Source organism: Arvicola amphibius, chromosome X (assembly GCF_903992535.2).
Source record: "Arvicola amphibius chromosome X, mArvAmp1.2, whole genome shotgun sequence".
In the NCBI taxonomy this organism is placed as follows: Eukaryota; Metazoa; Chordata; class Mammalia; order Rodentia; family Cricetidae; genus Arvicola; species Arvicola amphibius.
The window spans coordinates 120,418,852-120,563,030 of NC_052065.1; the positions used below are offsets into that span (position 1 = coordinate 120,418,852).

General features: G+C 42.9%; 3 protein-coding genes across 5 annotated transcripts; 2 read left to right on the forward strand and 1 right to left on the reverse strand.

The window, feature by feature from the left end:
- Positions 1–19,780: 19,780 nt before the first annotated feature.
- On the forward strand, positions 19,781–71,940 carry Sage1 (sarcoma antigen 1). 2 transcript variants are annotated; one of them, XM_038317139.1, is made up of 18 exons: positions 19,781–20,244; positions 20,377–20,454; positions 43,768–43,917; positions 44,970–45,059; positions 45,298–45,481; positions 45,741–45,869; positions 48,893–49,056; positions 51,972–52,124; positions 56,007–56,139; positions 59,808–59,902; positions 60,863–60,973; positions 63,246–63,464; positions 64,526–64,649; positions 66,013–66,155; positions 66,511–66,745; positions 68,724–69,098; positions 70,472–70,565; positions 70,971–71,940. In XM_038317139.1, exons 1-18 carry the CDS (start codon positions 20,134–20,136, stop codon positions 71,077–71,079), a joined length of 2,697 nt encoding a protein of 898 aa, XP_038173067.1. In that variant the 5' UTR covers positions 19,781–20,133; the 3' UTR covers positions 71,080–71,940. The 2 variants fall into 2 exon arrangements, with proteins under 2 accessions (XP_038173067.1, XP_038173068.1); XM_038317140.1 differs by lacking the exon at positions 60,863–60,973.
- A 4,307-nt stretch (positions 71,941–76,247) lies between these two features.
- Positions 76,248–86,429, forward strand: LOC119805531 (integrator complex subunit 6-like). 2 transcript variants are annotated; one of them, XM_038317481.1, is made up of 5 exons: positions 76,248–76,348; positions 82,747–82,921; positions 84,549–84,854; positions 85,809–85,902; positions 86,275–86,429. In XM_038317481.1, exons 2-5 carry the CDS (start codon positions 82,747–82,749, stop codon positions 86,351–86,353), a joined length of 654 nt encoding a protein of 217 aa, XP_038173409.1. In that variant the 5' UTR covers positions 76,248–76,348; the 3' UTR covers positions 86,354–86,429. The 2 variants fall into 2 exon arrangements, with proteins under 2 accessions (XP_038173409.1, XP_038173410.1); XM_038317482.1 differs by lacking the exon at positions 76,248–76,348 and having other exon boundaries at positions 82,664–82,921.
- A 31,916-nt stretch (positions 86,430–118,345) lies between these two features.
- Positions 118,346–121,175, reverse strand: LOC119804127 (integrator complex subunit 6-like). The gene is made up of 4 exons (XM_038315637.1): positions 120,958–121,175; positions 119,436–119,795; positions 118,978–119,071; positions 118,346–118,595 (listed from the first exon to the last, which is right to left on the reverse strand). The coding sequence occupies exons 1-4, from the start codon at positions 121,112–121,114 to the stop codon at positions 118,496–118,498; spliced, it is 711 nt and encodes a 236-aa protein (XP_038171565.1). The 5' UTR covers positions 121,115–121,175; the 3' UTR covers positions 118,346–118,495.
- Positions 121,176–144,179: the final 23,004 nt, after the last annotated feature.

Below are 144,179 nucleotides of genomic sequence, written 5' to 3' on the forward strand. Positions count from 1 at the left end.
AATATTAAACCGAGTGCAGTCACCCAGGCTCTAAGAGGCAAAGACCACATATTCTCTCTTATATAAGGATTCTGACTTCAAATCTTTTGTGCATTTAGCACGGTACATATGCTCTAGGAAACTAGAATCGGGCCCTTAATGTTAGGGTTGGGGGTGCATTTAAGGAGGAAAGATTAGAATCAATGTAAAATTAAAATAGAGGGGACAGTACTGGGGCAGAAGAGTTCAAATAGGTAGTGGGATTTGGTGATAGGGAAATAAGGGGCCGGGAAGCTAAAAAACAATGAAGAAGCCACATGGGAACCTATGATCTATTTTTCTGGGCTGGGTTTCAAGACAGGATTTCTCTGTGTAGTTTGGCTGTCCTGGAACTCACTCTGGAAAACCAGTCTGGCCTCCAACACAGAGATCTGCCTGCCTCTGCCTTTTGAGTGCTGGGATTAAAAGTGTGTATCACCACTGCCTGGCTGGAACCTATGATCTTGCAATCCAAGTAAATAATACAATAAGAGGGGACTGTCTCTGTGGTACAGTCCTGATTGTGCCGAATTACAATATTCTGGCCAGAACGTTGTAAGAAGGTGCAAAAAAAGAGAACTGAGTCATAATTAGGATTGAACAAGGCCAGAGAGAACCCTTTACTGACTTCTTACAAAAATTAACTAAGGCTGTTTGTACTATTAGGAGTGACAGACCCTGAAGCTAGACATGTAGTAATTGAATCCATGGACTTTGAAAATGCCAACTTAGAATGTAAGAAGATCCTTGGGCCTTTAAAGGTTAGATCAACACCCATAGATGAATGGATCTTGCATACAATAAATGTTGAAACATTTGACTGAAGCTTAGGTAGGAGAAGTGATTTCCAGTGGTATGAGGAGACACCACAATGCCAAATGTTTTAATTGTAGTAGAACAGGAAATCTAAGAATGGACTTTAGACAAGGAATTCCTAGGAATAATGTCTCCTCTAGGTATGACAAGAAGAGGAGGACTTAGCCTTCTGGTATATGTTGGAGGTGTGGCAAAGGCCAACATTGGAATAATGAATGTAGATCAACAAGAGACAAACAAGGTAATCCAATAACAGGGGAAACTCCTTGGGGGACCTCTTGCAGTCCCCTATGTCAAATAAGGCCCATTCAGCCGGGCGGCAGTGGCGCACGCCTTTAATCCCAGCACTCGGGAGGCAGAGGCAGGCGGATCTCTGTGAGTTCGAGGCCAGCCTGGTCTACAAGAGCTAGTTCCAGGACAGGCTCCAAAGCTACAGAGAAACCCTGTCTCGAAAAAACCAAAAAAAAAAAAAAATAAGGCCCATTCATTGCCAGTCACTGTGGAGAACATGTCTCACCAGGAAAATTAAACAAATTAGTGCCTACTGTAAAAAACCATACTGTTCTGGATGATGGAATAGACCTGGAGGATGAGTCAAAAACTCCAGTAGGAAATAGGAAATGTATATTTTGGCAGACTTCTCTAAATGATCAAAGACCAAAGCTAAGAGTGCATATAAATGACATTGTAATTGAGGGATTAATAGACACAGATACAGACATGACTATCATTACTCTAGAATCTTGGCATACAGATTGGCCTCTTCAAAAGGCAGACAGATCTCTATGAGTTTAAGGTATGGTGGCACCCACCTTTAATCCCAACACTTGGAGGCAGAGACAGACAGATCTCCATGAGTTCAAGGTGTGGTGGCACACACCTTTAATCCCAACACTTGGTAAGCAGAGGCAGGCGGATTTCTGTGAGTTCAAGGACAACCTGTACAGAGTGAGTTCCAGGAGGACAACCAAAGATACATAGAGAAACCCTGTCTCAAAAAGTCAAAAATTAAAAATAAAAATAAAAGAAATAGAGGTTAAAATAAAGCCACGTAAAGATGAAAAATGCACAGAGAGTCTGGCTACTGTATGTTATTGTGTTGTTTGTGAATTGTTTGAATGCTGAGGAAGGAGCAACAGCTGCTAAATGACATTTGATTATAAATGCTGCTGGATTAATCCAACATATATTTTGAAAATGCCTTGACATCAAAATTTAAGTCAAAAGATATGTTACTTTGGAGAAGAGGTTTTGCTTTTGTTTTGACAGGAAATGAGGGACTGTGGATTCATTTTGCATTAAGAAAACTCAGGTTTGATCAAAGAAGACACCCTGAGAAATCTCCAATAGGAGGAATGGCCCAGATGTCTGAGTTCTACATCCAGAACAGTTTAAAGACTGCTGCCTGAGATGACCAAGCCTCACAGGACACTCCAGTCAGGACTTCATCATAATTCTAAATTTTCTTTAGATCCACATAAGATTATCAGAGCCTCCAATTAGCATGAAATAGCCCAGAAAACTATGCCCACATTCCCCAAAAATGGATTATGTATGTTTGCCTTTGTTTAGAATGTTTGTTACAAGTTGTTATGGATAATGGTCAGCAGAAAAGCTAAACAAAGGAGATTTAATTCAGAGTTCCTGTTTAAAAAAGAGGAGGGAAGTGCTGTGGGACATTGATCTGTACCCTGTCACTTGTATTTTAAATAAAAGCTGATTGGCCAGTAGCCAGGCAAGGAGTATAGGTGGGGCAACCAGGCAGGAAATAGAAGTGGGGCAACAAGAATTATGGGAAGAGGGACGTTTCAGTCTGCAGTCATGACCCAGACACGGAGGATGCAAGATGTGACTGCCCCATGGAGAAAGGTGCCAAGCTATGTGGCTAACACAGACAAAAATTATGGTATAATGTAAGTTATAAGAGTTAGTAAGAAACCTGAGAAACTAGGCCAGTCAGTTTATAATTAATGTAGACCTCTATATGATTTCTTTGGGACTTAATGACTGCAAGAACCAGGCAGGACGAAACCTCAGTCAACAGTGCTGGAACTAGCTCTGTACACCAGGCTAGCTTCGAACTCACAGAGATAGGCCTACCTCTGCCTCCCAAGTGCTGGGATTAAAGGCATGTGCCACCACTGCCTGGCAAGAACTGGTTCCCTTTGACCCCCACATATGTGGCTGTATTCTAATCTCCACACATGCAAGCTTGCGCGCACACACATACACACACACATGTAAACAATAGTATTTAGATATACATTAGATCTCAAACTTAAGTTGGCTGGAGGACTAACATAAATTTCTGGGTTCATTCTTAAGATGTTGTGATTGGGTAGGAATGGGGAGAGTTTGGAAAATCTGAATTTCTAACCATGTCTTAGCCAATGTTGCTGGTTCACTATTACAGTTTTAAGCCTTGAAATAGCTACCCAATTATTCTGAACTGACTGCCTGCTCTTTAGAATTACCTGCTGAGACAGGCTGTGGTGGTACTGCCTTTAATCCCAGCACTTGAGAGGCAAAGACAGATGGATCTCTAAATTCAAGGCCAGCCTGGTCTACGGAGTGAGTTCTAGGACAGCCAGGGTTGTTACATAGAGAAACCCTGTCTTGAAAAACAAAACAAACAAGCAAACAACAGTTGGTAAAGAATGAAACCAGTCACAAGAAGCTACATAGTATGCAACTCTAATCAGAACTAGTGCTTAGGGCTGATGAAGTTTGGGGGAAATGGGGAGGTATAATAGCTAAAGAATTCCTTTGGGAGGAATGAAATGTTCTGAAATTAGAGACTATGATGGTTGGATAATATGTTATAAACATACTCTATACAACAGGATTGTAGCCTTTAAAATGGATGAATTTCTGGGCTGGGGATTAACTCAGTCGTGCTATTTGCCTTGTGTGCCTAAGGCCCTGGATTCAATTCCTAGAACAGCAAAGCAATTTTAAAAAATTAAAAGGATGGATTTTTATGGTCTGTGCATTCTGTCAATAAAAACCCTCACCAGGTAATAGCCAACCCAATCTAGTAACTGGCACTATAATTGTGTCTGCTGCGTGTTGTTGTAGCATTACCTGAAGTGACTATGATAGTCAAGAAATTTAGAAAACAGCCTTGGGTGATAAGGAAAAACTAAAGGTTTCCTCTGGTGTATTAAAAAATATGCTCCCCCCACTATGGAAGTTCCTCAACACATTAAAAATAGTACTGTCGTATGACTCAGCCGTCACTCCTGTGCAAATAGTCAAAGGGCTCTATTCTGCCACAGAAATGCTTGAGTACCCATGTTTATAACCATCTGCGTTATTCGCAATGGCAAGGGAATAGGAATGGCCAAGTAACCCATCAACAGAAGAGAGGCTAATGAAAATGTGGCATATGTACACAATGAGATTTTATTCAGTCGTAAAGAAAAAAATAAGCTTATGAAATTTGCCGGGAAATGGATGGATCTGGAAAGGGAGATGACCTAGACTCACAAAGACAAATTCCATATTCTCTCTCATAGGCAGATCTTAATTTTGTTTTATTTCTTGACTATTACACACTTCTGAACAGTGCAATTTGATTATATTCACCCCATTACCCTCTGTTATGCCCCTTCCTTTCCCTATGAAACCCTTCTCACCTACCCCGACTCTTTGTGGCTACATTAGAAAATGGCATCCTATCCTCCAGTAACCATTAACGGTTACTGTTAAGTTCCGTCCTGGAACTTGCAACACAGACCAGGGTGACCTGGAACTTTGTGGTGAGTAACCTGCTCTGTCTCCTCAGTGCTGGAATTAAAGATCTGCAATATCCATACTCAGCTAAGAGTCGTAAACTGCATTTGATGTTAGGTCTAGTTATGTATCCTTAGTCCTTGTGGCTAGCAGATGGGAATTTGTGTGCAATGCACATGTCTAAATGCTGTCTCATTGTTTGCCCCATTCTATTCCTTTTCCCTTAATACACGTGGAGCACATTCCTGACATTTAAATCATTTTCTAGGCCTTATCCAATATCAACATCTGTTGACACTATGGAATATGCATTTTCACACATTTTATGATACAGATGCACAAAAATTGAACACCAAATGTCTCTTCTATCTCTTTCCACATAAAATGGTGAATACTTTTTATCTCAGTCTTACCTTATCTAGCTAACAACTAAATGATATTTCCTTTTCATGTATAAAATATAATTTATAGCATGCCTTCCTTTGAAAAACTTAAGTTGTAATCCACTTTTCTCCCATTTTTTGCCTTTGGAATACAGATATAAACATTAAAGAAAAACTATGAATGTACTAAGAGAAAATACTTAATGCATTTATGACACCAGATTAGGGTGAACTTTTAACCTCTGACAAGAAATTCAGAAGCCATAATGAATATGAGAACCAAACTTAATGGGAGTAAAATTAAAAATTGTTGCTGGCATTATAAACAAAGTTAAAACATGTATTAATAAATTGGATTAAGTAGTTACAACATACAGGAACAATAGTGTTACTGTATAACAAGCTCATGGAAAATATTTTTAAAATTCAAACTTCAATGGGAAAATGAATAAAGGATATGGGTTACTTTACAGGAAATGAAATACAAGTAGCCCATAAACTTATGCAAGCTGTTCGGCTACACCAATTAAATAAATACAAATTAAAATAACAATGTAGCAACTTGGACTTTGCATATTAGCTTTGAAAAAAATTAAAAATAATTAATGGTACCTTCTTTGGGCTTAATTGTGGGAAAAGAGTTCAGACGCTGTCACTCCAATGAATTTGATACTTCAAAAGGAGAATTTTGGAGCCAGGTGTGAATCTTGTAAGTTTCTGAAACTTCCTGAGATTTATTACCTTATTTTCTGATCCTTCGTGGGCCTCCTTCCAAACGGGAATGTTTCTATTTCTAGGAAATAGCTATATAACGTTTCCAAGACTTTAGCCTAAATGAGTAAGTAGTCAAGATATTGGAGACTCCATTATTCAAGGTTGGGGAAATTTTGTATTAACTTCTCTCAGAAAAAATGTAAAGCAATAGCTACCTATTCACCTCGGATAGAGAAGAAACTAATTGCCCCATGTGGATCTATCTAGGTGAAGCACTGTGTTTACTGAATTTACTTAGAGAGTGTGGATGAGTCTTGCCCTACTATAGGTGACATTTCCCCAATGGCCATGTAGATGGCGCTTTCCCTTCAGTTAATCTTGTATATTGTACACCCTAGCACCCCCTGAGACCATAAGATCATGAGCAGCTTGGGCAGAATTATATTCAACTGGGATGGAGGGGTAAGAACACACGATTGGAATCTCCAATGGGGGTCTAATGACTCTCCTGTTCCTCTCTAAGGTCTGACTTAGCAGAATGTCCATAGGCCTGATCTCGAGGGTGGCTTGTGAGTAGAGCAGCTACTCTGATTAAGATGGCAGTGGCCCTCACAGTCCCTGGGATAATGTCCCAGAACAGGAGGCTACATCAGCAATAGTGAGGGGGTGTGGTTTCATGCACTAGCCTTTTAAAGACTCAGTTTGTTTTTTTAATAGGAAACTTTAAAAGGCTCAAATGGTTTAAGACCAGGCTGGCCTCGAACTCACAGAGATTTGCCTGCCTCTGCCTCCCAAGTGCTGGGACTAACGGCATGTGCCACCATTGCCCCACTAGGTTTATCTTTTTGTATGGGGGCTAGAGTGAGTTGATACAGGGTCTCTCAGCTGACCTCACACTCACTATGTAGCTTAGACTAATCCTTCTGTATCTCCTGAATGCTGGGGTTCCAGGCACATATAATACATAGTATATATAATATGGAATCACACACAGCTTAGTGCATAGTAGGCATGATCAGCTGAGCCAGGGTGTGTTTGCTTGTATGTTTCCTTAACTGAAAGTAGATTCTTCTCTCAGACAAACACCCCAACCACAGTTTTCTCTTCCTTTTGCTCCTCTCAGCTTTCCCGTATCTTTCCTTTCCCCCAGACCTACTTCCCGTTTCCCTTCAGAAAAGAGCAGGCCTCCAAGAGAGAATAAGAAAACAAGATATAATGAGACAAGGCAAAAGCCCTCTTATTAAAGCTTGACAAAGCAACCCAATAGGAGGAAAACAGGCCAGAGAGAGTCAGAGACACACCTGTTCCCACTGTTAGGAGTCCCACAAGAACACCAAGCTAACAGCCATAACATACAGAGAACCTGGTTCAGACCCATGCAGGCCCCGTGCCTGCTGCTTCAGTCTCTGTGAGCCCATGTGAGCCTTCTTATTTGATTCAGTGGGCCATGTTCTCCTGGTGTTCTCCATCTTCTCTGGCCCCTACAATCCTTCCTCCCTTTCTTCCATGGGGTTCCCATATCTCTGAGGGGAGGGACCCAATGGAGACCTCCAGTTTAGACTCTTTCTCCACATATGTCTGTCTGCGAGTCTCTGTACCTGCTCCCATCCACTGCCGGGGGAAGCCTCTCTGATGACAACTGGACAAGGCACTGATCTAGGAGTACAGCAGAATAGCATTAGGAATCATTTCATTGACTATTTTCCCAGTCATATTTGGTTTTACCCTAGCTCTAGGTCTCTGGGCCATCCAGTCTCCCATACCCGGCCATCCAGGCTGTGTGCAGTATGGGGTCCCTCTCAAGGCATGGGCCTCAAGTTAAACCAAACGTTGGCTGACCACTCCCACAAGTTCTGTGCCACCATCTCCCAGGTCGAGGGTTTTGTGGCTGGGATGCTATCCAGGTTTCTCTTCCCATAGCCTGCAGAGTATCTTCTTACACCAAAGAGACCAGAACATGGGGGTGAAGGCTCCATGCGGGTACCAGTTTGACCTCTGTATGTTCAATGAGCTGTGAGGATGTTGTCCTTGGCAATTGGGCCCCACTGTTAGTTTTCAGAGAGCTACTTTCTGTCCTAGCCTCAGCCTGGGTTTAGTGATCTCTGTGGGACCCCCTCAGCCAATAAATCAACCAAATGCAACCCAGTCTCTCCACTGGAAGCCGTGCATGGCTACAAAATAGTGCTAGTTCAGACTCTGTATCCTCTGTTCCTAGGAGTCCTCATTAGGGTCACTTTCATAGATTCCAGAAAGTTCCCAGTGCACTAGGTTTCCACACTGCCCCCCATGCCCCCCAATTTCAGCTGTCTCTCCCTGTACTCTCTCCTCCAACTCCCTCATCTGACCTCTTTTACTCCCATCCCCACCTGCCCACAGTCCAATGACAAAATCTATACTATTTCCCCTTACCAGGGAGGTCCATGCATCTCCCCTAGAGCCCTCTTACCTAACTTCCCCAAGTCTGTGGATTGTAGCTTGATTATTATTTGCTTAACCACTAATATCCACTTATGAGTGAGTACATACCAGGTTTGTCTTTCTGGGTCTAGGTTACCTCACTCGGGATGATTTTTTTTTTTCCTAGCTCCATCCATTTTCCTGCAAATTTCACGATGTCATTGTTTTTAACATCTGATTAGTACTCCTTTGTGTAAATGTACCATATTTTCTTTAACCATTCTTTGGTTGAGGGACATCCAGGGCCAGGGTTCTATACTCTGGCTTTTGCCTGATCCTTGGATTTACTCTCCCATCTAGTCTTTGACTCACCTCGATTTCAAGGTATGTTAAGTGTTATGGTTTTGGTCCCTGGTCCCTTTAAGAGACAAGCCACGCCCATTCCCTTCCCCATCCACTGAGGCAGGCTGATCTTCAGCTTCTGGCCTGAGCTCGCTCTCTTTTCCATCTTCCTCTCGGAGAGGCAGCTTCGCTTCTGCCTCTCTCCCCACTTGTCTGCTTCCACCCCCTTGTCTCCTCTCTCTCTCCTCTCTCCTCTCCTCTTCTCTTCTCTCTCTCCTCTCTCTCTCTCCTCTCTCTCCCTCTCTCTCTCTCTCTCTCTCTCTTTCTCTCTCCTCCCTTCCCCCTTCATAACCCCCTGAATAAATATTCAACCTCACTCTGCAAGTCGTGTCTATCCATGTCTCTGTCTTCTGCCAGTCCACCTGGGACTGGCACTGGGACCAGCCACTGCTTGGGGACCGGCAGCCATCTCTGCCTGGGACTGGCTGCTCCCAGAGCCCGCTGCCTGCCACCACATGGCCCGCCACCACCGCTTGGGCCACAGGGCCTGCTGTCTCCTGCCACATGGCCCGCTACTACCATTTGGGACCTACAGCATTTCTGCTGCCTACTGCCGCCTGGGACCCATTTTTTAAAGAACAACATTAAGTGCACAGAAGTTTAGTAAACACACTAGCTTCTCTACCAGCAAAGCTCAAGTTAGGGATTTGGCTTTTTAGAATTTACTATGGAAGAGCCTTCAGGAAGAATGGGATAATGGGAGCAGAATAGGGCAGGGGAGAGAGCTGAGCAAGAATGTAAATTTCAGCTGAATGTCAAAAGCAGATTAACACCACAAAAGCAAAGGGGCCATGCTAGGCTGTCATTGCCTTCAGGTTGGGTGGGAGGATGTGGCAGGCTGCTGATGTCATAACACTTAATGATCTCCATGCAAGACAGTTACCAGTCCTCGGAGCAATTTTCCAGAGAAGGGGATTCAGGCCACCTTCCCAGCAGCTGTGGGTGGGCGGGTGCCCTGGTTAGGAAAGGAAGGGACAATTTCACAGCCTAAGACCTTGACTCCTCCTACTATTTCTTTCTTCCTGGGAGATGTTTATCTCTTTGGTCTGTTCCTAATTCTTCTTTGTCTTAGGACAAGTTTGGGTACCACTTCTTTCAGAGGCTTTGCACCAAAATGGTCAACTAAGTCCTACCTTCATGTGCCCTGTTTGGTTGAAAGTGTCACCTCAGCCCCTAACATCCTTATCAAAAAAAGTCTGGGATGTTTGGTCGCAAGTGTCACTCCAGCTCCTGACATCCATTTTGGAATGTTGGGTGGAAAGTTCCATTTCATGCCCCCTCCCTTGGGATTTGCCACAGTCCAGACTCCACCTCCAAGAAAGCCCGCCAAATGGCGACCCCTCCCCAGAGAGGGTCAAGACCACTCCCACAGGCTATTTAAACTGTCCCCCCCCCCCCGAGACCAAACACGTGGTCTCCCTCTGGTTCTCCTTCCCCCCTCTTTGTGGTTTCCTGGTCTTCCTGGGGGGGGGGGCAGAGGGGGCTGAAGGTTTGATTTGGTTTGATTTGGTCTGATTTGGATTATTGTGTGGGCGGAGAGGTTTGCTGGGCCCAAAAAACTTATACCCCCCTCAGTATGTATTTCTGTGCCCCTCCCAACATTTACCATTTGATCTGGAAAATGATCTGCCCAGCCTTCTCCCATGGAGTAGGAGCTTCCCAAGACAGGAATCATGTCCTGTTTGCCTTCTTTACCCCGAGCATGTAGCACATGCCAAGGAAAGCAGTTCTAAAGAAATATCTGATGAACTAACACAAAGTAAGTAACTTCCTGGGTGGCCATGGAAAGACAAGCAACTCTATTGCCAAGTGCACTTCTGTCTCCAAGTGACAAGTGAGAAAACGGAAAGACTACAGTTGAGACAAAGTAAGTGACTTGTGACAAACTGGCTTCTAAAAGTACAGCCAAGTCACAATTCTGTTCTCGTCCCATTTAAAGCACATACCATGCACTTTAACATAACAAGGGGTCTGAGCTGTTGATCTTTAGAGGAGCCACAAGGAAGAGAAAAGAATGATAAAAGAAGCAAAGTAAGCTGGGTGGTGGTGGCGCACACCTTTAATCCCAGCATTTGGGAGGCAGAGGCAGGCGGATCTCTGTGAGTTCGAGGCCAGCCTGATCTACAAGAGCTAGTTAGTTCCAGGACAGAGAAACCCTGTCTCAAAAAGCCAAAAAAAGAAAAAGAAAAAGAAAGAAAGGAAGAAGAAGAAGAAGAAGAAGAAGAAGAAGAAGAAGAAGAAGAAGAAGAAGAAGAAGAAGAAGAAGAAGAAGAAGCAGCAGCAAAGTGAGCCAGGTGGTGGTGCACACCTTTAATCCCAGCACTTGGGAGGCAGAGACAGGCCTGTGAGTTCGAGGCCAGCCTGGTCTACAGAGCGAGTTCCAGGACAGGCTCCAAAGCTACAGAGGAAACCCTGTCTCAAAAAACCACAGTGATTAGTGGAAATAGTTTGGTGCAAGAGTTGGTTAAGAACTTTTCACACCAGTGATTTTTTCCCCCCAGAAGTTAAAGAGAAAAGCAATGCAGTATCAGCACCAGGAGCTCGAAAACAGCGATCAGAGGCGGGGCCTTTGGAAGGCGGTCACATCATGAATGAATAAATTCATCTATGAATTCATAGCTTACTTAGCCTTAGGGGAAGGACTTGGTTATAACGCCCCCCCCCAACACTTGTGCTTCCTGTCCACCACGTGACGAGGCTTTTCCTTGCTACTTCCTCCACTATCATGTATTGCCTCCACAGGCTTAAACCCGAGTAGACCAAAGAGCCACAGATGGACCGGGTGGGACAGAAACCTCAGTCAGCGCACAAACTGACACCTCTGTAACCACTAACCAAATGAATGTTTCCTCCTTGTGAGTGCATTTCTTCCACATATTTTGTCACAACAATGCAAATCTGTCCCAGCAGCTTTGTCTCTTTTATGAGGCGATGTGAACAAATGTGTATTTACCTCTGACACGGTACCAAAGGAAGAACTCCATCCAGATCTGGCATAGTGAACCAGTGAAATTTTTAGGGCTCCTTAGAGCAGTGTGGGCACACACAAAGGCAGCTGCATCACCAGAGAAGCCCACTCCAGGATGAGGGACATTCTTAGAGCTCTCGGCATGACTTGCATGTAGATCAACTGGTCAGAGATCAGCTGTTCAGAAACCAGAGGACAGAAGATGTTCCTCTGCCAGCAAGCATTGTTACTTGTAAAACTTTGGGGCGGGGTGCTTTGTGAATCTCCAGAATCTGTGGTTCCCAAGCCTCATCAGCATCTTTTCCGTCTCCCAGCTCTCCCTAGGAGGGAATGTTTCATGCTGAGTATATTGCTGCCCAGCACTCAGCACTCCAAGGATGCAGCTTTCTCAGGTGGTTACCCATGCTGGGGTGGCTTTTTGGTGTCTCGTGATCCTTTAAGTAACTCCTCACTCTGACTTCTGTAAGGAACCTGATAAACTCGCTGGGTCACTAAGACTTGGGTGGGCTCATTTCTTTGGCCTGTTGCCAGAACCTTATCTGGGGTGAGTGGACTTTTGGTTCCTATCTCTCCAGGAAATATCATCAGCAGAGGCTGACTAAAGCGGGGGGGGGGGGGGGGCAGGGGAGCAGAGCGAGCGACAGAAAGGAGATGAAATTGAAAAATATCTAAAAAGCAAACATCTGGCAGGATTTGATAGCCTTGTGCACCAGGGGCAAGAAAGAACCGAAAGGAAGTTCTAGGTTTCTGGAAACAGGAGAGCCCAAGGCTGTCTAGGCCAGGCCTCCCCGCCAGGACTTAGACTGCCAGGTGTACCCTGGTGCCACCACCCACAAAGTAGGATTCTTTTGCCTTCTGTGCTCCTGCCTCTACAGACCACAGGGGCCATGCTGCCCCTACCTCCGGGTATGAGCTAGAAAGAGAACGTAACAGTAGGTAGGAAGAGGCAAAATGGAGATTTCAAGGGTTTTGCCCAGAGGCTCCTACACCATACTTGTGACAGGAAGTTACCCAAGTGGCAGAACCCGCTGGGAAGCTTGTGTTGGGACTGCACTGGGCCAAGTTTCATCACCAGCTATTTTTATTTTTAGCCTATGCCACATCTTAGAGCAATCAGGTCTATAAATGTCCATACAGCTTGCCATGCCTGGGCCCCAGGCAGAAGGGAGTAGCTAAAAAGGGATTATGTTAGGCCTTGTCATGGGCTCTTAAATGCCCTTGATCAGCAAATGCCTGGATCTTGCTTCAGACTTCCCATCACCATCCCCAGCCGGTTTCCCATCGGGTTTCAGAAAAGAGGGTCCTAGGGGAAGGAGTAGCTGGACAGGTGTCTACAGGCAAATGAAACCAAAGCCAGGTCCCAGTGGCCTACAGCTCCAGGTGGCCTGTTACTCTGACTTTCCTGGACTACTCATCTTTGGAGCATTTTTGGCTGCATCTTGACTCTTCTCGGCTATTTGTCCTATTGCTATTATTAAAGAGAAGGGACACTTGGGTTCTGAGAGAGGCAGCTAGCTAATCAGCTTAGGGGCCTCAAGTCTCCTCACCTTTACCTAAGAGGAAGGACAGGCCTTATCTGACAGGACTATGGCACTGAGCTAAAATACACAGAGGGCAAGTGCCTTGACTTGCATATGCTTAGGGGATGGAGAGCTTTCCACCAGTTTGATCCCGCTGGGTGCTTTATTCATTGTCTGAATCTTACCTTTACACTTTACTAGTCTAACGCGTTTCCTGGTTATTTCTACTTAATTGGCATTCAGAGGACTCAAACACACCTTGCCCACCTTACGCAGACTAGCCCTCTCTACCTTACTCAGCCTTTCCTAGAGTTTTTATCTCCAACTAATAAACAAGAGATCTCCTTGTTTTATACTGTCTGGCCCCAAAGGCTTTGACCTGTTTTATCTGTAGATGAATGTCTATCTAAGTTGTAAAGCAATCCGGGGAGGGGGCCCTGGAGAGATTGCTCAGTGGTTATGAACATTTGTTGCTTTTTCATTGGACCTGGTTCCAATTTTCGGCACCCACACGGTGGCTCACAACTGTCTGTAACTCCAGTTCCTGGGGGATCCAGTGCTGTCTTCTGGCTTCCTTGGGCACCAGGCACTCACTTGGTGCAAACATACATGCAGGCAAAACAACTGTTTACATTAAATAAATAAACAAACAAATAAATACCCCAATGCTGGGCATGTAGATGCTGCTAAATAAATGTTTGCTGAATAAATCCATTTATTGCCTTATTCCCCACTTTAGTCCATTTGTTCCTATTGCCCAAGCCAAAATACTGTTTGTCCTTCATTCCAAGTTTTTTTCCACGCCCATGTTCAATCCAGAGTTAAGACTTTATCATATTCTCCTGCTCCAGTGCACCTGGTACCCACTCATTCCTCTCTAATCCTTAGTCATAAATCTATTGCACCTACATTACAGAAGTAATGCTTATGTCTTCTGGATCCTGCTTCTGTTCCCACACAGCTCAGTCACCACACTACAAATATAATGACATTACCAAACCATAATCCGCGGATCACTCTTCAGTAAGCCCTTCATGCCTCTAGGACAGCCGTCAACTCCTAACTGGGCCAGTTAAGCCCTACCTCACCTAGGTCCTGCTTATTTTTCCAGGTTCATTTCTATTTCCTTTCTCCCTGCTCCCTCAATCCAGGCTCCCCTACTCTGTCGCCACACAGAACTCTCGTGTTTTCGAGAAGTCCATGTGAGTCTCTCATTCCATCTTACCTGGAATTCCATCCTTCCCTTCTCTGCCTCCAGTGGCCTTCCTTCATGGTCTATGTTCATGTCACTGACAAAGTCAGATTCTTCAGGAAACCTCTGCTCCCCACTGCCACTTCTAGAGTATAGGCTCCTCCTCAGTGCTTCTAGAACATTCTGTACTTCTTCTCATACAGCACTTGCTATAAAAGTGCATCTGTGCTTTTGCTTATTCCTCCACTAGAATGTAAGCTTTATAAAGACACAGGCTATATCTATTCTTGCTTTTATTGAATCTGTACATAGTATAAACTTTTTATTATTTTTCCAGTACTGGCAACTGAACCCAGTGCCTACTGCATGGTAGTTCTCGATTACTGAACTATATTCCCAGCCCATTTTGTGTTTACATAATTTTGAAAAAAAGCTCTCATTAAGTTACACAGGCAAGCTTAAAACTCTTTCTGTAGACCTACAAGGCCTTGTACTTGTGGTCATCTGCCTCAGACTCCCAAGTAGCTGGAATTACAGACCTGAGCCATTAGATCCAGCTATAAAACCTTTTATAAATATTAATTCATAAGTCTCATATGAGGTGCTATTATGATTAGCATTATATAGATGATGGATCTGGAACAGAGCAAGGTCAGATAACACACTCAAAGCCACATATTCCAAAACGTTGGAAGAATAACTGAAAAACCCAAGCTCTTATAGCTACAGTTCCTCCATTGCCTTTCATATAGAAGGCCCATTCAAGAAATTTTAAATAAAACAAAGAAATAATGACTAAGTGAATGAAGATAGTAGGAATAACACAGTTCTGTGTGGGGGCAGGGAGAAGAAAAGATGTAGGACAGAATAAGTGAGACAGATTATGCTTACATGTCAGCCATGGCACAAAAACAAACAAACAACTTAGTCCATAGCATAGGATGATGCTAGAAGAAATGGAAGGTGATGGATCAGGAAATATCTCAATGGTATAGTACTGCCCTCGCGTTTACTACTGTGTCTACTCACTAGTACAACCCCAAAGTATGTTCATGAGCCAGGTGGGGAGGGGAGGGGAGCTCAGAAAGGCAACTGGAAAATAGTAATGCCACCATCATAGGACAGACCTCTAAACTCGTTCAGAAACGGGCCACTGAGGGACAGCTAAGCAGTTTCCCATGGAGTTCTAGAGAAAGAAAGCAGACACTATGGGTTTAAGGAATGTGAGGATATAGAGAAACCGGGGGGGGGGGGTAGAATTCCTCTCTGAGCCATGAAAAGCAGACTTCAGAGAGGTGAAGTCAGATCTTCCCAAGATGTAATGACTAGGGCATGCTTAATGGCGTGGAAAGTGAGAGGTGAAACAGGCTTATACTGGACGAAAGCCATCGCTTCTAGGGGGCAGTACACATACTGTGCCCAAGCACATAAAATGTAAGTGTGCCACAAGGTCGGCTAGCGTTTCCGTAAAGGGAACAAGCAGTATTAAGTCAGGAATTCCTTCCTACGACGTATCTGGTGGTACCAGACATGAGCCAGGAAGATCTGGAACGCTGGAACGAGGACGTATGATAGGGAGGGAGGAAAATAATTTAGAGCCTATTAGAAACTAAAAAGCAGACAATGAATGGAGATGTGAGGAAACAGGAAATGATTTTCAAGAGCGCACAAGTTCAAAGAACGCGAGAAGACCGAGAAGATTGGACGGGCAATACAGTTCACAGAGGCACAATGGAAAAGATCCGTTTACTTTCCGGAAGGCTGGCAATTAAAACAAACCTGAAATTGGTAAAATAGTAAATATTTGACAGAGGGAGATAACCAGTGTGCTTTAGACTCCTCAAAACGACTTTGTAAGGGACATAAGGCCAGCTGCCAAGGTGATAATTGAAGGGTTTGGTCTGTAGAGGCCTTACTGGGGCCCAAATCCACAAAGTCCTAGATCACAAGGACACCTCCCTCAGGTGGTGGGGAGAGGACAGCGACACGGGGCTGGATGGCCCTAGGAAAGGATATGGAGATAGTGCCCAAGCACTTGAGAAGACAAAGACAGAATGAAAACCACGAGGAATTTGATAATTATTTTTTTAAAAAACAAGCATTTATTGAGCAAGTACTTTGTACCAGGTGGCAGTCATAGGCTTTGAGTGTTCTCAAAATGTTTATGCTCTGACAGGAGGGACAAGTCCAACCAAGGCACTTAAAGCGCAGCACAGGAGTGGATGGCCTGTAGCAAGGGAAGATGCGAAAAGGACCTCAAGGGGCTTAGTACTGATGTGCCGCACAGAGGTCTGCACAGCGATAAGGTTCATACTGAGAAAGCCATTTGGGGTTTGGGCTTATCAAATCTGAGTAAGTACATCAACTCACGAAGTTGCTACTGTTTGTGCGTTGCCACTTCTGCATTTTATAATGAGATGTGCATGGTTTTCAGATTTTTAGGTTTGCATCACCACAGTTAAAGTCAGGTTTATGCCAAAAAAAAGAATACATAACATGCTCTGCTTGAAGGAAAGCAAACGCATCATAAGGAGTTTGCCTGCCAGGGAAGATTCTCTACCCTGCGGGACCTGCATGTCCTCAACTGCTGGGAAACTGTGTGACTGAGCTGTTTGCGCTTTGCTAATGTTGTTGGCAAGTCACTTTTGAAAGATCCCGCAGCATTCACATCCAAGGCCCTTTTTGTAAGCCTAAATGTGTGATATTTTAAAGAGAGATCCTTTGTTGATTAGAAAAGTAAGGCATAAGCAAAGCAGGGAGAAACGCAAAAGAGACCTTTTAAGACTTATTTTTATTTTGAATTTCATGTATGTGTGTGTTTCTGCATGTGCATGTATGCATGTGCATACAGCTGTCAGATTCCCAGTAGCTGGAGTTACAAGTGCTTATAGGCCTGGACTGAGTGCTAGAAACTGAACCCAGCTATTCTGCAAGAGCAATAGAAGCTCTTACCACTGAGTCATCTCTCCAGCCCTAAGGAATTTTTTTTTTTTTAGGTTTTCGAGACAGGGTTTCTCTGTAGCTTTGGAGCCTTTCCTGGAACTAGCTCTTGTAGACCAGGCTGGCCTCAAACTCACAGAGACCCTCCTGCCTCTGCCTCTCAAGTGCTGGGATTAAAGGCATGCGCCACCCCCACCCGGCTTCTAAGGAGATTTTTTTAAAGTCATCTTTAAATGCAATATGTGAACTAGTGCACATTATGCCCTCTTATATTCAAATGAATAAATAATGTCACAATAAAATGTAAACTCCTCATGAGTAGTACTGTAATTTATTCAAACAAAAGATAATAAATCAACCCAATACATTTGACTAGATGAGTATGATGTATTTATTATTATTATTAATTATTATCATTATTTATAAACGACTTTAATGAAAATACTAAATTAGACAAAACTGGTTTCTAGGTAATGTTCCCTCTTTCCCCAAAGTTGTGCAGAATTCTCAGCTGGGCCCTAGGATCTGCACCCGTTCAGTATAATCTCTTTCCCTCGGACCCGCGACTTGCTTTTAGTCAACAGTAATGGTAATGAATGTCACTGTGATGATTATGTTACATTATATAAGGTTCTGTGTCAGCAGATTGGAGAGAGAGCTTTCTCTGCTGGCCCTGAAGAAGCAGCTGCGTTGTGAACAGGTGATGGAGAGGGCTGTGTGGCAGGGGACATTAGCAGCAGGCAGATCTGTGGGTGGCCTTCAGCCTATATGCATACAGTCATAACGAGATGAATTCTGCCAACAGCCTCCCTGAGCTTTACCAAGCTGATTCTTTCCGAGCTGAGCTCCCAGATGAAATGTGGCCTGGCCAATACCCTGGCCACAGCTCTGTGAGATGGAGCAGGAAATCCAGCTAAATCAGACTATGAGATAACACTTTAAGTATGTGTTAAGCTGCTGAATTTGTGAAAATTTACTACACAGCAATACAAAAACTAGCACACAGGCATCCACTGGTCATAAACTTTTATGTGCACCCTAGCCCATGTAGATACTGTCTTTCTTCAGCAATACTTAATGATTTGTTTTTATTTTCAATTACACGCACACATGCGCACGCCTGTGTGTGTGTGTATGCATGTATGTGTGTGTGTGCACATGTGCGTGCTCCCCATGAAGGCCAGAAAAAGATGTGGGATTCCCCAGACCTTGACTAGGTAGTTGTGAGTCACTCCACGTGTGTGCTGGGAACCAAACTGGGTCCTCTGTGAGAGCAGTAAGCATTCCTCTCCAATGAACAATGTCCCCAGCCCCCTTTCCAATATTACTTAAAACAATGAAAATGGGGGCTCGTTGTCTTTCCACCCTTATTTCCCCAGTAATTCTCTGTATTTCAACACACTGGCCTGAAATGTGTCACGTTTGGTATGGCCTCTGGTTGACTTTTGTCCACCCCATTCTGTCTGTCTAACCCAGATTCCCTCCTTTACACCTTGTTCTTTGCCCATGAACCCTGAACTCCTAGACCATGGATAATTGTTTGCACAGTGTTTTTCCTCCCATTACTTTGCCAGTGGATTATAAACTATCATGAAATCACTTCTGAAATCCTCTTTCTCAGAAAACATGATATATATATATGTATATATATGTAGAGAGAGAGAATATATACATAGGATGTCTACAAGTAATATAGGAAACATTTGCAGATATGTGTGCGACCTTCTCATTAAAATTGTACACTCAGCGGGGCGGTGGTGGCCCATGCCTTTAATCCCAGCACTAGGGAGGCAGAGGCAGGAGGATCTCTGTGAGTTCCAGGCCAGCCTGGTCTATAGGAGCTAGTTCCAGGACAGGCTCTAAAACTACAGCGAAACCCTGTCTCGAAAACCAAAAAAACAAAAGTACACTCATTGAATCCCAAGATTCCAACGTTCACAGCACATTGCTCGACATCCTTTGCATCATCATCACCACCATCATCATCATCAGTGCTGGGGAATCAAACCCGGGGCCTCACATGTTCTACTGTGATTCAACCCTACCCAGAAATAGTCATAGTAAAAATAATGTCACAGAAGTGGTTGAGGTATCACAGGCTGGCCAGTGTTTCAAAGCCTGAGAAAGCCCATCTTTACAAAAAGACAGCTTAGCGGAACTGTTGCAGCGATAGTATCCTTTTTAAGTAGCTACATGTCGACTACAGCTGAGAAACGACACATAAACACTGATCAGGAAGAGGGACTAAGCTAAAGGAATTCGAGCAAGTCTGGCCAGGAATGAAGTTTGCTGCTACCGAAATGTTTTGGTCTTAGCCACTGGCAGGATTGATTGATTGTAGTTAGCACAACGTTTCTGTGCAGCCTGCCTAAACATCTGTTTCTGTACAACTGTTGCTCAATTCTCTCTTCTTTTCGAATCACCATCTTTGAAGCACAAAAGAAAATCCATCCAAACGACCAAACAAATTACCCTTAACGGCTTCCCAATCCTTTAAAGGAGAATCTGTGCTTAAAGAGGGTCATTTATTCTCCCGCCCCTTACCTCCAGCAAGGGTTCAAACTTCAACTCAGAGGCTTGACCCAAGTCCCTCCCCTTACCCTGTCATCTAATGAATATGCAAATTAAACATAATTGGCAGCCAATGGCGTGGGTCCTGGTCACATGGTACTGATGGTAGGTGAGCAGACAGAAGTTGTGTCAGTGAACAGAGAGGGCTCTCAGTCTGGGGCGAGCGCTCTAGTGAGCGTGGACGGATGCTTCGGCAGTAGTCCTGGCAGCGATAGCGGCAGGCAGTGGTGGTGGCAGAAGAGGGGAAGAGGGACGGCCCCGAGACCTACACACACTCACACTTTCAAGTTCCCTTGGAGGGAGAGGAGTTGGGGCTGCAGAAAGAGGAGGCCAGGAGCGGTCCCATCTATCCCATTCCATCTCCCCCTTCCTCTTGCTCCCTGGCTCTGCGAGAGTTCAGGATTTGGGTAGCCATACGTGGCAGCGAGGGCAAAGGGAACGGGAGAGTGGGGAGCAGAACCAAAGGTGTAGTGGAAGATGCCCATCCTGCTGTTCCTCATAGATACGTCCGCCTCCATGAACCAGCGCACTGACCTGGGCACCTCCTATTTGGACATTGCCAAAGGCGCTGTGGAGTTATTCTTGAAGGTAAAAGGAGGGGAGAGGAGAGATGGGGGTCGCTCCTGCGGGATGGGGGGGTTGGACTGAGGTGCTTCTGTAACGTTTGTATTGCTTCCCCTCGTTTCCTACGCGATCCCTCCGTCATCCCTCGCCCCGCAGCTGCGAGCCCGGGACCCGGCCAGCCGCGGAGACAGGTACATGCTGGTCACCTATGATGAGCCTCCATACTGCATCAAGGTAAACAGGCCAGCGGGGGAGCGGCGGGCGGGAAGAGCGAGCGCGTCCGCCAGCCTGAGCTGCTGATCCCCTTTTGCCTCCGCCCGTGGCGATCCTGCGTCGCCCTGCGGGACGGGCTTGGGTGCCGGGCGCCGAAGGCCAGGGGGCGCAGGGGCGGTCAGCGGTGGCCGGGGGGTCGCAGAGAGGGGCCCGAGAATGGGCAGCCCGTGCAGAGAAGGCACAGGAGGGCCGAGCTCATAGCGCCACGGCCGCGATTGCCTCGGAAGATGGCGGACATTTTGCTTTTGTATGAGGCAGCCGGAGGCAGGGTGAGGGCGCTGCTGAGATGGAAAGGAGGGAGGGGAGGAGGCCAAGGAAGGAGGGCTCAAGGCCCTTGGTGAGGCTGCGGCCCCTTCGCCTGGGACTCCGCCCCAACGTGCTCCTAGCCCAGCGCGGGCTTTCCTGCCGCCCGGGCTCCTCCTCTGGACCCTCCTTCCATCCCTCGGCCCGCCCTGCCTGGGCTTCCTCTCCCTCCTCCCGCTCCCTCAGCTTCTCCTCCACCCAATCTTCCCCTCCTCTTCCTGCCCAGCGCAGGGTGGCACTGGAGCGGGCCTCTGGGAGCTGCTCCTTTGCATTCGAGCCTGCGGACCCCGCCCCCGCCCCTCCCACCCCTCCCGCGCCCCGGCCCCTCCCGCTCCTCCTGCGCCCCCACCCGTTCGGAAATGGTTAGCCTTTGCTGCTCCCAGCTCCCAGACCGTGCATGCTCCTTTCTGTTCTCAGCTCAGTCAGGTTTAGTCCGGCTCTCAGTTACCTTAGCGACTGTTGCTGTTTCATTGGAAATTCCTGCAAAGAAACCACCAAGTGTGTGTGTGTGTGTGTGTGTGTGTGTGTGTGTGTGTGTGTGTGTGTGTGTGTGGGGGGGGGGTGCCTGCGCTGAACCTTCTTAGGGAACTGGTTTAACAGGGGCCATAGGTTCAGGAAGCTGGCCTACCTATTTGCATCCGAAATTAGGTTTGCTCTTAGCTGCATAGGGTTTTGCCAAGGGCACGATTGGACCCAGAGCAGATGCACTAGTCAAATTCGATGATTTGATTCGCAGGGGCTGACCCTTAGCCTCCGTGAGGTAGTTTTTTGTGTTGCCATGATGAAGAGATAAAGAACTGGTTTGCCTGTAGTGGCTTGATAAGAGGAACTCAAACTGTTAAATCATCCTGCATGAGGATCGAGCTTGCATGTTGAAATTTTAGAAGGTTGTTAACATTATCCCTGATGTCGTTTGCTAGTGCGTGTGTCTTCTCTTTCTATCCTAAATCATCTCAGTAAATCAAGAGGAGGTTCAGTCTGGATGTGTTGTAAGCCTTGGTCTAGTGAGTTATTCTAATGAAAGATACCTCTCAAGGTGAGTAAGTTAGCCAAAGAGTATTCTTTCAGACATAAATGAAAGCCAAGAGACTTATTTGGTAAGTCTCAGCTTTGATTAGAAGTTTAATTTGTAGGTTCCTCCTAACCCTCGTCTGGCTTTATTGCTTTGTTTTCAATTTTTATTTATCTACCTCCCCCCCAATCGAGCTACTAGACATCTTGCAAAATGCCATATGTTTTTAGAAAATGGCAGTTTTCCAGGCCAGTCTGGGCTAACATAATTGCGAGCATAGGGTTGGAGACCTTACTTTTAGTGATGGAGGGAGCACTTACAAATAGGAAGCCTTGCAAACATTCTGTCGTCACCGGAGAAAGTTAAAATAAGACCAGAGTCCTAATGTTTACATCTTTTGACAACAGGAAGTAAGAGCCTATGCCATTTGTACTGTGCCTATCTGAAGATATAGTCAGTAATTTGAAGCAGTGGAGGGGCTAAGCTACAAAAACAGTGGACCTATCTTTTCCTTTTTGTTTTGTTTGTTGAGATAGGTTTTCTCTAGCTTTGGAGCCTGTCCTGGAACTAGCTCTTGTAGACCAGGCTGGCCTCGAACTCCCTATCTTTTCCTTTAAAGGTACAACTTACTGAGCTTTTTGTGAGGACTGATAACAGTTCCTAAAACAGTTTTGGAGTTATAGGAATTACGTGACTGCCTGTCATGGTCATGGTATTGCATGCCTTTAATCCCAGCACTCAGAAGGCAAAGAAAGACAGATCTTTATGAGTTTGAGTCCAGTGTAGTCTACACAGCAAGTTCTAGGTCAGCCATGGTTATATAGTGAGACACTTCTTCAGAGGGGGGGGGGAGTAAAAGAATTACATCACAGTTTACAGTCTTTCCCTTGGAAGGAATAGACTGGTTTTGCTCCACTTTGACAGCCATTCTTGCATCTTTTTAAGTCTAGCAGTGGAATCCCTGGGTCCTACTAGTTTCTTCAGTGTGAGGGATACAACTCAGGTCCTTCCGAGTGCTAGGCAAGTGTTCTGCCCTGAGCTACATTCCCAGCCAGTGTGCATAGTTATACTCTGCTTTCCCTACTTCTTTTATGCAGTGAATTATACTGAGATGCCACGTATTTTGTTTGTTTTTGGTTTTTTGAGACAGGGTTTCTCTGTAGTTTTGGAGCCTGTCCTGGAACTAGCTCTTGTAGACCAGGCTGGCCTCCAACTCACAGAGATCCGCCTGCCTCTGCCTCCCGAACGCCGGGATTAAAAATGTGCGCCACCACCGCCCGGCTCTCCTTTGATATCTTTTCCCTGTAGGTCAAATGTGAGAAGATACTTAGTATACTATGTTTAATTATTAATCACTTCGTCTTAGTCTTTATGCCTTCCCGAGCCTTTTCAGGGTCTTCATTTTATCCGGGTGAAAGGAAAGGTTAAGAATCTAATAATGTTCTTGTCCTTTACCAACATTACTATTGATAGATCATATCTGGGTAAGAGTTTTCTGAATTTCCCTCTTGGACACTACCTCCTGCCTAGCCCACCTCTCTCCTCTGCCTGTAAGAACTTAGCTCTTTTGCTTTTTAGTGTCGTAGCTTGCTTAGAAATTCGGAAACCTCAGAGCTTCTGATGATTTTTTTCTTTGCAAAGTTCAGTATAGATTTTCACTTGCTAGTGGCTGAGAACACTGTAGGTTTGTTTTCTCTCACACCTGCTAACAAACAGGTCCTTCTCTGATTGTCAGCAGGCATTTTAGTTCCTCCTTGAAACTTCACTGTTTGCTAGGGGCCGGAGGCCCGTGCAGCAAAGTGATGGTTTGCTAGTGTTTTATTGGTAGCAAATTGTTCTGCGGAATAGATGGAGTGAGTGTTATTTTCACGTTCTCTGAGGCTGCAGAAACAGTGTAACAGTTTACTTCTCAGATCTGGATTATATCCAGCTCCAAATGCCTCCAAATGACTTTTATTCTGCTAGTAGGCCCTCTTCTGTTGCAGCTGTAATAGGCATGAATTGTGCATTTGCTTGGGAGATTTCTTTTTAACAGGCATGCAACTCTTCCCAGTATATCCACTTACAAGCTTTGAGACCAAATCTGTGGGAGAAATTATTGCAACAGGAATTTTTCACTAACGTGTGCTGTTGGGTATGTTATATATAGCATTTCACTAAAGACGTAGTAACTTTGCACGGCATACCTCTTGGCACATAGCTGTGTGCTCTTTTAATATTGCTCATACCTGTTCCTTTTGCAGCACTCTGTCTGTGGGTGGAATTAAGCTTGATTTAGGGACCACATAGAAATGAAAATATTATGTGTTAAATCTGTTTTAGTGTTGCTTTGTAAACATGTTTCATACATTGTGTTACAAGTATTAACACTTTATATATTTGCAGTATATTTTCAGTGTACATAGCTAGGATACCACTGTTTAGTATTTCGTAATTTCCAGTGTGTCCTTAGAAGAAGAATATAGTACAGGGCTTTAAAAATGTTGTGTGAGGGGTTTTGTGGCATAGTTCTTAATGGTCTTGGCTGAGATTCTGCTGTCTTGTATGTTTTGTTTTGTTATGAATCATAATTTCCGTTTATTCTGTGACTGAGAGAGGCGGGCTTGTCAGAAGAAAGAAAGCCATTAGCCTGAACTCTCTCCTACTAAAAGTATTCAAAGTCTTTTCATATTTGAAGTTACTTTATTAAAATTATTTTTATTTATAGGAAATTATTTTTAACATAACCCAGAATCACTTTTCTAGAAATAGTTGAAATACATGTATAAATAGTGGTCAGAAGTATGTTATAAATAAGAGGAGGTAATGTTTCAAAGAAGCACCCTAAAGCAGTAATTTGAAAACAAACACCATTGGAAAACGTGAGCGACTGTCTTGGGTGTTGCTCTCTTTCACATTGTGTGGCTACTTTTGCTTATTGGTGTCTGCATGCCTTTGTCAATATGAACTGGAAAGCGGAAGAATTCTGGCCTATAGACTGAGGAAGTAAACCTAAAGTTTTTAAGAAATGATACCTGTAACAGACATTTCTTAGGATTTTAACTAGGTGATTACAGGATCAACTCTTTTTTTGGGGGGGGTCAACTTGGAGTTTCTTTGTATAACAGTCCTGGCTGTCCTGGAACTTGCTTTGGAGACCAGGCTGGCCTTAGAATTCAAGAGATCCATTTGCCTCTGCCTCCCAAGTGCTGGGATTAAAGACATATTCCACTGTGGCCTGGCTAAAGGAGCATATTTTAAGGGAGTCCTCTATTATGATGGCTAAGACTCTGTAGAAATGTTTTGGAGGTGAAACTGCAGCAACATAACCTGTGAGAGCCATGTTAGGTAATGCAAGACACTTTTCAAACTCAAAATCCCCAAATGTTCAAAAGCAGCACGCACTCACTTTGGTGATGAATTGTTGGCCCCATGATTTTGTTTGCCTCTCCCCTTTGGGATAACGTCTTTCTCTATGTTGCCCTGACTACCTTGAAACTCTTTATGTAAGACCAGGCTAGCTTTGAACTCACAGAGATTAGCCTGCCTTTGCCTCCCAGGTGTTGGGATTAACTGTATGTGCCACCATGCCTAGCTTGATTTTGGTTTTCTTTCTCACTTTCCTTCCTCACTAGCCATGTGAAACATTTGATAATAGTTATTGTGAAACAAGAAAAAGAGAGAAAGACTTAACTGTAGAAGACTACATCTCTGGCAAAGGTGTAATTTTTAAAACACAGTGTTCATATTATGGATCAGCTGGAATTTTCTAGAAGAAAACGGATGACATTGTACTAATTCATGCATTGTATCCCAAGCCTTTCTTGTGTCCATTTTCAACATTTGTCACCTGCATCACTGTGGTAGCTAGTCATTCTTCCCCTTCATTGCTAAGTTTGTTGGTCTTTAAAGAAAATGAGCTAGTCATTCTATGAGAAATCTGCCAGACATAGGGCATGATGGCTCATGCTTGTAATCACAGCCTGACCTGCATATTGATACCTTGTCTCCAAACCCAAACCAAACCCAGAATGGTGGCATACTCCTGTGATTCCAGCATTTGGAAGGCTGAGGCAGGAGGATTGACATGAGTTCTCAGCTGTCTTGGATTGCATAGTGAATTCCAAGCTAGCCTGGGCTACAGAGTGAGATATTGTTTCCAAAAACGTGAATAAAATACGAGAAAAAATTGTTTTCAAATCCTTCAGGGTTCTATATTAGATGTCAGAATAAAGCTCGTAAACCTTGACCTAGATGCTAGCAATGGCCTTGATCTGGACCTGTGTTGTTTTTCCAACAGTGTCTCTCCATTTTCTTCTTTTCACATGAACCCAGGCTCCAGTCATCAGGAGAAAGGAAGCTCTCATCCCCACGCTCACTATAGCTCTCACCTCCATGTCATTGCACATGTCGTTCTCTCTAACTTGAACATATTTCAACTTCATTTTGTTTTGTTTGATCCAGGGTATCGCTAGGTAGCCCAGACTGACTTTGAATTTTGAACAGTCCTCCTGCCTCAGCTTCCTGAGTGCTGAGATTACAGGCTTGGGGCACCCTATTGGGCTCTGTTTGTCTCTCTATTCTGTCTGCCTCAGCCTCCTGAGTGCTAGAATTAAAGGCCTGTGTGCTGCCTGCCACACCCAGTCAACGTTCACCCTTCAATGTACATTCTCCAAAGTGATCTGGCTCCTCTTTCCCACTGCCTCTCCAGGCACTGTACCAAGTCCCCTTGTGATTCCCTAACTCTGCTCTCTTAATACTTTCTCCGTAGCCTTCTTCTGCATTTAGCACTTTATTACTATGTGTGGTGTGTGTGTGTGTGTGTGTGTGTGTGTGTGTGTGTGGTATGTGGAGCGGTGTTGATTTTGGAGGTAGAATCCAAGGCTTCATGCATGCTAGGCAAGCGTTTTGCTGCTGAGATACATCCACAGCTCCTAGCATGTTAACTGTGTTAGTGTTCATCTTGACTTCCCTAATACGAGCATTTTGAAGGTGTGTATTCAAACACAGAGATATTTGTACCTCTAGTACTAGAGAGGGCCTAGTTCTTAGTAGGTACTCAACAGGAAAGAATATTTCTGGCAATGTGTATACACAAAAGCCTCCTCCTCCCCTCACTCCCATCTTTGAGACTTCTCTCTAGATAATAATCACCATTAACAATGCTAATTTCCCCTCACTGCCCGCAGTCCCTCTTTCTTCAGGGAAATGCAACTTTTATCACTGCCGTGATACGATCAAAATGGTGCTTCCCAAGGGTGGTCTGACAGTGCCTCCCTACTTCTGCAGTCTCGGCATGCATTTTAGAGTTATTGAACAACCTCTGTGAACCGGGCTTTGTTGTACAGACCTAGGGTAATACCAAGAAACAGCCAGCTCAAGGGGAGAGCGGGAGTCCTAGAGTGCTGGACTCAACCGAAGGGCTGGAGGTGAAGGAGTGAGGGTGTGTAATTCTCTGAGAACTCAGGTGGTCTCATCCGAATTCTGACTCGTTCAGACAGAAGGCATGGGAGTTTTAAAACTGACAAGCTACCGTTTGTATATTTCTCCTGAGAAGAAGGTGTCTGAGGGGGATTTGGAGAGAAGCAGGGCAGCGTTTGTTGTCTGCGTCTGTTTGCTTAGTATTTCACAGCGCTTGTAAAAGCGGGGCCAGCGTGGAGAGGAAGTGGCGAGGTGGTGTCACACAGGAGGTTTAGTTGAAGTTGCCTGCTTTTTCAGTTAGTGCTGGCTACTTGAAAGTATTTAATCTTGGCACTGGGATCGGGGATGTAGGGGCCAGGCGCAGGTAAGAAGGCAAATATTTTCCTTTTCAGTTTGTCTTCGGCTTCTGGACGAGAATCCGAACTGCCAAGAACACAGGGTTCTTAGTTCCACAGTGGCCAAACAAGGCATCTGTTCTATGTCGTGGGGAGAAATGTGCTTTCTAGGGAAGGGCCAGATTGAAGGGGCCTCTATGTGGGTGGGGGTGGGATATGAATAAAGAAAACATAACTCCTTTCATTTAGATTTTTAAACGGGAGTCTCCTGTTCCCTTAGAGAGAGTGTGCATAAGAGATCTAGTCCAAGCCCACGGGTAGTTGTTGGAAGCCTGGTATACTTATCTCTTGACTACAGGGTTGCCTGTGATGATTGACTTTCCAGAGCTTCCTCCCCAGGAAAGCCTTTTAACCCATAGAGGTCTCTCGGCCATAGAACTATTGTATTTATTCTTCTTTCTGTTGCTAAATGACTTTAGGTTTCCGGCTTGATTTGTTAAAAAAAAAAAAAAAAGAACACATCCATTGCTCCGCTCTTTCTTCCTCAGAGCTCTGTCAGGGCTTGGCTCTTCCAGTGCTGGGTGAGGATTTGAAAAAGGCTCCAATAGAGACAGCAAGGGTTTGAGATGGCAGAGGCGTTGGCATGTCTCTTTCAAATATGCCAGCTAGTCATACTTTTTACAGTGGCTTATGTGTTGTTTCTATTGGCCTTGTGCTCATCGGCACAGGCCACCCTGGTGCATGTGTGGATGTCAGAGCATGTTGGGTCTCCCCTTCCACTGTGTGGAAGCAGGGGTAGGACTGTGGTTGGCAGGCTAGGAATAAGTACTGACCCATGGCAGTGGCCCTAGATTTTATATTTTTCTACTGTTCAGCATAGCGTCCACAAGCCATGTGTGACTGCCGGGCACTTCAGAAGTGGATGGTTTATAAGTATGCTGGACAATGCAAATATATTTTTGTTCTATTTTGTTAAATAAATTCCATAATAACCCAGTTATTTTTTTTTCTTTTCTGGTGTGTGTCTCAGTGTGTGTATGTATGTGTGTGTGGTCTTACCATGCTGCTTGGGCTGGCCTCGAACCCCTGGGATCAAGTGATTTTCCTGCTGCTAACTACCTGTTTAGAGGCCTTTAGAGACTGATGTACAGGCACATATCACCATCCTTAGCTTTTACTTTTAAAAAACAGTGGCTGGCTAGAAATATTTCCGTGAGCAGGGCCACTCTGTCCTTTTTCTGAAGGTAGTTTCTGATGTTCGGGCCCTGGAAATTGTTTCTGAAAGGGAGGTTTCTTTCTCTCAGAGTCCTGTTTAAAATGAACACCATCATAAAGGCCTCATTTATACATGAAAGGTTATCTTACAGTTCAGAGTTGACAGCTCGATAACCCTAGGCCCTGGGGCAAAATATGAAAGCATCCTATTCTTGGCTGTACCGAAAGCTAGTTTGGTTGCTTAGGTTTTTGGATGCAGTTGCTGACCCAACTGGTTGGGTTAGAATTTTTTTCTGGGCTAAGTATAATGTAGTACACATGTGAACGAATCTAACTGTGATAATTCAGGAGTCCATTTGCAACATGTTTTCGTTGGTGACACTAAATGTTTCAGGCGTTCGGTGCTGTTAAAGTATTTATTAAAGTCTTTACTGTGCCCCTTATTAGAGCTCCCTAGATACTTGGCTCCAGATTCTCCGGGAAAAGTATGATAAAGAATCCACTTTTCCTCTCAGCATAGTGCAAACCTAAAAATCGAAAGGGAGCTTGAATTGTTTTCTCACAGAGGTTTTTAAGGGGAGTGATTCCTTGTGGTGGGGTGGTCCACCTGGCAAGAAAGTACCTAGGAGTTTTGCCTCCTGGGGATTCAACTTTCTAATGGGGTTTCCAGGTCCATCTGATTGCATTGTTTCTATAAAGGCTCCAATTTAAAGGATAAATGTGTAATTATGAGGACGCAAGTACAGATAAGCCTGCTAATAACACGCAAAAAATGTGGGAGGGGCTGGAGTGTGGCTCAGTGCTAGATTAATTGAGTGTGTGAGGCCCCGGCACTAGAAAGGAAAGTTTATAGCCAAGTTTTAGGCCCTCCTAAATCCTATCTTATGGTCAAATGTGTTTAGACCGTATGGCATGCCATATAGTTTAGCTATGAATTGACTTGTATCTGCTTCCTTGGAAAAGTGAGCACTCAAATGCTTGCTTTCTAATAATAGCAGCTGACACTTACTGAGCAAGGCTTATATACAGGGCAGTTTGCCAGTGAATATAAGGTGTTTATTTAGTTTATCTCCCCTGTCAGCCTGTGTCAAAGGTATTATTATCAGCTCTTAGTTGATAAGCCAGAGACGTTTATCTGGGGCCCAGAGAGGCTAGGCAACACAGCTGATAGCCGCGTGCCTCCATTCCAGCAACTCTTCTAATATGATAGAGTGTAGGAGCCACCCAGCAAGGGGAAATGACTGCCGCAAGTGTTATTTTTATTAGTTGACTGGTTGGCTACTTCTAGGTGACTATCATTGTACATATTTCTGCCTTTGATATCTCACAGCTGGACCCCTCTTTAGCACAGATGTGGAGTCATTCGGGTGCAGAGCGGATGGAGCTAGAGATAGGGTACATTATGTCTATTCTGGCAAGTGGGGAAGCTGAGGAGGCCCGGTAAGAACAGCAGCAGGTTGGCAAAACTGGCAGGGTAGTTCTAGGTTACTCAGAGATGGCTAGACATGACTGTTCCTTTGCTTTACCAGTTCCCTGATAAACGTTACTGTTGTGAGGGAAGAAAAGTATTTAGTGCCCTCCATAGAAGACGCTTGGTAGACGTCTTCTAATTTGAAGCAGGATTTTTGTTGTTGTTTTGTTTTTAAAATTTATTTAGTTATTATGGATACAGCGTTGTGCCTGCATACCGGAAGAGGACACTAGATCTCATTAGAGATGGCTGTGAGCCACCATGTGGGTTCTGGGAATTGAACTCAGGACCTCTGGGAAGAGCAGCCAGTGCTCTTAACCTCTGAACCATCTCTCTCCAACCCCAGACACTTGTCACTCTGCCTCCCCTGCTGGTATGGTCCTCCTTTCATCCAGACCTCCCATGCTCCTCAAAGCGTGCCCAAGATACAGTCCTTTCTTACTTATTTAGATGACCTGCAATGGAGAGGTGGCTTTCAAAGACCTGGAGATACTGGCAGAATGACCACTGAGGTCTTGACTGGGAAAACATTCCATGTAGACTTTGGTGGTAATGTGCCATGGGCTCACAGAAAAAGCAGAGCTTTGTATAAGTTCTCCTGATTCTACAATTCGTTACTACTTGCCATGCTTTAATTCAGCGGTTCTCAACCTGGGGCTCTCAGCCCCTTGGGCGGGGAGGGGAGCGGGGAGGGGGGCGGGGAGTGACTATTCACTGGGCTCGCTTATCAGATATCCTGCATATCAGATATTTATATTGATTCATAGTAGTAGCAAAATTACAGTTATGAAGTAGCAATGAAAATAATGTTACAGTTGGAGGTCAGCACAGCATGAGGAACTGTATTAAAGGGTCGCAGCATCCAGAAGGTTGAGAACCGCTGTTCTAATTACTCACATCCTGCCCCTTGGCTTGAATAACCAGGTAAACTTAGTACCAACAGCCAAATTCTGGGACGTGAATGCTCTTGAACAAAAGACTCAACAGTTTTATTTGTGCAGCCAAGGAATGCTACTGTTGAGAAAATATGGTTTATTAAAGCCTTAGGGTTTCTTTCCTTTAGAACTACTTGGGCAGGGCTGATGTGATTTTATTGGGCGAAAACACTGACGTCACAGGCCTGGCAACCTGAGTGTAAGCCTCAGAAGCCACTAAAGGTGGAAGGAAAGAACTGACTTCACAAAGTTGTCCTCTGACCTCTGCATTTGCACCGTGTCACATGGGCTCACACACATGCACAGTAATAAGAAATACAAATTAAAAAAAAGAGTGCCTTGGGCTTTTGCATTACTTTCCAAGGAGTTTACTAATGTTTCTTCCCCTTGCCCTTAGCTAAATTTGAAAGTAACTGCCTCTTCCTTCCAGAAACTTGTCACTTCCTCTAGTCTGCTTCTCTGCTTTTCTATCTTAGCTCCTAAGTTTTTCCTTTGAGGAATGAATGCATCCTGCTCTCTCTCTCTCTCTCTCTCTCTCTCTCTCTCTCTCTCTCTCTCTCTCTCTCTCTCTCTCTCCCTTCCTCCCTCCCCCTCCCTCCCTCCCTCCCTCCCTCCCTCCCTTCTTCCTTCCTTCCTTCCTTTCTATTTTTTTGTTTGCTTTTTGTAGACCAGGCTGACCTCGAACTCACAGAGATCCTCCACCTCTGCCTCCCAAGTGCTGCAATTAAAGGCCTACGCCCCCACCGCCTGGCGCACATACTGCACTTTTCATAGTTTCAGCCATTCTGTCTGTACGGCTGCGTCCCACTTTCTGTTTTTCACCCAGGTCTCTCAGCTGACTCTAAGATGTCTTCCATCCCAGGTAGAGCATCCACAGATCTAACACCTTCTGTCCTCCCATCTTTTAATCACTTAGGATTGTCAGCAAACCATGATGCAGCTTGATTCTTTCTTGCCATCTTTTTTTCTGTGACCTAGCTGGCATCCCATTGAAATGCCTCCTACATGCCTATCTTCAACTAGGTTTTGCTGCCATTAACTTCAGTTCAAGCACTCGATGTTTGAATGCTTTGGACATTATACCAACCGTCGGATTTTTCCACCAGGGGCCTCCCATGGTCCTTCTCTCCACTCACACCGAATGTTAGCTCTCTTTAAGACTTCGTTTTATCACATTCCCCTCCCCAAGAACCTTCAAAGACTCTCCATGCCCACAGGGCCACGTCTAACTTGCTTGAATTTTTAGAGCTCTCTCGGAACTGCTCCATGCATCTGTCTCTAAATTTATATGTCACCATTTTGGGTCTAACACGCAGCCAGACCATCTCTTAGACCTGCTGAGTGTGACTCGCCCCTCTGCTCACAACTCTTAGCTCCTCACTTAACAAAGGAACTAGAGATCCACAGCCAGGCAACTGGAGGCCTGGGGTGGGGGATGGAGAGGGAAGGAAGTGAACTGAAAGTATCCCATTAAGGGTGTGACTTGGGGTGGGGGGGATGATGTGACAGAAGGTGCTTTTAAACTGCTGTTCTAATGACGGGAGAGAGGCTGCTGAGGGAATGGGGGAGGGAGTGGAGTATGACCTTTAGTGGTTTATTAGCCTGAACCAGACCAAGATGGTTTGCTTTAAATTGGCCCCCCGAAGTTGCCTAGAAGCACATTTGTTTAGTGAGAAGCCCCAGTCTCTGCATTTCTGTCTCCATGGAAGAGAGCCTGCATAACTAGGCAATAGACTGTGGGATTCTTGGGACAGTATCAAACATTTAATTCAGCCGTTGCATTGGACGGTAAGGAATCCCTTCTGCTTTATTTCTTAAACAGGAATGCCCGTGATGCACAAGCAGATCTTTCATTTCCATGAAATTTTCCACAGGTATATTAACACTGTAAATTTCATTTTTTTGAGACAGCCTCTCTCTATAGTCCTGACTATCCTGGAATTTGTTACTCAGACAAGGCTGGCCTTGAATGCAGAGATACTCACCTACCCCTCCCTCCCAGGTGCTAGACTTAAAGGCGTGTGCCACTATGCCCTGTGTAAACTGCATTTCAACGTGATGCTTTTACGTTATATGTTAAAAGCAGATTCAGTACCTAGGTATCTTTATATAAAGCAAATTTCAAAACCTGGCCATAGTACATCCGGCCTGGAAAGCAACACTTTCCACTGTCATGATTTCCTGCAGTTCATGCCATTTTAGTCCTGTGAGCATTGCTGGGTGGGAAGGCAGGAGACCGAGGTTTTTAACTTGAGTCTGCTACTAATTACACCCATGACCCCTGGGCAAGTCACTTAACCTTTTATGGTGTCAGTTTCCTCATCTGTTAAATGAAAGGATCCGACTGGATTATTTCCATGGTTCCTTCCTGAGAAGGCCTGGAGAAAACTGTAGGACTGCAAGGCAGGAAATGGAATAATTGAGGATCGGAATTCCAGGTGATTTAGAAATTACTTGAAGTTTTGGAAAGTAGCTCCTTGGGGCGCTTAATGTGTTCCACTGCATGCTTGTTTAAATTGGCAACTGGTACCCCAATTTATACTGTTTCTGTTTGCTGCTACAAAGTTTGGTTTTCACACGACTCCTATCAACAATTACTTCAGAATCCAGGTGGTGAAGGTCGATTGAACAGACTCGTTTTCTTTTTGTGTGGATTTTCCACAATGAATACATGTTGCTTTTATTTTGTGCAAATCAGTTCATAACTTTTTTGTTATATTTTTTAAAAACAAGTAGTCCATTGCTGTGTAATATTATAAAGTCATAAATGACCGTTCTGTTATGGGCAGCTGTTTTGTTATGTTTGCATTGTTCAGTCTCATTCCTGACCATGTGTGTTTTTCCCTAGGCCGTTATTGTGCATTTTTATTATGTATATGTGTTCCATAAAAATGTCACTGTAGCTAGGCTGGATGTCACATAATTGACTTTCTAGTAGTCAGAAGGCTAAGGCATATGGACTCTGAGTTTGAAGCTAGCCTGAGCTATATAGTGAGACTCCTTGGAAAACAAGTCTAATATTGAAAGCAATATTGAAACAAAAGTGCATGCAATTTGCACAGTCGCTTTTAAAAATGTTTCCTGATTTGTGTGTGTGTGTGTGTGTGTATCTAAGTGCAGCTGCCCACAGAGGTCAAAAGAGGGTGCTTGATCTCCTCAACTGGAGGTGCAAGGTGTTGTAAGCTACCTGATGTGAGTGCTGGGAACCAAATTCATGTCCTCTTTTCCCCCTCAAGACAGGGTTTCTCTGTGTAACAGCCCTGGCTGTCCTGGAACTCGCTTTGTAGACCAGGCTGGCCTTGAACTCACAGAGATCCTCTGCCTCCTGAGTGCTGGGATTAAAGGTGAGTGCCGCCACCACCTGTTTCTTTTTTTTTTTGTCTTGTCTGAAGCACGCGGATGGACATCAGTAGTCATACCCATAAAATGATAGCATTCTGTGTTCTCAAGCAGAGAAGTCATTTAGTGAATTAGAATGAACTTTTCACATTTTAGCAAGTTCGAAGACACAGAGGCCGTCGAGAAGTAACTCAAACAAAAAGGAATCCAAGAGAATCGCGCAGTCTGTCCTTAAACAAGTATGTTGTAAGAAAGAGCTATACTAATCAAAGAATAACCAAATGCGCTCTTTGAGCCTCCTAAAAGTATTTGACCTTGAGTCAAATGCAAAAGCCAAAGTCTGCTTCTCTGTGACTTGGAGGCTTGCTTCTTCTACATAGCAGGTTCCAGGCTAAAATCAAATAAGAAAAAAAAATGAAAATCCTCACAAAGAAAACCAAGTTCAATGGCTCAGTGTTGAAGGATATAATGTGCCACAGAGAGTGGCAGAATGTCACGTGAAATGAGGCTTTTAGGAAGAGGTAGGTACACAAAGCGACAGTTCCGTTCTTGTGATGATCTCGTGTCTTCCCAATGTGGGCCTTCCTAAGTTTAACACTTCCCTAAATGGGTAGCTTAGATGAAAACAATTCAAGTGGCTATTTTAGTGATTTCAGCTGCCACGGTGTTCGGTTATCTATACATCTCCTACATAGAAATTAGAGTCCAAAACCAGTTCTGGGTCTGTCTATAAACGTCATGTGCTTCAGAGGCTGAGGCAGGAGGACTGTCATGAGTTTAAGACCAGCCCACTCTATATTTAGAGTTCCAGAGCAGTTTGGGCTACAGAATGAGACCCTGCCTCATAAAAAAGCTAAAAGTGGGGCTGGAGAAATGGATCAACAATTTAAGAGTACTTGTCGCTGGTGCAGAGGACCAGAGTTCAGTTCCCAGCACTCCCAGGGCAGCTCCCAACCATCTGTAACTCCAGTTCTAAGGGATCCAATGACCTCTTCTGGCCTCCCTGTACACCACATGTGCATATGGCACCCTACACACAAGCAGGTAAAACATGCATAAGATGAAACAAATCATTTTCCTTTTTGGTTTTTTGAGACAGGGTTTCTCTGTGTAGCTTTGGAACCTGTCCTGGAACTTGTTCTGTAGACCAGACTGGCCTCGAATTTACAGAGATCCACCTGCCTCTGCCTCCCAAATAAGTGCTGGGATTAAAGGCATGTGCTGCCACCACCAAGCACAAATCAATTTTTTACAAAAAGGACTTTGAACCTCCCCCCCCCCGAAAACAAACCAAGCAAGCTCCCAAAGTGGGGGTGTGTGAGTGGAGAATTGAAGTATTGGAATCCATTTTAATAATGAGGAGAAAATTCTTGACACCGAAAGTTTTAAGTTGCTCGAGTATTTGGCATAAAGCTAAGGGCAGGGACCAGGAGAGAGTCCATTTGTCTTCTGGAGAGAGGGGATTGCTTGGAGAAGCTAGACAGATCATTTTTTTTTACATCATTCCATCTTTCTCATTAGTTCGCCGACACCGAAACTGTTCGTGATGACAAAGATGATCTAATATCAAATTGAAGAAGAAAGTGAATTGGTTAAAAAAATATTGTTGCAACTGATTTACTCCAATTGTCTGGGTTGCTGCAGAGCAGCTTTGCCTAAACTTATGGAGAGCAGATGGAAAAAAGGAAAACTGTTTATCTTTCAACAAGAGAATTGATGGCCCTGCTATATTTAGACTCTGTGGCTTTAACTTGGGACATCTGGGAAAATACTCAAATCCGTTAATCATCTAGTTTGTAAGCATCCACAAAGACGCACAAAGTCTCGAATAGCTCTTTAGCATACCCTTGTGAAGAGCAAATACTAACCGGCTGATTTCATTTCCTTTCATGCGAAACAAAATGTGCGTTGAGGAGGGAGAGCGCCGTGTATTGTCTCCCTGGTGTCAACAGCAGCTCTTGTTGTTCGGTCGCTATGAAGGGCTTTCCTAAGCTGGGGAGTCTTGGACTGGACCAGCAGGAGAATGTCAAGATAGGTTGAGGAGCAAATGTGCCCCCAAAGGAGTCAGTGCAGTGGCCCAGCATTAAGTTTGGGCCATTGGAAGCTGTACTATTCTAGAGAGATCACTGCCTGCTGTGTGACAGAACTGTAACATGTAAGGGTCTTTTCTTCTCTCTGAAAAGATTCACTGCGGGTACCTTTCAATAGCTAACCATACTAGAGATTCTCAATAATCCATTTTTCTCTTTATAGCTGCTCAGTTTACATACAGTCTGTAAGGGACACTTCCTACATGGACATTTAAGTGTAGCTGGCATAACAATCTCTATGCATTACTTTGGATGGGAATGTTAACAGTGTTGATTAAACTTATGAATTACACTAAGTCAAGCAAGGTCACTGATATTTTGGAAAAGGCTTACAAATGACCTTTAGAGACAGAGCAGATGCTTTGAGACAGGGCTCTAACGCCACTCCCTCATCCCTTCCCTTCAAGCACAGTTGATCTTCTAACTCCTTCACTTGCTTAGACTTCCTGGCAAGGTTTAACAGAGGGCAGAGTTCCTCTATTAAAAACAACCCTACATGAAAGAAGTGGACTCTGAGAAATGGGATGCAGTTCAGGATGCTGAGATTTGAGGGTGGGAGGTGAAGGCTGGTAAATACTTCTCTTTTTCCTCCTCCATTCGAAGCCAGTGGAGAAGTAGACACACGAACCGGTAAGAGGTTGTTTGTTTTTGAGACAGGGTCTGGCTAACCTCCAGCTCAGTGTCCTCCTGCCTCAGCCTTCTCAAGTGCAGGGATTACAGGCATCAGCCATGACAGTCAGCTCTGAGTTCTAAGTAACACCTTTATTCCTGATTAAGAATCCAGTGTAGGTGCACGATCATGAAAAGTTTTCAGATATTACATACTGATACCTCCTCCCTTGTTGGTCTGGGGCAGAGCCTCCCTCATAAGTATATCATGGCAAAGAACGAAGCAAGCAGTTCAAAGAGGCTTTAGCAATATCTGGGAAAGACAGTACTGGCTGCTTGGTGCTAAACCCAGCAGTTAGGTTAGAAGGTAGAGAAGATGTCAGTGAGAAACCTGTTAGGCTTTCCAACGCTAAGGAGATTCTCTCTGCTGTGTACTGGTGTAACTGGGAATAAGTGGCTAGTGATCAGTCAGGCAGTGCTGAGGACAGAACCGAGGTCACTGATATGCAGAACGTCCTATTTTTCTATTGATATAAAAAGATATTTTGAGTTGGCTATGCAAATTTAAATTAAATGCCTAAATTAGCATACTTTATAAGACAGCAGGTATTTTCCTTCTGTTGGTCAGTTTTACTTAAATGATTATTATAAACATAGAATTATAGGGTAAATAAATGCTTGTAAGGATTGTTATGGGGTGTGATATTATGGGTTATGAAAATCAGAAGGAGTGTTAGGTTTTTTGGTTTGTTTTTTATTTAAGACAGGGTCTCACTGTGTAGCCCTGGCTGGCCTGGAATTCTCTGTGTAGACCAGACTGACTTCAGACTCACCGCCTAGATGTCTCTTCCTCTCAAGTACTGGGGTTAAAGGCGTGTATTATCATGCCTGGCTTAGCATTGGTTTTATAGCCCTTTCATTTCTTGGATGAGGAAACAGTGCCCCAGACACTTATTCTGGACCATGCCAGGTTAGTCAATGACAGCCCAGGCTAGACCAAGGTCATAGAATTTTGAGTTTACTGTCCCCACCCCAAGTGTTCTGTACTTAGCCATTATGGAAATTGAAAATTGAAAACTCAACTAACCCCGAACTTAGAAGTTCATCTAGCAGAGCCTGTCTATGAGATCGCATATAGAATATGTGGAAGAGTATGTAGTGGCTTCTATGGGAGAGAGATGCTCTAAAGTTAGGCTGTCTTGCTTCAAATCCTGGCTTAGCCTGCGTGAACCTCAGTGTCTTCATCTAGAAAATGGATGTAATGATACCACTTGCCTTCTGTGTGTTTCTGAGGCTAAGCTAAGAATGATATATATCATATTGCACACTTTGCATTTGTGCATTTCTAGAGTATAAACACTGGTAAATATTATCTGCCATTATTCGCCTTAATTATCTCTGAGACAACTTTAAAACTTGATCTGTGAAGACAAGGAATGCTTAATTTTGGATTTCGTCATCCCAGGTTACTTCTTTACCGCATGCCTCCCTTCTCTAGGGCTCCCAGGATAGGAACACTGTCGTCCTCTTCCTTCCCCTTGTAGGCCTGTCCTCTATTATTGAGTCATGGCTTGTGCATTTCATATGGTTTTTCAATTTACTCTGCCTCTGTCCTGTTCTGCTTCTGTCCCTGATTGTGCCAAGCCTGGATTTCTATATAGTTTCTTTTTCTGACTTCCATTTTCCTTTCCTCTGGTCTGTTTTGGTTGTTGCTACCAGACTGGTCTTTCAGAGGCATTGTTTTATCTGGTTTCCCCTGGCCCTGCAATCAGTAATGACTCCATTGTCTGTTCTCTCAAAGGCCAATCCTTATGTCTGACCTCCATGTCCCTGGCAGATCGTCAGTGACCAAAAGTAATAATACATTGCCTACCGTATACAATTTAAAGTATTCAAGTAACAGCATTAAAAAAAACCTTTTGTGGTGGCATATACATTTAGTTCTAACACTTGGGAGGCTGAGACAGAAAGAACAGGAGCTTACCTGCATTATATTAGACTATGTCCTATTAGCTTTGCTAGTACATTTGAAAAGATTTTATTCTCTAATTACATAAACGTGTGTCTATATGTGGGTATGTGCCTATGAGCCCATATGCCCTCAGAAGCCAGAGGGGGATGACCCTGCGGGGCTGGAGCTACAGGTGGTTGTGCGCTACCACACATGGCTGTTGGAATCCAGCTTGTCTGCTACAAAAGCAGTATGCGCTCCTAACCACTGAGTCATTTCTCCGACCCTTTATTAGTTTATTTTAACCGAACATGTCTCAGAGGGTATCATTTTAATACAATCAGCATAACATGAATACTGAGATTTTGCATTCTTTGGGGGAGGAGGCTCTATCCTCAAAACCTCATGTGTGGAACTGGGGAAGTAAGTCTGTGGTAGATTCCTTGCCTAGCACGGGAAGATCCCTGGGTTCTGACCTCGACACCACGCAAAGCTCCTATGTGGATTCCGCTCTTATGTCACATCTTGATTTTGACTATGCGCATTTCAAGTGCTCCATAGAGTAGCCACATGTTGCTCTACTTGTCATCATTGCTCCTTCCACAAAAAAAAGAACCACATCTCACCTCTTCCTTGCTTGTTCAAACAAAACAGAATGATAATGTACCTATTTGGGTGGATTGTTCTGAGCCATTATGAAGTGTGAACGTACTTTGTAAGCATAGTTCTTCAAGAATATGGAAGTGCTGGGCAGTGGTGGCACACACCTTTAATCCCAGCACTTGGGAAACAGAGGCAGGTGGATCTCTGTGAGTTCAAGGCCAGCCGGGTCTACAGAATGAGTTCCAGGACAACAAGCTCCAAAGCTATAGAGAAACCCGGTCTTGAAAAACCATATATATATATATATATATATATATATATATATATATTTTCACACAAAAGTAGAATGTCTTAGAAGTAGAGTAATTTGAAAGAAATGCCTAGTTGGGGATACAGCTTGGTAGTATAGTGCTTGTCCAGCATGCATGAGGCCATAGGTTCAGTTCCCAGTCCAGGTAAAAGAAACATTAGGGTTTGTAGCTCAGTGGTAGAGTGTGTACTTAATATTCAAGAGACCAGAGTTTGAATATCTGTACTTTGAAAAGAAAAAGACACATTAGCTGTCCTGGATTGAACTGTGAAAGCTAAAACCTCAAGCAATGAATGGAGAATATTAACATGTAATTTCTCCTGCTGTTTCTTTATAATGGCTTTTTAAGAAGGAATTAGTTATATTAGTAGTGTTTTCTAAATTTTAAAATTCTTCTAACCCTTCTTACTTATGGAAAACGGATATAGGGCCATTTACTTTTTTTTTCTTGAAATAGGAACCAGGCAGCTATCAAGAAACCCATTGCTTTCAACACATTGTAGCACTCAAGTATGGAATGACATTAAAATTTTTTCATATTGTCCAATTCAATATAAAGGCTGAAAGTTGACCTAAAACACATGTTAGATATTTAGACATTGAACCCATTTGTACAATGCTTTCAAGTTATGCTATGGAAGGAAATGTTAAGGAGTAAGTATTCTGACAAATAGGTGTGTAAGTCTGGTAAAAGGCAGGATGCATGTCTTCTTTTTAGTGCCAGAGAGTTGGTCCCCTCTGTCAACTCCTTTCTTAACCCACTGCTGGTGATCAAACCCAGTGCCTCGTGCATGCTAGGAGAACAGTACCATGGTCCTACATCCCTGTTGGCTTGTCTCCCTATTTTATTTCTTGTTTGACTGTTTTTGAGACAAGCCCTCAGTTTGTAGATTAAGCTGGCTTCAAGCTTTCAGCCCTGCCTCAGTCTCTCCTGAGTGCTGAATTACAGTTGTGCACTAGCAAGCCTAGCTGCCCATTGAAATTGCTAATAGTTATTGGTTTATTTGTGTATTTATCCGTGTGCCCAGAGGGGAAGGGATGCAAGCATGCCACAGAGTAGGTGTGGAGGTCAAAGGACAGCTTTCAGGGGGCGTTTCTCTCACCCCACCATGTGGGTCTTAAGGATTGAACTCAGGTCATCAGGCTTGGCAGAAGGTGCCTTTACCAGCAGAGCCTTTCCCTCCCACATTTTGTTTGTTTATTTATTCGTCTCTCTCTCTCTCTCTCTCTCTCTCTCTCTCTCTCTCTCTGTGTGTGTGTGTGTGTGTGTGTGTGTCTGTGTGTGTGTGTGTCTGTGTGTGTGTGTGTGTGTCTGTGTGTGTGTGTGTGTGTGTGTGTGATAGCACACTTATGCAGGTAATAGGACAACGTCGGTTGTGAAACTTGAGCTCAAGCGGCGAGGCTTGATGGCAAACACTTTTCCTCTCTGAGCCATCTTGCTCCCTTCTTTGGAGCTAAGTCCAGCTTGGCCTTCGGTTTCATTTGTAGTCTGGCTGCACTGTCTCCACCACATGAGTGGTGGGCTTCTACAGCAGGTCCTACCACACTGGACAATATTGGTGAGTTTTAAAATGATTTCCAAATTAGAATGCTCATTTCTCTTTAGTCACACCTGTCCTTCGGCCTTTTCTGAGTTCAACACTTAATATAGGTAGAAAGGTAAATTTATAGTGTTACTAAGACTTTTGAGTGAAATTAGGATTCCATTGTTTGTGTTTTCCCAAGCTGGAAACCCAGACCTAACGCATGACCCCTTTGCCCTCATCCATCCCAGTAAATTCGGCGCTGAATCCGTCCATCTCCACCATCTCTTGAAGTCCTTCACTAGTCTGCGATCCCCTCTCCTCCTCACCGCCCTAGCCCAGTCTGCTGTGCTGCCCTGGCTCGGGCTTTCCTCACTCCTGCGCTTAGCTGCTGCAACAGCCTCCAAACCAGTTTTCCTGCCTCATGCTCAAGTCTTCCTTCCACCCCTCAATTTAGTCTCCAGCTCCTAGCAGACCAATTTTGCTAAAATGCAGATCTGATCACACCACTCCCCTAATTAAAAAGAACACTGAGTTCTTCCGAGGGCTGCAGATGCAATCCAAAGTCCTGAGTGTGCTGTACAAAGCGTTTAATAGTCAGAGCCCAAATTATCCCATTAGCCTTGACTTCAGCCGTATATCCTATCCAGAGCACTAATAATATTATTAGTGCTTCTCCAGTAAGGTCATCCTTTTAGGAACTGTTCTCTCTTTTTGATGGTCCTTTCTACTTCTCACATCAATGAGACATGTCATCTTTAGGCTTGTCCCAATGTCCTTTCTCCCTTCACACTGTGCTCATTTGTTCTTTTAGCCTCTGTGTCTTATTGTGCTTTGAGAGACGATGAGACTAGAACAGTGTTTGCTGTAGTTGTATTGATAATGGGCACTATGACTTTAGCTAAATAGTAAATATAAATTACTGGGTTCATCTCTGTATTGCTTGCTTTTTTGGGACTCTCACTGTAACTGCCCTGGTTAGTGTACCTTCAGAGTTCAGCTTACCATCCTTGTCCTCAGGATCCTCCAGACTCAAGTGACTGACATTCGGTCTTCCACGTGGCCAAGCTGTGCCATCTGCATTCACCTTCGCTGAGACACTCCTCTGTGACTTACTAAAAGCTGCCACCGTCGTCTTTTGACTTCTCTTCTTGGACCTCACTATTGTTTTGTTTTTATAGTCACCGCTGACCGGGCAGTACAATCCTTTCCTTCCTCCAATTCTGCAGACTAATTAATCACCGCAACAGTTGGCTGTTGACCTTGAGGTTTTGGCTCTTTGCTGCTATTTATAGCTTCTAGGGGTGTCTAGAAGCTATTAACTTCATTGTAAAACCTTTTCTTTTCCTTCTTATTCTAGATTCGGGACTTTCTGAATCTTTAATTGTCCCAACGGGATTGTCTCCAACTAAATATGGCTGGTTTATTTATTTACTGATTGATTGATTTTTAACCATGTGTGCTAATGTGTGCTTGCTTGTCTGTATATGTGCCACACATGTATGCAGGTGTTCTCAGAAACCAGAAGAGGATGTTGGTCTCTAGGAACTGGAGTTACAGCTAGTTGAGAGCCCCCCAGTATATGTGCTGGGAACCAAACCCGAGTCTTCTGCAGGAGCAGCAGGTGCTCTTAACCCCTGAGCCATCTCTCTAGTCACTCTATGTGTATAGTTCTGTATTGTCATTTAAAAGGGAAACTATTGCACAAGAAGAATATTAGTTATCCCAATTCCTGTAGCTCAGACCCTCAGTGCCCCCCCTTCCCCGCTTCATCAAGGACAGTGCATTTACATTTACAAAATAATTGGTGTTTACTCTGCCCTTACCCCACGCTCATCTGCTCCTTGCCACCATTAAGATGAGGGGGTTGATGTGTGTGAGTAGGTTTGGCTGAGCCTGAATATAGATTACCTTCTTGAAGCAAAGCCCTCCTACCTGCTATAATGAATGAATGTATTGTTTGCTTAACTTCTTTGCTTTTGACCATTAAAGTTAGTAGAACTTTTGCAAAGTGACTGCTTACTTTGGTTCCACTTGAATAGTTGAGATATAAAATGGAATTAGTTTAAAGAGGGATTAATTCGTCAGAGGCTTGATACTGTGTTATTTAGTCCTTATTTGCGCTCTATCTTATTGGTTGTATAATTGAGAATTTCTTTGTCAATGTTTGCTTTCCAGGCTGGTTGGAAGGAAAATCATGCCACATTCATGAATGAACTGAAAAATCTTCAGGCTTCTGGACTGACTACTCTTGGTCAGGCTCTAAGATCCTCATTTGATTTGTTAAATCTCAATAGATTAATATCTGGAATAGACAATTATGGACAGGTAACAATTTTTGAGTGAGTACAGCTAATTTATTTTGTTGACTTAGGGTACGAGTGCAAAATTTAGGCAAGACTTGTGCTACCTGTAGTGTCAACCAAAAAGAGGTTCATGCACCTTTTAGATGCACATTCCATAAGAATCACAAAGCAAACCCAACATTTTTGGTTCTTTTTTCTTCATTTTTCTTTTGCCCTGGCTGTCCTGAAACTTGCTGTGTAGACCAGGTTGGTCTCGAACTCACAGAGAACCACCTGCCTCTGCCTCCTGAGTGCTGGGCTTAAAGGTGTGCGCCACCACCGCCCAGTCCTGGTCAACTTTTTTTGGTTCCTTTTTTTTTAAAAAAAAAAAATATTTATTTATTTATTTATTTATTTATTTATTTATTTATTTATTTATTATGTATACAATATTCTGTCTTTGTATGTCTGCAGGCCAGAAGAGGGCACCAGACCTCATTACAGATGGTTGTGAGCCACCATGTGGTTGCCGGGAATTGAACTCAGGACCTTTGGAAGAGCAGACAATGCTCTTAACCACTGAGCCATCTCTCCAGCCCCCCCCCCCCTTTTTGGTTCTTAAACATCAACTCATCAATGGATTTTACAATAAATACAAATTTTTGTCATTCAGTCATCAGAAATCTGAGAATATGCTAAGGTGCTGCAAAATGTTGGAGACACTCTTCTGTCTCTACTTCTCCCTTCCTCCCTGTGTACCCCAGATCTGATCTAAGACTTTTAAAGCTCTAGATAAAAGAAGGGGTCAGAGAAGCACTTGCTGCTGCCACCTTTGTCCTTTTCTATCCTAAATGCTCTGCTCAGTATCCCCAGACATGTAGTCCAGGCTGCAGAGCGTATACCACAGGTGTCCCCTAATCTGTGCCAAGATTTGAACTCAGGTGCATGGGCTCATGAGTATGGGTGAGGCTTTTATTTCTTATTTATCAAGGAAAACTTTGTCATGTTTGAGGGATCATTGGCAAGGCAAATGTAGAAGTCTAAGTACAGTTGTATTGCATTACCCAGCTCTAATGCTTTTTAAATGTATTTTAGGGGAGAAATCCGTTTTTTTTAGAGCCGTCTATTTTAATTACCATCACAGATGGAAACAAGTTAACAAGTACTTCTAGCGTTCAAGAAGAGGTGAGATATAATTCTTTTTTAATTTTATCTAAATAGCACAGAACATAGAGCTATTTCTGTGGGAGGCATGTATTTCCAGTTAAGAAGAAAGTTTGCCCAAATCTATCTTGGTACTCCTTGAGAGATGCTTAATTCTGGAGCATTCCATGAAAGCAAAGTGAACCTTTAGCTCTTAACTCTTTCTTCTTTTGCTTATACGGATTGTTACAATGAATCTTTCCAAATTTTGCCTTATCAGCTTCATCTTCCTTTGAATTCTCCTCTGCCTGGAAGTGAACTAACCAAAGAACCTTTTCGTTGGGATCAAAGGTTATTTGCCCTGGTGTTGCGCTTGCCTGGAGTGGCTTCCACCGAACCAGAGCAACTAGGGAGTGTACCAACTGATGAATCGGCCATCACACAGATGTGTGAAGTCACAGGAGGTAAAGGCTGCTGGTTCAGGTTTCCGGAGGAAGAACTGGGGGTAGGAGAGTGTAGCTCTTATTAAATGCCATAGCTAGTCTTCGGTTGCTTGCCTTTACAGTCTGTGAACTCTGCTGCTTAGTGTCATCGTTCATACCACATTGCTGCTAATGTAGTTACGATTGGTCTAAATCCTATTTTAGGCTTTCAAATACTCGTATTATGAACCACTGTTTGATTTGAGGAAACTTGTGCTCTTTATTTTTCTCTCTGGCACAGGTCGCTCCTACTGTGTAAGAACACAAAGAATGTTGAATCAGTGTTTAGAATCACTCGTTCAAAAAGTGCAGAGTGGTGTTGTTATTAATTTTGAAAAAACAGGGCCAGATCCACTTCCTGTTGGAGAAGGTACAGTAATCATTTTTTTTAAGCAACAATACTTTTTTTTTTACCATAATATATTGTGTGGAAGAATAAAGACATTAAACACGTGGCAGTGGAATCTTCAGTATCCTTGTGCATCCCAGTCATCATGAGCATCCATCTAAATAACTAATGTTTGATATTCGCCCATGCGTGTGTTAGGTGGTCAACACCTCGCAACCCTCCATTTCATGTCAAACATTTTCCTAAGAAAATTAGTACTTTTTCTAACCCTAGTTTTTAGTTAAAACTGATTCATTTGTCAATTTCCTCTCAGAATATTTGGATATCTAATATGGTATGGCACTTGAGTAGTGATCTGATTTGGTGCTTGTGATCACTAAATATGCTAAGGTATCTTCATGAAGTCTCTGTTAAGCCAGGTGGTGATGGCACACACCTTTAATTCCATCTATGGGAGGCAGAGGCAGGCGGCTCTTTGTGAGTTCGAAGCCAATCTGGTCTACAGAGTAAGCTCCAGGACAGGCTCTGAAGCTACACAGAGAAAAACAAACTGTCTTGAAAAAAAAACAAAACAAAACAAAAGAAACATAGAAATCTCTGTTAATTACCATTCCACAGCAAAAGAGTGTGAATGTTTATTCAGGAACTTACAGTATTCTGTAAGGTTGTACATTGGTATCTTCTTGACCATTCTTTAACTGCAGAAGGTTTTGTTTTCTCTTCAAATGAGATCTTACAGAAAATTTGGCATCTAAAAATGCAGAATCGTTGGCTAATTTTGCATAAGGAAGTTAAACCGTAGTGAAGCTCCAGATGGTTTGTCAAATGGATGTTTCTGAATGGGTTTCAGAAGGATCCGGGTACTAAATGACATTATGGTGATACTGTGCAGGACTTCCTTAAAGCGCTCTTCTTTGTTATTGCTTCTCCATTGTCTTAGCATGGGTGTGTGCACACACACACACAGCACACCATACCACACCACACACAAATATACAAACACACACACACACCATACTGTACCACACCACACACATACACACAAACACACACACCATATTGTACCACACCACACAGCACATCACACACACAAGCTCACAGCACACCATACCATACCATACACATACACCACACTACCATACCACACACATACACACACACACCACACTGTACCACAACACACACAAACACACATATACACATCACACTGTACCACACCACACACATACATACACACAAACACACAGATAGCATACCATACCACACCACACAATACACATAAACCTACACAGCACACCATATCACCCCACACAGATACATACAAACATATACACCACACACAAACACATTACACTATACCACACACATACACACAGAGTATACCATACCACACAACACACACACACGCACACGCACACCAAGAGACTGAAAGAGAGACCTAGAGATCAAAAAACTGAGATTTCATTATCACCATGCATGGTGTTTTGTTGCTCTGATTCCCTTTGGTAAGGCCAAAGGGATTAACTATACATGGCAAAAGGGGATACAGTTTTGATCTTATGTTTCTTGACTTATTTTACTTTTTAGATTTTGTATCCCTTTGAGAAACTGTTGAAAAAATCTAGATTCCTTTCCCTAAAGAAAAGGGCTTAAGCCACACACAAGAAACACACAGGAGTTTCTTGGATTCTTAAGATAAGACTATTTTAGCCAGGCAGTGGAGGCACATGCCTTTTATCCCAGCAGTCGGGAGGCAGAGTGGATCTCTGTGAGTTTGAGGCCAGCCTGGTCTACAGAGCTAGTTCCAGGACAGGCTCCAAAGCAACACAGAGAAAACCCTGTCTTGAAAATACCAAAAAAAAGATAAGGCCAAAGGAGACTGGGGCCTCACAGCAATCAACCATATAGGGAAGGGTGTGCTGTAGGGCCAGAAACTCACTGCCCATCCCATCATATTCTGTTTACTGCCTTAACATGAACGGGAATGGAAATACTAGCTACATTTGCTGTCTCATAAGTAGCTCAGATTTTCTTTCTGTTGTAAGTTTTTCCTCTTTGTCCAAAGATCTGTAGACTCAAAGAATCTGATAAAAGAAAGTAATACTTTGCTCATGAAGATGGGCATCCCCAGCATCGTGTGCCCAACTTTAGAGGGATTTTCAAATGTATTTCTATGTTTTTTTGCTAGAGCCTGGTGAATCCCTGAAGAATCTCCTGATCTGAAGTAATTACTTTTTAAAAATAATGCCAAAATAAGTAAATCAAATCTTCTGTTATTTAAGAAAATTGACACCCAAGTAACTAAAATGTCCTCCTAATTATAATTTAGACTAGCAAATCGTGGCATAAGGTGTTTTTTCCCCTGGAGGGGGCAAAAAAAGCAAGCTAATTTAAATAAATAATTAAAATGCATTAATGGTGTATTCCTCTGCATTATATGTGGTCAGATTACATAGAATTTTGATGGTGTATGGAGAAAATGGGGTGAATTTTTTCACCACAACCTTGAGCCATTTGTTTTATATTCCCCACTCCTATGTATACACAGATTATACCACCAACATAGTCTCGAGTTTCGAGTAAATTTAGAAAGCGTATGTTTTGTTTTGGGGGGTCATTGAGTGTAGAGCAGAAATGGAATTTACGATCTATTTTCCGGGATCCCAAAGATATAAAGACTATCCCAGAGAACAAATGATTTCAGTTGCCTAGCTTGGTAAATAAATTCTTGAAAAATGACCATTGTGTTGTGATATGCTTCGTTTTTGTGCCCAGGTCTCAAAAAACGTGAAACTAGTTTTGCGCTAGTTTTCCACACAACTTTATATTCTCATAGTACATTAAGAATAGTGAGAGGCATTGAGTTCAAGGGCAAATTAGATTAATATTTTCTCTCGCTGTCACTGCCTTTTTTCCTTCTTTCATTTTTCATAAGCCATATTTTTATTTCAGTTTGTCCTTTGCCTGAAACTGAAAGTTGTGCACACGAAGTTGAGAAACTGTAAAGACAGTCATGCCTTCTGTGTCCCGTATTTCTCTTGCAGACGGACTGATGGATCTGTATAGGCCAAGCAACTTATTTGCCGCCCAGCCGTGGCATAGCTGTCATAAGCTCATCTATGTGCGACCTAATTCTAAAACTGGTGTTCCTGTTGGACACTGGCCGATTCCAGAATCTTTTTGGCCAGAACAGAATTTACCTTCACTAGTAAGTATTATAAACAGAAAGGGTAAGCACTGATCTGGGCTTTTAATTTTAGGACAACAAAGCTTTTGAAATAGCTCGAGGCTTTTTAAGCTGTGCCACAGGCAAGTAGAGCCCCACTCTTTTGGTTCCCATCAGTTCTATGCCTTAAAGCAAAGGAGGAGAATGTCCTTTATTTTGCCATACGTTTTAGTCTTTTGTACTGCTACCTTTGCCTTGATATTAAAGCATTGCTTTTATTTCTATTTTTGTACATTTATTTGATGTGTGTGTGTGTTTATTTGTTATTTGCTTTGCTTGTTTTGTTTTGTTTTTGCATGGCAATATTGGGAGCTGAACCTGGGGCTTCCCACATTCTAAGCGGCTATGGCCTTTACTGACTATGCCATCGTGTTTACTGTGGACAATACAATGAAAAATACTGGAAGACTGGTTTGTGCAGTCAATATTGCTTCAAGGCATGAAAATGTAGAAATGGGCACTTGGCAGCTGCTCTCAGCGATGAGAGCAAGAGAAAAATGTGAACAAACAGCTGTCTTCTGTCCTTGAAGGGAAGTGCAGATAAAAATATGTGCGCTTCTATTTAGATACACTTTCATTTCTTCCTCGCTGCTTCCTTTCGGTTACCTTAGCGTATTATTCATTTTTCAAAATTCGCTTGCAAAGTAACAGGCTTCCTTATGGTGTTTTCGCACGCACTTCATTTTGGTCGAGGGTCCTGTGTTCCTCTTCAACAGCCCTTTGCCCTGTCCCCATGTTAGCCTTTTGCTCCCAGCATTCCCCCTTCTATTTTAATAGCTCGTGGATTCTGTTGCCTTCTCCACCTCGCTTCTTTAAGGCCTCTTCTTTCCCCATCTGATCGGCTCCTAGTTTCCTGGCCCTTACCTAGCTAGCTCTTCCATCTAGATATGCATATTTAAAAAACATTAAAAACCGGGATTCACTATGAGAGAGAGCATATGTCTTTCTGAGCCTGAGTTACCTTGCTTAATAAAGTGTTTTCCAGTTGCACCCATTATCCTACAAATTTGACAGATTCATTTTGGGGGGTGATTCGAGACAGGGTTTCTATTATAGCCCTGGCTGTCCTGGAGCACACTCTATAGACCAGGCTGGCCTTGAACTCACAGAGATCCACCTGCTTCTGCCTCCAAAGTTCTGGGATTAAAGGCATGTGCTACCACACCTAGGGACAGTTTTATTTTTATGGCTGAAATTCCATTATGTATCATTTATCCATCTATTGATAGACATCTCTATTGATTCCATGTTATTAATCAAGGCACTTTGGTTTCATATGAATTCACTTTTTTTTTCTTTACTTAAGAATGGCTCTCACATTGTAGTCCAGGCTGGCTTTGAACTCACAGTTTCCCTTACTCCGTTTCCCAAGTACCTATAGTCAGTCAGTCATGCCCTGGTGAGCCATTTACTTTTCAATGACTAGTAATTATGTAATGCTTAGAAAATTATCTATAAGCAAAGGTCTGTCTTTTTGTAACTGCATTTGGTAGAAGAGGATTGGATGCTCTAGTTATTCTTAGTACCAGATGAATTGGATATTTTTCAGGGATAGTGTTTAGGAAAACACTCTGCTCCTTGTCCTCAAGGAAAGAAGGCCTGAGCAGCTCCTGTGTGGTCCGTGGCTAAGGATGGGGAATACAACCATAGCATTGCTCCTCTAGTGCGCAACTTACCCGATTCAGGTTAATTTGCATTTTAGGTTCTAGCAATTTCCACAGTGACTTGTATTTTCTCCCAGGCTACAGGTTTGGGCTCTTAGATTTGCAGAAGTCATGCAAGGCTCAAAGAACAGACAGCTTTTAATCGGCTTCTGTCGGTGAGGAAAAATATTCCTCTTCTCCGAGGTGGCAAACCTGTCAGCCCATCGCCCCTTCAAACCCCTTTAGTGGCAAATTTATTTCATTGTTGCTAGCAAGGGGATTTCATTCAGGTGTTTATTGATTTTTTTTAAAAGATATTCAGGTCTAAGAAATCAGAGACAGTTCACAAGACAGATAAAGCTGAAGGAAGGGAAAGCTAAAATCATAGAAATTTTCAGTAACTTATACACAGTTTGTGTTACCATTCCCCCGCATGTAGTTCACTCGAGAGCCGTTTTTGTCAACTCTCAAGCATCTTATAAGTTTATAAATGATAAAGCCAAATGCATTCGTTTTCCCTTTGCATAAAGGAAGGCAAGCCGCTTTCATCGTGCTTGTACTGGCCTCCCACTTTTCTGAGCCCTTGCCCCCCACTTCTCTCAGTGGTGTTCTCTAGTTAGACAAACCTGGTGTTAACTCCCTTAGTCTACTGTGGTGCCCCAAACACACAGGCCTTTGAAGTTTCACCAAAAGCACCCTCAGTTTCAGGTATTCAAAACAAACCTGTGGGTATGAGCAGTGCTATAAAATCCCTCTGAGGCCCTGAAGTTGTGACCAGGGCATCACATTATTGTCATTGTGTATGTTGCCCTTCCATACCTTTGCTGTTTTCTACTTGCTTCTTAGTAGCCTAAACTCATTAGAAAAGTTCAGAGGTTCCCCTTGTCCAGTGGTGTCTCAATTATCTAACCTCCTGATATTGAAGACCGACACTCAGTAATGCTCACAGAATGGGTTTGAATGTGAGAGTCCATCCTGTGGACCATAGGGTTACTTTAACACAATCAGTGCAGTGATGACGTCACTGCAGTTCTAGCTCTGCTTTACCTCATCTTCCCTCTTCCAATCCTAAGTAGGGGTCAGAGGGGAAGAACTTGAGTCACCGCCCCCCCTAGTGATTCTTAAAGTTCCAGAAACGCTTCAAATACTAATCTGTATCTTAGTGATGGTTTGCCAAAAATGTAACAGGGCTTTCAGAATGGTTACAGTTGTGAGTTTGCTTGATATCTGATCATATTTCCTCCTTTTTTTTAGCCTCCACGAACATCTCATCCTGTTGTGAGGTTTTCCTGTGTCGATTGTGAACCAATGGTTATAGATAAACTGCCCTTTGACAAATATGAACTTGAACCTTCTCCCTTAACTCAGTACATTCTGGAAAGAAAATCTCCTCATACTTGCTGGCAGGTACCTATCCTTACCTACTATCCAAATGTCTATACTCATTCTGGGATCTGGGAATTGGTTATAAATGGGGGGGAGTGGTCTACAGAGATAACTCAGTAGTTAAGAATGCATACTGACCAGGCGTGGTAGCCCAAGCCTTTAAATGCTCTTGCGGAGGATCCAGGTTCAGGTCTCAGCACCCACGTGGCATGGCATGGCATGTGGTAGCTCACAGCCGTCTCTAACTCCAGTTCCTGGAATCTGATGCCCTCTTCTTGCCTTTATGAGCACCAGGCATACATGTGATATACATACATACATACATACACATACATACATACATACATACAGGCAAAACATATATACATATAAAAATAAAATCTTTAAGAAATAAAAACTGTAAAATCTTTACAAAAATTAAAGTGTTTTAAATTTGGTAATAATTACATTGTATTTTTAAAGGCTATCAAATAAACAACATAGCCAAGAGAATAATTTTAGAGAGGTATGAAACATTAACATACTGTACATTGCCATTTTTGGAAGTAGAATCTGACGAAACCATGCATTTGAGGAGCTGGGGTTGGGTAGACCCCTTCTTATCTGTTCCCCAGTTTAAGAATCATTAAGCTATGGGGGTGTGATTCGATTAAGGTATGAACAAGACTCTCAGCTCTTATTTTGAACTTGAGAAATGAGAAGTCCTGCATATTTGGGGCCAAGAACCAGCTTCCCTTATGCATGAGTATAATGCAGTGAGACAGTAGTGTGATTAGTAGAAGCCTCACTGATGGGTCGGTCAACTGGGATTTTCTGAGATGAGCAAGTACAGGGTACCTCGCTCGCTCTTTTAAGTGCTGTGCGGCAGTCAGAAGGATCTGCTCATGGCTTGATAGATTTGTCCTTGGATTTGACTTATAAAATTCTAGACTTTTGAAAGTCGTGGCTTTTTTTATTTGGATACAAAAAAAAAGCTCCACATTACGAGGATGTTCATTCTATGACTGAGCTACAGGACCAGACAGTAATTTTTAGGTTCTCTTGACACGCATCTGTTTTGGTCTAAAATGTGAGATCACTGATGTACTGTATCTATAAGCTACTTTAATTCTCTCAAGATACTAAGGCTAGTTCAAAAGAAAAGGAACAAGTTTGAGTGAAGGATGTGAAGGGGTAAGAAACAAAATTTCAAAACTACAGGGTGGTGGTGGCATGAGCCTTTAATCCCAGCACTTGAGAGACCAAGGCAGGCAAGTTTCATGGACAGCCAGGATTGTTACACAGAGAAAATCTGGTTCAAAAAGAAAAAGAAATTTTAAAAGTTTCAGAACTACAATATTAAACAGAAGCCAAACAAACAAGATTACCCACTGTATACTTGTACTTTTCTGTATTCAGACAGCTGAAATTAACTTCCTCTGTCAGAAGGCAGAGTAGTGTTTCCTCCTGAGGGTTGCAGGGTAGTGGCCAGAAAGGGAAGGAAGGAGTTGCCAGTCTTGCTGGGTTTCTTGACGTAGGTCATTTTTCTGGAATATTCACCAAGCCATGTACTTTCTTACCCCTAAAATTCTAGAAATGTAGGCCATAGAAGACTAACTTCTTTTGAATAGTTTGGTTTGAATAGAAGGTTTGAATTTCTACAACAAAATTAAATAAAATTACAAATCACACCTTTTCTCTCAAATAAACTTTTATTCTATATAGCATACTCCTTCTAAATCTTCTTCAAAGAAACCTGAGAAGGGCTTGAGAGATGGCTCAGTGGTTAAGAGCACTGACTGCTCTCTTCCAGAGGACCTGGGTTCAATTCCCAGCACCCACATGGCAGCTCACACTTGTCTGTGACTCCAGTTCCTATGCTTCTGACACCCTCATATAGATAAATATACATGTAGGCAATGAACACAAAATAAAAAATAAATTATAAAAAGGATACCTGAGAAATCTGTCCTGACTCCCCCACAGCCTCTCAAATGTCACAGTCTTTGTCCTGATCTTCTAGTAATCTGATCTGACTGATCAGTGGGACTGAATAAGAACAAACCAGGACCGAGGACATTTCCTAAGACCTTAGTAGAAAAAGTATTCTAGAGCTGGGAGAAGGCTCACTCAGGGGTTCGCCCACATCTGCCAGGACTGCAGTTCAATCCCCAGCACTCAATGTTTTTTTAAATGCTCATTAAGAACATGTAACTGTCATTCTAGCCTAGAGAGGTAGAGACAGGGGACCTGGAGTTCTCTGGCCAGCCTGGCCAGCTGAATTGTTGAACTTCAGATTCACCAAGAGATCATGTCTCAGAACATAAGGTGGAGAGCAATTGAAGACAATGCACAGCATTAACCTCTAGGCCTATATACACATACATACATGTGCACTTATAAATACATATGCACCTGCGCTTACACACACACACACACACACACACACACACATTTGTTTTTTTACTTTTCATGATGCATCATTTCTCCTTCTTAGGAAACAAAATATACTCTATTTTATTATAGTTATCTGCTTAAAGTTTGAATTACAACAGAAATCTAGAAATCATATTTAGCACTAATGTTTTATAGGGTCACCAATTACATAAGAGATTTTTTTGCTTTTTTGTTTTGTTTTTTTTTGCTTTTTTTGGTTTTGTTTTTCATTCAGGGTTTCTCTGTAGCTTTGGAGCCTGTCCTGGAACTAGCTCTTGTAGATCAGGCTGGCCTTGAACTCATAGAGATCCCCCTGCCTCTGCCTCCCGAGTGCTGGGATTAAAGGTGTGCGCCACCACCGCCCGGCTGAGATTTTTTTCTTTTTCTTTCTCTTATTTTTGTTTTTTGTTGGTTTGTTTGTTTGGTTCTTTGTTTTTTGAAACAGGATCTCACTATGTAGCCTGGGTTGTTCTGAAACTCACTCTGTTGACCAGACTATTCTCGAACTTGCAGAGATCTGCTTGCCTCTGCCTCCCAAGTGCTGGAATTAAAGATATGTGCCACAATACCCGGCACATTTTCATAATAACTAGATTTAAGTGGAATTTCCTGAACGGTAGGTTATATAACTATTACAAAAAAAAAACGAGCATGGTGAATTGCTGTCATTAAGGAATCCTACCAAAGGTCTTTGGGAAGCATAGAACTGGGCCTCTAAAAGCTTATACTGGTGTCCTCATTTGAAGTCAGGGTCTAAACAGGGAACACAGAGAAAGCATGGTGACTGGAGGACTCTGCCACAGCATATCAAGTGTATGGAAGCTGACAAATAGTACATACCAACTCAGGAGTACCAGTAAATAAATCAAAAATTGGTTATGTGATTATAACCGATGTTCTAGTCTTTTAAGTTGATGTAGCCAAGAAAATGCATTTGGGATTGAAGCGAAGCATCATTTTGCTGCCTCAGCAAGTTTGCAATAGTTTCTGTCTTGTAATAGGTTATAATTACGTATTGAGTTAAAAATGACTAAATAAGGAAACAGCAAGATTTAATAGCAGCATGCATGAGGACTCTTTACGCAGTCTTTTAAATGGCTTTTCTTTTTGCATGCTTTAGGCATGGAACCACAGTCCCTTTTTTCTAGGTCTCCTGTAATCATGCCTTGTTCTTTGGGGAAGCTGGCATTCTTAATACTATTTCAGCATCATTTTTCATTACACTACCAAGTGAATTTCTGGCTATTGTTGATGTGTCCTGTGGCCTCTGGGTGGCTATTGTATCACCTGGTTTAATTTGTAATATAATTGAATAGCTATAATTTGAATATACCCATTTAGCATGTTATTTTTACATAACCCTATGCAAAAATACCTAGTCTATTTTCTGAATTGCTGGGCCACAGATGTTGCTGTGGAGTGTTGCCATAAGTTTGGCTTTACAGAAAATAATGGCTGCCATAACTGTACATTGCTTCCTGTTCTTAGGTGTTTGTCACCAGCAGTGGAAAATACAATGAGCTTGGATATCCATTTGGTTATTTAAAAGCTAGCACGACTTTAACTTGTGTAAACCTCTTTGTGATGCCTTACAACTACCCAGTTTTACTTCCTCTTTTAGGTGAGTAAAATATGTGCTACTTAGTCACCTTTAAAATACGGCAAAAAAAAAAAATACCCGGTAGATAAGAGATTAATGAGCAGCTCAAATTCCATCGAAGAATAACCAATACTAGAGTAAATAAATGTATGAAAACTGATTTGGAAAGATAGAACTTCGTTTTCTTTGACTTTTTGTCTTGCTTATAACTGAAATAGATGAGATATGTGACCTTAACTGTTCTTCATGTTGTGAACTCCATTATCACCCTCTCTTCTCCAGTTTTGAGAATCTTGGCTTTTCTGTAGATGAGTTTGAATGCCCCCAGAAAACTAGATAGTGTGTGTGTGTGTGTGCGTGTGCGTGTGCGTGTGTGTGTGTGCACGAGCTCGCACGGGTGCACACCTAACATAAGCATGTGTGTATGTATGTGTGAAGGCCATAGGTCGATGTCAGATGGGTTTGTGAATAACCTTCCGCTTTGGTTTTTGAAACCCAGTGTCTTAGTCTATCTGGAACTTGCTGAGTGACTATCTGGAACCTTAAACACAGCACTTTCCCAAATGTCTCTCTAGCTCCAAAACTAGGGCTTTTATTGGAGAGGAATTTGATGGCTTTCATCAGAAACCAGGGCTTCTGTGAGGCTACTGACTGTATTACACTCCTTTCTCCACAGAATATTACGTGCTTTAAAAACAGAGTGAGGAGGAAAGAAAGGTACAAGAGTCAATTCAACTAAGTAGGTTTAGAAGTTATGGATTGATTCTATGACAAAATTCTAAAGGAACAACTGAAGTAACCATTACTCAATGTTGTTAAATATGTGTACTCTTCATTTGGAGAGCGGTATCTTTTTAGAGTAATATACTTCATTACATCCTGGTTGTAGAGTTTTGAGGGTCTTTCTGGGGGATGTGAGGGTTTCTAAGTTTTTGCTTAAAAGATGAAACCTTTAAAAAATTTGATCATAGTACTATTAATGTACGATGTATTTAAAAGGCAGTATTTAAGTTCCTATTTAAGAAATTTGAAAGTAGGTCATCGTAAATATATCAGCATGGTTGCTTTGTATATTTAAGTTATTTTGTTTCTTAGTCCAGCCTGAACATATGTTCTTTCTAAGAGTATAGGCTGTATGTTAGGGGACGGTAAGATTCTAATAAAGGGGCAGGGGAGATGGCCCAGCCTTTAAGAGCCCTTGCTGCTCTTCCAGAGGACACAGGTTCACCAATTTACAACTACCTTGACCTCCAGTTCCAAGGAATATGACATCCTCTACTGGCCTCTGTGAGCACTGCATGAATGTGATGCACAGACATACATGTTGGCAAAACAGCTAGATGCCTAAAAGAGAAATAAATAAATCCTTCTTAAATTACTAATAAAATATGTCTCTATTTTATATATTAATCTATCCTTTTTCTCAAATATGTCCTCAACTTCCACAAATACATAGCAAAGAAGATAGACTAATTTTCATTTAGACTGTTGTTATTTTTCTATTTTCAAGTGTCCTTTTGATCCACTTTATCGCACTAGGATTGGAATACAAAAGGCTACACATATTTAATCTCCAGTATTCATGAGTGTACACCAATGAAACATCACTCCAATTTTTGCCCTCAACAAGCCTTTCCAAAGTTTCCCTTTTATTATTATTTTTATAATGAAAGTATATGCCATAAGATCTATTTCCCAAGTAAAATATTTATATACAAGCCACTCTTGCTAACTGTTGGCACTGTGCTGGAGAATGTGATGCTAGGAAAGCAAGGAGACCCAGAAAGACAAATACTACACGACAGTGCTTACATCTCTAGCTTCTTCTCTGTCTCATAGTACTGCTTATTGCCAGCGGGCCTCAAGCTCTCCATGCGGACAAGGATGGATATAGTAGAGAGACTTTTGGATGTAAACAGATCAGATAAACAGAATAAGTAATACCTTTAGTTTTTATTTTCTTTTTTAAGAATTTATTATTTGCCACGGGAGGGGCGTTGCTGGAGAGATGGCTCAGAGGTTAAGAGCACTGACTGCTCTTCCAGAGGTCCTGAGTTCAATTCCTAGCAACTACATGATAGTTCACAACCATTTGTAATGAGATGAGATCTGCTGCCCTCTTCTGCTCTGCAGGCATACATGCAGACAGAACAGTGCATACAAACAAGAATGTATTACTTTACGTATAGAGGTGTTTTGCGTGAATGTCTGGTGCCTTCTTCTGTCCTGCAGGCATACATGCAAACAGAACACTGCATACACAATAAATAAATAAATTAGAAATAGAGATTTATTATTTTCTGTATAAGAGGTGTTTTGCCTGAATGTTTCTCTATGTACCACATGTATGCCTAATGTCTACAGAAGCCAAAAAGAGAACTTCAGATTCCCCTAGAACTGCAGGTTTAGAAAGTTGTATGCTCTTCTGAGCTGAGACTCAAACCTGGATCCTCTGGAAGAGGAGCAAGTTAGTGTTCTGCATCACTGAGCAATGGCAAATGCTTTGCCTCGAAGCTGATTTAGTCTATGTCTTGTCTCATTTTTTTTCCAGTGCTGGGGATCAAAAACAAGCCATTTCATAAACTAGACAAGTGGTATACCACTGAGCTACAGCCCAGCTCTTGTAGACTTTTCAGACCTCCACATAATTCCCAAAAGTCTTCAAGAACCAGCACAGTATAGCAGGGACTTTCTGTAGCGTTCCATTGCTTCCTGTCAAGAGTGATGTGTCAAAAGCCTGAGGGCTTCCATCAAGGACACCTTCTGATTTCTTTTCCTTTCTACTGCCAAAAATAAAAAGAACAAAAGACCTGCTTTTTATGACTGTAAATTTATTAAAATTTGTTTCACAGGGAGTAAATAATTTATTAGGGTAATAAAAAGAAGAAAATATCCAGTTGCTTTTCTTAACCACAGTACTTTTTAAAGAATAGACCTATTTGGAGAGAACAGATGCATTTTTTTTTCCTCTGTAAGTAAAATATTTGCCTAATGGAGCTTAGAGGAACAATAGAGGATGACTTGATACTATCTGCTGTCTTTACAGTACGTATGGCAGGTAGATTTGATAGCTGGGGATACCAGTTTGAATTAGTAAGTAGAAATCCTTTTCTTACCCTTGGAAGGAAATAAAGAGGGTGTTTGTAAGTTTTTATGCAATATGTATAATATGTATTTTTAGAGTACTGAAATAATTATATTTATATATTAAAAGATAGGGAATGTCTGCATGTTTAAGGAAAATATCTTCAGTTATATTGGTGCCCATGGTGTTCAAGAGTCATATTAAGCCAGCTGTGGTGGTGCCCCACGATCTTTTTTTTCAAACATTTTATTTTATTTTATTTTTTGCTTTATAAATAATACCACTCAAAATTTTCAACTCCTCTCCTCTTCCCATTTCCCTCCCACTCCCCCACTCACCCTTCCCACTCCCCCTCCAGTCCTAAGAGAGGGCAGGGTACCCCATGATCTTTAAGTTTAAAAAAGTCTTCAATTGAACTATTGTAACTTGAAGACCATCTATATGAGACTTTGGTAACTACAATGACCAGGAAGGACACCCAGATAAATTGCGATGAAATGTTCATCTGGCCTGAATCAGCTCCTATTTCTACATGTTAGTTGCTTGATTTTAGATCTTGTAAGCTGGCTCTGGACTAACATGATCACTTGGTTTTGTGTTCCAGATGACTTGTTTAAAATTCACAAGCTTAAGCCAAATGTGAAGTGGCGACAGGCTTTTGATGGCTACTTAAAAACCCTGCCTCCATACTACTTAATAGTATGTATTTGTGTGTGTACGTATATATTAGCTGTCATTGATGATTCTTGTCATAAGAAATAAGGAGTCCAAAGTTTTACCCCTGCAAGAAGATTAACTCTTCTTACTTTACGAATATTTGTGTCGCCACTGTCTTCTCAAGCCATATGAGTTTGGAGATGACATGACCGCACAAAAGAGCATTGTCTTTCTGTTTCCTTTAGTTTTAACTGCCATGGTCATTGTTATAAGCACATCTATGTTTCTCTTATTAAAAACTAACCTTATAAAACTATAGTTTTGGAATGTAAGGGCAAATATGTCTCAATTCATGTTACATCAACTTCCCTTTTGAGCTCTAGAAACTCAATGTGGCTTTTCAGTACATAAACAAAACTTAGAAGAAATTAAATTACATCCTTGACACAACATGATGGGGAGGCATTGGCGTTAGAGAAGAAAATGTGACGTGGCCTCATTCTGGTTTTTATACTTTGGGAAAATGATGCCTAATGATCTGAATTCGTCATGTAATCCTAATCAAGACGATCGAGGCCATTTCAGGGGTTGCCGTCCTAACTTAATGCCAAGTTTCTAGAGGTGAAAAGGCAGAGTCTTTGAGGGGACCATTGGGTGTTGCTGGGAGAAGAAAGGGGGCTGTGTTGCTATTTACCATGGCAAGTGTGGGCTCTGCAATCATATGCTATGGGAAGTGAGTCAATGATGGGGATTAAGACCGAAAGCAATGTACTTGTTTGAATTGGCTGCTAGTTGCTCTTCTTACCCACTCTCTTCTGATTTTTTTCTGCTCCTTACTTCTCTGCTATTTTCATTGCCACTTTTTAATGTTCCATGTTTGGTTTTATGTGCAGCACCTTGACTTCTAAGAAATGAATCATGTCCCCTTGCCCCTTATAACTGAACTTTTGAGTATTTAAGATTTATTCTATTCTTACTGTTGTGTATTTTGTTTCCTTATAGCCATTAAAGAAAGCACTAAGGATGATGGGAGCTCCAAATCTGATATCAGATAATTTAGATTGTGGACTTAGTTACAGTGTTATCTCTTACCTTAAAAAACTCAGCCAACAGGTAGTATTGGTAAAAACGAACAAACCAAAATCCTTTGCCCTCAGAAGTGCATTTCCTTATTCTTTAGTGTAATTGTAACTTTTCAACTTAAATGTGTATATATCTCTACACTTTATGGATTAGTAATATTGTGATTCTCTATGGCTTCTAGCTTCATCATTAAATGCAGTTAAGGGTCTGTCAGTATCATTTGATGCTGTGCCATTTCTCCTTCTGCCTGCCAGTTTGTTCTGCCCATATGCTGGCTGATATTTTGTGGCCGAAGAGGGGCAGAGGCTTCATAGGGTTCTCTTGTGGGTCATATTTTGTCTGTTCTCCAACTAGTTTCTCCTCATTTCACTTGCCTAGAGCCTCCCCCTTTTGTGAGTCAGCACACCAAGGTCTGGTGTGGTTCAATACGCCTTGCCTGAAATCGCTTTCAGGCAGCATGTTAAGTTCTTAAACTCACATGCTAGTCCTTAGATAAACAGCTGCCTGCTTTTCCCTGGAGAAGCGGCAGGGCAGACATGAGACCAGTATTCTTCAACCTGGAGGGTGATAGACCCCAAGGGGAGCAGGAGAGTGGAGTTCTTCCTCCTCTCTTGCCCTTTATCTATTCCTTTAGACCCCACCGCATTCACCATTATTCACCTTGTGCCTTGCCTGCCCCTCTCTATTAGTACCTCATCTTCCACTCAGCCCTCCTTATCGTATTTCTCACTCGTACCTAGACCATTCTTGTAGGATGGAGGTAATTGGAAACTACCGAGTTAGAGCGCTACTGCATACAGTTGTGTTCTGTGGTAAACTAATGTGGCAGTGTTATGCTCTTATCCACACACACAAGTTTTAAGTAGGAAGTAGCATTTGCAGCAACTACAGCATTTCCAGCTGAGTATGTTTGCAAGTTTGGCCTTTAAAACACTGAATATTAAGCAAGCTATCTCAAATTGTCCTAAGGGACCTATAGGCCTACATAGTTGGGATGCTGGCAGGCCTTGCTAGGAATGACCAAAACCTTAAAGCACATTCTAAAGCTTACAGATGCATACTAGTCCAGCGTGCTCATAAGTGCAAAAGAAAATAAAGACAAGCCCAGATTTTTGACCTAACAAGTCCCCCCTAACCCGCATTCCTCTCTGCTAATAGATTTTTGTTGTTGTTGTTGTTGTTGTTGTAAAGACCTTGGTTATTTATCTTTCTATTGATCTATTGATTTTTTTTTAATTTGATGTTTATGTTTGGCCTTTAAGGCTTTGTCAGGGTATGGCCACAAAGGAAGAAAAGTGAACAGAGTTGAAACTAATCCAAGTGCTGGGACCTCTGGGACAACTGTATTCTTTTATTGAATGAGCTTTCAAAGTCATTCAAGGAAACAGACCCTGTATCTACTATTGTCTCATATTTCATGACTTAAGAATTTGCTTAAGCATACATATATATATATGTATATTCATATATATATTCCAAATAATTAGTTAGGAAAATAAATATCTCTGGCCAATCCATAAGAAATAAAAAATTATTAAGTTTATTAAAACATTAATGCAATTTTGTCTTTTAGAAAAAGAAAAGATTATTGCTAATTTCTGTTGCTCTTATTGCTAATGTAATATCTATATCACCGGTGTTTCCTTGAACTGTCTCAGATGTATCTAAAACACAAAGTACACCAAATGCTCTGCCTTAACTCATTCAAGGAAAATTAATTGATACAATGTCTATTAAGGGGCTTTCCCAATGTTTGTTAATGATAAACTTACTGAGTAGACATTAAAAAATATTTGCTTAGTAACATTTGTTAAATTAAGCTTTATTTTATAAGATTTATTGGATAATATCATTTAAAAAAACATCATTTTTAATGTTTTCAAATATAATGCCAGTCTATATGATCTGAATTTTAGCAATAAGTAACATGTATGAATATAGAGTTTTAAACCTTTGTGTCTGGATCCAAACCAAATGTGTTGATTTAGATTAGATTTTGCAGTAACAATATGTGCTTTTTCATGTCTATGAATGAAATTCTTGCCCATGGTTTCTAGTTTCTCCATGATTCGTTCATAGTTTTGACACTACCAAAGACAATTTGCATGAAGTCATTTGTCTTTCCCGTCCCCTCTGTGTTTGCCATGGTAGAACAGAGACGCATAGGGAAATGTTCACTTAACTGTTGTGCTGTGATTCGCACATGAAAAGTGTTCAGTGCGGTTCTTAAAGTATTTTTTAAATAATAAAATGATGACGATATGGTAGATATTTGGATAACATGTCTGTCCTTTCATTTTAGACCAAACTAGAGTCAGAGCGAATACTAGCATCAGTGGGGAAGAAACCCCCCCAGGAGATTGGTATCAAAGTGAAAAATCATTCTGGAAGTGGCCTGAACTTGGCTCACAATAAAAGCTTTAGAAAACTGTTGAAAGAAATCATAGGGGAAAATGCACCGAGACTGATGGAATTGACTACCAAAGAATTTGCTGGCTTCCAAATAGGGCTCTTCAACAAGGTAACGTGTGCCACTAAAAGGCATGCTTATCTGATTTTGTCTGGTATGCTCATTGTTTGTGTTGCTTTAGTTTGAAATAATGTCCTATTTTGGAGTTGTTATCATCATTAGTAGTAGTTGTTGTTTTGGTAGTTGTATTTTGGTTTATTGAGACAGGGTTTCTCTGTATAACCCTGTGTGTCCTGGAACTAGCTTTGTAGACCAGGCCGACCTTAACCTCAGAGATCCGCCTGCCTCTGCCTCCGAGTGCTAGGATTAAAGGTGTGCGCCACCATGCACAACTTGGAGTTAATGATTATTAGTGAAACCATCTTGAGATTATTCTGCCAGCAGATACCAACATGAAATTAAACGTACTAGATATATTGGTTGGTAGGAATGGGAAGTACGCAGCTATAAAAAAGTAAACTAGAAAGGAAATTGCAGTAGGCAGGCCGCCATGTAGATCTAGCACCTACAATGGACAGACTAGTAGCAAGTAGTATGGGGATGAAGAGGCTCCATGCAGCTTAGAGAATGCCTCAGCCAGACCGCAGGAAACCTCTGGCCCCGTGCATTCTCGCGGAGGACGCGAGTGTGATTGGAGCTGGCCCTCCAATGCTGTACTACTCAGGCCCTGGCCATCAGCAGCCTGGCTCATGCTCAGGGCTGCAGCAGACTCCAAAGGCACTGCAGCTGGGCCCGCAGCCAATGTCACTGGCTGTGCAGTCTGCAGTTGTCATCCTGTAGTGAGACTCCTGCAGCCTACCTCCCTGCCTGCTGGGGGAATCAATCTAGGTGACAAGCAGCAGTCCTACAAGACAGCTACAGACAGGCATATGTAAACCTGGGGATTTGGAGTTTTAAATGATAGGCTTAAAAATTATTTCCCCAGTGACTTTAATGACTTCTGGATGTGTTAGCATTCAGAACAAGAAATAGAAGTTTTTCTACTTGGAAAAATTAGCAATAATTGGCTGTATTAAATATCGTTCTCTTCAATAAGATTTTAAGAGGGTTATGTATTACATTTCTTTATTTAAAAGCCTTAGGAGTAACTTAAATTGTTTTATTTAAAATAGGATTTGAAACCTCAGACATATAGAAATGCGTATGATATTTCACGTAGAGGACTTTTAGACCAGTTGACCAGAATGAGATCCAATCTACTGAAAACACGGAAGTTCATTGTTGGACAAGATGAAGGTAACGGAACAGTCGAATGCTCTTAGGCTAATAGCAGATATGACTTGCATGACAGGCTTTATTGCGGAATTATTTTGTAATGTGTTAATGCTCACAGTGTTCCCCTTCACTCAAGCACTCCATCTTCCTGGTTCTCTTCCCCTCAGGTGTGTATTAATCAGCATGCCATACCGCCATCGCCATTGTTCTGCCTGCTCGCTCTTGCAAGTCTCAAATTCTCAGCTCGACACCGACTTTATGCCCAGCTGATAGGCACTGGCATGAAGAGCGAGCACTTTAGTAGCTTGCTCAGGCAGGGTTAGCCCATTGCAAAGTGGCGGAACCTAGGTCTGTCAGATTTCCAAACCTGTACACTCACACCTTGCTCATGCCCAGCCAGCTGTGAAAAAGTCAGCAGCGAATACCTACTCCCCATCCAAGTCATGAGCTCTAGATAAACAGGAATATTGTGATGGTTTGCAATTTTTCTTTATCTTACTTTGTTAATTTTGAATGGGCTTACTTATCCACAAAAAAAAGTGAGCAACCCCCTAGCCAACACTCTGATTTTTATACCGTGTGTGTGTGTGTGTGTGTGTGTGTGTACAGAGGCTTCCTAGGAAGAGAACTTTTGTATTTAATCAAATCCTCAGAGGGTAAGATTTTCTTTGTGACAAGAGAGTACCATGAGGAGCTGGGCGTGGTTGCTTAGTACTCAAGAGCCTGAGGCAGGAGGATTCTATGGATTTGAGTCCAGCCTGGGCTAAAGAGTGCAAACCTGCTCCAGAATACAGAGAGAAGGGCTGTAGCAGTGGCCCACTGTTTAAGAGCACTGATTACTCTTACAAGAGACCCCGGTTCAGTTCCCAGCACCTACTTGTTGGGTGGCTTCCAACTGTCCATGACTTCAGTTCCTGGGAATCTGGCACCTTCTTCTGGACTCTGCAGACACCAGGCCTGTATGCAGTGCACATATGTACCTGCAAGCAAAGCAGACACATAAAATGAACATGAATCTTTTTTAGAAAACAGAGAACACTAGACCACCATGGAGCCTCAGTGCTTCAGAGTGCAGAATGTCCACAGGGTTTTGAACTCAGATGATGGCATGCGGGAGGCCAGCCCATTTTTATGCGGTGTTGGGAAGTAAAGGAGTCTCTAGTCCTTGTGAAGTGAGCCTGTAGTCAGTATAGGCTGTAGACCACTGACTGGTATAAATGACGATGTTGCTAGATCCTAAAGGTGATGGTAGATCCTGGGATACTAGATTTGAGATTTCAGACGATAATACTAAACTACACATTGCTAAACCAGCTATGACAATGTCGTTTCAAAAGGACCATATACTTCAGCTGTATAAGTTTCTCTACTGCTGATTTTACAGATTTAATTCATAGTGTCCCAGTTGCACAAATGGGCAACTATCAGGAATATCTAAAGATGCTGGCTTCTCCACTCCGAGAGATTGATCCAGATCAACCAAAAAGACTGCATACTTTCGGCAATCCATTTAAGCAAGATAAGAAGGTAGTATACCCATTTCTGTGTTTGTGATACTTTACTGTAATGCTATCCTTTTTAGCCAGATGTATACAAATCCGAGTTAAAAATGACATCAGGACCTATGTGTAGATGGATCTCGCTTGTTTCTCATAATGATACTGTTGAATGTTCTGGAACATATTCAGTAAAAGACGCAAATGAGGCATTGGTGGGAAGCCCCCTGACTTATGCTGGAGCAGGCTCTTTGAAGGTGGCTCTTTCCATGAGTTGTGCAACTGTCCACAGTTGTATTAGTTGAATACAATAATAACTGTCATTTGTTGAGTACATGGTAGGCCTTGGTGTTTTAAATGAAATATGTTCATTGATTTTTTTTTAGGGGATGATGATTGATGAAGCAGATGAGTTTGTGGTAGGGCCCCAAAACAAAGTGAAGCGTCCTGGAGAGCCCAACAGTCCTATGTCATGTAAGAGAAGGCGGTGCATGTCCCTGCTGTTGAGGAAACCACAAACACCTCTTCCTGTCATTAACCATGTGGGCGGAAGAGGACCACTCTCAGCCGCGTGGTTCCCATCTTGTCCAACCTTCCTCAAACCCACCCTTGTACATCCAGGTACAGAGTAGTGGTTGTTTTTTCTTTGTCTGTCTTCCTGGGTTCCTTTTTTGTTGTTGATTAAGTAAACCCTAATTAGAGCATCTGTGGTAGGCACAACAGGCCTTCCAGGACACAGAGACTCAGTGGTCTTAGCCGTATGAGTGGAGGAAGAAGATAAATAATTATAGTAATTAACAAGTGGTATTAATGTCATAATTAGTGATTAATACATGCTAGTACAAAAATGTGGAGTTATGAGCATGCCTGCTGTAACCATTTGGATCAACTTCAAAAGATAGGAAGTAAACTAAGTGTCTAAGTAGGTTCACTATTAAGAGCTCTCTGTGCTGTTGCCCCCTATTCATGACTGAACTGGTAAATCTGGGGTCTTTCTCCTTGACCCCATTGAAACAATTCTCAAGATCACTTGGGTTTTCCGTACATTGCCCTTCCCTCTCGTCTGTTTTGGGCTCACTTGCTCATGCCCTCTCTATTTCTATTTGAACAACTCCTAATATTCACACCGCTAGACTACAGTTCGTTCCTCTGCTCTCAAACCTGTGTTTAACCACAGACAGTGTCTAACAGACAATCATGTTTTATGTCGTACAAGTAAACGCCTGCTTTGCATCTCTCCAGAAGAGTTCTGCTGGCATCCTTCTGCATGGCAGTTAATGAAGTTATCCCTCACTCTACTGGAAAAGCTATGTCACCTGTAAGGATTGGTAGGGTTGAAAAACCTTATATTAGAATGTAGTGTTACTAATACTGTATTGACGGTGCTGAGTGACCAACTTAAAGTCACTGAGCCAGAGTCAGGAAGACCTGAGTATCACGTACTCTCATATGCTGGCATCTGGACATACAACCATGATTTTTAAAATTCTCTTTCTCCCATTAACAGGGTGAGGTAATTTGACATTCAGTTCAATTCCTGCTTCTTACTATTTTTCTCCGTTCCTTCACGCCATGCTTCCATGAAGATTTACCCAGTTTCTCTTCTTAGATGGCCTCTCTGCCTCTAATTCTTATTTAGTTCCTACTCATCTTCTCTCTCAATTTGAAGTCTGAGTGGCGTTGTCAGCAGATAAATACAAGTATGCCACATCCATACCGAAAATGCATCCTTCATATTTCTGAACCTTCAGGATACAGCCTGACTCTTCACCCTGGTCCACACAGCTCCACATAGCCTGATGCCACCGTCCTCTCTTACCTCAAGTTCCAGAGATATCCTCCTCACGCTTCACTCTGCCGCCCCTGGCTTACTCCTGCCCTCACTACAACTTGGCATCCTTCCGGAAGATCCTGCCACCACCTGGCAGCCCTCTCTCATGCCCTATTTCTCTCTTTCCTCAAATGAAAGCAGTTTTGAGGGCGCCATGGCTCATTCTATAGTTCCTCTCCGATGGCCCCGTGACACTGTAGGTTCTGTAAGGGCAGGCAGGGTCAGTTCCTTTGTTTCTTGTTCACTGCTGATTCTCAGCTGCTGCCCTGGTGCCTGGCACAGCAGAAGATAAGCAAATGGCATAGAGGTATTGGCCTGAGAACGGAAAAATAATTACTCTGGCATCAAAAGGGAAACGGGCAGAATCATCTACAGATAGGCAGTGGCTTAGCAGATGAGGGCAGAGAATTTGTTCCGTCATAGTAGACATCTCAGTTTTCTCAGAATATTTGCTCTACCCAGGAAGTGTATGGTATGCACAATTTGTAGGGGTTCAAACTCAGGAAAAGGTAGCAGTTTATATGTGACTTTGAAGTGTACAGGTTGACATTAAGCCCTGAGCACCAGGGACCTATGAGTGCTTAATTAGCATCTTGATTTCTGTATGCATTCATAGTGGGAAGAGTCTCAGATCGCCGTCTGTTCTGTCCTCCTCATCAGTGGAAGCAATCATTTCCTTGAAGCTGAGGATCATGGAGGTGTACTTGGGATTGATACGATGTGCTCAATGTGATACTTCACAGCTCAACTTCTTAATTTACTTTCCAGATGCCACTGTCATTCATGATCTCCATGAAGAGAAGATGGAAAATGGGCAAAGCGCAGCTGATGGCTTCTTATTAAAATCTGCCCCGGCAGAGTTTATGAGTATGGCAGAAGACGGCCTTATATCCAACCAATTGGATTCACTGTCTGATGACTTTACTGGTCTCAGGAAAGATGGATTCATTCACAAACCTAGTAACAATTTACTCTTAGGAGGAGACAAAAGCTGCAGTCTTTCTGTAGATGACAGAAAAATCACAATGGCGTCTGCTTTGGAAACTGTGCCAAATTCCATGCAAATCACTCCTGCGATGGCACAAGGCATTAATGCCGACATCAAGCACCAGCTGATGAAGGAAGTTCGAAAGTTCGGACGGAGTAAGTAGCGATGGAACATCTATCAGAAATGCAATGGGAGAATCCCTCTTGTATCATTCTCATACAGCTCAGGCTGGCCTCGAACTCTAGCTGATCCAGACTGCTGATATTGCCTGATCTTCCTGTCTCCAACTCTATAGTGCTCACATTACAGGGATGTGCTGCCACAGTCAATTAAGGTGCCGCTAAGGATTGGACCCAGAGTCTCATGCTTGTTAGGCAGGCGGTCTATCAACTGAGCTATCCCTTAGCCCTAGAGTAGAGTCTGGTCATACAATTTTTGGTCAGTCTTGGGCTTTCACATGACTCAAAGTGATTCTTCTGGCCTTAAAGTACAGTGCTTTCATTTTGCTGCTTTAACAAGTTACCAGATGCCCATGGCTTCAGACAGCACAAGCCGATTACTTCACAGCTCTGCAATTCAGACTATTTTTCACTGGACTAAAGTGAAGGCAAGCTGGCATGCCAGTGCTGCTTCTCAGGGATAAAGGCAGAGTCTGTTTCCTTGCCTTTTCTGGCTTCTGCAGGCTAGCTGCATTTTGCTGGGCCCGTGGTCCCTTCCTGCATCAACTCAGCAGCAGAATACTTTTTTCCTTTGGCTTCCACTTCTGTTCTTAATGTCTTTTCTCTCTGACCTTTAAGATTCCATTTGTTACCCAGATGGTGGTGGCATACACCTTTAATCCTAGCACTGGGAAGATAGAGGCAGATAGATCTCTGAGTTCTGAGTTCGAGGCCAGAGAGAGTTCCAGTACAGCCAGGACTACACAAAGAAATCCTATCTTTTTAAAAAAAAAAAAAGGAAAGAAAAAATTATAATTTTAGATTAGTCTTTGAGATCTGTATACAATATATTTTGATCATATCATCCCCAACTCCTATCTTCTAGATCCACCCACCTTCCACCCCCTCAACTTCCTCTCCTCTATTTTTAGTAACTGGTTGAATCTACCGTGCACTCCTAGGTGCAAGGTTGTCCACTACCATGGGCAATACTGATTCTCCCTCTTCCAGAAGCAATCAAATGTCTATGCTATTCCATCTTAAAAGGATATTACTACATAGAACCCTTGTGCATAAACCGGGACAAACTCAATATCCGTAATCTAATTCCATCAGCATATAAAGCATATATGGTAATAAATTCACAGGCTTCATGGGTTAGGGCAGTTTGGGGCAACCAGTATTCAGTGTAGCTCATTTGAGTACTGTTTCTAAGAATTTCTTTCATGAATGTATGTAGACATTTTAGTGTTTAACATACTAGCTGTGCTTATGACTTTCTACCTATGAGGAATGATTTCTGAGGATGCATGATTGAATTCTATTTCTCATTCATAGTTTTATAATACTGAATTTTGTAATATCACCAGAGTATGAAAGGATTTTCATTTTGCTTGAAGAAGTGCAGGGACCTCTGGAGACGAAGAAACAGTTTGTTGAGTTCACCATCAAAGAAGCTGCACGGTGGGTATAAACAAACCTTCTAAAGGTTTTCTAATTGTTTTGGGGTATTGTTTTTCTTTTGTTTTGTTTACTTTAGTTGTTGGATCCAAGGAAAGACAAAGAGGGGAATAGGCTTTGCCTTAATCTGTGAAAGAAAACACTTGTCCCCACTCAGAGTTAAAGCTGCTTCCTACAGTGTTCAGATGGAAAGACCGGAGTCCTGATTCATGGCTCCTAGCTAGTGTGTGTGTGTGTGTGTGTGTGTGTGTGTGTGTGTGTGTGTGTGTCTTAGATTGGCCCTCGCATTTGCTAAGCCATACCTTTGCATGAGGGTGACTTACACTCCCTTTGGGTTGCACACTCCACAGCAGTCTGCACACTGTCAAGTCTTCTATGATGGTCAATAATGTTTCTTTTTATTTTCAGGTTTAAAAGAAGAGTCTTAATTCAGTACCTTGAGAAGGTACTAGAAAAAATAGATTCCCATCCCCTTCTTAACAATGTGAATCACATCAACAGCAGATCATCATGTTAATACCAAGACAAGTGAGGAAAAAGAAACACCTTTTCTATGCTGTAGGCTGGAATGGGACCTTCCTGAAGCCCTCTAGAATGTTTGAGTGAAGGGAATGAATGACCTAACTCAGGCTAAGAAAAGCGCTTGACGAGAGCTTTTAATGATTATCTGGAAGTAAAAGCTGGGCTTCTGCCTTAAGAGTTATAATCGAAAGTATTTTTTTATTTTATTGTTTATTTTTTCCAGTTAGGAAAAGCGATGGGAAATCACACAGCACTGCTGCTCCTCCTACAGCTAAAAGAGTTCTCTCATTAGAGCGTTACCATTCCAGACGTTTTCCTAGTGGGCACTGGCCGCCCGCAAGGAGAGCACTGCCTAGTGTCCTCGTTGTGTCCCGTAGAACAAGTAGGCGTGTAGAATTGAAGTCATCATCACGTGCTCAACAGAATTTTTCACAATTTCTAGCTGTGCCTTTTAAACCATTCAATATTCAGGATAGTTGGAATCAAAGAGTAAAAAGCTGCTATTTAGGTAACTTATTTGTCTCTGGGAAGGGGCAGGGAGAGTAACCAAGCAATCTACCTCCAGTGCTCTTTCATTGTGTCTAGAAACATTGCAGAGTGCACCCGAGGCTGCACTAATCTCTGACACTTGTTCTTGCATGTGACAACAGAAAGTCTTCAGGTAGACTTGGACATTTTGTGCTTTGGAAGCACTAAAAGGAAAAATAATATGTATATTTTCTTTGATGTTTATATAAAAATTTATATGGAGCAGTATTGTTGTTTTTATTTGTAAAAATGTAAGTGATCAAAGAGATTTTCACTTTCCATATATGAAATAAAATCATTTTATTGATTTTCAAAAGTTTATTGGTAATACATTTCTAGTTGTATGTCTCTTGTCATGGCATTCCTTTCAGAGAAACAATTGCACATTATTGTAGTTAGAATTTTCTTTGGTATACCAACCAGCTCCCAAATAAAGAGATAGAGACTTATTAATAATGAATGCTCAGCCTTAGCTTAGGCTTATCCCACTATCTCTTTTAAGTTAGTTTAATCTGTTTCTATTAATCTACATTTGCTTCCGGCCTTTTTACTGTTCTTTCATTATGTATGACCCAATTTTCTGCTTCCTCCAAGTCTAGCTGGTTGGTTCCTGGCATTTCCCTGGTGTCTCTTTTTCTTTCCTCCTTTATGACCTAAATTCCTCCTCCTACTGACTTTCCCTGCCCAGAAGTCCCACCTATACCTCCTCCCTCGCTATTGCCTAGTCAGCTTTTTATTAGACCAATCAAGTGTCTTAGGCAAGTAAGGTAAAACAGCAACACATTTTTTACATAGTTAAACAAATGCAACTTATCTTTGCATACTTAAACAAATATTCCACAACACACTATCAAGCAAGTTAACATGTTAACAAGAGAGCCCATAAGATGGCTTAGCAGTAAAGGCCCTTGCCACCAAGCTTGATCACCCAAATTTGATCCCATGGTAAAATGAGAGAGCCAATTCCCAAAAGTTGTCCACTGACTTTTTACATGCACATTTTGGTACAAGCATGTGTGTGTATTTACATAAATTAATGGATATTTGTTTTAAATGTTAAAGGAGTTGATCTTGGAAGCGTAACTCACAGGACTGAATGGTGATATTAGAAGGGTCCAGGGAGACCAGGCCCTCCCAATTGCAAGTAACTAGGGAGAGAAAACTGCCAAAATCAAATTCATTGGAACTCTGAAATAAAGCCAAAGGGTTTTTCTCTTTTTTTCCTTTGAGAATTTCATAAAATATAGTTTAAATATACTCACCCCTGCCAAACCCTCCCATTCCTACCCTCTCAACCCCACATCTCTTCCCACCCAACTTTGAGATTTTGTTTTTTAATTGTTTACCCATCAAGTCCAGTATGTGTGGCCCAGATGGTCATGGGAGTGCAGCCTGACCTGGTGTGTGGTCAACTTACCCAGGAGTCCCATCCTTAAAGAAAACTGACTCTTCCTCTGCCAGCAACTATCAGATGCCCGGTAGCTCCTCAGCTAGTGGTAGAATTTCATGTCTACCCTTCCCCCTCCATGCTGGGATTTTGTCTCTTTGGAGCTTGCACAGGTCTTCTGCATGCTGTTGCAATTGCTGTTAACTCATTTGTGTATCTGCCCTTTCTGTCTGGAAGACAGTTTGCTTGGTGTTATCCTCTAGCTCTCGTGGTCTTTCTTTCCTCCTTTCCCCAAAGATCCCTGAACATATGTATATAATTTAGGACTGAGTACTCCAGTCTCTTATTTTTTGCATATTGAGCAGTGGAGTAGCCCTGTTAAGTGCCATCTGCTGCAACAAACTTCTCTGATGAGAGGTGAGAGGGTGCACTGATCTATGGTATAGCATGGAATTAGGAGGAATTTTTATACTATGTCCACTGAGGAGAATAATTGTATTAGGTTCTTCCCTAGGACCTCTGACCTATCCAGTCACAGATTCTTGGCTACTTGCACAGTACTGGGCATGGGTTACTTCTCATGGAGTGGTCTCAGTCAGAAAGTGACTGACTACTCCCACAGCATGCCACTATTGCATCAGTGGGCATATCTTGTCACACCCATTGTTGTAGTTTGCAGGGTTTGCATCTAAGTGAGATTTGAGGATTACTTTCTGGGAACATGCATAGCATCTTCTAGCACCATGTATGCTAGCCAATAGGGATGAAGCTCCCAAGTAAGTACCAGCTTGATTTTTCCATTTTCTGTGACTTACTTTAAGAATGGAATCTTATTTTCAAGTTCTGGAGGATGGCCAAGTATTAACAGTAGTCTATAATGCTTGGAAGTCTATGTCACCCCATTGAGAACAAAAAAGGTAGCTGCTGTTGAGTAGCTTCCTTTCAAATTGAAAAAAAATCCATTATTCAGGAAAGCTCCTTAAAAGAAGGTAAACAAAGAAAATAGCTTCAAGCAGTCCCTGAAACTGACCAGACTGACTAGGACCCTCCTCATCAGAGTAAACAAGAGTCACTCTAAAAAGACAAGCTGCAAAGAAGACCCTTAGACCAGATCAGCTGCCTGGAAGAGACAGACCACCGAAGCTATCTGGAAGAGGTTCAGATAGACTGAAGCATTTGCAATGGACACTTTTCAACCTGTTGACATGCCTGCAGGCTGTGCAGTGTGCTCCGGGTTCCCATCTTTGTGAGCTGTCACCCATGCTGGGGTGTGCTTTGGCAATGCCGCTGTCTTTGAGTCATTTCTGCTCCTGTAAGTAATCTCAATAAAACTCAAAGGTTCACCATGTTGGACTTTGGTGTTATTTGCACTTTGGCCTGGGATGAGTAGAGATGTGTGTAGCCTCTCCCTAGGAAAAGTCTTGTCCCACAGCAGGAACACATGATTTATTTGCTAGCGTAGGGTGTGTAGTTGGAGTAGTGTTCCAGGTTTGTCATGAAAGTGGAATAACGTGAAAATCTATGAAAACATAGTAGGAGAGCTTGGTGGTGTTTCAGCATGCACTTATGCAACCCTTTTCAGGATATAGCTATGGTTTTTAAGATGGCATAGTAACTGGATTTAATATAGAGACACTGTAAGTTAGCTATCTTAGACAGCAAAGAGCTAAAGGAAATACGGATAAATAACTGCATAAAAGCAGGAAGATTATGTGTAAATAAAGATAATGAATAGGTAAACAAAAAGAGAGGCAGAAATAGAGGGTATGGACCTGAAAGGTATAAAGACTGACATGGAGAATTCCCTAAGAGAGTTCCACAGCAGATCTTAGAAGACAGAAGAAACTGTTGTTAGACATCATCCAGTGTGAGGGGCATAAAGAAACGGGGCTTAAGAAAAATGAAAAGAGCAGAGGATGTAAGTGTCCAAAGACCTGGGTTCCTGGCCTCACACTTAAAACAAAACGAAAAGCAGTAACCAGAGTGTGACAGACTCACCGTAGCCTATGGGCCACGATCAAGCACGACAATGTATGTTTTAGTTACTTTTCTGTTGCTGTGGCAAAACCCTATGACCAAGGCAACTTATAGAAGAAAGCGTTTATTGGGACTTTCCATTTCAGAGGGTGATCCCATAGCCATCACACAATTGGAAAGAGTCATAATGGTTGCAGAATAGTGTGCATGCAAAGTCACTGAACTGCACACTGAAAATGGGTGAAAATAGCACATTTATGTTATACATATTTAAGCATGATTTTGAAAATGTCAGCTACCAAAAGCCATTGAAGTGTGACTTAAAGTGGATGGATAGCACAGTGAGACTTATGTGTCAAGATGTTGGTTGAATGTTGGGGGGATGGTTTTTGAAAGAACATTATATAACCATATGCTGTGTGCAAGGAGCACATTTGAGATTCAAAGTCACTGGCAGATTGGAAATGAAAAGGTAAAAACAGTTACTTCATTGCAAATGATCATCAACAATGAGGTTGGTGACAATAAAAGACCAAATAGGTATGAAGCCGGAAATGGTTACATGGAACAAATAGTGACCTAATATATTAATAAACGGGACAATTCACCAAGATGGGAAAATCACAAACACAGGCAGTAAATAAGAAAAGGGAAATGAAACAAAAATTAAGAGAATGAAGAGATAAAGAACTCCACAATGATAGTTGGAGACCATTAGGAAGAACTGTTCAGAAGATGATCAAAGAAACAGGACTTCTTGAACAGTGCTAAACCAAGCCAAACCACAGTTACATTCGACATACCTATAGAACACCACCCATTAAGTTTATCTCATTTTGTGCATCCATCAGGATGACAGCTAATTTTGCTCACCAGCTCAAAAACCACCCTTTTGTCCTGCGCAGTGAAAAAGATTCCAGTTCCTTTAGAGATATGTGTTGTGGCAATTGCCACAGAAGTCTGTCTACAGAGCACTCCTAGACACAAAAAAGCCCAGCTTCCTAGTTTTCTTGGCTGGTAGTAGCCAGTTTTCCTGATCTCCAGGCTTGTGTGTAGCAAGTTTTAATCGGTACCCCACGGCTTCTCCATGGCCCAACTGGGGCAGAGCCCAAGTAGCCCCGCAGCAGTAGCTGGCCAGTTGACTTTCTTTCTGGTCTTCAGGCCACTAATAAATCAGAGTCCTTTGACAAGACTAGTACCGCTCATTTCATTCTGTTCCAGCCGCACCAGGGGAGCATTCTCCAGTGGCCAGTGCGTAGAGTATGGGTTTCTACAAAGTTCCAGGTAACCACACTGCACACAACTGCACAATCCCTAGGCCTGCTCCACCGTATCATGATTTCAACGCCGAGGTGCATGCACTGTTCCCTGGGTGAGTGCTGTTATTTAGCGTGGAACGCAACTCCAAGATGGGCATTCTCAGTCTATCATGGGGTCCTGTGCCATAGGATATTCACGATGGCTCTCTGAGGACACCTCTGAGAGCTAGAGAATGGCTTTCCTGCAAGCTCTCAACTCTTTTGTAGGGCTGGGTGGGCTTCCCTCTGGTGGGGTTCTCCTTCATATCTCTGAAGGACTTCTGCCCAATCAGTAACCACTTGGCTCGTGGCACGCTCCATCTCTGCGCATGCACACAGAATCCTGAGGAGGATAGAGTTCTGTGTTGCGGAGGAGAGTCGGTGAGGCCCAACGGATCTTGTTCCTTTCAGCCTCTCTTCAGCTATCGTCTCCGTGATTCTTCTGCTACTTTTAAAAGTGGAAAGGATTTCATCAAGTGTAAGTCTTTGCTTGGAAGAAGGGTTCTTAACTATGAGAACTAGTCTATTGAGAAGGGGTGGGGTTTTTTCTGAGTCAGCATTGTTGGGCTGGGTCTCATCAACCCAGGGGTGGGAGTCTTCCTTATGTCCTCAAAGTCAGCCAAGCTAGGACCTGGACTCAGCTACAGAGGGGGTAACACTTTTGCTTGTGTCTTGGAATTGAGCCATGTTGGGCCCTAGAGGTTTCAGTTTTTTCTTGGGTCCTTAATGCTAGCTATGTTGGACCCAACTCTACTCAGGAGTGGCAGTTTTCCTTGGATCTTTGAACTCAACCAGGATGGACCCTGACTTAACTACCCAGGGGTAGTGATTTTTCTTGGGGACTTGAATTTGTAATATTGGGGGGGGGGATGTCTCAACTACCCGTAGGTGTTGATTTTGTTGAATTCTTGGCCTCAGTCATGCAAGAGACTCAGCTTCAGAACTGTGGCTACGCCATAGGGGTTTAGGTGAACACTTTCCTGAACATCGGTTGTGAGTAGAGAGAGAGACCAGGATGCTCAGCTTAAGCCATGGAGTGGGAGATTCCACCTGGATCCTTTTGGTCCAGAGGGAATGTTTCCCTAAGGGCTCTATATAAACCTTCAGCTGTTGTCTTGGGCACCTGAATCCAGTAATTTGGGAAACTTCCAACGGTGCCACCTATTTCTTCCAGTGTGTTGATTTTTTTTGTAACTCGGTTTTCCAGTTTTGTCACTCAGGTGGCAGGGTGTAGATCACTCGCTGTGTTGGGACTTGCAATTCTCTGATGACAAGGGAGATTGAGAACCATTGTGTTTTTGACTTCCTGCGCTAATTTTGTTGGGATGTTTGTCTTTGAAAATGTAGTTTGTGGCTCTGCATATATTCTGAAATCTGCTCATTTGTTGCTGCTGCTGCTGCTGCTGCTATTGTTGTAGTTCTTTTGATTCAGGCTCTCGTATCCCTCAGGCTGGCCTCAGATCTGCTTTAGAGCTGAGCTATCAACTCCACTCTTGCCCCAGCCTCTTTAGGGCTGAAGTTACAGATGTATATTACCACATCTGGACAGTTCCACTCCTTTTTCTAGACATATGTGCATTGATATATATGCACACATCCAAGGAGAGAATTTTAAATTTCTTCTTTGTCTCCTTTCTGTTTTTAAATTTCTGTTTTCAGTTGGGGTCTTGCTGTGCAGACCAAACTGGCCTCAAACTGCATTCTCCTGCCATAGGCTCTCCAATGCTAGGATTGCAAGAATGTGCCAACATGCCCAGTAGTAACACTGTGGAACTAATGTATTTTAGTTGAATGGAAATTAAAATTCAATCTTTGTGGCCAGTGGTCTTCTTCTCCAAAAGAAAAGCTTTAATTAGGATTGCCTGTTGGTACAAGACTGTATTCCTAGCTACCTGAGACATTGAGGCAGGAGGAATATTGCAAGCTGAAGGACTGTCTGGACTACCTAGCAATTTCATGCCAGCCTGGGCAACAAAAAAACAAACAAACAAATGATAAATGGACAGACTAAAGATGTGATATTATCTTTCCAGAAGGAATCGATGTTAATGAGTTTTAAAGACCGACTTCCACTCCATGTAAAGATTATTCTTTTCAATTTACTGAAATATCCACTTTCTCTAAATGATGGTTTATACTTTCTATGTAATACATTAGCATGTCTGTCAGTATATTACTAGGTGTTAAAGGTTTGGGGCATGCTTTCATTGATACTTCAATGTGTATTTACTGTTTGTGTTTACTCTACAGAAATATAGGTGGCTGGTGATTCTTGCCCTTAGGTCTAGAAACTTGGCTAAAGTCACTTAGTAACTGCAATGGTTTTGTGTCATTTTAAAAGGTCTGTCCAATTATAAATGTCACCTGTGGGTAATGATATTTGCATTAATTCTTTTCTGGCCTTTATGTTCTCATATTGCTCCAACCCTGCCACATTATTAGAGTGTTTAACATATTGCTGGATAGAGATTATGCATCCTTGTACTGTGTGTAATCTGGGGGAGAAATTGCTTGATATTTTAAAATGGAATTTGATGCTATCACAGATTAGTTTTTAGTTTGTGTTGTAGACACACTTTATTATTAGTTAATTGTGACAATGGCTTATGCTACAATAATATGTGTCATCAAGATGGCATCCCTCATGCATTATGGCACTTTACTCTTGTTCTCTGAACAGTCCCTTCTCCTCTCCCTCTTTCCCTCCCTGCTACTGCACTTCTTCCACCCAAATGAGCCTGCTGCTGCTTCCCATTGTGTATTCATACGGCTAAGTCTAGACTGTCATGTGAGAGAAAGCAGGCTATTTTGTCTTCGGTCGAAACACTGCAATGGGTTACAGAAGTTGTTCTGTATTCTCAGTTGCTTTCAAGTCATGAAGAGGATTTGAAGACGAAGGCATCTTTTAAATGACCAGCTACTTCCCTAACCCTTTCCTGCGCTTGAAGTTGATTGAGGTTAAAGCAGCCTTGCCCCTCTGCACCAAACTGTACCGTGACATGCTGCGTGCTTTCCACCCACGCTTGGAGTTTGCTTGCTAACCGCTTATTTAAGATGCTTGTCTCTATTTTCAGAGGAGATTGTACCCCATAGTTTTGTTTCCTTCTAATATATTTTACGTTGGTTGTCATTAGCTTTCTATTGACTTCACAAAATATTTTAGAAATTGACTCATTTTTTTCTGTTTATGATGGGATTTGCTTATAATATACCCCCTTTGGAATTTTTACATAAAATGTTATACCCCCTTAAGAGGACACCTTAACAAAAGCCTTGTGGATACGAAAGTTTCCAATTTTGCTTTAAGAAATTTTGCCAAATGAAAGACATTTTGATTTTGTGTCCCAGAAGGGACAGATTTTATTAGGTAGGTTTTTTTCCTTATATTGTATTGATTTTTATTTCACTTCAAACGCCAGAAGTAAAATGTCTGCTCTTTTACCCCTGCCTTCTGGTTTTCTGGTTATGTAGTCTTTTCATTCTTTTGTCTGCTCACGCTTTGCTTCTGAGCCATGGTCTCATCAGCAGAGGAGACTGACCTTGAATTTGCAGTAGCAATCCTACTGTCTGGGTTCCGTGTGCTGCTCTAAGAAGCATGAACCCTGGGGCCAGCTTGGCTGCTCCCTCTTGGGTAACTGTTTCTTCTGCTTTGCCTTTTGATTTCCCACCACCACTCTTGTGTATCTATTAAGACTCACACTATGACAGAAAATGTGATCTGTTTGTAGAATGTTCCATAGGCTGTTGAAAATAATAATGTGTTTCCTAGCTTTTAGATGGAATTTTCTGTACCTGTCTGGAAAGCCGGCTTGAGCCATGGTACAGCTAAACACTGAAGTTTCTCCATTGGTTTTCATGTCTGACATATCTATGTATTGATGAGAATCTGTATTCAAACAATCACTTTTATTGTATCTGGACCTACCTGTAGTAGGTAGTTTTGAGTCTATGAAATCAGGTGACCAACATTTGCTGAGTGTATTTATAGTTGTTGCATGGTTTTTTGATGGATTGTTCTCTTTCTTAAGATGCAGTGATCTTCCTTATCTCTTTTGATAGCCTTCACCTTGAGGTCAGTGTTTCAGATATGAGTATAGCTGCCCTTGCTCTTGCATAGATTCTGCTTGCCTGGGAATGTGGTATTCCATACTTTCACGTTTCTGTTTATCCTTGACAGTGAAGCTTTTTGAGACAGGAAATAGTTGGATCTTATTTTTAATCCCTTCATCCAATCTGCATATTGTAGTTGGAGAGTTAAGATCATTTCTTTTTATAAGGTATGTATTAATTTCTCCCATATTCATCTCAAAGCTTTGTGGGTTTACTGAGATAGAAATATTTGCCCCTTTCAAAATTACCACTTAGTTTTCTATTCTTCTGTTTTTCACTCCCCAGGCTTTTATATTGATGCATATCTTATCTTCTATGTATAATATTCTATTAACTCTCTTCAGTGGTGTTATCTTAGTGATGATGAATTGCTTTAGTTGATCTTTATTATGGAAGGGCTTTATTTCTCTTCTGATTTTAAGGATAGAAAATGAGGGAGTAATAATCTTGGTTGGCAGTTTCTCTCTCTCTCTCTCTCTCTCTCTCTCTCTCTCTCTCTCTCTCTCTCTCTCTCTCTGTCTCTCTCTCTCTCTTTCTCCCCAGGGGTTTATAGCTCTGGCTGTCCTGAACCAGGTTGGACTTGAACTCACTGAGATCCTCCTGCCTCTGTCCCCACAAGTATTGGGATTAAAGGCAAATGTTTCCACCACCACCATCCAGCTTTTTGTTTATTTTTTGAGACAGGGTCCCTTTATATAGCTTTGGCTGTCCTGGAATTCACTATGTAGACCAGGCTGGCCTCGAACTCACTCTGCTTTTATCTTCCACATATGGGGGTTAAAGGCATGAACCACGGAGTCCAGCTAGTTACTAACTTTCAAGAGTTAAAATATTGACCAGAGAGATATGTCAGTAGGCAGAGATGCTTGCTTGCTTCCAAGCCTGATGACCTGAGTTCGATTCCTGAGACTCAGGTGATGGAAGAAGAGAACCAGCAGGGCTTTAAGTTTATCAGTATTTGATCTGGTTCTAGCATTTCTTCACAGAGGTCTTCTGCTTCTGATGGGTTTACCTTTGTACCTGACTTGGAGCTTCTGCCATACAGCTTTCAGTATTTTTTTCTTTGTTTGGCTCCGTCCTCATTAAAACCATAAGCTGACATGGAGAGGTAGCTTTCTGGGCATGTCTAGTCAGGGTTGCACATTCTCTCTGTACTTACATGACCACATCTCTCCCAAGATTTGGAAATTTTTCTGCTGGACTTTCATGGAATAGAGTTTATGTGTTTAGACTATAACTTGGCTCATTTTCTTTTCTAAGACCAAAGTTCATAGGATTGTTGTCTTTTAAAAATATTTATTTTGCGTGTGAATGTTTTACCTGCATGTATATATGTGCATCAGGTGTGTACCTGCACAGAGCTCAGAAAAGGCATTGGCTCTCCCCTGGAAACTTATAGGTAGCTGTGGCTACCATTTGCATGCTGATAATCAAGCCCGAGTCCTCTGAAAGAGCAACAAGAGGTCTTGAAAGCTGAACCATCTCTCCAGCCAGGATTAATCTCTTGATCATGTCCCAGTGTTTCCTGAAAGCTGTGGTCATGATGACTCTGCTCTTTTAATTTGATTTTTGCTATTTGAGGGCAATAATTCTTCTACCTTGTATTTGATCCCTGGAATTCTTTGTTATGCTTGGTCTAGATGCTCTCTGTTAAATGTTTGTTTGGTTATTAACTGTTGCGTTTCTATGGTGTCTGTTTGCCTCCCCGACCACACCCCCAGAGGGATCTCTATCTCATTGCCAACGCTTTCACCTGCTTCATGAATTCACTTCTTTCCTTCATTCTTCCATTTCTTGTGACCCCTTTGAGCTCAGAGGCCAGCTAACACTCAATTTCTGAAATTTTCTGCACTGAAAATGGTTAAATGGTTAAATATTTTCACTTTTTTTTAAATCAAGGAATCATAAGCTTTTTGATGAACCAAATAGCCTTGCTTTTTTTCCGCACATTTTGGAGTTCCTGTGTTTTCCTGACTCTTCTCACTGTGGAATCAATCACACAAAGGAAACTTCTAAGCTACAGTGTTACCCCACAACCTTTGCTTTATTTTATTTTATTTTAGTTTATTTTATTTTAGTTTATTTTGTATGTGTGTGAGTATTTTGCTTGTATATATGTTTGTACTCCATTTGTATGCCTGTTGCTGGCAGAAGCCAGATGAGGGCATCAGATCCTCTGGAACTGGAGGTCCAGACATTTGGGAGACACCATATGAACGCTGGGAATGAAACTCACGTCCTCTGGAAGGGCAACCACATAACTCTCTCTCCAGTCCAGAAGCTTGGCTTTTCTCTTTTCCTTTTCCTTGTTGGATTTTGTCATTGATGGAATAAAGCTGTTGATTATGTTTTCTACACAAAGATGATGGCTGAAAAAGGCAAGGTGCTTGCTATATGCTCTGAAGAAGAAGAGGGCCGTGCTGGAGAAGCCATGGATCCTCCATTACCCAAAATGCGGTGCCTTGTGACCCTGAAGCCAGTAAAGGAGAAAGAGGGGAAACCCCATCTTAATGCCTCAGTCATTGCAAAGGGAGAAGGTAATCGGGGGTCCCCTGTGGCTAAACAGATTCCAGTGTGTTTCAAGTGGAAGGGGACATATGTGAAAACATGAACACGATGTCGTGCCCTACACAAAACAGATCGTCTAAAGCAGCTTCCTGCCCGTGGATGGGATACGCTCTAGCAGAGGGTGGAGGTGCTGTGTCTCGTGGCCTGCGCGCAGCACCTAGTCACGTGTCTTCTTTCCTGTCCTTACCTCTCCTTCACACTGTACTTTGGATGGTCTTCTGACTCCACGTCTTTTACAGCAGAGACTGTTCTGCGCGACATCAAGTGGTGTGAGACGACATTACCGTTCGTGCGGAGCATGTTTTCATGTAGCTGTTCACATCTTCATTTATGGCCATTTACCAGGGTTTCCATGATCTACTTTGTATTTCTGTTCCTTACTGGTGACTCTTTGCCACTAATTTTCTCCCTTTATTCATTTAAGTGCTTAAGCGTGCAATTGCTTTCTGAACCAGACCATTTGTATACTGCTTTGTAGTCTATTTGGGCCAGATTGACCACCACAAGGACCAAAAATGCCTTCTCTGCCCTTTCTCTTTCTCAGTGATGTCTACTTCTTTTATTTTTTTTTAAGTTTACGTGTGTCCTATGTTGTGGCAGTGTGTGTGGAGACAAGAAGAGGAGATTAGATCCCCTGAAGTTACAGGCAGTTGTGAACTTCCCAACTGAGCTGAGGTCGTCTGGGAGAGTGGCAAGCACTCTTAACTTTTGAACCATCTCTCCAGCCCCAATGATGAAGTTCGAGCGCAGTTCCTCCCTGATGTCCTCATGGCACTCCGAGTTCTGTTAGGGCAAGGGGGAGCTTGTTTGCCTATGTCATTGCTATCACCACATTCTGCCTGATGGCTGGCCCACAGGAGTTGAGCAAACGACATAGGTGCCTCAAGCTAGGAGGGGAAGATTCACATAGAAGAGAAGGAAGATAAAAATCATTCACAGACTAGGATTTGGGGGTGAAGGGGTATCAATATCTTTTGTTGTTCTTCTTGCTTGCTTGCTTGGTTTTTAAATTCTTTTCATTTTCTTTTTTGATGTTTCAAGGAAGAGTAATAATCCAGGCTGTCCTAGAACTCACTCTGTAGACCAGGGTGGCTTAAAACTCAGAGATTCCCCTTCCTCTGCCTGCCAAGTGCTGGGATTAAAGGTGTGTGCTGCCGCTGCCCAGCAATATCTTTTAGATTTATTTTTTATTGTATTTTGGTTATTGTGTATGTGAATGCAGGCGATCTTGGAAACCAGAGGACGCATATCCTCTGGAGCTTGAGTTACAGGTGATGGTGAGTGGCTCAGTGTGGGTGCTGGAACTTAACTTGTGACCTCCGCAAAGGAAATAAACACTCTTAACTGCAGAGCCATGTCTCTAGCCCCTAGAAATACCTATATGTTCACACCATGCGATATTTTCACCCTCTAAAGTACATCAAGGTGAGACTAAGCCATGCACACCAGAGATCTGTACATGTCTATGGGTGAGATTTCTCTCTGGTATTCTCTCCTCCTCTGAAATAATTTTAGACTCCAGGGAGCACAGGGATGCTTGTGTCGGGGGACAGAGCCCACCCACTTTACAGCTCAGCTTTTCCCTTTGCTTTCCAGGTGCTACTGTCAGTCTGAAGGCCCAGGACGGTATGATGAAAGGCGATTCGACAACAACCAAAGGCTCCCCAGAGTGGGTTCCTTCTGACAAATCCATTTACCTTAGCCGTGCCAGGCTCCTTCGTGAAGGTGGCGATGCCACATTTACAGAATTAACGGTTAGCAGTGAGATCCCTGCAGGTGCTACCAGTGTTGCAACCCTGCATGGGGATGAAGGTGTGACCGCTGGGAACCCAATAAGCCGTGAGAAATTTAACGCTGAAATAAAACGTCAGCTAATGAAGGAAATTCGGCGATATGGACGGAGTAAGTACCGGGACCATGGCTACACACGGAGAAGGGAAGTATCCCTGTTTCTGTTTTATTTTTCCATCTCTCTGTCTCTCAAATGAAGAAATCAAACAAAAATAAGAACAAAACAATAAGACAGGGAAGAACAAAACAAAAAGCAATTGTACACACACAGCCCACATCAAAACCAACCAACCAAACAAAATATGGAGTCTGTTTTGTGTCGGGGCCTTCCCTGGAATGTGGTTGATACACCCTGTGACACTCCACTGAAGAAAACCGAGTTTCCTCTTGTTAGAAGGAATTAGTTACACATAGCTTCTTTGTTAAGGGCAGAACTTTGTAACTACTTACCCCTCTCCAGACAGGGATGTCTTCTGCTTAGAGCCTGTGCAGGTTCAAATGTGCATCAGTCCTGGTGGGTCTGGAAAATTCTGTTTCCTTGGGGTCATCCACCACCTCTGCCCCTTTCACTCTTTTTTGCCTCCTCTTCTGCAGAGAGCACTGGGCCTTGGCGCGAGGGTTTGGACAAATATATCAACTTTAGGACTGAGAGTGCTAACGTCTCTCACTCTCTGCCCACTGTCCAGGTGTGGGTCTCTGCATCGGGTCCTATCTACTGCCATGGGGGAGGGGATTCTCTGAAGCTTCTCCAGTTATATGATTAGAATAACCTGAAACTGCCCCACGAGAGAGAGCCTTTGCCACAACCGAGGTGTTCTACATGATTGAGTACAGTCACTGTCTTTTCGACTAAAATAGCTCAGTAGACTCCATCTTGCATTTGCAATGTTGCTTGGTTAGTGCTTGTAACAATTGCATCCGTATCTGTACACAGGCATTTAGCACACACACTCACCATTGAACATCTGTGACCATGAAGCTTATAACTGAGGTACACACAGATCCACCAAGACCCAGTTCTCTTCATTTCTGTGAAATACTGAAGTCTTCTTGTATTCTTTCCAGAATATGGAAGGCTTTTTGAGCTGCTTGAAGAAGTGCAGGGACCCCTGGAAGTCCAGATACAATTTGTTGAATTTGCCATCAAGGAAGCAGCAAGGTGGGTGCCCAGAGGGACCACATGTCTTCAAGCTGTTGGCTCACTGCAGTGGTTGGCTGAGGGGTGGAGAACAGCACCTACTGTGAGTTGCTCAGTCCCTGGACCCCACTTTATAGTTCAGGCTGATGACATAGATATTTAGGTTGATGTCACCGGTGTTCGGCACATCCTACTCAACCTTCCTTTGTCACAGTAGTCTTGAGCTGGGCACTGATCCTCAGTAGAAACTTTTCCTATTGGCTAGAACACGTGGTACCCGGGATGTACTGACTATTCCCACAGATGGTGACCCTGTTTTGGATCACACAACAATTTCTACTGCGCAGGTTCTTTGGGTATCACTTTTTACATGATACGTATGCTTATTTTCAGGTTTAAAAGACGCCACTTGATTCAATTCCTTGAGAAGAAACATGAAGAAATGTTGTTTCAGCTTTCTCTCCAACAATGATCCACCACTTGAGATGGAATCCAGTTCCTACTGCAGTCCACAAGATAGAACAAATAGTTTAGTATGTTTCAGAAAACAGTAGGAGGATGCTGAAGTCTCCCTAGCACGTGTTTGCTAAAATAACTATAGTTAAGAAAACTATTTTAAACTACACTTAGCAAAAATGGGCTTTTGTCCTTTGTGTTTTGTTTAAAAGCATAACCTTTGGTTCGTTGACTGTTTTTTTTCTCTCACCTCTGCTGATTGATGTTTTTGTCTCATCGGGGAAATATCACGACAAGTCTCTAGTTTGCAGCAGGTCACCAGTATCATTTCTGGTATTTAGAACTGTCTTTTCCCCCAGCCATTTCGTATTCCCATTGCCCAGAGATATCCACTCAATCAGTCACGGTGTTTGGCTTTATGGGCTGTCTCCAACCTTCTTTACTGAACATCTGGGCCAGTGAGTGTCCTGTGTGAACCTGACTGCTGCAAATGTCCATCATCTCTAGTCACAAAGTCTAAGAGTGATGGAGGATTCTTATTGGCTAATAAACAAACTGCCTTGGCTTTTTGATAGGGCAAGATTTAGATAGGTGGAGTAGACAAAACAGGAAAAAGGAAGTGAGGTAGATGGCTCAGACAATTGCCCTGCCTCTCCTCTCTGGGGCAGACCACCATGCCTCTCCTCAGGGAGACAGATGCGATGAAGCCAGCCGCCAGGTCAGACATGCTGAATCTTTCCCAGTAAGACACCACTCGTGGTGTTACACAGATTTTTAAATATGGGTTAGTCAAGATGTTAGCCAAGAAGAGGCTAGATATAATGGGCCAGGCAGTGTTTAAAAGAATACAATTTGTATGTTGTTATTTCTGGGGCTAAGCTAGCCAGGCAGCCGAGAGCCGGGCGGTGGGAAGTGGCCCACAGCTCCACACTACATAAGAGTACTAAGGACACCACACCTTGCACACAGGCCTCCCTAGCTCCTTGTATAGTAGCATCCGGTCTCATCTGAAAAAATATTCTCACTCTATTACAATAACACATTTATGACTGTGATAAAGATAGATTAGGTCTTCCAAAAATGTTCAGATGAGCACTTCTGTGAAGATTCCTCCTCCTGCTCCTCCTGCTCCTCCTGCTTCTCTTCCTCCTCCTCCTCCTCCTCCTCCTCCTCCTCCTCCTCCTCCTCCTCCTCCTCCTTTTTCTTCTTGATTTAGTATTAGTATGTAGCCTAGGCTGGCCTTGAAATTTTCACACCAATCAGGCTGGCTTCAATTTAATAATACTTCTGTGTCAGTCCTCCAAAGTGATAGAATTATAGTCAAATCCTACCACGCATGAATCCAGTGAAGTTTTTTTTTATTTCCTTGGTGAAATTTTTTATTGAAGTAATGACCTATACAAAGCCAAAACTAAGTAAAATTTACAACTGATTCATATTGAAGCCAGGTATGATGTCACATGTTTGTAATCTTGGAACTTGGGAGAATGAGGCAGGGGGATCTTCTTGACTTTGAGATCATTCTGTACATAAAGTAAGCAGCGGGCCACCCTGGTCTCAACAGTGAGAACCTGTCTGAAAAAAATAAAACAGCAGTTAAAAGGATTAACACTGAAAGAAACCCCACACTGTTTGCTGAAGACATGAACTAGATTATTGAGGAAACCATTAGATATTCTGGATGCTAGAAGGAAACTTCCATCCACCTTCCAGGTTCTTTCAGCCTGGCCTCCAGAGGCGAAACTATAAATGATGTATCCAAAGGTAACTAACTCCGTGGCACACCGAGCTGCCCAGCTCAGGAGTATGGTAACAAGACCACTGACAGCTGGCAACATGCTCATTGCTGGGCTTCCTTTCTTGTGAGTCACATGTTTAAAAGTGATATAATTAGGGATATCTTGATGTCAATATCACCTTCTAAGACAACAAGTGGTTTTCTCATAATACAGTAGATGGGAATTAAAATTCATATCGAGAACTGGAGATCCGCAAGGACGCGAGTTTGGGTCCCAACACCAAGGGCAGCTCACAGCCACCTGAAATTCCAGCTCCACAGAACCCTACTCCCTTCCCTTCTTCTGGCCCCCGTGAGCACTGACGCAAACATCTCTCTCTCTCCCTCACTTCCTCTCCCCCCCATACACACACATTTTAAAAATATATAAATACTGTAAAAAAAGAAAGTTCCTATCAAGAATAAGTGTCAATTCAAGTGTAAATAGCCACCTTTCCTTTGATGGAAGCGGGCCAAAATAATTAACCTGCTACTCAGAAGCTGATTAATCACTCTGGGACATGGTGCTATATGTAAGGTTCACAGTTTGGCTCTACCACTGGCATACTGGACATTTGGCAGTGACTATGCCATCAATCCTAGTGAATAAAAGTCATTTTCCACATGCCTATGCATAAATAACCTCCATCTCTCACCATGTGACCAAGATGCCGCATTGCATCTTAGAAATGGATGGGGTGTTGGTCTTGGTCCTAGACACTCAACGTTGTCTTAAGGTGAAAAGGCAAAGAAATGAGCCACACAAGCTGTAAGAAATGAGATCTGTCTAATGACCCAAGTGAAGGTAAAATCAGCTTACCTCATGTCTCAGCCATTTCTTCAGAAATAGAACAAAAATGATATACAGAGAGATGTGTAAAAGGAGATTTAGTAAAGCTTTTGACTCACTTGATCATGGAAACTGAAAAGTCCCACAACAAGGTGGAGCTCATGGGATCTAGTGAGAATCACAGAAGCTGATTCGGTACCTCTTAGTCCAGTATCAAGGGCCACAGAGTCTGATTGGAAGAGTGGAAGTGGGAGCCTGGATTGCAGTGCTCAGAAAATGTGACAAATACTTCACCTTTCTGCTTTCCCCCTTTTTTATTACAGTGTGTGTGTGTGTGTGTGTGTGTGTGTGAGAGAGAGAGAGAGAGAGAGAGAGAGAGAGAGAGAGAGAGAGAGAGAGAGAGAGAGAGAGAGAGAGAGAGAGGTCCATCTTCTTTCACCATCAGGTTCTGAAGATCAAACTCACTTGGGTCATCTGGTTTAATGGCATCTTTACCCACTGAACCATATCCCTTTTGTTAGTCAATCCATGCCTCTAACTAAATTGTGTGGTACTCACCCACACTAAGGGTTAATCCTCTTCCCTGTATCCACAGACAGACAGGGCAGTCTGCCCCAGAAACACCCCTATAGACAGACACACCTAGAGCATCTTGAATATTTAAATACAATATCAACAGTACTTGGGACGCATAGAGAAGTGGATCTTTGTCACTTTGAGGCTGGTCTTGTCTACATATGCAGTCCCAGGCCAGCCAGGACCATATGGTGAGACCTTGTCTCACGACAAAACCCAAGTAGAATGCCAAACCACCTGGATTTCCTTTACAGCAAGGAAGAGCTGAGTTCAGTGCTTGTTGAAGTCCTGAGACTAGTTAATGCCTGGCTATTCTGGGTGTTCTTTATGCCAGTCAAGTTGACACCCCAAATCAACCAGAATACTGAATATGCAGTTAATCAGCATCATGGTTACAGCTTGGCACTGACTTTATGAGACTTTAAGCAGAAGAAATAATTGCTATGATATCTGACCTACAGAACTGCTCAGCAACACATTCATGTTCTTGTAAGATGCTGGATGCTGAACTTTTGATCCTTTGTTTTGTAGCAATAGAAACCAAATAGAAGTTGTGTGGCCAGGCCTGGTGACTGAGACCTATAATTCCAACTACTTGGAAGGAGTGAGGCAAGAGGACTGAAAATTCATGGTCTTCCTGGGCAATTCAATGAGACTCTGTCTCAAAATATAGAATACAATGTTCATGCTGTCAGCAATTTCTAGTAGGCCAACTCCTTGTGGGCCCCTCCCACCTATTGTTAGCAGTTCTTACTGGGATATAATAATTGAGCCTCACAAGGATGATTTGAGCATACCTCAGAACACTTGACCATTCACATTTTCACTTTCTTCTAAGATCCCGATTTTTTTTAAGATTTATTTATTTATTATGTATACAATGTTCTGTCTGCAGGTATGCCTGCCCACCAGAAGAGGGTATCAGATCTCATTACAGATGGTTGTGAGCCACCATGTGGTTGCTGGGAATTGAACTCAGGTCCTCTGGAAGAGCAGCCAGTGCTCTTAACCTCTGAGCCATCTCTCCAGCCCCAAGATCCCGATTTTGTATAGGATCAATTTCTCGCGTTCTTGTCTTGCAAGTGTGTTGCTAGTGTGCCTGGGTTACTTTCTCCATCTTTCTCACTTAGAATCATGACATCTGTACAGCAGATGGTGTCTTGTGTGCTATAAGGCAAAAGGTAATCAGGCCTATAAAGACTCATTTAAGACACAGGCCTGGAGAGTTGAGATGACCATAAAACAGCAAGTAATGCTGTACTGTTGCCCTTCTCAGGTGGAACCAAAGCATTCCTTCTGGCGATTGTTACTGAGAGAAACAAGTGTCCATCCCATTGGTGCTTTGTGATAGACACCCAAGCTTGTGCTGATCACGAAAGCACCAAAACCACAAGCAGAAATGCAGGTATAACTGGGGCAACCATCAGATTAGGTTTGTGATAATCCCCTTACTTGTCTCTAGGATCAGTTGTTTCTGCACAGGACCAAAATAAGGTAAAATAGATGATACAATAATTACCTTCATCCTTCAAGTCCTTGGTGGTGCCACAAATCAGAACAGATTTGGGTGAGCCTGAACCATTGTTTTTTAAGAGGATAAAGGGTATGACTTACTGTATCACCAATAAGAACTCCTAGGGGCAAAGAAAATTTAATCAAGGGCCAAAGGGGAAGAAAAAGTGGATGAGTCAAAAGATAGAAGACTATGAATTGGTCACCTACATTTTCAAGAGTGGGGAACTTTCTAGAGCTCAGCCAAAGGGAAGTGGCAAAGCAATGAAAACTACAGGGTAGAAGACATAGTCACATTTATAATGTACAGTTTCCCAAGTATGTTCCACGATGCTGCCAACTTTGCAGAGCGGTATTTTGTGCTGCTCCTGACTTCCATGAGGTTAGGGAGTTTTGGTTTTTTTTAAACCCCTTCAGAAAACTAAAGCTGATGTCGTGTGTGTGTGTGTGTGTGTGTGTGTGTGTGTGTGTGTGTAGCCTAACAGCTGAGTGGTGAAGGTATAAAAACATTTGGGACTCCAGTTTACCACAAATTATGTTTGATAGTATAAATAATGAATGGTATTCAAAAATCTCCCACCAGACACTAGTAACATTTATACCCAAATCTACATATACTTGATTTTCCACACTAAATGCTGCTACATATGAAAATGACAAAGTCCCTGAAATACGCACAAAAATGCCATATCTATTCAAAGTTTTGGCTATACATATCCCCCTTCTATTGTGTTACACAACAATTCTTAAACTTATTTTTCCCAGAATCCTCTTTACATTATCAAAGTGGAATAAAGCCCTTGGAAGTTTTGTGTCTGTGTTGTACTTATTTTTTCCATATTAGAAATTAACAGAGCTGCAAACATATTTAATTCACTGAAAAAGAACAATGCACTTCAGAATAGCAATTTCATATGACTTATGAAAATCACATTTATACACATATATTATTTTAATTAATTTTTATATGTGTGGGTATTTTGCCTGAATTTTGTCTGTGCACCATGTGTATGCAGTGTCCTCAGAGGCCAGAAGAGGGCATTGGATCTCTGGGATTGGAGTGACAGAAGGTTGAGAACCACCATGTGGATGTGGGAACAGAACCTGAACCGCCTGTGAGAGCAGTCAGTTCTCTTAACCACTGAACCATTGCTCCAGTGCCCCAAGCCATATTTTTAAAAAACAAAATTACTAAAAGGAATTGTAACTACACTGGGCAGGAGAGGGGATAATTCTAAAGAGCTCTTTGCAGCCCTCCCTTCAATCATCCTACTACTAAAATAATGAACTCCAAAACTTAAAGTTCTCTAGGAGGTTCACGCTAGTGGAAGGAAAAGCCTTGACGCCAGCTGTGACTTTGCTTCCCAGTGGGAGACTTCACACAGTTATTACAACTTAGCACATTTGTATGTTAGCTTCTAGTTTATCTTTTCTATAGAATTATAGCATTACCAAAGAAGAGACAGAGAGGAACTAGGAGACGTTCTGTCTCTGGTTTAGCTAAACAGTAAATAAATAAAATTTTCTTCACCAATTTGCTTTGAATTTCTTTAAAGATTTGGCAGGTTTAAGAATTTAAGTACAGGGCTGGAGAGATGGCTTAGTGGTTAAGAGTATTGGCTGCTCTTCCAGAGGTCCTGAGTTCAACTCCCAGCAACCACATGGTGGCTCACAACCATCTATAATGAGATCTGGTGCCCTCTTCTAGCATGCGGGCATACATGGAAGAAATGTTGTACACATAATAAATAAATAATTTTTTTAAAAAAAAGAATCTAAGTGCTGCTGTAACAACTTTGGTCAAGGCAGAGAGGAAGGAAACCTATGACTGGTTAACTTCAGGTACTGGAGAATTCTGAGCTGCAGGACAATAGTCCTGGTTCTCTGATCCTTGGGTATCAATTACCTATGAATACATGTTGATAATAAATGAAAGGGACTTTGGGGATGCTGATATGGTCTTGTTTGGGAAGAGCACTCTAGGTGTTCAGCTTTATAATTTGGACAGTTGAATTTCCACAGTACAATGTTTCCTTGCTGTTTTGGGCCCCAATTTGTAAATGTATGTGTAATATGCCTATATTAGTTAAAGAGTGTTACATTTTTTATGCTGCGGAACATTTGTTTAATAATGCAAAGATGTGTTGCGTTCTCTTTTTTATTTGATTTTTTTGAGACAGGGTTTCTCTGTAGTTTTGGATCCTGTCCTGGAACTAGCTCTTGTAGACCAGGCTGGCCTCAAACTCACAGAGATCTGCCTGCCTCTGCCTCCCAAGTGCTGGGATTAAAGGCTTACACCACCACTGCCCAGCTATGTGTTGCATTCTTTTATGTTGCTTTTGTTTAACTCTGTGAAGCTGTGTTTCTTTGCCTGCCTAAAACTCCTGATTGGTCTAATAAAGAGTTGAAGGGCTAAGAGCAAGACAGGAGAAAAGACAGGTGGTACTGCCAGGCAGAGAGAATGAATAGGAGAAAAAGAGAAGAACAAGGGGAAAAGAAGAAGGAGAGGAGTTTGCCAGGCCCAGCTAGCCAGCCCCACAGCCAGTCAGGAAGTAAGAAGGAAACAGAAGATACACAGAAATAGAAAAAGGTAAAAGCCCAGAGGCAAAAGGTAGACAGGGTAATTTAAGTGAGAAAAGGTAGCTAGAAACAAGCATAAGCTAAGACTAGGCATTCATATGAAAAAAATAAATCTCCATGTATTTATTTGGGAGTTGGGTGCTAGAACCTCCCAAAGAGCCAAAAGAGTAAAAAAGAAATAAACAACTACAAATGCCTGCTGTTTTCGAGTCTCCATTGATCCATTGGCTGAATGTCTAGCTACATGGCAAGAAACTTCAGATTTTGTTTGCTTTTTTTTCCTTTTACAACTGTATAGAGTTTAAAATTTGTTTAAAAGGTTTATTTATTTTTATTTTATATGTGTGGATATTTTGTCTGCATATATGTGTACCACATGCATGCAGTCAGTGCCTGAGGAGGCCAGAAGAGGATACGGGAACCGCTAGAACTAGAATTGCAGATGGTTGTGAGTCATCGTGTAGATGCTAGGAATCCAGCCCTGGTCCTCTGCAAAACTAGTTAGTGCTCTTAACCACTCAGCCATCTCTCCAGCCCCCATGCTTTTCATTTGTGAGTCACAATTCATTTGGCATAAACTATTTCAGTCACACTTTTTATGAGGATTACATAGATTTTGTTCTACTATATGTCTATGAGATTTAAAATTATTTTTATTTTTTTTAAGATTGAAAATAGTTGGGCTGGAGAGATGGTTCAGAGGTTAAGAGCATTGCCTGCTCTTCCAAAGGTCCTGAGTTCAATTCCCAGCAACCACATGGTGGCTCACAGCCATCTGTAATGGGGTCTGGTGCCCTCTTCTGGTCTGCGGGCATATACACAGACAGAATACTGTATACATAAAAAATAAATAAATAAATATTTTTTTAAAAAAGGATTGAAAATAGTTTCTGACCATGTGCTACTTGTATACAATGCATAGTGGTGACATTTATACTCCCCTCTGTCCTCTTTCCATTCCTGCCGACTCCCTTCTTCCTTCCTACTTTCAAGTCTGTCTTTTCCTGTCATCACGTCTATTATTTTCCTCTTTCACTCTTTTCTTTTAAATTGTTAGGCCCTCTGCAGGCAGCCACTGCTGCCTTGTGCAGTCATGAACGCATTGGCCGTGCCATTTCCAGAAGACAGTACCCTCCTGTGTTACTCCCCAGCCTTTGTTTCCCACTGTCTTTCCACATCCCCCATTCCTCTGTGTCCCTTGGGCCATGGTGGGCATGACAGAGACATCTCATTGGAGCCAAGTACTCAGTAGTCACTTATCAGTACTTTGACTAGTTATGAATTCCTACTTTGATGGTTATCTGCTACCAAAAGAGACTTCTCTAACTAAGACTGAGAGCTACATTAGTCTATTGCAGTGATAGTTCATTTATATTTTAATAAATAAAGCTTGCCTGGAGATCAGAGAGTAAAACATGCTCCCTGGTCAGCCTTACAGACCAGGCAGTGGTAACATACAACTTCACTCCCAGTAGTCATACTAGTTGCCATAGAAACCAGGCAGTGCACACCTTTATTTATTTAGTGCACGCCTTTAATCCCAGCCCTAGAGAGGAATATGAGATGAGAGGAGACAGCTCTCAGACATAGTCTCATTCTGAGATTCCTGGAGGCAAGACTGCAATTTTGGCCTGGGGTCGAGGTAAGAGTCAGTGGCTGGTTGTTTTGCTTTTCTGACCTTCAGGTTGAACCCCAATATCTGTCTCTGGGTTTTTATTAATCGTGCTACAGTCTATAGATATTGAACAATTTGATAACATGTCCATTTAACAAAACATCAGTAGTAAATTCCCTCATAGGGCCCGTGACCTCCCTAACCATAGGATTTTGGTCAGTTCAACGGTGCCAGGCATGCATTCCTTCCCATGCAGCAGGCCTCAGCTCCAATCAGGAAACAGTTGGTCACTCTCAGAATCTTTATGCTGCTATTGCATCAGTAGGCATATCTTGCCAGGGAATTCAACACTGAAGCTTGTAGAGTCTGCAGTTGGTGCGGTGATGACTTTTATCTCCCAAAATCCCAGACAGGTTTTACTTTAATATTTATTTCCATGTTTGGGAAGTGAAAGTCATTTTTTTTAAAAAAAAAGAAAAAAAAGTTATTTGGAAGCTGTTGAGATGGATTGGGGGGAAGGCACTTGCCATCAAGCCGGGTAACCTGAGTTCAATCCCTGAGTCCTACCTAGGAGAAAGAGAAAACCAAACATTGTCCTTCGACCTTCATGTGTGTGCTATGGTTCAGGCACACACACACCACACAAACACTAAATAAGCATAATAATGTGTTTAAGAAACATTTATTTGGGAGACAGTGCAGGGGAGTGTTGCACGGTGCATGTGTGGAAGCCAGGGGACACCTTGTAGGAGTCAGCTTTCCCCTCCCATCACGTGGGTTCTGTTGTAACTGGACAGTTCTTGTTCTGCCTGATCTGGCAGCTGCTTTTTAAAATAACCACTCAGAGGCTTAATATTAATTACATACTGCTTGGCCTATTAGCTCAGGCTTATAATTAACTAGCTCTTACAACTTAAATTAACCCATTTCTGTTAGTTTATATTTTACCCCGAAGTTCATGCCTTGTTACCTCAAGATACATCTTCCTTCTTTGACAGCTGCTGGTGTCTCCCAGACTCTGCCTTCTTTCTCCCTCTCTCCTTCTGCTTGGATTTCCCAGCTATATTCTACACTGTCACATGCCAAAGCAGCTTCTTTATTAACCAATGATAATAAAACAGATGCACGGCATACAGAAGGGTAACCCACATCATTCTGTAGTTACGCTCAAGTTGCAACAGGCTTGGCGACAATCATACTTACTTCCTCACTGAGCTATCTCTCTGGCCCCGGAGTAACTTTGTAGAAGCAGTTGATATGACATAAATTATCTATGCTATCTGAGGCCCAAATAGTCATTTGGTTGGTGCCTGTGCTGTGGGATAAAAATGAAGATTCTTAAGTAATTGCATAGAGGTGCATGCTTGAAGTCTCAGCACTCAAGAGGTGGATGTAAAGGGGATCAAGAATTCCAGGCCAGCCGGGCGGTGGTGGCGCACGCCTTTAATCCCAGCACTCGGGAGGCAGAGGCAGGCGGATCTCTGTGAGTTCGAGGCCAGCCTGGTCTACAAGAGCTAGTTCCAGGACAGGCTCTAAAAGGCTGCAGAGAAACCCTGTCTCGAAAAACCAAAAAAAAAAAAAAAAAAGAATTCCAGGCCACCAGGTGGTGGCAGCACATGCCTTTAATCCCAGTACTTGGGAGACAGAGGCAGATGGATCTCTGTCAGTTCGAGGCCAGCTTGGTCTACAGAGGAGTTCCAGGACAGCCAGGGCTACACTCAGAGAGAAACCGTGTCTCTAAAAGCAAAATAAAACAGAAAGAACTCAACGTTGTCCCTAGCTACAAAGAGTTCAAGGTCAATTTGTGATATAGGGAGACTGCCACAAAAATAAAAGCTTCTTATGGCTAGTGCTACTTTTCTGAAGGTCTCAAATATACTAATGATAAATATGAATAGAATTTACCCATATTTATATGATACTATTCTACTCAACATGAGTAAATGCTACTATTGTAGAATGCTGTCCTCTAACTATGTCACCACCTTCATCAGAGAAGTCATTACCACTTGCAAGAGACCTTCAAGACCCAGCCTGTTGATGGTCCTTCATATAAGGAGTTCGGGGTAGTCATTAGACCCTCGACGGCGATTCCAGCCGCTCTTTCCTATCTACCTGTCTCCCAGTGCTATGACATTTTGCCCAAGCTTCATGTGGTCCCAGGAGGTGCTAAAGTGGAAGGTAACTGAAGGCATCTAAACAGCTGTGGAGAAGCCATCATCGGATATTTCAGTGATGCAGCTGTTTGGGAATCACCCAGGCTCCTGTGAGGAACTCTGCATCCATGCTAAACAAGAATGTGCAGTAAATTCATTGTTTTGCCAAGCTGGACTTTGGTGGAATTATTACTTTGGTCTGTTGTTGATGCCTTGCATCAGGTGAGTAAAAATTTGTTCGTGTCTCCTCAAGAGAAGTTTAAGAAACAATGATTTGGGTTTTTTTGTTTGTTTTGGTTTTTGGTCTTTGCTTTTTAGTTCTGTTTGGTTTTTTTAAGATAGGGTCTCACTATGTAGTTCTGGCTATCCTGGAATCCACTAAATAGACCAGGCTGGGATTAAAGGCAGGGACCACTACACCTGGCTTAACGATGATATTTTTATTACAACTACGTGCTAGTTGATTTTGACGGCAACTTGCCATGAATTAGAATCACCTTAGTAGGAAGCCATCAAATTGACCTGATTGCTTTAATAGACCGGAGAAAACCAGCAGCCCACATAGAGAGGACATGATGGGAGATTATGGCCTTTTGAGGTCAGCCTTCTTGCTGCAAGCTTATTTACCCTGTTGCTACTGTAGCTGATTCCTTCATCGCTGTCAGAACCGGAGCTTGCAGGCTTCTACTGTTGACTAAGGACTGGTGGCTCTCCAGGAACCCGCCAGATGTTTGCCACCAGATTGGGAGTGCTGAGCCATCCAGCTTTGCGGACCTAGCAACTACTAGGTTGTCAACCTCTCTAGTGTGAGTCAGCCTCAGGGGGATGACTCAGATGGCGGAGCCACCCAGATTGAGCAACTACAGCTGTTGTTACTATTTCAAAGTAAGCAGATTGAATAAATTCTATTAAGATATATTATCTATATTCATTCTATTGGTTCTGTTCTTCTAGAGACCCCTTACTAATACAGGCTATAAGACAAACAAACAAAGATAGCACATGTGTGATGGCTAGTTTTTCTGTCAGCTTGTCACAGGCTAGAATCAGTTTGGAAGAGGGAACTTCAGTTGAGAATATGCTGGTACCAGAATGGCCTGTGGGCAAATCTGTGATACATTTTCTTAAGTAATGTTTGATGTGGGTGGGCCCATCCCATAAAGGTTGGTGCCAACCCTGGGGAGGTGGTCCTGAGTTGTATAAGAAAACAAGATGAAAGTCGGGCAGTGGTGGCGCACACCTTTTAATCCCGGCACTTGGAATTGGAGGCAGAGGCAGGCGGATCTCTGTGAGTTCGAGGCCAGCCTGGTCTACAGAGTGAGTTCCAGAACAGGCTCCAAAGCTACACAGAAAAACCCTGCCTTGAAGAAAATAATCAAACGAGAGAGAGAGAGAGAGAGAGAGAGAGAGAGACAGAGAGAGATACAGAGAGAGAGAGACAGAGACAGAGACAGAGAGAGATACAGAGAGAGAGACAGAGAGAGAGAGAGAGAGAGAGAGAGAGAGAGAGAGAGAGAGAGAGAGGTGAGCAAGCCATGAGGAGGAAGCTAGCAAGTAGGACTCCTCTATATTAGTTCCTTCTCCCAAGATCTTATCCTGCTTGGGTCCCTTCCCTGACCTCCCTCAGTGAGGGACTGTGATACAGAAGTGTAAGCAAACTAAACTCTTTCTTCCCCTAGTTGATTATCATCATGATGCTTTATTACAACATTAGACACCCTAAGACAATACATTTGTCAAATCTCTCTAAGTTCCTTTTTCATATTTGGATCACAAGAGATTCGAACATCTACACATAGTAATATTAGGATATGCCTTTATATATAATATATAACATTTAGGAACCTTTATATGATAGACAAAAGAGCTATCTTATTGGGTTTTGCCAGGAAGATAATGTCTTGCATTTAAAGGTTGATTCAATTTTACAGGCGCAGAAAATTTATAGTCTGCTTTATAGAAGGGAAATTTAAAATGTAAATTTAAGTCATAAAAATTAGTTTACTGGCTTGTATGTAGATGCTTTTGAGTAGTGTCTGAGCTTCGCACCCTATGAAATAGACATACATTTTTCTCAGAGTTGAGATCGGTTGTTTCCACCATTGGTATGATAAAGTTGCTACTCAGCATTAATTCATTGTTAGCAGACAATACATTGTATTGGAAATAATGGTAGGAAATTAGGTATCTTAATATCAAATTCTGTATATATGTGCATTATAAAATTACTGTGGTAAAGTTGACCATAACCAAGACATTTTTTGGTTGGTTGGTTGGTTGGTTTTTGTTTTTTTGAGACAGCATTTTATTATGTAGCAGTCCTGACTGTCCTGAAACTCTCTCCGTAGACCAGGACGGCCTGGAACTCACCAAGATCCACCTGCCTCTGTCTTCTGAGTGCGGGGATTAAAGGTGTGTGCCACCACCGCCCGGCTAAGACATTGCTTATAAAGTTGTTTGTTTAATGCTTTATGTTCAAGGCATAATCTTTCTTAAAATGATGATCTACTTGTAGTAAAAATTAAAAAGTGCTTAATTTTAAAAGACACATGCATAATGTTTTATGTTTCCTGTAAATTTGTCAGGCTTTTAACTGATTCAGGGAGCTCACTTAAATTCCTCTTTAGAGGCTGGAGAGATAGCTCAGCGGTTAAGAGCTGCCTGTTCTTCCAAAGGTCCTGAGACACATGGTGCCTCACAACAATCTGTAATAAGCTCTGGTGCCCTCTTCTGGCCTGCAGGCATACATGCAGACAGAATACTGTACACATAATAAATAATCTTTAAAAAATCCTCTTTAGGCTGATGTATTTTGATGGGCGTGTTATAACTTTGATTAAATAGGACCATCACATGTGAAGTATCAATAGATAAGTTTTTTTATGTTCATTGTTGTTATTCTAAAAAATGTTTCTAAAATATGTTACAAAGTATAAATTTAATTAGAGGATTTTCTATGGTTAAAACGCAATGCATTTATGTCAAACTAGGGCGGGCCCAATTCTTTGTGTCTAACACGGCATTATTTTTTCAATTTTTATTATTTAGCTCTATTTTGGGGGGGGGGACATGAGTTCTCAGTATAGTCTTGGCTGACCTGGAACTCACTCTGTAGACCACGCTGGCCTCGAACTCACAGAGATCCACCTGCCTCTGCCTCCTGAGTGCTGGGATCAAAGGCGTGCGCCACCACTGTCCAGCTATTTAGCTCTATTTATCATGTGTATAGGTGCACTCCATATACACACCATAGAATGCATACGGAAGTCAGACAGTAACCTTCAGAAGTTGGTTTTCTCATTCCAGTGTAGGGCCCATAGATCAGATGACCAAACTTGTGCAGCAAGTGCTTTTACCTATGAAACACCTCGCTGGCCCAGAGAGACTTTTCTTTTTACAGCGTTGCTCCTGTGTATATGCATGTACGCTTGCTTTGGCACATATAGGGAGGTCAGAGGACAACCTGTGTGCATCGGTTCTCTCCCCATGTAGGTCTGGAAGATCAGCTTTGGGTCCCTGGGTTTGGTGGCAGACATCTTGCCCCATGGAATCATCTCAATCAGCTAAGGTTTTCCTCTGATTTTGTCAGGTTTTGACTATTTGGGTCTTAACAAAGTCGGGGTTCATTTAACTATCTGTTTTATTTTAAGCCTTGTAATGACCTCCATTTGAACTGTTTTTCTTTTAATGTGACCCTAGTACTTCCCCATCCCCAGCTCCCCTACCCCGCCCTGTTCCTAGTACATTCCATACCCTATTTTCTGACAAGAGGATTCACTGTGGCAGGGGTGGAATGAGACTGACCCTCAAAGGAGGTGGCACCTTCCAAAAGGTCGCCCAGATGGAAGGAGATTCAAGGAGCAAGTAGTGGTGCCTCCTTGCTTCCCCCTGAAGAAGGAGGGCAATTGTCAGGATGGAAAACGAGTTAAATGGGACATGGTGGGGAGTGGTTCTTGCCCATCATCCCAGTATTTGGGAGATTAAAGCAAGGTTTGTTTCAGTTCAGCCTGGAACTTTCGTAGCAAGACCTTGTCTTGAAACTAGCAACCCGAATGGAATTGCTATGGAAGCCCTGCTAAAGGGAACTGAAGTCCAGAGGTGATGGAGAGGTGGTTCTGCATGGCTACCTGACACTAACCCATTATCTTCTAATCTTGGATCCTATGTAGATTGTGTCTGATATTTGCTTTGGACACAGGCATATTTTAAACATTGTCACAAAACCAGGCGAACTGTAACTATCTTGCACGACTGGGAACTATACTGAAGAGAGACACATTCTGCTCCATTCTCCTATGGGACTCCTGAAAACAATGGTTCCCCAAAGAGCTAAAAACTTCCCTACTAAGCCCAGGCTGGGGCTGGGAGGGGAAGGCCAGGGCATCCACACAGTTCAGCAAGCTTGAATTAACAGCCCCATAATTCTCTGACTTTGGTTCATCTTTTCAATAAAATTGTAACAGCGCTCCTGGAGAAGGTTGGAGAAACCAGACAGTTTTCTTTGTGGACTGGCCCAAACTATCATTAAACAATGTTCCTTTTGTCAGTTTGCGTCCCAGTTTCCTTTAACACACAGTAGGTGTATGAAGCCAAGTGCCCGGGTCATAAGATGACGTTGTTTTTGTTCACAATTTAGTAAACATTTTTAGTACTGCTTAAAGTGATGACAGGGCCAGAGAGGTGGCTTGGCAGTAAAGAACACTTGCAGAGCCAGGCGGCGGTGGCGCACGCCTTTAATCCCAGCACTCGGGAGGCAGAGGCAGGCGGATCTCTGAGTTCGAGGCCAGCCTGGTCTACAAGAGCTAGTTCCAGGACAGGCTCTAGAAACTACAGGGAAACCCTGTCTCGAAAAACCAAAAAAAAAAAAAAAAAGAACACTTGCAGAGGACGTGGGTTCGGTTCCCAGCACCCACAGCACGTGGCTTACAATAGCCTGTCTATGACTCCAGCTCATATGTAGGCCTTATACATGTTTGGAACCAATTTTCTCACCACTGTGACCTATTTGCCAATTATTATAATAACCTGCTGATTTTACTTCTAGCCGAGAAGAAAATACCTCTGTCCTCTTTTCCACAGGCTCAAGGGCCAGTCCTTCTATCCAGGTACCGAGGAAATACAACCAGGGCCTGAGCTGCAGCTTGGACTGCAAAACAGGCGTCACTACTCGCATTCTTTTTCATACTGCTGAATAACAGCGCCCATGCAGTTCATAGATTTAAACAAGTCAGAAGGTCAGATGGTATCGTTTCTCAGCGGGGGGGGGGGGTCACCAGCCCAAAAGCTCTGTTGGCTGAGTGTCTCTGGTGTTCATCCCAACTGGTGTTCCTTCAGCTCTGGTTCCTTAAGGTGATGGCCCTGTTTTCATGCTGGCTGTCAGCTGGCCACCCCACTTCATCCTTGGAGAAAATGTGATGCATAACTTTCTTCTGGAGCTTTGACACTCTGGGACCTCTTTTGTTTCTAGATGGGGAAGGCTTTCTTCTTCTTCTTTTCTTCTTCTTCTTCTTCTTCTTCTTCTTCTTCTTCTTCTTCTTCTTCTTCTTCTTCTTCTTCTTCTTCTTCTTCTTCTTCTTCTTCTTCTTCTTCTTCTTCTTCTTCTTCTTCTTCTCTTCTTCTTCTTCTCCTCCTCCTCCTCCTCCTCCTGCTGCTGCTGCTGCTGCTGCTGCTCCTCCTCCTCCTCCTCCTCTTCCTCCTTCTTTTTTGGTTTTTCGAGACATGGTTTCTCTGTAGCTTTTAAGCCTGTCCTGGAACTCGCTCCATTGACCAAGCTGGCCTCAAATTCACAGAGACCCACCTGCCTCTGCCTCCCAAGTACTGGGATTAAAGGCATGCACCACCACCACCTAGAGCTTTCTACTTCTTAAGGACTCCCCTGAGAGGGTCAGGGCAGCCTGTATAATCTCCTTGCCTTTGGTATCTTAATTAGCCAGGCAAAAATTCACTATAATAGTATTCAACAATCACAATGTATTAACTTGAGCTGCCACAACAGAATAGCATAGATTGAGTGAACTGAGCAAAAATAAACCTAAAATAAATGCATTTCTCTCCATTCTGGATGCTAGGAAGTCAACATGATCAAGTTCAAGTGAGGGCCTACTCTTGACTTGCAGTCAGCCATGTGTGTTCTTATATGATGGAGAGAGGGGAGACAGAAAGTTCTTGAAAACCAAGAAAACTGGCATAAGAACAGACAGGAGGAGCAATGGAACTGAATAGAAGACCCGGATATCAATCCACACATCTTCAAACACCCGATTTTTGACAAAGAAGCAGAAAATATCAAAAGGAAAAAAGAAAGCATATTTGACAAGTGGTGCTGGCATAACTGGATATCAACATGTAGAAGAATTAAAATAGACCCGTATCTATCACCATACACAAAACTCAAGTCCAAATGGATCAAAGACCTCAACATAAAGCCCGCTTCATAGAAAAGAAAGTGGGAAATACACTTGAACACATTGGCACAGGAGACCACTTCCTAAATATAATCCCAGCACAGACACTGAGAGAAACAATTAATAAATGGGACTTCCTGAAACTGAAAAGCTTTTGTAAAGCAAAGGATGTGGTCTACAAGACAAAATGACAGCCTACAGAATGGGAAAAGATCTTCACTAATCTCACATCAGACAGAGGTCTTATCTCCAAAATATACAAAGAATTCAAGAAGTTGGACACCAAAAGATCATATAATCCAATACAGACCTAAACAGAGAACTGTCAACAGAGGAATCTAAAATGGCTGAAAGACACTTAAGGAAATGCTCAACATCCTTAGTCATCAGAAAAATGCAAATCAAAAAGACTCTGAGATTCCATCTTACACCTGTAAGAATGGCCAAGATCAAAAACACTGATGACAACATATGCTGGAGAGGTTGTGGGGTAAAGGGAACACTCCTGCATTGCTGGTGGAAATGCAAGCTGGTACAACCCCTTTGGATGTCAGTGTGGCGATTTTTCAGAAAATTGGGAAACAACCTTCCTGAAGACCCAGTAATACCACTTTTGGGTATATATTCAAATTGTGCCACAAGGACATGTGCTCAACTATGTTCATAGCAGCTTTGTTTGTCATAGCCAGAACCTGGAAACAACCTAAATGCCTCTCGACTGAAGAATGGATAAGGAAAATGTGGTACATTTACACAATGGAGTACTACACAGAAAAAAAATGACAGCTTGAATTTTGCAGGAAAATGGATGGAGCTAGAAAACATTGTTTTGAGTGAGGTAACCCAGACACAGAAAGACAATTATCACATGTATTCACTCATAAGTGATTTTTAAACATAAAGCAAAGAAAACCTGCCTACAAACCACAATCCTTGCAAACTTAGACAACAATGAGGACCCTAAGAGAGACATACATTGATCTAATCTACATGGGAAGTAGAATAAGACAAGATCTCCTGAGTAAATTGGGAGCATGGGGACCTTGGGAGAAGGCTAAAGGGGGAAGGGAGCGGCAGGGAGGGGAGCAGAGAAAAATGTAGAGCCCAATAAAAATCAATTAAAAAAAGAAAGAAAAGAACACCAAGAAAACAAATCCTCATCTAAACCTAATCACTTCCCCAAGTCTCATCACATGGGGGATGGGGCTTCCATCCATCACCGTCCTATCCCAGAGCTCAAAGTGGAGAGCAAGGCAGGCTTCTGCTGGAAGTCCTGTTTCAAAAACGGTTCACCATCTAGAGCACCGGCATACGGGGAACAAGGCATCTAAACTGTGAACCGGGCATTGACAGTCTTAGACTAGGTGTTAAGTTGAATGCCTGGTTAGTGGGAATCTACCACCACTGATGTAAGAAGCCAAATCAAACCAAATTAATAAATCCCAGTTTATTCAGACCAAAGCACTTCTGGGTGGCTCCAGGAGAAGTTGAGAAGACACCGGGGGGAACCCACGAGGTGGGGGCTTTTTAATGTCCTCTGGGGTTGGAGCCTCCAATGGTGGGCTTTCTCGGGGGCCTAGTGTGGACTGAGACAACTCTAGGGGAGGGGGCTTGTGGTGGAGCTTCCATCCGAACATTCTAGACTCTTTGGGTATATGAACACCAGGGGCTGAAGTGAAGCCTCCACCTGAACCCTAGGATAGCGCAAAAGAAGCCAGGCTCTCCAAGCAGAAAGGCTCTGTTTCTTAGAAGCTGTATGAAGCTATGGAGTGAGGGACTGGAGCTCTACGGTTTTGTAATTAGAATGCAGGGCCAGTGAGAGGGTTGGGTGGGTAAAGGCACTTGCTGCAATGACACATAACCTGAATTCGATCCCCAGGAACTACACAGTAGACGAAGAGAACTAAGATCCACAAGTGGTCCAGTCCTCTGTGTGTGCACGCAGTGGTATGTGCACCCCACCCTGCATACGTGCAAAAACTAATCTTGGGCCAGTCAGCTAGCTTTAGCAGAAAAGCTGCTAACATCGATGACCTGAGTTCAGTGCCCAGGACCTGTATGGTAGAAGGAGATAACTAATTTCTAAAAATGGTCTTCTGACTTCCACGTGCATATACACAGACACACACACTCACAAGCACACTCTCGCCCGCGCGCACGCACGCACGCGCGCGCACACACACACACACACACACACACAGACAAATGTAATTTAAAAACCCGTTAAAATTTTTAAAAAGAAAAATCAATTAGCTTCTGTTTTATAGAATGGTTCAGAGAATTTAATCTGACCATTCAAAACAATAGTTCCAATAGGTGCTCTAACAAGTAAATAATAGTTATTATTTTGTTTAACAACCACACTCCTGAATCAAAAATTCCCACATTGCATCAACAACAGCTCTCTGGTGTCATATTCTCTCTGTTAAATAGAGTGGATGGTTGGGTTATGTCATGATGATTACAGAATGGGAGCAGGCTGTGGTGGTACCCACCTGTAATCTAGCACTTGGGAGGTAAAGGCAGATGGATTGTTGAATTCAAGGTCACCCTTGGCTACATATTGTGTATAAGGCCAAGTCTGAGCTACATTAGACCCTGTCTCAAAAACCAAAAGAGCCAAGTTCCCAGGGTAGCCAGGGATAAGAAACCCTGTCTTGAAAAAAAAAAAACACCAAAACAGCGGCAGCAGCAACAACAACAACAACAAAAAACCAAAACAGCAAAAAAAAAAAAAAAAAAAAAAACCCAAACCAAAAGAGCCAAAATGAAAAGGTGAATGGTACGTCCTAGAGAAGTCTTTCCCAGAGTTGTGGAATTTTAAGAACAATATAAGGAACAATTATTCTGAAACATATAGAGAGCATTTAGGCTCCTGCACCCAGATGGACATAAAGCAACTGCAATTAAGATTAGTAGGGCAGTTCATGGAATTCACTCTTATCAGAGACCAGCTTCCCAATACCTTCTTCCCACCCCAGCAGAGCAATACAGTACAATCGGGAGAAAACCAGTTCCCACTTGGGAGACAAAAAGAGTATAATGTAGATATTACAACCTGATTCTTAAGGTGGGCTGACTAAGGGACTAGTTTCTCCCATTCTCATGGATGAGAATAACGTCCTAGGTAAGGATGTCACTGAACAAAATACAGGCGCCGGGATGTGCAGTAACACTAGGTGGCAGCCCAGGACCATAAATTAGCACAGTATTTATGTGGCTGCCATACTACAGGCAGACACCAGAGAGAAGCCTATGGTAGAACACTACAAAAGTATAGTTCCTCACAAACCCAGAAAGGATTAAAAAGAAAAACAAGCTTGAGAGATACCCAGAAACTCTATCCAGAATGAATAGCTAAAATGTTCCCTGAACAACACCATACTACAAGGTCTTGGAGAGGTAGCTAATGTTTTAGATGCTGAAATCCTAACAAAGCTAAGAGGACAGGTAAACAGGGAAATATGATGTACTTAAAGCCCCACAACTTCTCTCTTATCTGTCTGTGTGTCTGTGTGTCTGTCTCTTTCCCTCTTACTCGCTCGCTCTTGCTCTTTCTGCTCTCTCCTTTCTTCTCTGTTCTCCTTCTCCCTGTGAGACAGATGCAAGGCTTGGCACACACTAGGCAAGCACACTATACAGACTTACACCTCCCACCCCTAAAGCAGCGAGAGAAACTTCTAAAACCAGAACTTACAAGAGAAAAATAGGCAGATATGAGTTGCTTGTCAGACAGTAGAAATCACCATCCTAAGGTGCTTAATGAATTAGAGAACAAAGAGACAACAAAATGAAATCAGGGAAATGATATCTGAACAGAAGCAAAGACTGAGGAAAAACACAAAGGAAGGAATTCATGGATACTACTCTAAACCTGGTCATAAGCCCATAGTGTGTGTGTGTGTGTGTGTGTGTGTGTGTGTGTGTGTGTGAGTCATGGTGGGGGAACCGACTGTAGTTGTTGTCTTAACTGGTCATATTGTTAAGCTGCGTTCGTGCTGCTCTCAACCTGCTAGAGAAGCCTTTGTCTGTGGTGGGCAGAGTCTCTGTCTGTCACTCAGTGCAGAGGCTAAGTGACTGTGAGCACTTAGTCCTAAATGGGACAGGCCCAGGGAACATTTGCAGAGGAACGGACTGAAAGAGTAGAAGAGCAGGGGTGAGGGGACAGACAGGGAGGAGCGCACTGAGATGCTGTCCTCTGATGCTGCTGTTGTGCTTGCGAATTCACAGTAGCAGTGGTTAGCTGGATAAGATGAAGCCTGTCAAAATCCCAGCATGGGAAGGGTTTTTTTTTTTTTTCGAGACAGGGTTTCTCTGCAGCTTTGGAGCCTGTCCTGGAGCTAGCTCTTGTAGACCAGGCTGGTCTCGAACTCACAGAGATCCGCCTGCCTCTGCCTCCCTAGTGCTGGGATTAAAGGTGTGCGCCACCACCGCCCGGCTCCAGCATGGGAAGGGAAGGGGCTTATGAAGCCCCCCCTTCACTAAGGAGGTATTAGCCGTTGATGGGTGCTGAGGGAGGGAAAGTCACTTTTTTCCCATGGGGGAATGTGGCCACTGGTAAGTTCCTCACGCTCCAGTGGATAGTCCTACACCTATGAGCATACCAGCAGTGCTAACTGTACTCTTGGGGTTATCAAAAGCAATTGAAAAAAACAGAGGACATAAATTTGAGAGGAAGTTTTAGGGAGAGGAATCTGGGGGAGCTCAGGAGTAGTGGGGACAGATATGATTGAAATATAATGTATACATGTATGGAATTCTCAAAGATTGCATTCTCTCTCTCTCTCTCTCTCTCTCTCTCTCTCTCTCTCTCACACACACACACACACACACACACACACACACACACACACATTTCTTGAAAGATGCTAGAGGAAAACAAAAATCTTCCTTAGCTACTGGTGAGCAAAGGCTGGCATTGTAGCTAACTTCTCCAAAACTGTACAATCAAGAGTACAATGGCATATTTAAAATACTAAGAGAAAAGTATAATCTAGATCTTAGCATGCTGTGAAGTTATTCTTCAAGAGTGGAAAACTAAAGACTTTCACAAGCAAACTAAATTGGAAGACTGCATTGGCAATTCCGTTCCACCAGAGGGAACACCAAAATCAGTTCTTTAGAGAGAAGGAAAATGATAAAGGTTAGAAACTCAACTGTATAAAAGGAAGATAACTGGTTACTGAACACACAAAAGCAAAATAAAAGTCAGTTTTCTTATTTATTATTAATAAAAACCAGAGAGTGTTTTTGTTCAAGACAACGGTAGCAATGTATACTCGTGTTTGTACGTTCAGTGGGAGTGAAATGAGTGGTTGCCATGGGGATGCGAAGGAAAATGGCCTCCATAGGCTCAGATGTTTGGATGCTTGGTCCCCAGTTGGTGGAGCTGTTGGGGAAGGATTAGGAGGTATGGCCTTGACGGAGGAGATGTGCCACTGGGAATGAGGTTTCAAAAGATTCCTGCCATCATCCCCAGTGTTCTTTCTGCTTCTTGCTTGTGGTTTGAGTTGTGAGCTCTCAGCTACTCCAGCCACCATGTCTTTGCTTTGCTATCATGGACGCTAACCCTCTTGAACCATAAGCCCAATGTGTGACTTTCTTTTATAGGTTGCTTTGGTCATGGTGTTTATCACAGTTATAGAAACATAACTAATAGAGTTGAGATGATACAAAGAATAGGAGGGAGGGGTTAGGAATATTTTCCCACTATAAGACAGTTATATGACCTGAAAAATATGTTGTGCTATTTGCAAGTGGACAAAGATTTGTTATATTTATTACAAACTCTAGGAAATACAATGAACATACTCAGAGAGGGGAAGAAAGGGGAATATATAGCTAAGAATATTCAAAGCAGGGCTGGGAGATGGCTCAGTGGGTAAAGCGTCTGCTGCTCAAGCATGAGTTCGGATCCCCAGAGCCCATATAAAAAGCCAAGTGTGGTGGCTCTTATCTGTAACCTTAGTGCTGTGTAGGCTGGGAGGGAGATAGGCAGATCTTGAAACTCACTGGCCAATGAGCTTGGCTAATCAGTAGCTCCTGGTTCAGTGAGAGACTCTGCCTCAAAAGAAAAAGATGGAGAGCTACAGAAGAAATATCAAATGTCAGCCTCTTACCTGCACACACACACACACACACACACACACACACAATTTAAGAGAGAGTTCCAAGACAGCCAGGGCTACGCAGTGTGAGTGTATTGGAGGAGGGGGGAATAGTAGTCGTAGCAGCCCTCAATGTGTTTGCACACGGCAGTTTAGAGTCCAAACACGCGAAGCAGAAACTGATAGAATGGCTAGGAGAAACAGGTACACCTCTACCACTATTAGAGAACTTCAAGCCCCTTTCTGTAAGAAAGGGACAGATGTCGCAGGCAGCAAATCACAGAGGCTGGAGTGACAATGTAAACAGAAAATGGTGCAACCACATCATGGGTCTCGAGGCCTTGATACAATGAGGAGGCACTCGATACTGCTGAATGGTCCACCTAGAACGGTCAGTGTGAGAAACGTGATGTCATATTTTTATAAGGTGAGCTTTTGCTTTTTGTTTTGTGCAGCTGAGTGTATTGCCTGCGTGTGTCCTGCCACCCCTGGTCCCACTTGAAGGCCAGGATTGGGTGCTAGAGCACCAGGTGCTGAAATTACAGTCAGTTGGGAGATACTATGTGGATTTTGGTGGTTGAACCCAGGTCCTCTGTATGAGAAGCATGTGTCTTAACTGCTGATCTCTCCTGCCCTGTCATAATTTTTTAATTTAATTTTATTTCATTAACATTTTCTCATTTGCATACCAACCACAGTTTCCCCTCCTTCCTCTCCTCCCATCCCCCCCACTCCCATTTACCCCCTTCCCCATCCGCTCTTCCATCTCCATTCAGAAAGGGGTGGGCCTCTCATGGGCTTGAACAATGCATGGTAACATCGAGTTGAGGTAGAATTGAGCTACTACCCCTGCAAAGATGCTGGGTGAGGTAATCCAGCACAGGGAACACATTCCCAAAAGCCAGCTAGGCACCAGAGACCAGTTCCCGATCTCACTGCTAGGAGCTTTACAAACAGACCAAGCTACACAACTGTCACACACACACACACACACACACACACACACACAGACAGAGAATCTAGGTCAGTCCCATGCAGACTCCTTAACTGTTGGCCCAGACTCCATGAGCTCCCACAAGCTCACGTCAGCTGTCTCTGTGGGTTCCTCCTTCATGGCCTTGACTCCCCCGGCTGGTACAATCTCTCCTCCCTTACTTCAGGAGGACTCCTGGAGCTCAGCCCAGTGTTTGGCTGTGGGTTTCTGCATCTGCTTCTACCAGTTACTGAATAAAGGCACTTTGATGCCAATTAGGGTAGTCACCAATCTGATTATAGTAGATGGCCAGTTCGGGCACCCAGACTAAGACCCTCTATCATTTCCCCTGGAAGATCCTATAAGAAAAGACAGGTTAGTAGAAAATATTCTGGATCTTGGGGTCACTTAAGAAACAGGTCCCAGCACTCGGGAGGCAGAGGCAGGCGGATCTCTGAGTTTGAGGCCAGCCTGGTCTACAAGAGCTAGTTCCAGGACGGGCTCTAGAAACTACAGGGAAACCCTGTCTCGAAAAACCGAAAAAAAAAAAAAAAAAGAAACAGGTCCCAATAAGTTTGGTCAGGGGAAGCCTACGGGTGTGTTGTCTGGAGATGTCACATTGAAGGAAAGACAGGGGATTATAACAGATGGTGAATGGAACATTGTTCTCATGGATCTTGCATTCCCTTTGGGAAATAAAAGCATCAAAACCAAAGAAAACTCAGATACCAGAAATTTCCAGAAAGGAAGCTGAAACTGGGGGCTGGAGAGATGGCTCACTGTTAAGAGCACTGACTGCTCTTCCAGAGGACCAGAGTTCAAGCTCTCTCCAAACACCTAAGGTAGATTAAGGAAGCGATCACTGATGACTGGGTGTCTCGGAATCTGCTGAATGGCTTAAGGGAGAAAATGATGTGGTCATGTCCAGGCTCCATGTTAAAAAAAAAAAATCCACATAAAGTTAGCCGAACCTTTTTAGGACAGCAGGAGCTGAGTTTGAGAAAGTGAAGTACCAAGTTTAATAGTGCCATCAGATAAACTGCAACGCTAAGTACCTATTAGAATTGCTCTTATTTAAAAATAACAAAAGCAAAAAGCAAAAGAAATACGGGGCTCAGAGACAGCTCAGTTGGTAAAGCGCTTGCCACGAGAGCATGAGGATGGAAGCTTGGTCCTTAGAACTCACACCAAGGAGCTAGGTGTGGAGGTGCCCGCTGTAATCCTTCTGCTAGGCAGACAGGGACGGGAACTCACTGGCCAAATAAGCCTCACCTAACCAGGTGAGAGACTCTTTGAGGAAAAAAAAAAAACCAACAAGGAGGATGGCATCTAATGAACAACCCCACCCCCAACCCATGGTTGACCTGTGGCTTCCGCATGTATGTGCATACAGTGCGTCCACACACACGACTACACACACATACACAACTGTCGCCAAGGATGTTCAAAAATGGGAACTTTTTGCAAAGAACACACTGTTGTTAAGAATGTAAATTAGTGTAGCTATTACAGAAAACAAGATGGAGAGCTCTCAAAACAAAACACAACAAACAAAAATGCACCAAACCGAACTATCTTACAATCCTGCAATTTCACTGCTGGGTTTGTCTCAGGAAGAATTGAAATTAACAACACGGGGGGGGGGGGTATTATTTACAATGCCCAAGCTAAACAATCAGTCCAAGTGCCTTCTACTAGTGGGTGAATGGATAAAGAAAATGTGAGCACATGCACACTGGACTTTGATTGTGACTTGTAAAAGAAGGAAATTTGGTGGGGTGCTGTAACCCCGGCAGTCAGGGATTGGAAGCAGAAGGGTCATTGTAAGTTCAAGGCCAGCCTGGGCTACTGAGTGAGAGCTTGTCTTAAAAAAAAACAGAGAGAGAGAGAAAAAGAAATTCTGTAAGAAAGAAAAAGAAAACGAGATTCTGTCATTTGCCACAATATGGATGAAGCTAGAGGCTGCTGTGCTAAGTGAATGGCAAATATTGCATGACCTCGCTCCCATGTGGATTCTAACTAAAAATTAGCATTGAACTCATAGAAACAGAGAGAAAAGAATGTGGTTGCTAAGGACTGGGCCAGAGGTTAGAGGGATGAACGCTCGTCAGGCCTTACAAAGGTGCTTACGTAGGAGGAATGTTTGCAAGAGTTCCAGGATGTAACCTGGCAACCACAGCTAGTGATAAGACATTGTAATAACAGTATTCTATACACTAAAAAAATGTGGCTTTTGTTTTTGTACTTTGGAGATAGGGTCTGGCTATAGAGCATATAATGGCATTGGAGATCCCCCTGCTTAAGTTTTCTGAGTGCCGGGGTTACAGCAATGACTCTGAGAAGAGGTTTTAAATGTTCTGACCACCCAAGTAGACTGGGGTAATAGATAGCTCCATTTAATCATTTCCAAATCTGTACATACATATAGTTATATTGTGTTTCATAAATGAATATAATTGTACTGGTAAATCATAAATAATACATTTAAACCTGGGTAGAGTGGCACATGCCTTTAATCCCAGCATTCAGGAAGTAGAGGCAGGTAGGTCTCTGTGAGTTCAAGGCTAGCCTGCTCTACATAGTAAATCCCAGGACAATCAAAGCGATACTGGTAGACCTTGTCTTTAAAAAAAAATTACAAAAAAATTCAAAATAAATAAAAATAGGGGCTGGAGAAATGGTTCAGTGGTTAAGAGCATTGACTGCTCTTCCAGAGGACCTGGGTTCAATTCCCAGCATCCACATGGTAGCTCACAACTGTCTGAAAATCCAGTGTCAGGGGATCTGACACCTTCACACCAATGCACATAAATAAAGATAAATAAATTAAAAATAAATGAATAAATAAATAAAAATAAAGCTAGTCTATGAAAAGAAAAGTAAATTTAAAATCCTTTAAATATTGGAATGGAACACACATGTTCAAACTCTGCTGAAGCACAGTCTCTTGACTCATAAATATTCTAAATATTCTAGTATCTCATTAGCAGAAATGCAGCCTTGATTTCTGCCCAACGAGGTCACTTCATCATTGGAAGGAGCTTCGGTTGTCTCACAGGACTAGAGGTCTCACGAGGCTCTGCTGATCCTCATCAGAAGGCGCAGCGCACCACCATCTCTCACTGGCCCCCAACAGGAATCACGAAGAGTTTCAGCGTTTTACTGAATGATCTCCAGGATGTCCCCCTCTGTGCTTAGGCAGGACCACGAGAGTCTGTGTGGATATCCATCTTAAGGGTGGTGTACCAAGGTAGGAGGAAAATAGTGGAGAACAAGACTAAATAAACATTGGTGTGGGCTTAATATACCAAGGCCCTGGAGTCGGTTTCATTCCAGAGATTACAGGAGCTTTTTACAGCCTGTTGATCAGTGAGCTGAAATATAGCCCAAGGATGATTTCTTCTAAATTAAGGACAAATCTCAGACAGGGCGTGGCCTACTCACGGAAAGACATCTGAAGCCGAAATGAGACTGCTATGTTAGCATAAATGACTGCACAAAGAACTCTTTGGCCACCTTGGTATGCCCTGAGGACATGACTTTATAACTGATTTCCCAAGGAGAGCCTAGGCACCTCTCTAGTGACTGTTCTGTTTGCCAGACGTTGCTGTGGCTTTGCCCTTGAGGAACACCCATGCACGCTACACTGCAAAATGACTCCTCTGTTATCTGTCGTCCCAACCTTTGCCAAGTGGACCTCTGATCTGTTACTAGAGTAACCAACCATGCGTTATAAAGGTGGGCGAATTATTCAGGTGTCTCCAGAGAAATAGAATCAAGACATGAACATACTGGGTGGCGAGGAGTACAGAACAGCCTGGCTGTAGGTTCATGCTGAAAACCCTTGCGGCCTCCTCTGATACTTCAAAGCAGCTCCCCGCTTAACTCTGCCTTGTAGGCCTAAACTTTAATCTGACTTCCCACGGTACTGTCTGCTGCCTGCGGTGTTGGAGCTGAACTTCGCTTAGGCCCTGACTGAGCCACTGGTTGTCTATATGTCCACGGCATTAATAGTCTTTTGATAAAGTCAATAGTCAAAAGGATGTTCTGCCACAGTATGCCCACAAAGCTGAGACCTTTTATTCAGCATGACTGGATGACTTCAACCCATGCCAAGAAGTTGCTATAGTTTGAATGTGTCCCTTGAGGTTTACTTCCTAATGCTGAAGACAGAGCTGAGGGCCTTGTACATCCAAGCAACCTCTCCAGGGCAGAGATGTAGTGCTTCTAAAACATGATTATATCATGAGGGATCTCCATTCCTGGATGGACTGTCAATGTTAGAGCCGGTTAGTAATCAGCAGGGCAGGTTGGCTTTAAGAGTGAGGTTGATCAGGTGTGATGGCACACAGCTTTAGTGCCAGCACTTAGAAGGGGGAGCTCTTTGAGTGAAGGCCAGCCTGGTCCACATAATGCCAGAGCAGCCAGGGCTACATCACGAGATCATGGGACTCTGTCTCGCTATAATAAAGCGAAACAAAACAGAGTGGGGCTGGCTGTCTTTCAGTTCTTCGAGCCAGATGCTGCCTCTGGCATGCAGTGGTGTAGCAAGAAAGACTTCATCCGATATGAGCTCCTGACCTTGGTCTTGTTAGCTTTTAAACCTGTAAGAACTAAATCTGAGCTCCTTCTAAAATTCCCAGTGTGAAGTACTCTGTTAAGGAAGCTCATAACATTCGTCGCAGAGAATGACTGCAGTGGTGGTCATTGTAATCAGATGATTACTCCAGGAACCAATGTGATTCTCTGTGGCACTCCCTTGTTTTCACAATCAATGTGTGTGTTCCTGGGCACCTGGCTGTCACAAGGACAAGTGTGACTTCACTTGAAAGGGTAACGTAACATCACTTTGTGTATGCAAGGATATTGAGGTATATACGTACATGTTCATAAGCATGTGCATGTGTGTCTTCCTCAATCATTTGCCTTCTTAGTTGTGGAGACAGCATCTCTCACTGGAGCCCGAGCTTGTCAATTCAGCTGGGTTGGCTAGCTGGAAAGCCCCAGGGATACTCCTGTCTCCACGGATGCAGCAATGGGATCATTGGTGTAAGTCACTGGGCCTGGCTTTTGTGTTGGTTCTGGGGATTTGAACGCAGGCCTTCATGTCTGTGCAGCAAGCATTTTACTCCTAGAGCCATTTCTCCATCCCCAGTCTCACTTCTCACCTCAGGTTTACATCCTAAAGTAGTCCTTAGGGATCTTGATTACCAACGTATAGCCCCATTCCTTTGAATTGGTGGCATTAGTCCCATTGATGCGGAAATGGAAACCAATCCAGACACCCTGGCAGCACACTTGCTGGACAGAGCATGAGAAATCGTTCCCAAACAAAACCAGGGCCTTTGAAATGAGTGACACTTTGGGGATCACCTAATGTAAGGCACATCGAGACGGTGCTTATAAGATGAACAAGTACCCACATCTTGGCTTTAGAAAGGGGACACAGCAACACTTTACCTCAGGCTTGTGTGCTGCAGTGTTGAGCAAGACTCTGCTAGTTTGGAATAGGGCCCAGAAAAACAAGAAGTTTGTCTTGTGCAGCATCTGTGGCTTCAGGAATAGTTCTCTGCGGCCAGAATTGATAAGGAAAACAAGAAAGTAAATATACTAAAAAAAAAAAATCCTGTGCGATTTTAATCACCAACAACACGTAGGCAGCACCTCTATTAGTTTCCTCACTGAGGCAGAACAAACTACTCTCACCCAACAGCTTAAAGCCCCACAATCTGTAAATGAACAGCACCGTGGGGCTCCGTTGGGAATCTCACAAAGCCAAAGTTGAGGTTTCAGTCAAGCCCTGACTGACTGGTGACACACACCCCACACCCCACCCCCGCCCAAAGCACTTCCAGGCTCATTCCGTTAGTGGCAGGTCCAAGTTCCTAAGGTCGTATGCAGGACAAAACAACATTGTAAGCTCCTAGGACCATAGCTATCCACCTTTGGTGCACTCGAAGCTTCCACACTGTGACAGGACATCATGATCACAGTGTCACGTTGGCTATCACACGCTAACCTGTGAAGAGTAACCTCCCAGAACAATCGCACTGCTCAGTACCCAATCCCCCAACAGGAGAAATGACCCTGAGACCACAGAGGGTACTACATCCCAGAGTGAGTACTTGGCTTCCAGGAGGCAGGCCAATGGTTTTGGAAAATGACCAAAAGGAGAAGGGCAGATTTGTTCTTAGTTATATAGAGGTTTGTTGAAGGCACAGACTTCCTTTCCTAGACATTGTATCAAGAGAAGACCAGCTTACATAGATCTAGAAAGTGACCTCCTGACCATTACAGTACTCCACACAGCAATGTCTTTAAAGTGGGAGACTGCATCCAGTGCGCATGCTCTTGAAATGCACTGTCTCATTGTGTTTGCTATAAATGGAATTGACTGGTTTGACACAGAAGTAAAATGATATTTTTGCAGGGTCTTATTTAGTCTGGGTTAGCCTTCAAACTTGCATTGTAGCCAAGGATAAACCCCAACACCTAATCCTTCTGCCTCTGCCTTCCCAACTCTGGGATGACAGGTTGTGCCAACATTCCTAGCTAAAATGACCATGTTTGAAGAGTTGCCTGTGTTTCTAGCTCGCACCACTGCCTGTGGAGTTCCATAGGCAGGACCTAGGAGGTAGCAAGCCTGTCTTTTACTACCAAGTGTATGGAGCAGTTTGTATCATGGCCTCATTTCTGTCTTTGGTGACAAAAGGAGTAATGGGCAGATCCAGGTCTGCCTGCTACTCCTAGGGATAAACCACCGAACTCCTCTTTCCCATCCTGATAGGTTTAGACCCTGCCGAACCATCTTTGCAAGGAGATCCCAAAATTAATCCGTGGACATGGAAGTGGAAGTAAAAAGCTCATCACTATGGAAACTGCATCTCTTTCAATCGACAACCATGTCGGGAAGGATTCCGTGATTTCTGGAGTAATACTTGACATCACGCGATCCTCGAACGTGCTACAAGGGAGGATGGTGTGGAAGACATGGAGTCCTTCTTAGTACTCCTGGGCTTTGTTGTTAGAGGTGTTGTGCATTTCCAGCAGCTCAGTTCACACAGGCCAGGGAATGGTCCAGCCCAAATGGTTAAGTAAAAAGGCCTGGAGACAGCTCACTAAGTCAAGCCCCAAAACCTGTTGAGGGGCTATCTCAGGACAATGGGAAAAAGAGATGGTTGGGATGCCAGGCATAGCAGCGCATACTTTTAAACCCAGTACTCAGGCGGCAGAGGTGGGCGGAGCCCTGTGAGTTCTACATAGCAAGTTTCAGGACAGCCAGAGTTATTCAGTGAGACCCTGTCTCAGAAAACCAAACAACAACGCCAAAACAATCAAAAAACAAAAATAAATTTAAAAACCCCAAAGCAATACTTGGCAAAGAAGACAGTTCTAAATACCAGAGGTGACACTGGTGACCTGCCTGAGAATGCAGACTTACCATGATATTTACCAACCAGCAGAGGGGAGAGAAAAAAGCCGCAAACCAGCAAGAAGTTACACTTTTAACAAAATACATAGACAGAAAGCTCATCTTTTATTAAGAGTAGTTTAAAACAGCTTTCTTTAATTCTCTTAGATAACAGATACAAGGCAGCTTCAGCATCCCCCTACTACATTCAGGGCTAAACTATTTGCTGCCTATCGTTGATCATTGTAAAAAGAGCATCAGGTGCTTTCGTTTAGATCGACATTCCTGATGGTGCTGTCTGACATCATTTTTTCCAGTAGCTTCTCGAGATAATATATCAGGTGGTATCTTTTAAACCTGAAAATAAGCATATGTATCATGTAAAAAGAGATACCCAAAGAACCTGCACAGTAGGAATTGCTGTGTGATCCAAAGCAGGGGTCACCATCTGTGGGAATAGTCAGTACATCCCGGGTACCGCGTGTTCTAGCCAATAGGAAAGGTGTCTACTGAGGATCAGTGCCCAGCTCAAGACTACTGTGACAAAGGAAGGTTGAGTAGGCTTGGAAGGATGTGCCGAACACCGGTGACATCAACCTAAATATCTATGTCATCAGCCTGAACTATAAAGTGGGGTCCAGGGACTGAGCAACTCACAGTAGGTGCTGTTCTCCACCCCTCAACCAACCACTGCAGTGAGCCAACAGCTTGAAGACATGTGGTCCCTCTGGGCACCCACCTTGCTGCTTCCTTGATGGCGAACCTAACAAAATGCAGCCGGATCTCCAGGGGTCCCCGCACTTCATCCAGTAGCTTGAAAATCCTTCCATATTCTGGAAAGGATACAAGAAGACTTCAGTATTTCACAGAAATGAAGAGAACTGGGTCTTGGTGGATCTGTGTGTACCTCAGTTATAAGCTTCATGGTCACAGATGTTCAATGGTGAGTGTGTGTGCTAAATGCCTGTGTACAGATACGGATGCAATTGTTACAAGCACTAACCAAGCAACATTGCAAATGCAAGATGGAGTCTACTGAGCTATTTTAGTCGAAGTAAAGAGTGACTGTACTCAATTATGTAGAACACCTCGGTTGTGGCAAAGGCTCTCTCTCGTGGGGCAGTTTCAGGTTATTCTAATCATACAAATGGAAACGTGTACCTTGTCTCTGTTACTAGCCATTCTTTGAGTACTTACGTCGTCCATAGCGTCGGATTTCTGACATCAGGGCATGTTTTATTCCATAATTAATTACGTCAGGATCCACCGTGTTCACAATGTAGTGGGAAATTTCCACAGAAGTTATTTCTGTGTCATCTTCAGCGCTTTCAGAGTTGTCATGGTCACCACTCGCCCCTGCACCTGCGCCATCTTCTTCATCATCATTCTCTTCGTGATGAAGAATGTCATCAGGCAGAGAATCTTCCGGAGCGGGGAGAGTGGCATCTCCTGGCGCAGGCTTAGGCTGCGCTTCATCACGCTCTTGTGGGTCGACTTCAGGGGACTTGGAAGGACCCTCCATCACCCCCTCTTGGGCTTCCTGGTTGACAGGAGCTCCTGGAAAGCAAAATGGCGAAACAAGCTGTGACCTAAGTGACCTCAGTGGCTCCACACAGGCATCTCTGTGCTCCTTGGGGGTCTAAAATTATTTCAGAGGAGGCAAGTACACCAGAGAAAAATCTCAGCCATGACAAACTGACCCCAGAGTAACAGGATAGAGGAACACCACCTCATACCCTGTAGGTCCAAGAACATACATACAAACTAGCTGGGCAGGACAGGGAAGAAACAACGTAGATCCCTGGTACTCCTAGCTTAGTGTAACACTGATGTACTTTACAAGTTGAAAAGCTAAAGATGTCACAGATGTCAAAATGTTAGGTGTACACCTTCACTAAAAATCCACAACTGAAGGTGACTTTTCCCTTTGGTGCCAAGGTGAATTCTTCTTCCTCGCCCTCTGTCACTTCTGTGTCATTTACTCATGCTCTGATGTGTCCAGCACCTTCTGGGGTCATCAGTGAACGTGGAAGACAGGAGCATCCCCTGCTCCCGTGGAATTCTCAGTGTCGTGGAGACACTGAAAGGACATCCTTACCCTGGCTGCAGGGCTGAGAGCCATTGTCAGGAAGTGGTACAGGAAGTGGGATGGAGACCGAGCAGAAAATACCTGTCTGCTCTGTGACAGTGTGAGCTAGAGAATCAAGACTTACACGGCCTGAGTTAGGAAATATCCCGTGATCAATCAAGAGAGGAAAATAAAGGGAAGAAAAGCCAGCGATAAGGCTTCACCAGTAAGAAAGGGATAACATGTACACAAGTTGAGCATAGATATACACGCAGGCAAAACACCCGTACACATAAAAGAAAATAAGAAATCCCAGAAAGTCATCAGTAATAAGGGGGTGGCTGCTTATACCAGAAGCTGCTGAGAATGAATGCCAGTGTCGTCGCAGACTATTGATGCCCACAACAGTTTTTGTGGTGTTGATCCCCCTGGCATTGTAATGTGGAGAAAAGGAGAAGGCAGGTGAGGAAGACGCCCAGCTAGGTGGGCAGGGCATCTGCCCCCTCTGAGAGCTTGTCCAACACTAGGTGCAAGAAGCTGTTTGGACCTGTTGCTCTCTCTGTGGCAACTCCCATCACGTTCATCATCCCACATGTTTCCTTCGAGTTGTAAATATGCTCATATCTGCCCATCCAACTTTGATATATTTACCTTCTCCCTTCACATTGGCGGAAGCTTCCAGAGCTTGATTTGACACCACGTCCGCAGTGTTCCTTTTCTTTGGTGATGGACCCATGGCTTCTCCTTCTCCAATAGGGCTAACTTTCTGCTTAAGCATTGTGTGATGCTCCTTTTTGTCAGGCTCCATGCCCTAGAAAACAACAGTGAAGATATAATATTTCCCGAGTGTGGCGGCACATGCCTTTAATCCCAGAGCTCAGCAGGAGGATCTTTGTGAGTTCCAGGACAGCCTGGTCTACATTGTGAGTTCCAGGACAGCTAGGGCTACGTAGAGAGACCTTTCCAAAAAATAAGAAAGAAAGAAAGAAAGAAAGAAAGAAAGAAAGAAAGAAAGAAAGAAAGAAAGAAAGGAAAGAAAAAAAGAAAGGGAAAAGAAAAGAAAAAAGAAAAGGAAGGCGTATATAATATATACATTATATAAATATTTTATTATATTTATATAATATATGAATATTACATATAACAAATTGTAGCCACCACAACATTGAAAACATAGGACATAAAAAAGCTTCTGGAATAAGGTGGGCTAAGAAGTTTCCTCCAGGTGATTCCACAATAAGAAGAGTCAGGAAAACAAAGAAATCCGAGAACTGTGAAAACACAAATGTGGCCAAATCTGAAAATACCAAAATGTTTGAAATGACAAAGAATTCAATGGTACAGTTTTAGAAATTATTCCTAAGCTTAAAGAAGCAAATAAGAAGCTGAAGAAAGAAGTAGATTCGTGAAGTAGATGGGGAAAAAAAAACGGCAATTAAAATAGAGATCCCGGGGAGACCGAATCTGGTAGAAACATGAAAAAATACATCACACAAAACATTTAAGAGGGAGCGTCTAGAGCAGTGTTTCTCAAGCTGTGGATCGCGACCCAGAACCACGCTTCCAGAGGAGTCTCTTAAGACCACTGGAAAACACAAATATTTGCATTATGATTCTTATCAGTAGCAAATTAACAGTTATGAAGTAGCAATGAAGATAATTTTATTGTTGGGAGTCACCACACATGAGGAACTGTATTAAAGGGTCACAGCGTTAGGAAGGTTGAGAATCACTGATGTAGACTAAGCAAAAAAAAAAAAAAATCAGGAATTAAAGAAAAGATTGAGGAATTATTACTTTCACGTAGCAGAAAACAGAAAACAAACTACAGAAAAAAACCCATAGCAATCATGACCACAACTTTCAGGAGACCAATTCTCTAAAATTTCGGCTTAAAAGAAGGAAGCAAGTTACAGTCTAACCGCATAAAGTCATGGAAATTCAGCAGAAAATCCTCCGAACCTAGGGAAAGATATATGTAAGCAAAGGAAGAATTGCGACTAAACATGACCAGAGAAGCACCTCTCCGTGTCATCTAATGGTTCTAAGGCGGAGGGAGCAGAACAAAGAATAAATACTGGAAAGTGTCGAAAGGCAAAGCCGCGGGGATAAGGAAGACTTTCTTTGCACGATCTCGAATGGACGATTACCACAGGCTGATACATCGTAAACTCTGAAAGTCAGTAGTTTTCAACCCAGGTTACTACGTTCAGTAGATAGATTTCTCCTTTGAAATTCGAAGAGAAATGAAGTCCTTCCAGGAGAAGCTTGAACTAAAACAATCCACCGCCACTCAGCCGTCCTGAAAAAAGACACTAAAGAAAGAATATTACACACAGAAGACGAAGATCCACAGCAGCAAGAGAGCGTGGGGAAGAAAAAAAATCACTACGGGGGTAGAACGATAAACAGCAATTTGAAAAGAGGCAAATCACTTTTACCTTAGCGAACCCACGAAGCTGAACAAGTGAACAAGGAAGAAAGCTGCACTTACCTTGCAGTGCTCGCTCTAAATATAATCGTTAACTACGTAGAAAATACGCAGCCTGAGGGTTGGGGAGTCGACCTGACTGTAAAGCGCCTGCTCAACCTGCAGGCGCACCTTAGGAACGGTCAGACCCAAAGGCACTTATCTGTAAGCCAGCACCGGAAGTCAGAATGGCAGAAACAGGACAGTCCCTGGGGCTTGCTGGCTGATTGGGCTAGCCTGACCAGTGAGATCCACGTCCTCTGAGAGACTCTATCTTTTAAAACTAGGGTGGAAGGCACTGGAGGAAGACACCTGACGTCATTCCCTGGCCTTTACATGCACAGGCATGCATAAGTGAATACACCCGCATGAAAATGTGCAAACACCAAAAACTATGTAGAATTGAGAAATGTTTAAAAACAAACAAACCAAGACTGAACTGTGTCCTGTCTCCAAGAAACTCACCTCACTGTCGTCAAAGCTTAAAAGACGAAAAGTCAAAGTATGGAATATTGTATTCCCGGGCAAACAGAATCTTTGTACTAACAAGAGCGGCTATACTCTCAGCTGAAAAAGCTGACTTCAAGACGAAAACTGTAAGGAGAAATGAAGATGGCCACTGCCCCTTACTAAAAAGAACAATCTGTCCAAAGATGTAACAACTGTAAGGACACACAGCAAACGGTGGAGTTTGTCAGTACTGCATTGGGCTATTAAACAAGAGACTTCTTAGAGTAGCTTAGACCAATAGTGAGCCCAGATTTGAGTTTCCCCACTTCTCCCCCGTGTCTTTTATCTGTCTGTAGTTTCTGACGTGGGGCTTGTCTGTTGTTTTTCTGCCATATGTATGGAGTTTGACTGTCTGTAACAAAGAGATTTGCTGTGTACTTATTTAATAGCATAGGAAACACAGTATGGGGAAGGAATGAGGAATTTTCTACAGTAATCTTTAACCGAGTTTTGCAAGGGAAGAAGTTACTTTACTGACCCTAGCTGACCTGTAATAGCATTCAACACTGCAGAGAGATGTTATCAGCCGGATCCTCATGCTGCTTCCCATGTTTATGGGACATTTGTCATGTAAGCTTGCTTTTAACCAGTGAGCTGCCCTCAGCACATGATTCCCACAACACACACACATATGTTATCCTCGGTCAGCGGCACGGACACATACATACTTTAATATTAAAACTATGCATTTAGCTTAGGCACTAAAAGCTGATTGCATAGGAAATCCAGGGCTTAGTCATATTGGTTACAGTGCTTTCTTAAAATCAAGTTAAGCAGCCCGACTTCACACTAGAATAGCAGGTTACATATGTAGTTTTAAATAATTTCAAGATGTAGTATTAACTTGGTTCCAAGACCTGGAAAAAGTTCTGTTTCTTGAGACAAGAGGTGTTTTTCTGTAAAAGCTATTCCTACATGGGTGCAATCAATTTCATAGATCAAGAGGTACTGGACAGGAAGGATCAGGGAGATCTGGATACAAGAAGAAGGAATGATTTCAACACCATATTCTCATCAACTGATAGATCATCCAGGCAGGGAAATCGCCACACATCAGAGGAAAGCTGCTCCATTCACTAGACTCTACCAAATAGCCAACAGCTACTAGTACACACTTTCCTCATCAGCCTAGGGAACCATCTGCAAAATGGATGACATTCTATCTCATAAACTAAGTCTTTCTAGATCTAAAAACTTGCATCTTATTAGATGATAATGATATAAACTCAGGAAAGCACAGACAAAGGAACTATTGAAATTACACCAGCCAACAGAGATCACACACTAGATTTCTGATGATTCATCAGATCAGCAAAGAAAGCAGGAAATGGATTTTTTTAAATCCCTATGGTTCAGCGATGACAAAAACACAATGTTCAGGATGCAGTGGAGGCCGGAGTCCCCACAAAATGAAAACCAGAGAGATTTCAATAAAATCTAATCATGGTCCACAGTCTTTTTTTTTTTTTTTTTTTTGGTTTTTTCGAGACAGGGTTTCTCTGCAGCTTTTTTTTAGAGCCTGTCCTGGAGCTAGCTCTTGTAGACCAGGCTGGCCTCGAACTCACAGAGATCCGCCTGCCTCTGCCTCCCGAGTGCTGGGATTAAAGGCGTGTGCCACCACCGCCCGGCATGGTCCACAGTCTTAAAAAAAAAAGCCAAACATGAAAACAGAAGGAAAGAAATAACAACAAAGCAGAGATTAATGGCTAAAAAAAATGCAAAGATGAGTGAAATAAACAGTTTTATGAAAAGATAAGATGGACAAACCATGAGCCAAGATAACCAAATAAAAGAGATCTAAATGAATAACGTAGAGGATTTAAAAAGGCCATGGCTAGAAATGAGAGTGAAATTCGGAGGAGTGTTTACGTAACAGTTTAAGGAACAGTGATGCTAGTTCTGTCCAGATCTGATAGAATTCAACCACGGATCCCATTGTGTATTTATTCATACAGCTAAGTCTAGACTGTCATGTGAGAGAAAGCAGGCTATTTTGTCTTCGGTCGAAACACTGCAATGGGTTACAGAAGTTGTTCTGTATTCTCAGCTGCTTTCAAGTCATGAAGAGGATTTGAAGACGAAGGCATCTTTTAAATGACCAGCTACTTCCCTAACCCTTTCCTGCGCTTGAAGTTGATTGAGGTTAAAGCAGTCTTGCCCCTCTGCACCAAACTGTACCATGACATGCTGCGTGCTTTCCACCCACGCTTGGAGTTTGCTTGCTAATCGCTTATTTAAGATGTTTGTCAGCAGGCTGGTGGTGGCAGAAACCTTTAATCCCAGGATTCAGGAGGCAGAAGCGGGAATCTCCATGATTTCAAGGCCAGCCTGGTCTACAAAGCCAGTTCCAGGCCAGCCAGGACTACACAGAAAAACTTGTCTCAAAAAACCAAAAAAAAAAAAAAAAACCCAAAGCACACACAGACACACAACAACAACAAACTAACAAAACCCAAACCCCAAAAGATGTTTGTCTCTGGGTCAGCAAGATGGTCAAGGGGTAAAGATGCTTTCTCCCAAGTCTGATGACCTCATTTCAATCTCCTGGCAGAACCCACCAGTTGTCCTCTGACCTTCCCACTTGCTCCATAGCACATGTACACATGCATGTGTACACACACTCACAAACAAATGCTTAAAAAGATGTTTATTTTGATTTTCAGGACAGACTGTGCCTCACAGTAGAATTCAGTCAATGGATCTAATTTATATACCAATAAATTAGAAAATCTACAAAGAATGGATAAATTTGTGGACACACAAGGGGCACTTAAAACAACCTAAACAGATAAAGAACAAGCAACGAGAGTAAAGAAATAACAAAAAGTCTCTCGTCAAAGAAAAGCCGAGACTCACTGCACCCATGGTTGAATTCTCCCAGATCTTGGGAGAACTAACATCAGTGCTCCTTAAATTGCTCCATAAACTAGAAAGGAAAGCACCTATGCCAACATGTTCTGTGATCCAGTATCACCTGGATAGCAACAAAGAGTAAGAACACAGCAGAGGAACCAAACTCAACATCTGGAAGCCTAACCTGACAACACATTAAAATGACTATAAGCCATGCTCACGCTGGGTTCTTTCTGGGACTGCAGCATGACTCAACTAATACAAGGTCGTTGTGGCGAAAGGAGAGAACCAACTCCCACAAGCCGTCCTCTAACTTCACACATTTAATGTGACTTTAAGGAAGTAGCAGTGCACAAAATCCAAATTCAGAATCAGAAGCTCTGCTACACACTGATAACAGAGTGAAGTCAAGGGAACAATTCTGCTTTAATGGCCTCCATATACACCTGGGAATAAACCTCACCAAATAAATAACAGAGCTCTACCATGAAGAGGGGAAGAGAGACCAATGAAACAGAACAGAGAACCCAAGAAATAAGACAAATAAACACAACTATTTCTCAACAAAGGTGCCAAGATACATAAATGGAGAAATGGAAGCTTCCTCACCAAGTGGTGCTTGACACGTATAAGACTCAAACTAGACCGAAAGACAGAAACTCAAAATGGATTAAACTCTGACCTGAAACACTGTGACTACTGCTACAGGCAAACAGGAAGAATGCCTCAAGACATGGACAAAGGCAACGACCTTTCAAAAATGATCTCACTAAGGCCAGGGACAAAAAAAGAAGAAATGGCAGATGGTGCTGCATCCAGCTGAAGAGCAGCAAAGAACAATTACCAGATAGAAGAGATGGGACCCGAGCTGGTGTCACGGATGATGCGTGGAACCCAGAGTTCGGAGCCCGAGGGAGGACTGCTCCAAGACTGAAGTCAGTCGAGGCTATGGAGTGACACCTGGACTCTAAAGCAAAGCAAAGTGGAGTGAAAGAATATATACCATGGGAACAGACGTGCTGAAGTGGGAGGAGCAAAAATTTATGAAAAACTTCACTTAGGTTTAAAACGGAGATAAAATAGAATGCAAGAAAGTTCCCATGGAACAGAGACTCTGAATGTTTTTGTATCTGGAAAGATTCATGAGGACAAAAATTGAAACCTTTGTATCCACAGGCTTCTGGTACAGAGTCTTCTAAACATTTGGGTGAAAAAAATGTGTTACACAAATAATTTCATAAAACAGAACAAAGCAGATGAGTTTCTAGCTCGTTTTGTGAAGTCAACAGAAGGTGATGCAACCCTACAAGTTGTACGTTAGACGAGAAGACAACTACGAGGAAGGCTCTCCTGAGAACAGAAACAAAGATCTGTTATAAAGTGTGTGTGTGTGTGTGTGTGTGTGTGTGTGTGCGCGCGCGCGCGCGCACATGCACCATAGTGCAAGGGTGAAGGTCAAAGGACAACTTGTGGGTTCCACCACACGGGTACCAAAGATTGAAATGAGGTCATCAGGCTTGGTGGAAGGAGCCTTTACTCCTTGAACCATCTTGCTGGCCCTGACACAAATACCTTAAATAAAGATTATCAAGAAAATAAAAACCAAGCCATGCAGCATGTCATGGTACAGTTCAATGAAGAAAGGCAAAACTGCTTGAACCTCAATCAACATTAAGCACAGGGAAAGGTCAGGGAACTAGCTGGCCGTTTTAAGTTCAAATGCTTTTTCTTATTTGAAAGGATCAGCAACTGAGAATACAAAACAATTGTAAGCTATTGAAGTGTTTCCACAGAAGACAAAATAGCCTGTGTTTTCTCTCATATGACAGTCTAGATTTGGAACTATATATACACAACAGGAAGCAGCAGCAGGCTCAGTGCAGAAGCAGAGGGGGGAAAGGGAGAGGGGAGGGGGATGGCCAGGTGACCATGAGCACATGAAGATGAGATCTGGATGACACCCATTATTATGATGCAGGTCAACGTAACAATTAATAAACAATAAAATGTAGGCAGGGTATGGTGGTGTCTGCCTTTAATCCCGATGCTTGGGAGGCAGACATAAGAGGATCCCCCTGAGTTTGAGACCAGCCTAAGTTTTATAGTGGACTCTAGGACAACCAGAACTGGAGAAATGATCTCAAAACTCTCCTGGCCTGAAAAAAACCCAATCTACCAAATAAATAAAAAATACAGTGTGTCTACGAAACAAACAAAAACCCCTACTCTGTGACAATGTCAAAATTTGCTCAAAAACAACAAGCATTTTCTGCCTAAAATCTTTAAACAACTCAAGGACAAATGAATACCCAACTGCCAGGCCAGCGCAGCTTGGATATCAAAACTGACAGGGGTGCCAGGATTGAGATGCCAAGGCTTCTGTTCAGGTGGAAGAACAGCAAGCTTTCTTTTGTCCTGAGCTAAAACCTTTTATACCTCTCCTGCTTCTGTGGAAACCCACCGGCCAGAAAGAACACAAACATCCTTGTCAATTACCACAAGGAAGTTCCGCTGTCAGTCAGGGGGAGTGAGGGCAGCTGGATCACAACACCCAGCAAAGTGTTAAGAGCTCTTGATCCTGTGGCATGCCGGGGAAATGTGCAAACGCAAAGGCAGAAAGGAACAAGTGTAAGTGTCATTACAAGTGACACTTCTATATGGAGAGAGCATGTGAAGTGATATAAACCAAGGGATGGAGAGAGGGATCAGCAGTTAAGATTTTAAGTTAAGTCTTGCAGAGGACATGGGTTCGATTCCCAGCAGCCACATGGCAGCTCACAACTGTCTATAACTCCAGTTCCAGGGGATCTGACACCCTCACACAGACAGACATGCTTGCAGGCAACAAAAAGTCACCAATGCATATAGAAGAAATAAACCCTAAAAAAATTGGTTTTTCAAAAGTGATATAAAACCAGAGGCTGAAGAGATGGCTCAGCAGTGAAGAGTATATACTTCTCTTCCAGAGGACCCAAGTTCAATCCCCAGCACCTACATTAGATGCTCACAACCACCTGTAACTCCAGCGCCAGGGGGATCTTCTGGCCTCTGTGGGAAACCGCACGTACACACACATACCCACCAGATACATAATTTAAAAATAATAAACATTTAAAAATAAGATAAACTTATATAAAACCAGGGCTAGAGTGGATGGCTCAGTGGCTAAGAAGGCTTGCCTCTCATGTAGAGGACCCACGTTTGGTAACTCACAATAGCTTATAACTCCAGCTCCAGGACATCTGGTTCCTTCTTCTGGCATATGTGGACAGGCACAAAAATATGAAATACAACAAATTAAAAAAAAACCATTGCAATTCTTAAGTGACAGTAACCAAGTTTCTGGACTGAGGGACAAGCATGACAAGCCACCTGTATTTCTGTATAGTAAGCACAAATAATTAGTAAATAAAATTCAAAGTAGCAATGAAGTGTGCCCTAAGCCTTTAATACTTAGGAATATGATGACAGATGTTCTAATACAGTCCATAGAAAGTATAAACAACATTTAGAGAATTTAAAGACTGCAATAAATGTCTTGTTATTACAGCTCATCACATAGATAGGTGTGGTCATGCATATCTCAGAGGCAGGTGGGTCTCTGAGAATTCAAGGCTTGCTGTGTCTACATATGAGTTCCAGGCTACCAAGGTTACACCTGTTGTGATCTAGCTGCCCTCACTCCCCCTGACCAACAGTGGAACTTCCTTGTGGTCTATAATTGACCAGGATGTTTGTGTTCTTCCTGGTCGGTGGTCTTCCGCAGAAGCTTCCCAGTATACAAGGCTTTAGCTGGGGGGGCGGGGGGGGGGGATAAAGGTTGCTGTTCTTCTACCTGAAAAGAAGCCTCCGTGTCTCAATCCTGACACCCTCCCACTCCCACCCCCATCCCCCCACCCCCACCCCTGCGCTGGTGCGGCATGCACTGTGAAATCCCATCTTAAAAACAAACAACAAAGCAGAAAACACCTTCTTAGCGGAATTTCCTTCCAGAAAGGCAACAGTCTCATTCAAAATCCTACTGTGTTCGTTTTGAAAAATGGAGACCTGATAATAAAATGAGTACGGATAGGAAGTCTGCACCATCTAAACAGTCCTCAAGTAAATCAGAAGACACACTGTGGGATAGTGGGTGCAGTGTCCAAAGCAAAGCAAGTAAACACTGGAACAAACAGCAGTGAGACAGAACAGAGAGTCTGAAAACCAGCGTAGAAAGCTAATCTTTTTGTGGCACCGGGGTTATCTATTTCACAGAGAGGAGGAAAAATTTGGCCTTGACTCCTGCTTCATGGGAGATGTAAAATAACACCTATATTGTTCTTTGTATTGTGGGAGAGAGACCGAGACAGAGTCAGACACTCTGGGTGCTCGTGTGCCACGGGATGCTTGTGGAGGCCAGAGAACAACTTTCTAGACCCAGTCCTCTTCTTCCATCTTGGGTCCAAGAATCATTGAAGGAAGGCCCCAGATGCCAACACTATGCAAAAACAAAGAGTCTTTATTCCAGCAAGTGGGGCCACCACCTGTACAAAATGGCAATCCCTGTACAAAATGGCAACCCTGAAAGGAGCACACAAGCCCCTTTTAAGCTCAGCTAGGGGTATTCTAGGAGCAGATAGGTCATCACAAACATGATTGGTTAAGCAGGCTGTAGCCACATTAGTACAGTTTTAATTGACTGTCGTTATAGTTTTACCATTCGGGGGACATACTTGAACAACGCAGGGTGTTTTAGGGAGATTACAGGAACTGTCTTTTTTGGTCACTGCCTTGGGTACTGTGGGGACTGGCTCAGGCTTAGTACGGGCTGCCTCCCTCATTGTCCTTTTAAGAAACTGAAAGTCAGGCCCAGCTGTAAACACGGGAAAGTTCAGGCCTTCTGGTACCGCCTACATTTGTTGTTCTTCTGTGACAGGTCTCACTAGGCTGGCATGAATTTGCTATGTAGCCTAGGTGGGCCTTGAACTTGTAATCCCCCTGCCTCAACCTCCCTCCCCAGTTTGGATTATAATCTTACACACACACATCTCCATACTAATGTGGGGTACAGGGAGGGCTTGAGATGTCCTTTACTATTCCTTCCCCCATCCTCCACCTCTTTTTCTCTTTCCCTCCTCACTTTTGCCTTGCCCCCTCCCCTTCTGTCGCACTCCTTCCTTTGCACCTCCTTCCCCTTATATTCTCACATCTCCCTCCTTCCTCCTGCTCCCAAGCCTTGTAATTTTGGGGTTATAGGCACCTGCAACTGTGTCAGCTTTTTATGTGTGTCCTGGAGATTCGAACTCAGGTCCTGTATCCATCTGATCTCTCTATTCCCCTCCCACCATTATCCTCCCCTCTTCACCACACGTGTGACCCAGACCCATAAGCAGAGGTCAGAAAAGCACTCAAATGTCCTACATTCTACCCCCTCTTTTCAGCTCCCCCCAAGGAGAAGCTTCGCACAATTGCTGCTGGGTAGCTGAGGAACGTCCCTAAGGATTCATGGTCACCTGGGTCTGGGAAGGATTAATCAAGAAAGAACCCAACTTTGACGTAGATTCTCAAGTTAGAAAGCATGCTCTCCATCTTCAAAAATGGCAGAGGAGACTTGGACTAGCTGACTCCAAAGAAGCCCCATGCATATGAAAGGAAAGAATAAAGGAAGGATGCCATCCTCTAGGGTACTGAGAAGTTTTGATCCCATCCAGGTTTGATGAGAACACACCAGAGGGTTCTCTACTGCACTGGAATTGCTGGCTGTGGTGATGGACTTCACATAGAATACCATATATGTCCAGAATGCCAGTTCCAGAGATTCTTTTGAGATTTTTAATGACTGAAAATGAAAGTTTGGGTCAGCCCACCAGGAAAAAAAGCACTTGACAGTCACCTTGATGAGTACAAAGGAAATAGAAAATTGTTACTAAAAGATCCATAAGAATGGATGCAGAAAAAAAATTATCTTGGCAGGCAAGATGGCTCAGTGAGGAAGGGTGCTTGTTGTCAAGCCTGAGAACATGATTTAAGTCCTGACATGGTGGAAAGAGAGAACTGGTGCCCCCAAGTTGTCCTCTGTGGTGGTTTAAATAAGAATGGTCCCCATAGGGTCATATATTTTAATGCTTAGTCACCAGGGAGTGGAACTGTTTAAGAAGGATTAGGAGGATTAGGAGGTGGGGCCATGTTAGAGTGGGTGTAGCCTTGTTTGGGGATTGTCTTGGAGGTTTTAAAAGCCCATGCCAGGTCTTCAAGCTGTACATTTTGCGTTTGTGCACCTTACTTCTTTCCATTATAGATATGTACAAGAGTGACCACTGATGACCCCCATGTGACACAGTCAATATTCTTGGAATCTCCTCTGCCATTGCCATTCATCCAAAACCCCTCAATTTGGTCTCAGGCAGATTTTTGGAACAAGGGCCAAGAGCAACCACGTTGTTTGCCAAAATATCACAAGAATGATCTCTAGGAAAGTGGGAAGTACACTTGAACACATTGGCACAGGGAACCACTTCCTAAATATAACCCCAGTAGCACAGACACTGAGAGAAACAATTAATAAATGGGACCTCCTGAAACTGAAAAGCTTCTGTATAGCAAAGGACAAAGTCAACAAGACAAAATGACAACCTACAGACTAGGGAAAGATCTTCACTAACCCCACATCAGATAGAGGGCTGATCTCTAAAATATACAAAGAACTCAAGAAATTGGTTATTAAAAGAACACATAATCCAATAAAAAATGGAGTACAGACCTAAACAGAGAACTCTCAACAGAGGAATCTAAAATGGCTGAAAAGCACTTAAGGAAATGCTCAACATCCTTAGTCATCAGAAAAATGCAATCAAAACAACTCTGAGATTCCATCTTATACCTGTAAGAATAGCCAAGATCAAAAACACTGATGACAATTTATGCTGGAGAGGTTGTGGGGTAAAGGGAACACTCCTTCATTGCTGGTGGGAGTACAAGCTGGTACAGCCCCTTTGGATGTCAATGTGGCGATTTCTCATAAAATTAGGAAATAACCTTCCTCAAGACCCAGCAATACCACTTTTGGGTATATATTCAAAGGATGCTGAATTGTACCACAAGGATATGTGTGCTCAACTATGTCATAGCAGCTTTGTTTGTCATAGCCAGAACCTGGAAACAACCTAAATGCCTCTCACCAAAGAATGGATAAGGAAAATGTGGTACATTTACACAATGGAGTACTACACAGTAGAGAAAAATACTGACATCTTGAAATTTGCAGGCAAATGGATGGAGCTAGAAAACATTATATTGAGTGAGGTAACTCAGACTCAGAAAGACAATTATCATATGTACTCACTCATAAGTGGTTTTTTAAACACAAAGCAAAGAAAACCAGCCACAAATCACAATCCCAGAAAGAACCTAGACAACAATAAGAACTCTAAGAGAGACACACATGGATCTAATCTACATGTGAAATAGAAAAAGACAAGATCTCCTGAGTAAATTTGGAGCATGGGGGACCATGGGAGAGGGTAGAATGGGAGGGGAAAGGAAGGGAGGGGAGCAGAGAAAAATGTAGAGCTCAATAAAATCAACAAAAAATGAAAAAGATTATAGACATTGACATAGTAACAGAAAGCTGAATAACTGACAATTCTTCAAAGTTGTAGATGAAAAATTGTTATGAAACTTGTCTTCTTAATTCTATGCTAAACATATATGAATATATATGTTAATTCCATGAATAAAACATTTGGAAACTTTGAAAAAAAGAATGATCTCTAGGACACTTTTATCATTTTTCTTCTCTAAATCTTCTTGAGCTAGGCTGTTATAATTTATATTGTTCTCCATATCACTGCCCCTCCCGCCAGTGTGCAAGTTACCCTTGTAAAAGGCTGTAAGTTCTGCTGGAGAAATACTGGAGAAAGATTAACAGTAAAACTTCTGGGTATTTTTTTTTATCAAAGTTCTTCCTTGGGGAAACATGGTCATCCCTTTATTCAAAGGGTTCTGGGTCTGCAAACTGGCTCAAGTCTGGAAGTTCATTCATAGGCTGAGATGCCCTTTTGCAATGATCCAGTGGAGTTTTTCTTTCATTTGTTTTGTTGAGAGTTTTTCTGTTTATAGAGATAAACAAAAATTCAGCAGACTTCTTATTTGTTTTATGCCTGGAAATACCATGATTGATTTTCTAGTACCAAAAGTGTATACGAGTGATGCCACCATAAAATTCACTTTGCCTGTGCTGCCCATTGTGCCCATTGCTGCCTAACATGTAACTATAATTTAGCACTTTAGCGCTGTCTCCTGGCCCCTGCTACTTTGGGGCCCAATTAAATCCATTGTATTTAATTCATCAGACTGAACAGCAGCATCTCCAACCCTAACGTCCTCTATCCTCCATGAAAAACAACAACAAACCAACAATAACAATATACACAGAGTCTAATCCTGTGAGTAGTTGAATAAAATGCAAATTAAATTTACAAGCTTATGGAGATTCTTAATGTCATGTTACTGGAAGAAATGGGATACTGAAAATTAAAATGGGAATCTACAGTTGCATTCAGAGAATCTGAACACAATGACTCCTGTATTAGAGAAGATTGCCAAAATAAAGCAAAATTTAAAAGAGACTGAGTGAGTTAGGATTTTCCTAGTGTTGGAGGCTGGAAATCCAAAATCAGGATGCCAACATGATCAGGTTTTGCTGGGGGCCCTCTCCCAGGTTTCAGACTACTAGCTCCCTATGCTATCCTCATGTGACAGAATTTGGATGACAGAGCTCTCTGAGGTTCCTTTTACAAGGGTACTTATAAAAGGGTAAAAGGATTCATGAAAGCCTCACAATCATGACCTAATCATTTCCCAATGGTCCTAATTCCTAATCATATCACAATGGGGGTAAGATTTCAACAAATAAACTTGAGAGGGACCCATTCAGTCCACTGCACACTCCTAAATACTGCAAGATATCTTTGTTAGTAAAAGTATCAACCCTTCCACTCTTACCTGAGGAACTCCTTTATCCTTTGCCTGAATAGCCTACAAAGGCCTTAGGTAGTTATCTTACAGGATGCTACTGATCCTTTGCTAGAGCTACTACCATCATGAACCATTACTTCTTAACCTGTATTTAAACTCAATTTATCAGAGGCAAATTTTGAATTAAAAAGCAATGTGAGAATGGTTCTTAAAGATATTAGAGGACCAGCAAGATGACTCATGGGGGTAAAGGCACATGTCTTGCAAGTCCAATGACCTGGAGGAAGTGTGTCACTGTGGAGGTCAGCTTTGAGGTCTCCTATGCTCAAGATACTGTCCAGTGTCTCAATTCACTTCCTGTTGCCTGCAGGATCAAGATAAAGCTCCTTCTCCTTCACTCTCAGCTTCTTCTCCAGCACCATGTCTGCCTGCATGCCACCATGTCCTACCATGAGGATAAAGGACTAAATCTCTGTGCTGTGGGATAATGCTCTTATAGCCTATAAAGATTTGTCACTTATATTGGTTTAATGAAACACTGATTGGCCAGTAGCCATACAAGAAGTATAGGTGGGATGACCTGACTAGGAGAATTCTGGGAAGAAGAAAGGCTCAGTCTGCAGTCACCAGCTAGATGCAGAGGAAACTTATTCTTATCTTGAATGCCCACTGCCAAAAGGTACCAAGTCATGTGGCTAAACATAGACAAGAATTATGGGTTAATTCAAGTTGTAAGAGTTAGTTAATAATAAGCCTGAGTTAATAGAGCAAACAATTGATAATTAATATAATCTTCTGGGTGTTTCTTTGGGACTGAATGGCTGTGGGACTGTGTGGAACAGCAACTTCTGTCTACCCCTTTGATACTGTAAGTCGCCCGATTAAATGTTTTCCTTTAGCAACCTGATGTGAAAGCTGGGAACTGAACTGGGGACCTCTGGAAGAGCAACAAGTGATTTTAATTACTAAGCCATCTCTCCAAACACACACACACACACACACACACACACTGGAGTATGAAAGCTGAAACAAAAAAAAGTTTTTGTGATTTTATTCCATTTTATTTTTATATTTACTTATTTGTTAGGGACATGTCACAACACACATGTAAAGGTCAGAGGACAACTTTTGAGAGTTGATTCTCTTGTTCCACCCTGTGAGTCTTGAGGTCAAAATCAGCTCATCAGGCTTGGCGACAAGAGCTATCTGGCTGCTCCCTGTTTATATGCAAGTTTTTATGTGGCTATATTGTCCCCTTTCTCTTGAATATATATCTAAAAGTCGAACTGCTGGGCCATTTGGTAACTTTAAGTCTATTCTTCCTCAAACACCACTCTTTCCTAACGCTGCTGCAATACTTCAAATTCCTACAAGCCATGTCTGAGGACTCTGATTTCTTCAGACCATCTGCAACACTTGTTGACCCCAGTGATGGGGAAGACTAGCTCATTGTGCTTTTGTTTTTTATTTCCTCAGTAGCTATGAAGGCAGGTGCCTATTTGTGTGTTGAAGGTCTTTCTTTCTAGTGTTGGCAGAAGAGTAAAGCAGTGGAAAAATCTCTTTGTCCTCGGAATATCCTTTTTTTTTTCTTTTTGGACATAGAAATTTGCTTGTAAAGTGTTTTTGGGTGACAGGAACAACCAAGGGTGAGAGATTTCACCACCCACAAGACTCTGTCTCGGATTTGACACGAGAGCTCATGGAGGCTGTGGGTGTTGTTGGAACTTGGCAGAGACCTGAAGCGCAAAGGAGGCGCTAAGACTATGTTTCGGCGATACTCCAGGGAGGACATCTGAAGGTCAGAACATCAACAAGGGACGGAGACTCCTAAGCGGCAGGGCGGCTGCTCAAGGCATGTCAACCAAGTTAAAAATGTGCCACAGTCATGCTGGACATCTCTGAGCCCTGGACTCTAAAAGCTCCTGCTGGTCCCTGCTCAAGCCAGGAGACAGAAATGAGTGCTGGGAAAGCCATCCGTTCCAGGCCGGCCCTGAGGGGAAGTTTCCTTCTCAAATTGCCACCTTGCAACAAGGGGGCTGACGGATGCAAAGGACTTCCATGACATGCAGCAGGTTAAAATGAGCCAACTGGCACGAAACCCACGAGCTTGGAGGGGTCTTTGTCTCCACGGCACAGTTTCTTTCTAGTCATTTTCAAAAGTCTATTGAGAACTGGGTGACCTCCCGGGGCCAGCACCTGCATTTTCTTTACATACAAGCCCATTACTTTTCTACAAGTTTAATCCTATGAGCCGAGGAGAGGAGCAGGGTGTTAAAGAGACTTCAGAGTTTAGAATTCTAGTTCAAAAGGATAGGCCATTGAAAGATTAGGAGAAAGACAACTAGGGACAGAAGGAAAAAGTAACTTTCCAGTTTGGGTGCAGTGACCCCAGAGGTGGCCCTATAGACCCAGAGAACAATGGGCCTTTGTAGATGAAGTCTGTGCAGGCAAAGAAAGCTGCTCTTTCAGATGTTCAAGAGGCCAACTTAGAGCAACCAACCTGGGGGTTGCACTCGGTATAGGAAAATATCAAACTACTTCAGGAGGGCATTTACATTCTTGTTAAAGGAGGGTCTCTGCTCAGCCTGAGAATTTTACCACCCGTTTGTGATTTTCCCAGGGAGATAGAGAAGAATTGTCAGATTCTGAACTGGAATGCCCCCCTGCCACCTTAGAAGTCCAGCTTGAAAGATCCATGAGTTTGTTAGAGATTATTTACAATGTTGGGCGATTTACTCACTGCCCCTACCTCCTTCCCTATCACGTACCCATACCCTAAGTCCTGTTTTAGGGAGTTCGTGTGGTGTCCAGAACAGGGCAAGTACAAGCTGGACCTTGATAAGATTGAACTCCATCCCTTGTCCTTATCAGAAATGTTGAGGGTCACTGCGAACCCTGTCAGCCCGTGGGAAGACTGGCTTTGTTTTCTTCCAATGTGGGCCGTAGCCTTCGTGGATAAAACAACTACACAGTAACCTCTGCAGAATGCTGTTTCTTTGGCTAGAATTTGGAGAACTATGCTCCCTGCACTTCCCCCCCCCCCCCCCAGTTTCGTGGGGGTTTGGGCTGTTACTTTTGTTTAGTCCACTTTTCTGATGCTCTTTTGATCATTGGAAAGGTATTTATAATTGATCCCTTTTGTTGTATGTCTTAAAGGCTAAACCCTGGGACACTGGAACACAACAACAGTACAAACTGCAACAATGAACGCTTACTCCCAGAGCATCACAAATACCAAGCAAGAGTCATGGCCTAGGTTGCCGAACAGAAAGCCTGGTCAACATGCAGAAGCATCATAGATTTCTAAATGCCTGTGCTCTTATTAAGTCCTTCAGCCATTTAAGGTTTTTCAAGACAAAAAGAACTGTATGCATATAGCTATCCATACTGAGCCCTCCTAGAGGTTAAGTTTGCCCTATACTTTGGTATGCATGTTTTTGCTGGGTTTTGCTTTGTATCTGTACTGGGGATTGAACCCAGGCCCCAAGCTTTTTCCCCACATGGCCCATATCCAGAGCATGTTCTGTCTTTGACACTATCAACTTCCTGCCAAGTTTGGTCATGCAACTGGCTGAAGTAACAGTTGTCTTTATAGTGTGGGAGGTATCTTGACTGCTTACCGGGCCAGTGAACTGGCGTTTTATTCAATAACCTTATGAGTTTGCTTTGGAAAGCATTTTTATTTACCTGCACAGGGGGTCTTTTATTTAAATTCTTTTGCTATTATTTTAACAATCCTTTTATAAAATCATCCAAATAACCTCTGTGGAATTATAAGGCAAGTGAAGATATCATTGGAGCACCAGAATTTGCGGGGGGGGGGGGGGACTCTTACTGCAAATGCTAACAAACAAGCAGAAATTTAACCTTTAAGTTGCATTTTATTCTGAGAGCTGGACAGCTGGGAAGACAGAGGTTTTATTTTATTTTTGCATTGTGTGTGTGTGTGTGTGTGTGTGTGTGTGTGTGTGTGTGTGTGTGTAGGAGTATGGCGTGTATGATATGTGTGAGAATTTGTTGGCCATGGTGAACATACGGGTATCAGAAAATGGCGCAATCGAACCATGGCTCTGCTTCTACCACGTGGGTTCTGGAGCAGGAAATCAAGTCACCAGACTCGGCTGCCAGAGCCTTTACTCATTTTGAGCCATCTTGCTGGCCTGGAAATGACTATCTTTTAAAGATTCTCATCTCCAGTCCGTAGATTATAGAGGAAGAAAGGATGGAAAAACAATTGCTCCAGAGTCCAGATTTTTGCCTCCGGTCAGCTAATCAGCCCCATCTTGGAGACGTGCGGCATCTGCGCGGCGCCTTATCAGCCCTTGCACTCTCCCCTCTTACTCTGGGTGGCTGGCTCAGGTGCTTATCGGAACAGTGAATCTAGTTAGTATCTGCTGGTACCGACCTTGTCCTCTTTCCTCAAGGGCAGCTGAACTGGGGGTGGGGTTAGGTCAGCACAAATAAGCAGTTAGGACAGGCCAAGCTGTTAATCAAATGGATGTGCAGATTCCTTTCTATAATATGGAGTCCAAATATATCATATAATATAGAATAGTAAAGTGCCCCTGTCTGTCTCCTCTGTCCCTGTCAAAAAATATCAGCATATTTGGGTTTCCAAAATTGATATATATATTTTTTTCATTGATTTTCCAGGATTGTACAGCAGTGTTTATGAGATGTGTCTGTCCTTATTATAGTTAATCTCCTGTAGACACCTACTTATAACACTGAGCTGGGTGAGGCCTGTTTATACAAGAACAGTTACAGAAATCCTGTGACAATACACACACATAAAGGCGCGTCTGTTTTCCTCTTCCATATGCCTGAGCCCTGTGCCGTTCACCCACCAAACACTTCCGAGGCACATTGACTTCTATGTATATGGTTAGGCTAATGTAACAATTCAGGCATGACGCACTACACGGACCATATCAGTACACTTCAGGGCCATACTTGTAAATGTTGCTGTTTTCCAATCTGTGTTGTCTGTGCCTTGCTCCATTTGTACCCTGATACAGGAACTCAGTGGATAACTTCTTCATAGTTCAATGAGCAAATGGCTCCCACGTTTGTGAAGGCATCAGCTTTTGCTGACAGCAGGAGGGCCTGACTTTGTGTCTCATGAAAGCCTTAGGGAGATTGTTAGGGCTCCGGTTTATTTTGTACTTTGCACGCTTTTGTATCTGTTGGCCCCACAAGCAGTTGCAAGTGCTCTCTGCTCCTGTGCCAGCCACAAAGTCACACTCCCAAAGCCAGAGCAACTGCCTGTGGAAAAGCTCGTGGCCATTCCTTGTGGGTCGGCACTGTTTTCACCCATCCCCCCCCCATCCCCCCACCCAGGTTTCAATTCTGCCACGGTATTCTTTTTTTCGAGACAGGGTTTCTCTGTAGCTTTGGAGCTTGTCCTGGAACACAGTATTTTTTCCTCTGTGTGTATGGATGTTTTGCCTTCATGTATGTCTGTGTACCATGTGTGTACATCTGTTGCCTGCAAAGGCCAGAAAACGTTGTTGGATCCACTGGAAGTGGAGTTACATATGGTCGTGAGCCATCACGTGCGTTCTGGGAATTTAACTCAAGTCCTTGAAAAGAACAGCCAGTGCTCTTAACCTCAGAACTCTCTCTCTCCAGCCCCACCCTCAAGGCTCGTACAGCAATCCCAATGACGGATCCTTTCCTTTCTTTACCCAGACAGTGTCTGTATGAATTTGTATCGCTACCATTGCCTATTCCTCTTTTGTACCCCAGCTCACCAGTGCCACTGATGTGCCAAACATCTTTAAAGATGCCTGGTATCTGTTCTAGTCCCTTATCTGCCAGGGCTATGTGGTCACTGGAAGTGGTCCAGTAGCTTGGAAGGACACCAGTGCCACCATGGCATGCTTGGTATCTGTCAGGATCAGCAGATAAGACTCCACACTGCTGTGTGTGTCACTTCCACAGAGTCTGAAAAGTTGCCATTCCCAGAAGGGACTTGGCCGGAAGACTTCCTCCTTCGCTATTTTTTGATTCTGTATACAGTGTACTGCCTGCAGGCCAGAAGAGGGCACTAGATCTCATTATAGATGGTTGTGGGCCACCATGTGAAAATAAAAGAATTGAACTCAGGACCTTTGGAAGAGCATCCTGTGCTCTTAACCTCTGAGCCACTTCTCCAGCCCTGCCCCCACCCGGAAGATGTTCAGCACATCTCTTTATGGTATTTGTTATTTTGCTACGGGAGCAGGTTCAGTGATGAAGCCCACCTGCTGCCGGCTTTTATATATAACAAGCAATTTCTGCTTCTGTGCCACCTATGTAGCCCCCACCCCCTTCCCAAGAATGGAACCCCCCCGAAAAAACAAAACAAAACAGCAATAATGGAACCCCAATCCTATTAAGAAGAACTTGTTTCTGCCATCACCCCCAGCTGTAGCCCTCTGGACTACAAAAAAAAAAATGGGCCCTCGAGCCCAGGAACTGTGCCACCAGAATCTTATCTGACTCAAAAGCCTCTTGAATCTTTTTGGTTCAATCCCACATGATCCCTTTTCTATCAGATTATATAAAGAACAGGCAACTTGAACAAGGTGGTGTGCAAAAATGTGCCCTGACGGCTAGTGTCCATACTAACTTGACGCAAGCTGGGGTGCTTTGGGAAGGGGAACCTCAACTAAGAAAATTACTGTCATGTAGCAGTTTCTTCTGATAGTGAAACATTCTAACAGGAACCTCCTTAACAGCAGGTAAAGAACTCAAAATAACTCCAGGAAGACCCCCAAACTGACCTGATTGACTAGGCCCCTCCGATGCAAGAGGAAATAAGCCAAGCTGCTGAGAGTCCCTCTGAGAGAAGCCGAGCTGCAAAGAAGACTCTGAGAGCAGACCAGCTGCCCGGAAGCAGAAACCAGCCGAGCTGCCTGGAAGACTAGTTTAAAACAACTGAGTCACCTGGAAAGGACACTCTGCAGCCTGTTGAGATGCCTGCAGGCTATGTGGTGTGCTCCAGGTTCCCAGCTCTGTGAGCTGTCCCCCATGCTGGGGTGGGCTTTGGTGATGCAGCTGTCTTTGAGCCAGTTCTGCTCCTATAAGTCACCTCTCATCCATATCCCTGTAACGTCATTAAAACTCATTAAATTAGCAAGTTGGTCTTTGGTGCTATCTTAACGTTGGTCTGTCATCAGCTCCCTCTCTGGGGTGAGTGGGCGTATATAGTGTCTCCCCAGGAAAAATCTTATCACACAACAATGGTCCCACAGTACTGCCCTTGTGGGCAGGACTATATTGCATTTTCTTAATTCGGGGTTACTTCCTGGGCTAGTGGTTCCGAGTGCCTTAAGAAATCAGGCTGAGCATGAAGAGCAAGCCAGTAAACAACACCCCTTCACAGCCTCTGCCTCCAGGTTTCTGCCCCATTTGCGTTCCTGTTCTGAACTCCTTTGATAATGGACTGTGATGTGGAACTCTAAGTTGGAATAAACCCTTTCCTCCCCAAATTGCTTTGGTAACGGTGTTTTATTGCAGCAATAGAAGCCCCGACTAAGACAGTTGGCATGTTCAGGGCTCCTAGAAACCCCAACAAGCAGGCCCTCGTGTTACAATACATATATCTGCTTCCCGTTTATTGGTACTCGCTGCTGTTTAGAGAAACAAGCGAGAGAGCTGGCTCAGCAGTTGTGAGCACTGGTTGCCCTTCCACAAGACCTGATCTTGATTTTCAACACCCAGATGGTGACTCATGGCACATGGAATTTCAGTTCCAGGGGACCCAATGGCCTCTTTTGGCCTCCATAAGCACCAGGCACATACACGATAAACAGATGTACACGCAGGCAGTCTTAGTCATTTTTCAGTTGCTGTGACCAAACACCATGACCAAAACAATTTACGGAGGACAAACTTAATTTTGGCACCATCGTTCCACAGGGCTATGATCAGGGGAGCATGGGAGCAGGAAGGCGGGAATGGTGCTGGGGGCGGGGCTCTCATTTCAATCCATAAGCATGAGGCAGAGAGAGAGAGAGAGAGAGAGAGAGAGAGAGAGAGAGAGAGAGAGAGCGCCGGAACTGCACTGGCTTTTGAAACCTCAAAACCAGCTCTCAGTGACACACCTCCTCCAAGGCCACACCTTGTAATCTTTCCCAAACAGTTCTTCAAACTCAGAATCAAATAGTCAAACATAAGAGCCTATGGGGGAGCCAGGGAGTGGTGGCACACGCCTTTAATCCCAGCACTCGGGAGGCAGAGACAGGCAGATCTCTGTGAGTTCGAGGCCAGCCTGGTCTACAAGAGCTAGGTCCAGAACAGGCTCCAAAGCTACAGAGAAACCCTGTCTCAAAAGACAAAAAAAGGATATGAAGTAAATTTGACAAAAATTAATATTGGCCTACAAGAGCTAGTTCCAGATGGGCTCCAAACCTACAGAGAAACCCTGTCTCGAAAATAAAAAAAAAGAGCCTATGGGGATGGGCATTCTTATTCAAACCACCACACAGGAAAACACCCATCCACATAAAATAAAAATAAAATTTAAAAAATAAATTTAATGACTTTCTCTCATAGGTATTAATGTATATCTTGCCAAATCACAAGAATTCCCCCAAATTTACAGCTGTGCCAGGCCCTTGGACCTTATATAGATTAACATACCATTATTGCTCTTACAGATGTATTTGTATAACCTCCAGATGTTTTTCTAAATCTGTAAAGAGGTTATAACATTGTTCATGTAGTGCATTATTCTTCCCAAGAGTGGGAAGGATAATGAAGCGAGGTTCGCTATCACACAGCAAGTAGCGGAACTTGTGTGCGACCATGGGGCATGCTATGAACTTTCACCGCTACCCATTGCAGGCGAAGGTGCATTGGCCGTGGGGGTGCAGGGTTAAAGGAATATTAAAAATAAAACATCAACAAGATGTAAAGGAGCACAGGATCCCATCACTTGCTTTAGCTGTTCCATCCAAAGAGCCATGTTGGCACAGTCGACAGTGGGTACCACTGTGTTTAGCTCCCTCTAATCCATCGCCATTCTCCAGAGGCTGGATGGCAGCAGCTTTGCCAGTTACCCTTATGCCCCTCTGCAAGTTACTATCTTTACTGTTTG

What these genes read in the sequence shown, in the direction of transcription:
- Sage1 (XM_038317139.1), top strand. Translation starts at nt 20,134, where the DNA reads ATGCCCATCCTGCTGTTCCTCATAGATACGTCCGCCTCCATGAACCAG. An exon ending in AGTTTTACTTCCTCTTTTAG is followed by an intron (nt 56,140 to 59,807) that starts GTGAGTAAAATA and finishes TTTGTGTTCCAG; the next exon opens with ATGACTTGTTTAAAATTCAC. An exon ending in CATTTAAGCAAGATAAGAAG is followed by an intron (nt 66,156 to 66,510) that starts GTAGTATACCCA and finishes ATTTTTTTTTAG; the next exon opens with GGGATGATGATTGATGAAGC.
- LOC119805531 (XM_038317481.1), top strand. Translation starts at nt 82,747, where the DNA reads ATGATGGCTGAAAAAGGCAAGGTGCTTGCTATATGCTCTGAAGAAGAA. An exon ending in AGTCATTGCAAAGGGAGAAG is followed by an intron (nt 82,922 to 84,548) that starts GTAATCGGGGGT and finishes TTTGCTTTCCAG; the next exon opens with GTGCTACTGTCAGTCTGAAG. An exon ending in GCCATCAAGGAAGCAGCAAG is followed by an intron (nt 85,903 to 86,274) that starts GTGGGTGCCCAG and finishes GCTTATTTTCAG; the next exon opens with GTTTAAAAGACGCCACTTGA.
- LOC119804127 (XM_038315637.1), bottom strand. Translation starts at nt 121,114, where the DNA reads ATGGAGCCTGACAAAAAGGAGCATCACACAATGCTTAAGCAGAAAGTT. An exon ending in CGCCAATGTGAAGGGAGAAG is followed by an intron (nt 119,796 to 120,957) that starts GTAAATATATCA and finishes TTTGCTTTCCAG; the next exon opens with GAGCTCCTGTCAACCAGGAA. An exon ending in GCCATCAAGGAAGCAGCAAG is followed by an intron (nt 118,596 to 118,977) that starts GTGGGTGCCCAG and finishes GCTTATTTTCAG; the next exon opens with GTTTAAAAGATACCACCTGA.